The 137,413-nt window shown below is 37.1% G+C and overlaps 1 protein-coding gene across 2 annotated transcripts; it reads right to left on the bottom strand.

Moving 5' to 3' along the window:
• Positions 1 to 26,232: 26,232 nt before the first annotated feature.
• Positions 26,233 to 105,319, bottom strand: LOC131065571 (CRS2-associated factor 2, chloroplastic). 2 transcript variants are annotated; one of them, XM_058000125.2, is made up of 5 exons: positions 104,438 to 105,319; positions 76,730 to 76,857; positions 28,268 to 28,493; positions 27,264 to 27,377; positions 26,233 to 26,903 (listed from the first exon to the last, which is right to left on the bottom strand). In XM_058000125.2, exons 1-5 carry the CDS (start codon positions 105,105 to 105,107, stop codon positions 26,869 to 26,871), a joined length of 1,173 nt encoding a protein of 390 aa, XP_057856108.1. In that variant the 5' UTR covers positions 105,108 to 105,319; the 3' UTR covers positions 26,233 to 26,868. The 2 variants fall into 2 exon arrangements, with proteins under 2 accessions (XP_057856108.1, XP_057856107.1); XM_058000124.2 differs by having other exon boundaries at positions 27,250 to 27,377; positions 104,438 to 105,315.
• Positions 105,320 to 137,413: the final 32,094 nt, after the last annotated feature.

Below are 137,413 nucleotides of genomic sequence, written 5' to 3'. Positions count from 1 at the left end.
ACCATACAAGGCTTTCTTCAACTGACATACAAAACTCTCATCATCATGTAATAGGTAACCTTCTGGTTGTTTCATATACACCTCTTCTTCAAGGTTACCATTCAAAAATATAGATTTGATGTCCATTTGGTAAACCTTGTAACCTTTATAGTTAGAGAAAGCTAAAAACATTATTATTGCCTCTAACCTAGCAACCAGTGCAAAGGTTTCTTCGAAGTCAATACCTTCCACTTGAGCATACTCTTTGCAAACTAACCTTGCTTTATGTTGGATTATCTCGCCTTCTTCATTCATCTTGTTTTGGTAGACCCACTTGGTACCTATAACATTCTTATCTGCCAGTCTAGGAATAATTTTCCAAGTTTGATTTTTCTCAATTTGCTTCAGCTCTTCATCCATGACATCTACCCACTTCTCACTTTTGTTGGCTTCGTCAAATGTTTTGGGCTCAAGTTTTGTCATGAGGCAGAAATGTAATTCCTCATCATTTCAAGCTAGTCTCCTTCTGGTCTACACACTTTCATTTTTATCTCCTATGATCTGTTCTTTCGGATGATTCTTCTGTACACATCGATTGAGGTTCTTGTTCGATGCTTCTACTAGTCCATTATCAGATTGTTCTTCATACTCACCATCTAAATAATCAATGTAAGATACCGGTGCAAATTTTGTCTTATGTGGGTCTTCATCTATTCTCACATTTATACTATCAACCATTTTTCTTAATATCTTGTTGTAGCATTTGTAGGCTTTACTATTGGTCGAGTAACCCAAGAAGATTCCTTCATCACTCTGGGAATCAAAAATCCCTAATCCATCAACATCTCTCTTGATGAAACACTTACTTCCAAACACTCTAAAATGCTTCAGTGATGGTTTCTGGTCATATCATAACTCATAAAGAGTCATTCTACTATTCACTATTAACTGTACCCAGTTTAAAGTGTAAACTGCAGTATGGACTACTTCCTTCCAGAATGTATTTGGTATGTTTGCTTCATTCAACATTGTTCTAGCTATCTCCTTCATTGTCCTATTCTTCCTCTCTGCCACACCATTTTGTTGTGGTGTTCTAGTTGTTGAATATTATCTTTGGATCCCATGTCTCTCACAATAGTCAATAAACTCATTGAAAGAAAATTCTCTACCCCAATCTAATCTTAAGCACTTTAACCGGTATCTACTATCATTTCCAACCATTCTTATGAAATTTTTTAATCTTTCAAATGCCTGTCATTTGTCTTGCAAAAATGTCACCCAAGTCATCCTTGAGTAATCATCAATGAATAACATGATGTATCTCTCACCGGTCAGAGCCCTTGTCCCTCTTGGTCCACATAAGTTTGTATGTACTAATTTCAGAGGTCTTGAGGTATTGTACTCTTTTGTTTTGCAACTTACTTTGATTTCTTTGCTTCTGATGCGTTCATCACAAAAAGTATTTGTTGGTTTACTTATTTGTGGGATATTTCTTACAGAGTAGTTCTTGCTCATCTTCACCAGATTATCAAAGTTCACATGGCTTAATCTCTGGTGCCACAACCAGCTTTCATCAACCTGTCTCATCATGCATTGAGACTCATAGCATTCCTTTAGATTGTAGACATTACCATATGTCCTCTTTCCTTCAACCACAACCTGACCGATACTCGGCTTGCTTATCTGACAACTCGTAGAGTCAAATGTGAACTTGTACCCTTTGTGACACATCTCACTTACACTCAGTAGATTATGCTTTAGCCCTTCCACATAGTAAACATCATGAGCTTTGAGCTTTCCATCAATGTTCAATATACCACGACCCTTAATCTTGATATAGGAGTTGTCACCAAACCAGACAGAACCACCATTCCAATCATTAAGCTTGATGAACTTTTTCTTGTCTCCGGTCATGTGACTTGAGCAACCACTATCAACTACCCATAGATTCCTCCTTTCGACATATAGAGAAGTCTGCACAACCAGGCTGGACTCTATCTTGTTTTTCTCCTTCTCTCCCCAAACTTGTTTCTCTTCTTTCTTCTCCTCTTCTATCACCTTGTGTTTCGGTTGTCTCTAACTTCTCCTCTGGTATTGTTTTCTTTTGCTTGTCAATTCTCAGCTTACAATGCCTTGATATGTGACCAAAATTTTGACACTTATAACATTTCACATTAGCACTGTAAGATGTATTCAAGGCATTCTTGTAGGACATTTGCATATTACTCCTACACTCATAACTCTTGTGACCAAACTCAATGCAATTATAACATGTGACATTTGTACTTTGTAATGCAGCAAATGAGTTTCTACTCTCAAAATTGGGGTTTAAATTCATCTTCCTACAATCTATCATTCTATGACCGAACTTATTACACCGGTGACAATAACCATGAAAATTTGGAACATATCGGTTAGGTTACCTTGTACCTGCAAACGATTGCATCATTGGGGGTTCTTCCTTTGATGTTGCTAACTCTGGTGAATCCTTCATGATCAACTCTTGCATTTCTCCTTGGATCTGCATGTCGATACGTTGAGTATGGCCTCCGGTTCATTGATTGTGTATACCAGTTTGTGTGGTGGTTTCTAGTAGCATCTTCATATATCTTCTTACTGGTATCCTTTCTTACCGTGAATGTCTTCTTCTCTTCACCTTCATTTGAAGAAGTGAATTGTATCTCCTTACTGGATGTGTCTTTGTTGTTTGAACTTTGACCCTCTTCAAAACCTAAGTCACTGGTATCTTTAGATTGCTTTTGTTTGCTCAACATCTTGTCTAAGGCTTTGGTGTTGCCTTCATATTTGCTTCTCACTTTCATTTCTTCCTTACTTTTTTCAAGCTCCTTTCTGAGATTTGTTATTTCTACTTCCAAATCCTAATGCTCCTTCTCCTTTTCACTCAAACTAGTACTAGTAGCTTCACAAATCCTCTTGGCTTCTTCCAACTGAAGTTTTAGATTTGCAATTGTTTTCTCGGATTCTTCAAGAGATTTCTCCATCATCTCTTGTTCTTCAATTGCAACCTTTTTTACCTTGTTCAGATCTCTTCTTGTTTTCTTTATCTCGTCTGAGGCACTAATGAGCTCTACTTCAAGATCTACTTCTCCTTCTTCTAGTACCAGGATCTCTTGAGCCAAAAAAAATTTTGCTCTACCTTCATCTTCACTGCAACAGTCATCTGAGACACTCTCCTCATCTGTGGTGTCGTTTTCACGCATGTAAAGACTGCTCTGCTTTTGGTTGTCTCTTCTACCATGTCGGTAGATGTTCTTTTTCTTGTCTTTACCAAATTATCTACTACCACTTGATTGACCATCTTCATCCTTATCACCATAGGGAAATTTGGCAGCAAAATATCCAATCTTTCCACAGTTGAAACATTTCAAGGGCAACTTGCCTTTGTACTTACTAGAACCCCTCTTGAGTCTTCTGACAAAGTTTGCCATGATGTCATCAAAATATTCACTGATCACCTCTTGAGCAGAATCTTCTTTTCCTTTCCTTGATGTTTTGAATGTGGCTTCTTTCTTCAAAGCCTCTGTACTAGCAGTCCTCATCTCATAAGTGGTTAGGGAACCATATAGCTCATCCCTTGTAAACGTTTTCAGGTCTTTTGCTTCTTCTATTGCTGAAACCTTTGTATCATACTTAGATGTGAGAGATCTAAGTACTTTCTTCACTACCACCTCATCTTTTATTTCTTCTCCAAGCCCTCTATTGGAGCTTGTTGTTTCATCAACCCTTTGGAGATAGTCAACAATCTTCTCTTCATCTCTCATCTTCAAACCCTCAAGCTGAGCTCTCAAAGTTTATAGCTTGGCTTCTTGACTTTAGAAATATTTTCTGCAACTTATCCCAACTCTCTCTGGCAGATGACCATTGCATAACCTTAACGAACTCATTATCAGATAATCCACTAAGAATGACATTTTTAGCTTTAGCATTGTTCTCATATTCCTTCTTAGCATCTGGATCAGTAGGGGGATTATTAGGGACTATAAACCCATTCACAACCAACATCCATACATCACAACCTAGAGAGGATAAATATGTTTCCATTCTTCTACTCCAAATGACATAGTTGACACCATCAAACATAGGAGCTTTTGAGGAGACAACTTCATTTCTTGCCATTATGCACACTTGACAGGATCTACCCAAGCTAGAGAATGCTTTGACAAAAAAAGACACCTAGGATCTGATACCAATTGTTGGACACAATGGATCACTGAGAGGGAGGTGAATTAGTGATTTAACACTTTTTCTTTTAACTAGGGATATACCGATATAGTATGAAACAAACAATGTTGACCGGTAAGCCAAAATATGGAAACTAAGTGTGTGAAAGGATTTGCCAAAACATCAAATAACACATACATAAGAATGCATCACATAACAACAAATATACGAGGAGAACCCAATGTGGGAAAAACCTCGGTGAGAATAGCTGCTGGAGATCTTCTACTCCAATCCAGCCTCATAGTGAAAAAGATTTGATTACAATTTTAGGGCACCAAACCAAGGAGCACCAACCCCTGAATAATTTATAGGCTACAACTTGAAGGAGCTACAACCCCTGCACTAAGCACCTACTTAGTGAAGACAATATGAAAATTCAAATACATAAATAGATTCCCTATTGCAAATGAAGTTTTGCAACCCTCCAACACTCTGCTCTACCCGGTTTCAGTCTTACCGGTCTGTGAAACCTCCACACACACTGCAACACAACCTTTTTGTTGATCCTTACTCTATTGAAACTCCTCTCCTTCTGACTGTTGGATTTATTTCACACCTACCCACACTTTTCCAGGTTTTGTCTCTATCGATTCACACACACCTAACCAATTTCACATTCAACGCACAGTCACTTAGAATTTTCTTGTTTTTCACTCAAGCAATCTTTTCTATCTCTCTTTCTTTCACTAGCATCATCACATTTCATTTTGCAGCAACAACCTCATCGATTTAGACTTGTATATTTAAAAACAAGTTTTCCCACCAAAAACAAATTCAAACTTTAGGCGGTTAGGGATTCTTTCCTTCGACCAAATCCGTATCCAATCTGATTCGATCTGCTTTGGATCGCTCACTTGCCTTGGGGAGATGCATTTGTACATGTTTTTATTCATCCAATGCATGTTTTCTAAAAATAGCAAAATTTGCCGTACTTTGCGGTCTTGATCTTTGTCGACCCCATTTCTCCCAATTGTTTCTAACTGAAGGTCAATCTGCAATCAGATATCGTGCCTCAATCACAGTGTCAACAACTACCTGATCATTTTGTGTTGTGCATTCTTCCTCGAGCCGCATTAGTTAGATATCATCCCGTGATTTGTGTTTTTATCATTTAATGACCACCAATTGCATGGACAACCATGTCGATGAACATTTCATCGACCCCTGCATGTTTACCACCTCAACTCCATAGAGGACACATCAGCATAAATTCAACTCACTGACAAAGAAGTCGGTTCTAACTTGATCATCCAAAAAACCCTTCTACCGGTACAAACCCTTACTGGTGTGTCCATCATACTGCACAACTACTCTTATTGGTAGCACATCCACCTGACAAATGATCTCGCCTTCTGATATATCTTCATGCACTTCTTTCTATTTTGTTCACCGAGTGCTATTGTGATTCATCAACATTCCTCCTCCATCACCAACAACCAGCCAATCTTCATACTGGTTTGTGCCTTACCGGTTATTTATCAAGTGTGCCAACATACTCCTGCATGTGTAGCATCTCACCTCATGTCGGTGATATCATCTGTCAACTTGAAACATACTTCTTTATGCCAGTACAATCTTCTTCATATCAATTGACACCCTCTACCAGTAACCTGCAATACTGGTTGACATCAATGGCAACTCAATGCCAACAAGAATCTCTTATATAAATTTTTTGAATCATTACATAGTAGATTGACCCATCCGACTCACCATCGGTGACTCTACTGAGATACGATATGCATATGAAAGCCTCACGCTTTTGGTTGAAGTTTACTAGTATCTTATTCATTGTAATTGCAGTTTTTCAAGCTTTCACCAGGGACATATAAGATGGCTTCTCAAGGTCCTTGGGGGAATTCTTTTTGTTCGTTGAATCTAACTCCACCGTTACATGCTCTTCCTGATGGCTCATGGAAGAACTTTCCCAAGTTCTTTGGAGATGGAAGATAATATCCAAATGAGCACATTGTTGCCTTCTATATTGCATGTGGTGTGCTTGGTGTGGTGAGGATGTTTCAGTGATACTTTTCATTCAAACTCTCCAAGGTGTCATTGTAGATTGGTTTTATCATCTCGCACCATAGACCATCCCAAATTGGGCTACACAATTTTTTTTTTGAAGAGAGGTTCAAACCTACAGAAGATGCTCATGCTTTATTAGCATAGCTGACTCAAATGAAAAGGAGTCATATGAACCCATGCGGGAGTTTGTGACAAAATTCAATAAGTTGTGTAATAGAATTCCAGCTTTTGCTCAGCCTACTGCTGCAAATCTGAAGTGCTTCTTCATTAATGCTCAAGTGTCTAAGGTAATTTTTCTATTGAGAATGGTTGTTCCAAGAGACCTTGCAGTAGCACAAGCCTTAGCAGTTAAGGTTGAAGATGATCTTATCCTTGCCGGTAAGATAAAGATAGAACCAAATGGGTCCAAAGAAAACTCTTCTTTGGGATCGTGGTCTACCAAGAGAACAAATCCCATGGTGCAGCGATTGGCTAAGGAGTTGATTGTCCTCAAAAGGAAAATAGCTCAAGGTGTATTCACTTCCCCTTATGATGAAGACATTCCGAGGAGGCCATATCCAAATAATGCTCCTAGTTATGTAGCTAGAAATCTAGACAAGCTTCCTTCAAAACCAAAAGGGATTTCTCTTGAGGCAACACCAACAAATGCAACAGTGGAAAATTATGAATATGAACAAAGTGATCTTGCTAGTCTCTTCCAAGAAGAGGAGGAAGCAGACATAGCTGGTGACTCTCAAATCTGATTTCTACAATTCCAGAAAGCTGATGAACAAAAAGAAAAGACCATATTGGATACCATGAGGAATACACAACAAGAGGTTGAAGGCCACCTTTGCAAGGTGTTAATGAAGGAGGACAATCATGTCATGGGATGTGAAAAGATGCTTTATGAACATAAAGATAATTCTATTTTGAAGTTTGGAAAGTTTGATGAGAGTTGTCACGAAGCAAATTTCAGCTCTCCTATTCAAAAGAGCAAAGAAGGTATTGAAGAGGATAAATTTTGGGATGAGATGGAATTATTTTGTTTATGCTTTGATGCCAAACTAGTATCCCATAAGTTAGAAGATCATGAACAGATTGAGAAAGATGAAAAATCAAGAGTCTATTTTCCAAGAAGGAGGTTTTGATATTTGTTCAAGTCCTCAAGAAACTTCTATAGAAGAGTCTTGTTCAAGTCTTGTTGATTATTCTCTCCAATCAGAACTTTTTGAACAACATAGTGAGGAATGCAATGCAGTCATGTTTTCATTTGAATCACATGAAGATTTTCCCTTTCAACATGAGATTGTCATGGTTGAAAAACCAGTTGTTCAAGTTACGGCTAATAAGAAGGATTCAATCTTTGTACGATCAAGAGGATGTCCAATCAAACATCTTGCTTGGTTGGAGGCTAATGGAAAGCCAAAGTTTTCAATTGTTCATGAACATAAGCTTGAAGATAAATTTGAGGAAGAGGCCAAACATGCATTTTCAGTTAAACAAAGCAGTCTGATTTCAAAAATCTTCTTTGGAGCAACATCGCATATGATTCATTTCAAGAGGAAGGTGAATTTGTTCATCTTTTCCAAGGAGTGTTGCATCAAGTTTTGGTACACATGTTTGTACTTCAATTGGTTGTGGTTGCTCATGATCATGCAAGGTACCATAAGTTATTGAAGAAAGCCAACTATTTTGTTGAGGCAATGAATGGTTTCATTTGAAAGGATTTCATTGTAGCTAGTTTAGAATAGGCAGACTCTCGTTTCGAATAAGTGCAGTTGCACAAGTTAGCGTCTTGTTTTTAGTTAGTTGCTTTGCGTCAGTCATATCATCATTAATGTCGTCTATGTCTTTGTTGCTTGACTCTATAACCCAATGGATACTAAGGCACATAGAGTTCTGGATTCTACTCCCTTTAATCATTCCAACAATCAAAGGAAGTTCCCCAATCAAAGTCAGTTGTTGTCCTCATTGTTGAATTTGCAAAAATGTGACAACCCCTACAAATTTTTGCTTAAAATATTTCATTTTTGTCTCCAAGGCACGTTTTATGAGGTAAAAAACTCACATTTGTTAGTGTCAAATCATTGGGGGTGTCTTTGTCATCATTGTCCAAATTTTGGTGAGTTTTAGTCTTCTTTTTCCTAGCTTTTTGTACAAATTCGGGTTTCAAAGCAGTCACTGCTGGTTAAGATTTTAGTCTTAAGGCACACTTCCCAAGGCAAAAAATTTTCTTCTTGTTGACATGGACTATTCTTTGGTTCATCCTCGATTCGTTTTTTAAATTGCATCATGTTTCGAGTTCGTTTGCTATGTATTTCCTTCAATTTCGGGTTTTTTCTAGAAATGAAGAGTGCACTTTATTTAAAACTTGTAACTTGTAACTTGCTTTTTATTTTCCTTTTCCCTTTTTGTCTTATAAGTTGTTGTAGGAGCTTTTTAGAAAAATTGCAAATGAATTTAAAACTACAAGTTTAATGAAAACTTGTAACTTCTTATAAAAGTTTCTACTTTGTACTTTTAAGTTGTAATAGGGATTTTATTTCCCTATTACAAGTCTTTTAAAGTTTTTCAAGTGATTTTATGTCTTGTGTTTACTTGTAATAGGAATTTTATTTCCCTGTTACAAGTTTTTATGTTTTTATTCCTTTTAATTGTAATAGAGATTTTATTTCCCTATTACAAGTTTTTATTTGTTGCTTTTAGTTGTAATAGGGATCTTATTTCCCTATTACAAGTCTTTTTTTATTTATGTTGTCTTATTTTAAACTTTTAATTGGGATTTTATTTCCTTATTACAAGTCTTTATGTTCCTTTATGTTTTTAAAACTTGTAGTGAGGATTTTATTTCCCTATTACAAGTTGTTTTGATTTTCTTTTTTCTCTTCTTCCTTTCAAACCCGAAATTGCTCAAGCGAAGGAAAAGTAATGTAATTTCAAACTTGTAAAAGGGTTTTAAAAACCCGATTGCATCTTTGGAGGGCACGTTTTGCTTGAAGATGAAGAGGAAAAACCCGATCTGCATTCTTGTTCTCATGAATCCATTTTTTTGTGACATTTCTTCCCCTAAATCTGCCCCACAGTCATGCTAAATGGTTAAGAATCAATGCTAGTTGCCACGTTTTTCACCAAAAACGGTTTTTGGCAAACACGTTTTGCATTTTTGAAGATGTCGAAGACGTTTTTGGATCCATTTTTTGTTGGTTATTACCATGCTTTAGAACATGAAATTCGACCTTGTTGCCATATTGCAAACATGTCTCACATTTTTCCTCCATTGATGAGCGTTTGAAGTCAAATATACTTCTATGTTCAAGCCATTTTTCTGCAACGTGGTGTTATCATTGTTCTTCCCCTTTGGTAAAAAGAGTTAATCTTCTTTTAACAAAATTTACAAATGTTGAAGAATTGCCATGAAACTCAATTCATTTGATTTCGGGTTTTACAAATCTGATCGCAAACAAGAGTTTTTCTCATTTTTCAAGTTTGCCATTGCCAGTTGGTATCATTCTTTCCATTTTCCCCTTATGTCAAAGCCCCATTTCATCCATTCATTTCACCTTCATCCATTTTTCCACATTTAAAGTCTACTTGCAATCAAAATTTTAAAACCCGATTGCGGTTGTGTCTTCACTTGCAGTCAACCTTCTATAACTTGAAATTGGTCCAAAATGCACTAAAAATACACTTGAAAATGACTCTTAAAGTTTCAATTACAAGTGCAAAACCTTTGACCCCACTTTTGCAGTCCCTTTGTTTCACCCATGTCAATCTTGTTTGCACACATGACCTACGAAATCAATAAATTAAGGCATGGGCCTTATTTTGCAAGCATATTCCAAGATTGGAGAAAGAACAACAACATGACGAAGCCACACAAGGAGATGGATAAGTGACATGAAAGGTTGAAAGTATAGAATGCTTTCAAGACAAAGATAGGCTTCTTACTTCAACCTTGCAAAGAACTTCTCTCCTGAAAAGTCAGTACTACCCCAAGCATGTGAAAGGTTGGAGTTCGCTGGTGTAGCGTCCTAAAATTGCAACACTTGCAATTTCGACTGCATTTCGGTCTTCACGATGGCGACGCAACACGCAACCTGAATGGAGACCCCGAAACCTGATTATGACACTGAAAACTGCATTTTCTTGCACCCTGGCCTGAACCTCCTTTGCACCCTGCTGTCCGGGGAGGTGGGACCAGAGCGCCCAGCACCCTGGTCCCCCAGGACCATGGCGCCCAGCGCCCTGGTCCCTGGCCCTATTTTGGGCCCGGTTTCCTATGGGGCTTCGGGTCCTTTTGTTTGCAATTTGGAAAATAAACTTTCCTGGTCGGCCTAAGGTCGGGAAAATCAGTCTATTAACCCTAATTGGCAAGTATATAAACTACATTTTCCTCTCCCATTTGGGGTAAGAAGGACATATGTGTACAAGCGTGGAAACTATACTCAAGCATTCAAGCATTCATTCCAAGTCTCCATTCAAGGCTAAGTGTTGCATTCAAGACAAGGATTCAACCATTGAAGAGGAGATCACTTACAACACATTACATGCTACAACATACAACATACAACAAACAACAACATCTATACCTTCGCATATAAGGATACAAACATCCTTACAACAAGGTATTAGTACTTGTTTTACATTACATTTACAGCATTTCTCATTTCTTGGTTAATTCCAAAACCGGGGTTTGACCTAAAGGCAAACCCCTAATCCCTAACCCCCCCAATCGTCTTCGCTTTTCTGTGTGTAGGTTGCAGGTACGTGGCTGAAATTGAAGATCTGGAATCCTTGTGCAGAGACGAACAGATCCCCCTTCGTTTTGCAGATTTTTTGGAGGACCGTGTGCACGTCGGGCGCCATCGTCCCGGCAAATTTTGCTCAAATTTGCAGGACAACACAGTATCGACATTTTACTGCTAATTCCAGGTCCGCAGCTTCATCCTATATCCCTATCTCAGTTTATAAGTGAATCTTTCTCACTTTCTATGCATGCCTAGCTTAATTCTTCTATCAACATTCTTTACAAAAGAGGGTAGCCTTGCTTTCTTAACCCTTGAAAATCATTTAGCATCCAATCTTGCATTGTGTGGGATTGGATCTTGTGGGTTTCAACCCCTCTTTTGAATGTAAAGTCTCCCAAGTGAAAACCATCAACCCTAGAGACTCTCCCTTCTCTCTCCTCGGAGTTGGGGAGGGGAGAACGACTAGGGTTCGATCGCGATTTTCCGCTTTACATTTTGGTGAACCCGACGTGAACATCCTTTCTGATTATTCATAGTTAGATCTGAAAATTGGATTCCTTGATTACATTTCCATGTTTGATCTTTTGCAAAATTTTAGAGGTTAATTGCATAAAAACCCTAAATTTTCTTTTTAAGTAATTAAACTTGTGAAATGTTTAATTGTTAATGCTTGTTTTAGATCTGCCCTTCTATTACAAATTATCAATTCATATTTGTGCTTTAATTCTGAAAATTAAGTGGTTAAGTGTCAAAACCTTAATTTTTGAAACCCTCTTGATTCAACCTTTGTCCAACAATTTCACTAATCAAAACATCTCCAAATCGGCTGTAACTTTGGATTCCGCAATAAAATCATAATATCTTTCATCCCTGAAAATTTGGAAAAAAGTTGCGAGGACCGTGTGCACTCCGAGCGCCATCATCCCCGACATTTTTTCCAAAATTTCGGGAGCAAGATCTTACTGTATTTTCCTGCTAAAATCCAGAATTTTGGCTGATTTTATCAAATCTAACACTTTCAAAATTACAGTCAAAGTTGGTCTAGTGATTGCTTGGATTGAGGCTTCTAATCATTCAAAAATTGTTGAAATTGAAATTTGTGTCAAAATTGCGTTTCTTACAGTCCTAAATCTGAAAAGTGTGCTATCATTCATTCGAAATTTCAGTGATTTATTCAAATTTTTGCAATTTGTGACTTTTGAAACTAAGTGCTTAATTACAACAACTTTGATTTCCGCTTTCAAAATTGAATTTTGCGTGAAATTGAGTCAATTTTCAAATTTCAAAACTTGCATTGCTTTTAGCATTCCCTCTGAAATCATAAAATTCAAAATTTCAGTTTCCCTCTCTTTTCCAAAATTCAAATTTTGCATTTTTCGACAATCTTGGTAGGGTTCAATTTTGAGATTGCAACTTTAATTTGGCCTATCTACAGATCGTAAAATCACTCAATTTTTTCAGGTTAGCTGTAAAATCATCATAACTTTCATCCCTGAAAATTTCGAAAAAAGTTGCGAGGACCGTGTGCACTCCGAGCGCCACGGTCCCGGACATTTTTTCCGAAATTTCGGGAGATTGTCCTGATTGTATTTAACAGCTTAAATCTAGAAGATTGGCTGGTTTTACTGAAATTTGCCACCTCTAAAATTCAAAATCTTCTCTCTTTCTTTAGTGCATGAGTTTTACAACAATAAGCCCTACTTACACTATTCCCGTTAGACGAAGCCTTAGAATTAAGTCTTTCCAAGGTTTAATTACTGAGGAGATGGAACCTAATTTGAATGGTCTTTTTAACGAGGACATGGGTAATTCCTCTAATCCTCTTACTGATGAAGAAGCTCTCCATGAGGTTTCTGTAGAACAACTTTCAAAATTGGATAACCAATTTGACGATTTTCGACAATGGATGTCTCAAGAATACCCTGATAGTCAAACTCTTCCTTTAATTGAGGGTCTAAAACGTATGCTTCAAAGTGATAAGAATGGAATTGATATTTTGCGTGGTATTGCACACATTGTGGATTCAAATGTGATGCCTATGAAAAGTTGTGCCGAAACCTTAGGTTATACACAACCTCCTACTCAAGACAATCATTCTATTCCTTTGACGACTCCTATTGCTAGTATACCTACTTTTACATCAAACATAATGACTACTTCAACACAAGACATTCCTCCTATGATCACTAGTCATGGGGGCAATCCTTCTTCTTCAATCAACCCTCTTCCTTCATTCAAGCCAACTTCTTGATTCATTCCTTCAGTGAGTGTTCCTCTTATATCTCCACAAATGAACATGACACAAGGGGGCAATTCATTTAACCATTCCATTCCTCCTTGTAGTGTTCCTCCTGTCCAATCATCTCCTATGACTAACTATCATAGTGTCCCACCACCATACTCTCTACCTTCTTTCAATAACATAACACCTCCATCACAATCTAACACGTCTAATATGAACTCTTCGACTGAAGCGACCATTAACAATCTTGCACAAACTGTCTCTTCTTTACAGCAACAAATTGCCTCTATGAATCAATCTAAGTTTAGTGTGCCCACATTTGATGTTGCGAGTCCACTTTCTCTTGACATTGTTCGAGCTATCCCCCCTAAACATGTTGAAATTCTGCATTTGGAGCTTTATAATGGTAAGGGTGATCCTCTAACACATGTTAAGACCTTTCAAACAATATGTACTGATTTTGCTTATGACCAAAGGTTGCTTGCAAAACTGTTTACTAGAACATTAAGAGACAAAGCCCTACAATGGTATTGCTCGTTGCCTTCCTATTCTATTACTTCTTTCGAACAACTTGCAAATGCTTTCATTCAACAATTTCAAAACAATATAAGTCCTAAAGTTACTTTGATTGATTTAATGCATTGTAAACAAGGTGTTAAAGAAAAAGTGACTGATTTCATTGGTAGATATAAGCATTTGTATGCTCAAATTTCCTTTCCAGTGCCTGACAATGATATTCAAAGAATCTTTATTTCTAATTTACAAAAAGACATTAGAGAAAAACTCCTGTTTTCTGAGTTTACTTCTTTCCAACAGTTGTGCGCAACTCTTCACAATTATCAACTGACTGTGAGTCAAATGGAACAATCACATCCTATGGCTCCGAGTGATAAGGGTGATAGTAGTCAACAACCATTTGGGAAGTTTAAACCGAACAGAGAGTCCATTAAATTCAATGAAAACATCATCAACAACAATGTGAATGCAGCATCAGGTGTGTCTCCTATTTCTAAGTTTTTCAAGAAAGAAAGAAAGTTTACTCCTTTGAATGAATCATTGCATAGTATTATGAATAAGTTATTGGAACAAAATGTGCTTACTCTTCCTCCTATAAAGCAAATTGATCCTGCAAAGATTACTTCACCTTATTTTGATAACAAATCTTTTTGTCAATTTCATCGTCAACCTGGGCATGATACTGAAAAATGTTTTTCTTTAAAGGGTAAAATTCAAGATTTGATTGATAATAATACTATCTCTGTTTCTGGTGTGAATGATAAAGGCAATACATCTGTAGCTCCCCCTAACCAAAATCTTTAAATTTTTACTGATCCATTACCTTCTCATACCTCTAATGCGATTGATACTACTGATTCCTCTGTCTCACCTGATGATCTTGTGTCTATGACTCCGAATGTGATTAACTTTGTGGAGCAACAGAAAATCCCTAAAGAACCTTCCATCACATTTGATTCTAGTGAAACTATCAGGGCACCTGATGGTCCTTTATATATAGTTGCAAAAGTCAAAGATACACCTTGCTGTGGAGTGCTTATTGATTCTTCGTGCATGGTTAATGTTATTACTGAAGAATTTCTTTTTACTTTGCAATTGAATCAAGTGATCTATGACAAAACAGATGTGATTGTGAAATTATTTGATGCATTTTCTTCTCCTGCAATCGGTTCTATTACATTACCTATTGAGGTCCATAACAAATCCCTTGAGGTGGACTTTGTTATTATTCCATCTTCCGAACAATTTCGTGTGAAGCTTGGCTATCCTTGGCTATCTTCCATGAAAGCTATTGCTTCTCCTATTCACAAGTGTTTGAAATTTTCCCATAATGGTGAAGTTGTTACTATCAATCATAGTCTCTTTAAACCAGCTGAAAGAACTTCTAGTGTTCCTATTGATTACTTTTGGCCTAAACAATTCCAATCTCTTCCTCCGCGAAGTGATCATCTTTTCAAATCTTATCAAAAGTGGAAAACAGATATGATCCTATCTCTAAGTGAACCTAGAACACCCAAACTTGACATTCCTATCATTCTTGAGAAGGAAGTTCTTCCTTTGAAAGATAAAACCAATGTCTTTCCTCAAGAAGATTCCCAACCCATTCCTATGGATGTGACTATGCCTATATCTAATAAACTTCCTAAGAGTAGACCTATACCTCCTCGTCATGATGGACTTGGTCTCCTTCCTAAACCAAAAATTCCTCCTTTATATGGAGCAGTTCCTCCTCCTTCCTTTTATAGAGAGAAGAGACCTTCCTCTTCTTCTATTATCCAGCCTAAGAGACCACAACCTAAACACCCAAGTGATAAGGATGAGAACATTCCTCCTCCTCAATCTTCTCAACTTCCTACTAAGACTAGACGAAATCGTTCTGCACGTGAACGCCGGTGAAAGCGTCGTCTTAGAGCTCAAACTTTGCAATCCCCCAAAACATCTTCAACAAGCATTATTCCATTTTCTCCCCAGCCGACGATTGAGCCGAAATCTCCTAAACATAAGATGCATGATGGTCTTGATCCTGCGCGAGTTAAAGATCCTATTTTTATAAATCTTGATGATGATATAGATGAAAATGTTATTCACGATGAAAATGCTACTTTTCCTGTTCATTCTGATAGTGAATATGAACTTGTTGATGTTGATAACCATTTATCTAACGAATTTTCTAAAGCACTTATCCTAGCTCCTAGACAAGAACACCGCGGCTTGGGATATGAACATAGCCCTTGTTTGGATCTTGTGATAGCTCCATCTGCTGTGTTGGATGTTCCTCCTCTAGCGTGTTCCCTACCTTCCCGAAACATTGATCAGCAAGATCGGGGGGTAGATGACGTGCTAGACTAGTTTCATTAGCATAGCAGATTCTCTCCCCCTCTCTTTTGTTACTTCCTCTATGTGTTATTCTCATTCTTCTATTTGTTGTCCTTAGTGTTGTCTACTTGAGGACGATGCAAAGCATTGAGATCTCTCGATCTCTCTCATGTTGACTCAAAAGACACATGTGTTCCCTTCTTCTAGGTGACCTTCCTTGATTGGGGAATGAAGAACAATTATGCATACATACATATGATATACATGAATTATCATACAGCATACTGACCCCGAGGAAAGCGAAGTCACCTTGTGCTTTGTGTTTTGTGTCTATTATCCTTGGGCTTATCTCACACTTGGGGGCTAAATCCTTGTGATAACGTGCTCCTTTCTCATTTCTTATATGTATCACTACCTTAAAGCAATCACCCCCGGTGAGGCGTGTGCGATCGCTTTAACGTAGGGGGGCATACATCCCGTTCATATCTTTTCAAGATACTTAAAAATTTCTTGACAAATTTAGCTTTGCCTTGAAAATTTTTGATATCTTTCTTGCATGACTCATAGTGAGGGAACCTTACTACTGACAGTCATGGTTCTCCCTCGTGATCTTCCCTTTTACTTTGTCAATCGAAGTCGTAAGATCCTTAGTCCACTGGGGGCTTGGTGTATCTTGCCTCCTTGACGTGGTGAAAGTTTTTCAATGTTGTTTCCTTGTACTTTACCGGAAGTATGAGCGTACGCTTATACTCCCGCTAAAGTGGGGGCTAAATGTAGCGTCCTAAAATTGTGACACTTGCAATTTCGACTGCATTTCGGTCTTCATGATGGCGACGCAACACGCAACACGCAACCTGAATGGAGACCCCGAAACCTGATTATGACACTGAAAATTGCATTTTCTTGCACCCTGGCCTGAACCTCCTTTGCACCCTACTATCCCGGGAGGTGGGACCAGAGCGCCCAGCGCCCTGGTCCCCCAGGACCATGGCGCGCAGCGCCCTGGTCCCTGGCCCTATTTTGGGCCCGGTTTCCTATGGGGCTTCGGGTCCTTTTTTTTGCAATTTGGAAAATAAACTTTCCTGGTCGGCCTAAGGTCGGGAAAATTAGTCTATTAACCCTAATTGGCAAGTATATAAACTACATTTTCCTCTCCCATTTGGGGTAAGAAGGACATATGTGTACAAGCGTGGAAACTATACTCAAGCATTCAAGCATTCAAGCATTCATTCCAAGTCTCCATTCAAGGCTAAGTGTTGCATTCAAGACAAGGATTCAACCATTGAAGAGGAGATCACTTACAACACATTACATGCTACAACATACAACATACAACAAACAACAACATCTATACCTTCGCATATAAGGATACAAACATCCTTACAACAAGGTATTAGTACTTGTTTTACATTACATTTACAGCATTTCTCATTTCTTGGTTAATTCCAAAACCGGGGTTTGACCTAAAGGCAAACCCCTAATCCCTAACCCCCCCAATCGTCTTCGCTTTTCTGTGTGTAGGTTGCAGGTACGCGACTGAAATTGAAGATCTGGAATCCTTGTGCAGAGACGAACAAATCCCCCTTTGTTTCGCGGATTTTTCGGAGGACCGTGTGCACGCCGGGCGCCATCATCCCGGCAACTTTTGCTCAAATTTGCAGGACAGCGCCGTATCGACATTTTACTGCTAATTCCAGGTCCGCAGCTTCATCCTATATCCCTATCTCAGTTTATAAACGAATCTTTCTCACTTTCTATGCATGCCTAGCTTAATTCTTCTATCAACATTCTTTACAAAAGAGGGTAGCCTTGCTTTCTTAACCCTTGAAACTCATTTAGCATCCAATCTTGCATTGTGTGGGATTGGATCTTGTGGGTTTCAACCCCTCTTTTGAATGTAAAGTCTCCCAAGTGAAAACCATCAACCCTAGAGACTCTCCCTTCTCTCTCCTCGGAGTTGGGGAGGGGAGAACGACTAGGGTTCGATCGCGATTTTCCGCTTTACAACTGGTTAAACATACAAAGACTATCGAGGGTGCAAGTTCTTGTTTCGGTTCAATATGTAATTTACCTCGATCACAGAGTATCTTGTAGCAGCATGAATATTTTCAAAACAAAGGATGATGTAATTAGAGTTGCATCTTCAGACACATAGAATAATTTCAATTGTGTATTTGTAATTTTGTTTTGACAAGTTTACTTGTAATTTTTTATTTGTAATTGCAAGTTTATCACTTGCACTTTTGTACTTACAAATAAGCTGATTACCAGTCAATTTAGAATAGGACGTGTAATTTTGAATGTCTTAATTAGTAGTTGGAATAAGTTATGGTGGTTGAGAGAATTTCTCAAGTTAGTTAGGATCCTCCCACCTTTTTCTCAAGGCTCCTCTCTTATAAATACTCGAGGGGGGTCTATTGTAATTTTTATCTTTTGGCAATGCAACAAAATTCTGCTAGTTTGTATGTGCACTCTAAGACTTTGAGCTTAGATGTAAATTAGATTGCTTTCAATAAAAGAGGCAAGTTGTGTTGAGACTTTGTGCCAATTCAAGTTGTTATGTGACGACATTTTCTGGAGTTGATTGTGATTTTTGTTCTATTGTTCAAGAGGGATTTAAATTCAATCTTGTAAACTTTGAGTTGCTAATTGTATTTAGAGTTATATGTTTGGTTTTCAGATTTGGTCTTGCAAACTTTGAGCTGCATATCGTATTTGAAGCTAGTGTGGAAAGCTCAAGTGGGAAAATAGCTTGAAGACTTTGTGTTGCTTCTACTTTTAAGACTTGTGCATGTAAGGTGAAGTACATCATGTAGTTAGACTTTGAGTTGCTTCATAATGTGCTTACTTAGCATAAAATCATTTTAAAAGGTTGATAGGAGAATAGAGAGTCGAATAATTTAAGCTTTCTTTCTATTTTTCCGTCTTGGAGAAGTGACAAACGTCTTTGTGCTTTCATGAAAACTTTTCTTCCCTTTATGTCCCAAAAATCCTACAAAAAAGTCTCATTTTTGTATTTGTCATTCTTTGTTTCCAATTGCTATTACTTTTCTATGAAGAGAAAAGAGTATAGTTTTTCTTGAAAGAAGAAAGATTGTTGTCTCACCTATATTAGATTAGTTTAGTTTGTAAATAGGGGGAGCCTTCCCTAAATTAGGAGAGTACCATACTCACACACCGTGGATGAAACCGCAATTTTGCACATCCTGTAGTTTTTCAAAAATTTCAACCAACACTTTTCCAGAATCCCCCATATGTATTCAAAGTCCAATCCCATGTCAAGAGGATGATTCAGAGCACAAAGAAATAAGTCTTGAAACAGATCAAGATCAAGATCCTAAAACTTTTCCATTGCATACTACATTTGACCAAGATCTCATTTCCTTTGAAGATCCCCCTATTCCTGTCCTTTCTATCCACAAACACAACACCTTTTTAAGACCCAATGGCATTCCACTCCTAGAGCAAGGTCAAGATATCCCTTCCATTATTCCTAATGACCCCATTGAAAGCCAAGAGAAGAGCACCTTTAAAGAGGAATCCAATGATCTGCCTCCTTGTCAAGATCGAAGTATCCTTTCAAATTCATGTTTACCAAAAGACCCTATCATCCCTTTAGATCCTCCACGAGATCCCCTTTTTCCTCCATCTCCACGTCCTAAACCTCCATATACACTCCAAGATCTCATTTCTTTTGATAATTCCATTATTCCTCCCATTCCATCTGATGAAGAGCTTGTCATTGATCCCGATCCTCTTCATGATCATGATCCCCCTCATGATTCTAACATGTTGGCACAAGATGTTCACAAATCCCCTACATGCACAATTGGTTCCTCTACTTTGGTCCAACCTAATCCACTTCATGATCCTATCATTTATTTCATGTCACATCCTCCTCATAATGGACTCACATCTTCTTCTCAAAGCAAAGAATATCCTACAGGTCAAAATATTTAAAAAGGCAAAGGGGTAGACCTTCACAAGCAGGAACCCCTCCATATCAAAGAAAATATTAAGGGTCATGGCCTCAGTGACACTCCTCAAGACATTGGTATCCCTACTAAACCAAAATCCAAATACACGCCTTCCCCTTCATCCCTTCCATCCATTTTAGGTCCCTATATTCCTCCATCCCTTATGCGGGATCAACAAAGGCACACATCTTCGATCACCTTCCATCCATCCAAAATACCTGCATATCATTCCTATCCATCCACACATCCTTTTCCTTCTTCAAGCAAGTTGGATTTCAAGCATAAAAGTCATAAGTCAAGCAATCTGCATGTATTCAAGGATCAACATGTTTGATCTAATCGACATGTCAAAACAAAGCAAAATATGATCCAAAAAGATAGAAAAATCCAAAAGGCCACAAAGGCCCATTGAGCAAAAGAAAGAAAATTCAAAAGCCATATGGGTTCCTAAGGTGCTTGTAAAAACCATGTGATCCAAGGAACTAGAAAAGAGAGAAAATTCAAAAATCATATGGGTTTCTAAAGCGCTTGTAGAAGCAATTTGTTCCAAAAAATTGCAAAAGAAAGAAAAATAAAAAACCATGTGGATTCCCAAGCGACTCCTCGAAGCACAATATCCTAAGAAAAAATCAGAGTTGGCATCCAAGATTGCTATCCCTTCTTCTAAACCTCTGCAACCTTTCAAATCCATTTTGGGTCTTCATGGTCCAAAATCCATTGCCATTCCTCCATCAAAATCTCAAAATCCAAAATATATTTTTCCTCCAGCACTCCACCATCCTTCAAGGTGTGTGACAATGTTGATCCTGCTAGAATTTCCATTCACTCATGCACCAGCCTTTCACTATCTCATCTTGTTGGTCAGTCTAACAACACCTCCTTGGGGTTCGTGACATGGCTTCCTCTCGCCTCACATGGATCCTTGTCTTTGGTCACTCTCTCGTTCGTTGACAGCTCGAGCTTTTGGCGTAACGACAAGGGTGATTCCAGCAATTGGTATCAGAGCACTGGGTTACAGGTTCGAATCCCAGGAGGTCACCCTGTGGTCTCCTTAAAAGAAGTTCACGGAACCCAAGTCGGTGCTGAAGGGGGTATCGTTGGCTAGTCGGTCAACACCTCCTTGGGGTTCGTGACATGGCTTCCTCCCACCTCCCGTGGATCCTTGTCTTTGGCCACTCTCTCGTTCATTGATAGCTCGAACTTTTGGCATAGCGATAATGGTGATTCCAACAAATATTTTCCATCCTTCCATTCCTCTTATCCAATATTTTGAATAAATCTTTACCCTAGTTTCATTTCATTATCCTACCAATGTCATTGAGCATACATTATAGGCATGATCTATTGCAACACACATTTCAAGGGTACCATCCAAAGTAGCGAGACGCTTGAGTCCTTATTCCATCTCCTGACACGCAATCATTATCTTTCAAAAAGTCAGAAAAGAAAAAAAATGAAAAAAAGAAAAAAAAGTGAAAAATAATCAGAAAAAAAGTAAAGAAATAATTTTGTCCATGTGTGAAAACCACTTCTTTTGGTGCCTTGGGCAAATACCATGATGAAAACCTGGCAAACAAGCATCATGCATAATCCATTATCTTTTTGCACTTTACACTGTGGGCAAGTTCCATCCATGCACATCTCTCATCCTCCATTATCCTTCATCCTCCACTATCCCTCATTCACACTGTATGCATACATATCCATTTTCCATCGTTGAATCTTGACAAGGTTAAGGATCTTTACAGGATTCGTGTGTCCTATCTATTACATCTTATCCACACCCGTTGACTCCTATCCATTATTTTGTCTATTGCTTGCTTCTATCCTTTATTACCAACTTTGATCTTGCTTATCCTATCTACCTCCTATCTAGATCTATTCTTTGATCTTGATCAAAATAAAGGACTTAAAATAAAAATAAAAATAAACCTCTTGACATGTCCATTCCTTCGAAACACATAACATTCATTACACCATATCATTGCCTTATATTGTTATATCTTGTCCCTTTGCTTGGATTAACATGTTATCCTATTATGAGATAGTCCTTGAAAATCACATGAGCTTCCTTCACCATTCACTTATCCATTTATGTCTCATTTCTTCAATCACCCGCTCAAAATCCTTTTTGCCTTGCTAGACATTGGGGGCAAACATTGAACAAAAATTTAAAAAATCATAAAATGCCCTAAAAAATCATAAAATGACCTGAAAAAATTATAAAAAGTCATGAAAATACCCTAAAAAATTAAAAACATTTAAAAATTCTAAAAATCATAACACTTTTCACGAAATCCAAAAACATTTAATAAACATTGTGAAGACACACACTTTGTACAAGCACAATCAAAACATTAAATAGACATAACAACACACCATCAACATATCTAAATCAACATGGTAACTAGACAAAAATCACTTTGGCATAAAGCATAATGGTTGTTGTTTGATTATGTCTTTTGATTGTTTTCTATTTTATCTTCGGTGACATGTCTTTTAGCTTTTCTGGGATGTCTCTAACTAGAGATTTTGTCTCCAAGATGTCTTTGGCTAGAAGGGCAAGGATAGGGCATGTTCACTTCTTTGCTACTTGTGGATTGTTCCTTAGTAATATGATGCCTTGTCTTAGGACATGTTGTCTAAGATCATCGAGGGCGTATGGGTCTCATGTGAATTGGGGCATTCCTTGACTATTTGATGTGTTTTCCTACACGCAAATGGGTATGTCGATTCATTTGGGTCTTATTCATATCTAGATGAGTTTTATCCTTTTTCCATAATAAGCTCAATGATGATATAAGCACTTAAGAAACACAATTTTTATCATCCCTTTTCTCATCATTCATCCTCTTGCATCTTCTCATCACTTGCATCTCCCTTCATTGCTCATCGCATTAATCATTTCTCTTTATCATTGCCTTTCATCATCTTCTCATCTTCTTCATCTTTCTTATTTCAAAGGGACTAGTCAATCGCTTTACCCAACTGATACATATCTCTTAATATCTTTATCGATCAACTTGCTTCTTGAAATCTTAATGCCCATAGATCAATCAATCAATTATTGGATCACCATATATTGCGCTAACATTAATCCCTATCAGCTTAATAAGCTCAATCAACTTAATCAACACATCAACTTGGCTAGACTGATCATTTTCATCAATTGTTCAGTTATGCCTCTTAGTTGTGCATTTTCATCAAATGTGTATCTTAGCTTATTCACTTGCGCAATATCGATCATCCAATCTCCTTTTCATAATCTATCGAGAGATCAATCTCCATCAATTTGTTTGATCAATCTCTCGAGGGAGCATAACCGATCAATCATCACCCTTACAAAGATATCTCTAAGGCATATATGAGTTGATTAATTTGTTTTTTGAAACAACACGACAAACTGCATTGTCTTGAAGAGGGGCAAAATGTAGACACATAAAAATTTTCATTATAATATCCTCTTATTTAATCTCAGTTTTCCAATTATTATTAAGTGGATCCATATAATATATTATTATTATTTTTCCATTATCTTATAATATTCATTTTTCATAATTCCTAACTATATCATAATATTCATATTATATCATATATTAAATAAATCTATTTAATAACAATATTCTTCATTGAATCCATTTTTCCATCCATTTCTTAAATCTCTTTCACATTTATTTCATCTCCTATTTATCATCTTCCACTCCTATCAATTACACTCATCCAATACATGTGTGATAGACACTTTTCATCTATACCCTAATCTATTATCCCACATTCATCTTGAAACTTGGATTCCAACTTGAGGACATTTATAAATACCTTGTTCCTTGTAATATTCCCACTAATTTTTTTTTGTTATTTCAGAGCAATATCACAATCACACCAATCACCCGTTAGGGTTAGAATAAAGAAATCTAAACAACTAGAAGGAACCCTACACACTCTGATCACCAAGAGCCCAGACGAGGAGGGTGAGAGCATACAATAGCAGGGGATCGTTAGTGATAATCTTCTGAACTGTTGAAATACAATAACGGGTGTCAAGCCAACCCCTTCCGCTTATCTAGCGAGAAAGCAAGGAACTTGACAATAAACCAACCAAGAGAACAATACTTCAAACACAAATCAATCTACCGCAATATTTCAACGAGAAAACTAAATTACCAAACTACCCAACTTGACCGCTTATTCAGCGAGAGGATCATTACAACCAATATCACTCAACCGCTTATGTAGCGAAATAACTAAATTACAAAATATCAGATATAGGTGACAAGCCAACCTCTTCCACTTTTCAACGGGATATGAAAATTACAATCCAGAATGGTTAGTAGTACTACTACTTAACCTTACAATAGAGAGGAAAGTGGGAGTAGAAGTATATTGCTGAACACAAGAGATAATGATCATCAAACTAATTCAACGCCAAAACAACAGCCTAGAAATGCATAACCAACAACCCATAAACTCACTAAATTGCTCATCTCACTCAAATCTCCTTCAGTTCACTCCAAATCACTCCCAAACCAACACTAGAAAAACAACAACTAAGAACAAACCAAAGAAGAGCCACCAAACACTCCAAAACACCCTGCACACATCCCAATGCACTCACCAAAACCCATGCCTAGCTAGAATATTTCGATTTGCAATATAAAATCTAAAACTCAAAATATGGTGTTGCAAACTTACAAGATATATTGTCAATAGCATAAAGAAGGTTTGAGTCAGTACCCAGAATGATCAGTCGCTCACGCAGGGAGGTACGATCAAAAACTTGCTTCAGCCACAAGGAAACCAACAACTCCAGAAAACACACCACTTCAAAAATATTGAAATATGCATGGAAAATGTCACAAGAATACACCACTCAGCTAGGTACTATATCTCAAGTACGAAACTAGTAATATTAAGGAGCCACACTCTGAAGCTTCAAATTTCATAAGCCAATCCGGCAACATAACGATGCAATTTTTCAAGATCCAAAATGAAAGCCCACAGCTCATATTTATAACTTCATGCTCCCCCAAATTCAAATGCAAATGGCGCCCAAACTCAACTCAAACTCCTTTCATTTCATTTCAAGTTTCCACCCAACATGGCGCCCACTTCCCTTTTTCCTAGGCAAAGCTTGGTGACGTTTTTTGCAACATAAAAAATATAAAACAAGAGATGTTTTATCATTCCAAATTGCCACCAAATATTACGCCATTGACTTAGGAAAATAACACATTGATATCAAATAATTATTTTTCCCTAAGTCATCCTGAATACATTTAATCGGTAAATACAAATATTTAAATATTAAACCTTAGAACAAGGAAATACTATTCAGAATTGTTGCAAGATCAGGACCCTGTCCACTGCCAAAAATAGAAATGCTCCATATTGCCACTTACTAAAAATAGTAAGTCATGAATTATTCGTCCGAAAAGCATGATTTTCGCACCCAGTAACAGAGCATGGAAAGCTCAGTAAGACAACATCATCCAAATAGTCAACCCCTCATTTACTAAAAATAGTAAGTTCTCACTTCACCAACGTTTGAAACCCTAATTCTCCATTCCACATAGCCTACAGGTTTCTAGAATAGGCCAATGGACCATTGAAAGCTCATCATTGAGAAGGGGACATTACGCTCCTTATTTCTAAGCCTAGCAAGTTAATCCATCGTTTGCATCTTTTGATCTATTGCATAGCTTGCATCTTTCAATCTTTTTCATTTCCAAGCATAGTTAGTTCATTCTTGCATTCATCTCATAAACTTTGTTCTCCATCGCTTCTTGTGCACAGTGCTCTGAAAGAAAAAATCTTAAAAACACGAGACCTTGGTTGATAGGAGGGAAATGGAGTCAGAAATCCATTTGCATGCACATGTGTTTTAATTAGTCATTTTGTTTTGCATGTGAATGTTTGGCAGATACTCCATTGATATGATGTCGGAATGTCTGGATCTCGATTCATGAGGTTTCAGACTTGGTTTCAAATTTTGCATCTACACAACTAATTAAAACAAATTAAGTAATCTATTTCATCTGTTATATATTATATGAACTTGACTATCTGGATTTCACACATCATGCCATCACTCAACAATCATTAACTATAACTTTGATATGCAGATGCCAATATTAGTACAAAGAATGGTATTTCATGAAAATATGTTACTAAAGGAAATTGGATGATCTAGAATCAGCCAATCAACCCAAAATTATTGACCCTCTCCAAGGTCAATACAATAAAGACTTTCGTATTAGAAGAATACATAAATTATGTGGAAGCTTTGGGAGAATAAACAATGGCAGAAACAATCTTTTATCTAAATAGAGACACAATATAGGTCCACCTACAAACCAATTTTGTTTGATGCGCACATAGCATGTTTTGTGCCATTAAATATACCATACAGTGCCTGAAAACTTTAATCTTGCAGCTACACATGTTGAATGCCCAAGAAATTATGCAAACAAGCTCAATTCCTTCAGTCTGCATCTTTTTATATACAATTACAATTATAAATTAAAGTTACCAAGATAAAGTGAATTTACTCTAGGGATCATCATGCTATATCACATGGCGGAAATAGCTTGGAAAGAAACATCTCACTGGTAAAATTTACAAGTAGAAAATGCTGACTCGAGAGTCAACAGATAGTGGATACAACAATTATACAAATCATTAGACTACAAAACATAACAATATACACAAAACTGTTTGAGTGGGAGATGCAGACAGGAAGAGCTCAAGATCATATTTAGCAAGAATACCAAATCAATAATCATTCTCTGCCTGAAAATGCCACATTGATTTCCAGTCTTTTCCTCTCCACATTAATATATGCTCCTTATCGAAAGAAAGCAATACACAAGGAACGAGATCCTGTAAGCCAGTAACAAATTTAATTCAGGATGCTTTTACACTAAAATATGAGAAGGCTTTAATAAATTAACTTTTAAATAGTTCAAATATCATGTTATGGTGTTGGGATTGCAATTAATCCACCAGCATAAAAGCTGGTAAGCTGTGGTCAATGTGCTGGTTGTTCACATGGGGAACTGCTCCCCATATAAACAACCAGCATGTTGACCAAAATGTTCCAGCTTTTTAAGCCTTTCCAAATCAATCTATCTAGACTGTAGAGAAATGTGCTCAAGATATTTGAACATCAATTGTAACATGTTATATTCCAAACTGCAATGCTAGAAAAAATATGTACAGAACTGACCCTGAGCTTGGCACCTATTTTTTTGTAGTCACTTGAATTCAATCCATTGCAATTTATTCGCACCATCTCGATCATTTCAAAAGCTTCCCTTACGTCCTTCACAAGGTCAACATAGACACCATTTTTCGCTGCATGGCAAAGCCAAGAAATATTATAAGTTAAAGCTATATTTATATTCCATTTGAAGAAAATCATGATCTACCCACATATACAATCATTGGAACTGAAACAAGGTGATGAAAAAATATTATATATCTATTATCAATAATCATTCATACACCATCTATTGATTTATGTCTTTGATGTAAGAAGCTTCGTAATGGAGGCTGCTCCTTGCTTTCTAAGCATGCAGAAATCAAGCATTTTCTTAAACTTCCAAGAGAACTTTCCAGAAGTGTAATGGAACCTTTGTGACTGAATTTGATGTGGTTTTTGAATCCAACAGCTGTTTCCATTTTGCTTATATCATAATATGTCTAGTCTTTTGCTAAATAACCTATTTATTAATGTCTTCTTTATTCTGTTTATGCACATTTTCCCCTAGATTATCAACCCCTCTTTGCATAGTCATTTTGGTATTTGTCTTCTATTAGATATGATTTATTAGATCTTGGTTTGACACAGAAGCACATAGTTAAGACCTGCAAAATGAAAAAAATTTATTCCCTATTAACACTTCCTTGCTCTAATTACAGTTCTCAATAGTCTGTGCCTTTCAGTTTGCTTGATTTGAACATTTGCCTTATATCACTTAATAAATATGCAATATCAAAATGACAAAAAAAAATCTTCGCACTCATATGGATCACTACTTGGAACAAAATTGGCTAAAAACTGCTTGCCTGATTTATGGATTTTGATAGCATTCAAAAACTTTGTTTTTTGTCAAATTATGAAGAGCCTGTTGTGTCATCAAGATAACTCCCTTACAGCAATTACACCAGATCCCCAATATCCCTATAAAAAATAGAACAAAGCCAAAAAACTATGCTTTAGATTAAATATGCATAAGTTATACCTAATTTACAAATAGATAGTAGATACTGTCCTTTTTTTCGCATTTCATCCGCTTCTTTTTCTGTCAACCCTGCAGGAGCTCGTTCGATTAGTTTTGGATAGACAGGTGCTGCAGGTTTCCAAAGCATCAAGGGAAGCCTTGGACGGGTTTTATGATTATAGTTCCTTCCACGAAAAAGATATACAACTCCTCCAGCCCGTTGAATGATTTTTCCTCCACTTTTGTCCTGTCCAAATGTGACAACATAAATGCAAAGCTTGTTTCAAAGATAGCCATGCTAAAGACTTACAAGAATGATATTTGAAATTTCAATTCATAACATGTTTGTATGCAAATACTACCTTAAATAGAGAATCACAAGCCTTACAGACAGAGAAAGAAAGAAATTATGTGAATGTCCACAAGTGTCCAAAATACATCAATGGGACTCAGAAATACAACTAGAGACAATAGCAAGAGTGAGCCAAAAAGAAGCTACAAACTAAAAGATAACTATAAACAAAACAAAATCTGAAAGGTAATTCTGACAAACAAAAAAGCAGGATCAACCTAGAGTAGGGAAACATAAAAAAAAATGACAAAATGTCTACTTGGCATCTTTAGTCCAAGTTCTTCCATTTCCTGTATGCGTTATTTTTAGAAACAAAGAGCACCATGAGCCAGAAAAGTAGTGGATGCCTCAAAAAAATGCAGAAAAGTCTTGTCTCATACACTATTTTCTTGATAGCTTCTACAATTTCTCCTCACTAATTAGTAATAACCAATAAATATTCTTTAATTTATTTTAAATATGACAATATTGCCCTTAAAAAATTCATATTGAGAGAATCAGTGGGATCAGTACAGAACTTAACTGCATAAGATTTTACATGATTTTACATACTATGCAAACTGAGGCCTACAATTCTCTTACAATGAGGAAAAAAGCAGTGCACAGTCGAATGAGGTAAACTTGAGAATAAGATGAATTTAGGCTAAAAAATTGATGTCTAACTTGAAGATGAATGTTTTCTGTTTTTTTCTAATTGATAACACTGTGCCTGCATTATGAGGGGCAATGCAGCATATGAAAAGACCCTCTGTGATATGTGATCTATTTCCTTACATTGGAAGCTCCAATTTTAATGGAAAAGCAGCCCCACTAATTCTTTATATTGCATTTGATTCCTTTAAAAAAATTATTATATAAAATCAATTTATATTTTAGCGTTTGAAATAATTATTAGAATATACAGCTTACCTATGTAATAAAGTCACTGTACTGACTGATTACTCTTAAGATATTCCTTCTAGCGATTAAGCTACTTCGAAGGAACTAGCTCTGATACCAATTGATGAGCATACGCTTATAATAGGGGGGTGCTGAATCAGTATAAGACATTTTTTTACCTTTTCATATCTTAACAACCATAACAATATCAATCACAAAAGATCTAACAATTGGGCAACACAAGAACACATGATTTACGTGGAAACCCTTGCAGGAGAAAACCTTGGCAAAATATTGCTTATATTAAACTCTCTTTACATATTTCGTAGGCACCAACCCATTACTGACACCAATCCCCACAATTCATAGGCACCAACATATTGGAGGCACCAAGTCCCACAACTTAGCACCAACTTATCAAGAGACACCAATCTCTTCTAATATGAGGCACCGACCTCTAACTCAACAAAATATCACCTTCAGGATGCTATTTATTCAACAGATGATGGTCAATTAGATCTCTTGTTCGATACCACTCTTCCTCTTGAATTTATCTTCCTTGAATGATCTCCAAATATATCTTACTCATTACTCTCCATTTTTCATATCTCATTCATAAAATCTGCTTAAATACCTTTCACAGATCTACTCACACATGCTTCATAAATCTCCTCTAATCTGCTTTAGATCTTCTGTTATATCTTCTTCACACAAAACTGCTGGTGTACATATGCATTTAAATCTCCTCAAACAAATCTGCTAAACTATACTTCATGGATCTGTTCAAATATCCTTTATAAATCCACTGTTATAAGTCTGCTGATCTATTTATGATTTATCTTGTTTTCAACACACTCACTTCATATACTTTTTGTTCCATTTATATCTTCATAGTTAAATGAGGAGACACATCTCTTTGAAAAGAGATATCCATTTAAATGGTCATGTCCCTTTATTAACAAAGTTAATCGCTGTCTTTTGAGGGTAACTAATCACTGCCTTATTAGACTTATTATTCGCTGCACTTTATCACATTATTCGCTGCACTTTATCACTTTAATCGCTGCCTTTTTATTACTTTAATAGCTACCTCATTCCTTAGACTTCGACTGTTGTCTTTTATAAATTCTGTCACTGCATTATTCATATTAGACATCAACCCCTTATAACATATAAATCTCTACCTTGTAAATGAATGATAATTGCTGCTCTGCTTTTAAATAACATCAATGCTTTTAATTATATACTTTGCTGCCTTTGTAATCTCTTCTCAGCCACTCATCTTGCTAATCACTGTAACGATCTAATTACTAGTAATATGTGCCTTTAATATGGGCAATTAGTAGGCAGAGTAAAGTCAAACAAGGTTTAGTATTGTTTTAAATTTGTGTTTGCATATAACCAAAGAAGTCGGCTAGCGTATGAATATTGGAGATTAATTTGGTCTTCAATAAACATGACCAAGGTTGGCAATAATTATAGTGCTGCCATAACATGAAGTTAGCTTCATTTCTAATGACAACATTTTCAACAAATTCAGTTTCATCATGCATAAAAATCTCGCCATCTTTGGTGCTATGCTCATCATCTTCATCACAACTCCAATGATCATGCATATTACTCTTATATCCTCTTCTTTTATCAGCTATATTGTCTGCAGTGTTCTGATTATCATATTGTAATGTCCCTTTTTGTAAATGCCCTAGTTTTTGTCCTAAAATCACAAATCCAGAATGAAACAAGGGCAAACATAATTAGGAATATAATCTTCATTTAAAAATAAGATGAGATAAGCCTATTTTCGAAACCCGCAATGAGATTAGACAACAATGTAGATATAACTCATGAAATACATCCAATTCTAGGGTTAGGATATGTATATATTGATCTACACAACCAACATCAACAATTACATGGAAACTCAACCATAACGAAGGTTGACTTGGAAGACATGGTGAGGTGCCCCAAGTATCCTCTACTCTAGGCACAACAGCAAGACCTTATCCTCTGTGGCCTCATGTGGTCCTTAACCGATGGTCCTCAACCATCATCATGAGGTGGCATACCTAGTAAGGGCTTTACATCGTTCCCCTCCATCATATCAACCTCCCACCTCTTATGATTGATTCACTTCAACAATTGATCCATGTGGAGATAGTAGGGAAGTTACAATTGTTGGTGTTGGAAATAAGCCACACACAGACTAACAATGGACTGGTCCAAGAGGGGTCAATAGCTCAGTGGTAGAGCACTCCAGCGGGGTATGGAAGGTCCTAGGTTCAAGTCCTAGCTGGTCCATGTCTCAACATGGTATCAGAGCCAGGTCCAAGCTAGGAGCCCCAAGTACACGAGAGGTGTGGCTTAAGGGGGGTGTTGGTGTTGGAAATAAGCCACACCCGGACCGACGATGGACTGATCCAGCCAGTAGCTCAGTGGTAGAGCACTCCAGCAGCGTATGGAAGGTCCTAGGTTCGAGTACTAGCTGGTCCATGTCTCAACAACAATAAGGTGCCTTTGACCCTCATCTAGTCATCATCCTAATACCCTAACGATTTTACTTCTTTTATTTGTGAGCCATGGTGGAGAAGAGGGGAAAGATTGTGGAGAGTTTCGTAGAAACCACCTCTTCCTAGACCCAAAGACCGTACCCTTTACTCCTTTGGCCTCTATGGGCTCATCTTGTCCCACTTCGAGGTGGCATATCTAGAAGGATGCTCATATGCTGTACCCCTCTTGCAATGCTCTCACACCTTCCTTCACCATGCTTAGAAATGTTATAAGAGAAGAAGAATCTATATATATGACCTCATTGATATTATTTCCACTATATATGTATATATATTCAGTGAATATTAAATGCTAACATCTTATTTCATTATTATTATTATCATTATTATTACTATTAATTTAATTATTATTATTATTATCACCTATGCAAGTTATTAATATATTCCATTATGCATGTTATCAATATATAAGACTGCTGATCATCTTGCTACTTATACTCAGATATCTATCTCTTATTGTGCTGTTTGCCAGATTTATTATCTCCTTAAATATTGATCCTTATGATTAAGGGACAGAATGAGTTTCTAGTTTTATATTCATCCAATTGACAGTCTTCTTATAATCAGACATATATAAGGATTGTCTTACCACTCTCCTATTCTCCCCTCTTATGTCACATTAATCATATTAAATTGTATGAGCAGTATTAAATTAAATTGATATTATTATACTGTATTGACAGTATTATATTATTCTAACAGCATCGTGTTGTGTTAACAGTATTTTCTTTTATTAACAGCATCTTATTACATTAGCAACATCCTAATATAATCTTAGTTGACCATATTCTTACCAGCACAGACTGTGGGACTGCTGACCTTTTTCTTTATTTCCTCTTTCTTACGTGCTACCTTGGCTGAGATAGAAACCATCCTGTTTAAAGTGTTCAACGGACATGTTTCTCCACAAGAAACGGTAAAACAATGTGTCTATTAGATCGCGGCCTTTGCACTACACCACTTCGGTGATTCCAAATAAGCATCGGTTAACCATGATGTTTACCGATACTATTTGTGAATATTTCTTAATAATTATTGTTGATTGTAAATAAGTGCAAATTAATACTTATGTGTCTATTTAATAAATATTATTTAACAGTAATTATTGATTGTAAAAAACACAAATTAATAGTTATGTGACTATTAATAATTAGTGTGAATATTATTGTTTGTAATTATAATTGCAAATTAATATTTATTGTTTTAATAATTATTTAATGAATATTTGATATTAATAAGATTTTCATAGAAACCATCTCTTCCTAGACCCAAAGACCGTACCCTTTGTACTCCTTTGGCCTCTATGAGCTCATCTTGTCCCACTTCGAGGTGGCATATCTAGAAGGATGCTCATATGCTGTACCCCTCTTGCAATGCTCTCACACTGATACATATCTCTTAATCTCTTTATCAACATATGCTAAGGATGCTCATATGCTGTACCCCTCTTGCAATGCTCTTCATCTTTCTTGTTTCAAAGGGACCAGTCAATCTCTTTACCCAACTGATACATATCTCTTAATCTCTTAATCTCTTTAATCTCTTAATCTCTCACACTGGTCCCTTAAATTATGATATGTATTATTTCAATCATAGGCAATTACAACATAGCAGACTTATCTCTGATTGTTGTTCAAACAGCAAGTTGGAAAGATGATAAAGGATGCAGCACTAATCAACAGTAGATGACCAAAGGAGCAGATCAGTAGCAGATGACTACAATAGGCTGGAGCAGAATTGCAAAAGATCTTGACAACTTCGCCCAACAATGTCCTTGATTGAGTTTGCACAAGTGAAGAGTTCGCTAAAATGTAGAAGAGCATATTGCATTGCTAGTGAATGAATAATTGTGTAAATGACTTCATCTTGAAGTGGATTATATATCATCCTTTTGGCGGTAAACATCCTTAAGTCGGCTTGCAAGATATTTAATTAATGTAGTCATCATACATTTTCCACGTTAGGTATTTGGGTCCAGCCCAATAGCCTTTCCACATTACATTTAAGCCCAGCCTAATAATATAGTTAAATGTTTCCCACGTTACATTTGGGTCCAGCCCAATAAAAAATTAATTTAGCATTGATTGAGATAATACACATGAGTTTTGATTGTCATTTGACAACATCAAAATTCGATAATCAGGTATCCGAACTTAGCTAACATTTTCAACACTCCCTTTTAGCTAGGGAGGATAACTACCACATGTCATGATCCATTCATGACTTTCATCTTGCATTGCCCGCAAGAGTGAATGTATAAGCTTCATAGAGTATACCTGCAGTAAAACACATAAATATCATGAACTCATTTCATGATGTCCATCTTACATTGCCCGCAGAGGATGGACCCACCTTGCATTGCTCGCAGAGGGTGGAAGAGGTTTTACACCTCAGCCTTCTCCCAGAGAAGGACACGCGGTCACCTTGCATTGCCCGCAGAGGGTGAAAGATGCAAACTGAATTGCATCACTAAGATTGAGACTCCCTCTCAATCAATGTTGTGTTCTCCACCATTCCAAGCTTCTCTCTGAAGTACTCAAACTTCACCCGAGCTAGAGGCTTGGTGAGAACATCAGAAACCTGTTCATCAGTGTTGATATATTTCAGCTAGATAGCACCTCTTTGTGCCATATCACGAATATAGTGATAATGAGTTTCCACATGTTTTGAACTGTCATGAAACACGGGATTGTTAGACATTTTAATACAACTCTGGTTATCACAATAAATAACAGTGGATTCCCATGGTTGCCAAATTGCTTCTCTAGTTGCCACACTTGAGGCAATGTATTCAGCTTCTGTAGTACTTAATGCAACTGAGAACTGTTTCCTACTGGCCCAAGAGATCATAGCGGAACCCAAGCTGAAACAGATTCCTGAAGTGTTTTTCCTGTCAGTAACATTTTTGGCCCAATCAGAATCAAAGTAGCCTTCCAAATTGATTACTGTGTTGATTGGGTACTTCAGTCCATAGCCAACTGTTCCATGCAAGTATCTCAAGATGTGCTTGGCTGCCACCAAGTGAACATGCTTTGGTTGGTTCATGAATTGGCTAAGTTCACTCACTGCATAGCAAATATCTGGTCTAGTGTTGACTAGATACATCAAGAATCCAATCAGCTGCCTGTACTCTAAGGGATCTGCAAAATCGGAGTTAGCTGCAGAAATACTCAACTTCTTCAAGTTAGTTTCCATAGAAGTAGACATAGGTTTACAATCCATCATACCAAATCTTTTTAATATATCAACAGTATATTTACCTTGACTTAGAATAATTTCATTAGGTCTTTGCCACACTTCTAACCCTAGAAAGTAATGCATAAGACCTAGATCCTTCATTTCAAATTCAATAGCTAATTGTTTCTCACACCTAATGATGAGACTATCTTCACCAGTTAGAAATAAATCATCAACATATAAAAACAAAATTAGCATTTCACCATTAAATACTTTAAAGTAAATGTTAGGGTCAGCATCATTCTTTGAAAATCCTAAACTAAGTAAGTACTTATCAATTCTTTCATACCAAGCTCTAGGAGCTTGCTTGAGGCCGTAGAGAACTTTCATCAATATGCACACATGAGCTTCTCTATTATGAATCTCACAACCTTCAGGTTGTTCAATATAGACTTCTTCCTCAATAACACCATTAAGGAAGGCAGTCTTTACATCCATTTGATGTAATTTCCAACCTTTGGCTGCAGCAATAGCTATAAAAGTACTAATAGAAGTATATCTAGCAACAGGAGCAAATGTTTCTTCATAATCTATGCCTTCCTTTTGAGAAGAACCACGAGCTACAAATCTAGCTTTATATTTCTATATACTACCATCAGCAGCATGTTTAATTTTAAACAACCATTTAGAAGAAACAACAGACTTACCTTTAGGTCTAGGCACAACATCCCAGACATTATTCTTGATGATGGATTGATACTCTTAGTCCATAGCTAACTTCCAAGCTTGCTGGTTCATAGCTTCTTCTGTGCTGGATGGTTCAGCATCAATGATGTTGCACAGCATTGCACCATAGTTAGAGAGCTTCTGAGGTCTCTTACTTTCTCTGAAAGTGCCACTAGGAGCTGCAAACTTTTATGCATCTTGAATTGTGATTCTAACCCAAAGTGTTGTTTTCTTGTTGATTGCAATATCTCTAGATTCATCAGTTGGAACCAAAGGCTCAGGAGGATCATTAAGCTCAATAGGTTCAAAAGGCTCAATAGGCTCCCTCTGAATCTCAGGGTTAGTGTCAATATCTATATTTTGATTATTATTAACTTCTTTATCATTATCAACAAGAGAACTTTTAGATTTCTTGAAAGCAATATTTTCTTCAAAGGTGACATCCCTACTTACCTCAATGTACCTTTGACCAGGAATGTAGATGCGAAATGCCTTGGAAGATTCACTATACCCAACAAGGATACCCTTCTTCCCGGAAGGCTCTAACTTAGTCCTCTTTTCCTTTGGCACATGAAAATAGACAGGACTCTCAAAGATCCTTAGGTGGCTAATATCTGGTTTGACTCCTGTGAAAGCTTCCTCGGGAGTTATGTTCTTTAGGACACGGTGAGAACATCTATTCTGAATGTACACAGCAGTCTTCGATGCTTTAACCCATAAGAAGGTCTGTAGGTCTTGATCGTGAATCATAGCTTTAGCAGCTTCAACGATGGTTCTATTCTTTCGTTCAACTACACCATTTTGCTGAGGATTGTAGGGAACACAGAACTCCCTCTTAATTCCTGTTTCTATACAAAAGTCATTGAAGCTACTTGAGGTGTATTCACCTCCATTGTCAGATCTTAACACTTAATTCTTTTGCCAGAAATATTTTCCGCTAGAGCTTTAAATTCTTTAAACCTACTTAACACTTCATCAGATTCTTTAGATTTTAGAAAGTAAATCCAAGTCTTTCTAGAAAAATCATCTATAAATGTAACATAGTATAGAAATCCGCTAGGTGAAGGAATAGACATAGGTCCACATAGATCAGAATGAACAAGTGCTATTTTTTCTTTAGCTCTACTTTCACTTTTATGAAATGGACTTTTAGTATTCTTACCTAATGCACAACCTTTGCAAGCATCATCATGAGATTGATTAAGTTTAGGCATACCTTTAACCATCTTTTCAAGTGAAGGAAGTGTCTGATAGTGAAGATGACCGAGCCTTCTATGCCATAGCTCGCTAGATTCAGGAGCTTCATGAATGAGTGTTTGAATGGGGTTAGCTAAAAGCTTATACAAATTGTCATATCTATTTCCAATAACATGAGCAGATTTAATACTAGATTTCTTAGGCCATGCAAGTACTTTACCCACAAAAAATGTTATTTGATAACCTTTATCTTCTAGAGCATAAATTGTAATTAAATTCCTCTTAATTCCAGGTACAAATAAGGTATCACTAAGATGCAAAGACATACCAGATTCTAAATTTAAAGAAGTGCTACCAAAGCCTCTTACCGAATACTGAGCATCATCACCAATTACCACATGAAGGTTGGACTCTTTCTCCATCAAGTCTGAGAGATGCTCTCGATATCCCGTGATGTGCCTAGATGCACCACTGCCGATTAACCAGGTGTTACTATCGGTTGGCACATTGTTGGACAAGGCAGAAATGAAGAGGTAGTCTTCATTGTCCTTTGAGTTTGCAACTTCATTCGGGTTGGCCTCTCCTTGCATGGGCGAGTTCTGACATTATTTGGCTTCTTCCTTGAATCGAAAACTAGAGGTCTGAAGTCTCTATCTCTTTTGAAGTTGTTCTTCTTCCAATGACCTCCCTTTCTTCTAACATGTTGAGATGCAAGCACATGTTGATCTCCTCCATGAGAGCCTTTGTGCATTTCTTTGTGTTGTCCTCATTTTGAGGGACCACTACATGAATTTTTTGTGAAAAAATGAAAATTTTTACTCTATGGCATGCTTCTCGAGGCAGAATTTTGACTAATCCTTGGACTGGCTTAATCCTCAGTCCATCCTCAAACTGCGTTTCGAATTTCGTCAAATTCTAGGTCCGTTTGCTATGACTTTCCTTCAATTTCGGGTTTTAAAATCCCGACTGCAGGTGGAAATTTTTCTTCAAACTACAAGTTTTAATGATATTCATTGTTTTGGTCTTTGTAAGGGAATTTTTGACTTATTGCATGTGCACTTTTATTTAAAAAATGTTACTTGCAATTTGTTTTAAATTTCCCTTTCTTGTTTTTGTCTTTTTTATTGTTTTTTGGTCTTGTTTAGTTAAAATAGGGATTTTTTGGCTCAATTACAAGTAAACTTGCAGTTTGGTCAAAAAACCCCTATTTTAATGGTTTTCACATGTAATAGGGATTTTAAATCCCCATTACATATGTGCAAGTATTTCTAACTTGTTGTGGGGATTTTATTTCCCTTTTATAAGTAATTAAAACTTGTATTCCTCTCCAAAAAACCTGATTTTGCCTTCCAAGTGCATTTTTGACTTTTTTTTTAAAACTTGTCATTTGTCCAAAAAATCCCAATTTTGTCTTGCCAAGTGAAAAAGTAAATTTTAAACTTGCTATTTGTCTTAAAAATCCCGATTTTGGCTTGTAAGTGGAAAAAGTGAAATTAAAACTTGTCATTCTCTCCCAAAAACCCGATTTGCATTCCCTTATACAAATTCGAACTTGTCTTTTGTTCCAAAAAACCTGAAATGCAAGGAAAAACGATTTTTGACCATTTCAAGGCAAATTTTGTGGAGAGGTTGTTGGAGGAAGGAGGCGTTTTGGTTTGCATCCTATTTTCATGCATTCTTGGACACCTTTCGTGACATTTGGAGGTTGCATTCACTGGTTTTTCGCCCTAAATCAGCAACCATGTTTTTCTTTAATGCCACATTTTGAGGGATTAAATCTCCAACAAACCGCAAACTCCTAAATCGTTTTGCCCTCCCACCTAGGCGTGGAGTTTGAGAGGAGATTTGAGCTATTTATTGATGCCATTGAAGATGCAAATGGTGGCCACGTTTTTCTCCACGTGATTCCTTTGGCCACGTTTTGCAAACACTTGTCATTATTTCTTCTACTCCTCCTTAGGCGTTTTGTTCCAATCTTCTTGGGTGTGCTCTCTCATTGGCATTTCGGTTCTCCAAGTTTGGAATTGCTGCTTCATTTATCAAATTGGGGCATTTTTGCAAAAACGTGTTAAGGGTTTGGCATTGCGGATTGCTGCTATTTATTGGTTTTCCTTCTTTCCAAGAATTGGTTTCATTTCTTGAAGAGGCATTTTCAGTTTGAAGAAAGGTATATTCTCTTTCCTTTCTTTCCTTCATTTTGTTATTTTCTTGTTTTCTTGTTTTCCTTTCTTAGTTGCATTTTTGGCATGTGTTGTTCTTCCCCCAAAAATAGGTTTTTGTGAGAGAAATGTTCCCCTTGGTATGCAATTTTTGAATGCAAAAATTGCATTGTTCTTCCCTAAATTTTCCCTCTTTAGTTGTATTCGGGATTTTTAATCCCGATTACAAGTTCGCTGGAAATTCTTGTTCTTCCCCTACAGTTGAGGAATTTTACCATTTTTAGTTAAAATTCCAAATTGAAAAGTGTGAAATAACCCTCCCTTGCAAATTCGGGTTTTAAAAACCGGATTACATGTTGAAGAGTTTTTCCCATTTTCATGAAAATGACTTTCCCGGATTTTCCCATTTCTATCCATTCATGTTCCCCATATCCGTACTTCCCATTTCCGTCATTTTCCGCAAGTCAAAATCTCATTTTTCGTCCATTTCTCCATTTTCGAATTTACAAGTGTACTTGTATTCGGGTTTTAAAACCCTGATTGCATGTATGTCCTTTCCAACTTGTATACTTGCGAATATTCTCCCAAGATCCGAAATTGGTCAAAGTCAAGATTTTCCCATTGCTACATATTTCCGCTCTTCCTCTCACAAAATCGTGAAATTCAAGAATCAAAGTTTTACCCATTGGGAGAAGGAAGAATGATATTTGTAGCTGACTATGATGTTGCCTTAACTCTTTTAAGTCTTCATCACAGCATTCCAGGTTCACAATCAATGACAGATTTGTCAGCATCTCCAACTCCAAAGAAAATGAAATACAAATATGACAAATATCAGAATGAGATTGCACCTTCCCAGGTTTCTTCTCCTTTGGATCGCATCAGAGACACGGAGATAGGGCACCTTGATATGGCAGAATTCGTCAACAGGGTAGAAGATCCACAGGATAATAACTTGCAGTGGCTGTTGGACAGCCATATCCATCATGCATCTTCCTTCCCAGTGGCTGCCCTAGAACCTGAGTTTGTTCTTGCATGCGCCCATCATTTTGACAAGGAATCAAGAGTCATAAAAAATGATGATGGTGAAGCTATAATTTGTCTCGATGCGGATACAATCGAGAAGGTCTTCAGAATACCTCCTGCACCAGTTTATATGGAAATCTCCAAAAAAAGTGCAGCAAAGTATTATGTGAAAAAGGAAAAAGATTGCAAGCGGCACATCAATAGGTGGATCCAAGAGCCACGACCTTCCTTCTCAAGGTGGGCAAAGTTGTACCGCTGTGATTTCAAATGGGAGATAGGAGACACCATCACTCTTCTCAACAGGATGATGGGCCTTGAGCATTCCAATGTCTTTGAGCCATGGATGTATCAGTTCATTATGTTCATACGGCAGTCACATCACATTTCCAGGGGGGAAGTCATCAGCGATACCTTATGCGAACAACTTGCAGCAGTTCCTACCACCATGACCTTCATGAATTCTTATTTGGTATATTTAGCAGCATCACTTAGACACTTTCCAGGTCTTTCTACCAAGGGTGATCGCTTGCTTATACCAGTCTGGGAATATTATGACCAGTTGTCGTTGAGACCCAGCATACTGCATTTCAGAAGAATCCAAGATGCATTCTTCGGATATTTCATGTGTCAGTTTGACAGAAATCTCAGGAACAAAAGAGTATCAGATGAGGCATGGGTCAAGGTGTCTGAGTATGGGTGTTTGTTTCTGCAATTTCCCACCTTCACTTATATGAGGATAGGATGCTATGATGATCAGCCATACATGCTTCCGAGATACCCAACCGATAAGATAATTCTTATGGAGTTGGGAAGACAGATCATGGCTGTTCACACTTTTCAGTCTGCTAGACACAAGGTTGGAATGGGGATCTCTACCACAAACCCATTGAAATTTGGCTGATACTCCCTTGTCACATCTGTGAAGGCTAAGGCCATGGAAACTGAATCGCAGGAAATCAAGCTCAAAAGGTTTAAACCTAGAGCTGATTTCGATTATAGGGGTATGAAGGAGAAAATCAAGAAATCCTTTGTGCATGTTCATCGCATTGAAGACATCCGGGTAGACCTCTGCACAGAAGCCGAAGTCCTCAAGATGGATTACTGCAGGCTCACTGTTGAGCAAATTGTTGATTTGAACTTGGCGGATATCCCACAAGGGATGATTGATGATGGGCATATACTTGATCCTGAATACACTTCACGGAGGGTTGAGGAAGCTCCACTTCCTTTGATCCAATGGTCGCACAAGGAGTGCATATCCATCCTTGACAGATTTCAGCCTATCTTGGCCAACACTAATGCATGGCTGAAAAGCAATGTTGTTAGACTTATAAAAATCAAGGTTGGTAAAGAAGATGATTCTACGGGGCCTCTTGGACGGAAATCCAGAAGAGGGGCAGCAATCTGATGATGCTCCTTAGTCTCTGGTTTCAAACTCGCCACATGAGGTCATTCCTCCAGTTTCCATTGAGACGCCTCTTTCTCCTCCTGATTTGCTAGTGGATGAATCTCCTCATAATGCAATTCCCATTTCAGCATACGAGCCATCTCCTGATCATCAACAAGAGAGTGTGTTGAAAGTTCCTGAGGATATTCCTACTTGCATCCAGTTATCAGAAATTGATACTTCCACTTCTGGTTTTGAAGAATTCATGAGGCAATCTTCATGCCCATTGATAACTAAGCAAACCGTGGTCGCTGTCCAAACAGATATTCCTCCCAGGATGACCACGGTGATTCAAACAAAAACTGCTTCTCCTTTGCCTACAGCTGTTACTGGAGGGGAGTTGATGACTTTGCCTCCATGGCTTAGTTCTTTCACCCCAAAAAGGAAGAAGCAAGAAATCTCACCTGACGCCTTTGACTATTAGCAACTGAAACAGTCCTGATCTAAAGTTGCTAAGAAGGCCAAGACTATCTCTAGGGTAATTGTTGATAGCAACAAGATGAAGGTAGCTGAAATTGTGGAACCTATTGCAGATAAGCCACTTGAAGAAATGTCAACTGCTGATTATAACGTTACAAGGATAGAGTTGGGCAAACAAACACATGAGTTCATTAAACATAATGCTCAGTTTTTTGTTGCTTCATTGGTGCAAAGGTGTGATGAGCTTCTAGCGAAGAAAGACAAGCTAGAAGAGGAAAACCGACAGCTTATGACAGCCATTCATAAAATCACAAAACCTACTACTGAAGGGAGTAACTCCATAGGTTCTTCTGGTTCCCAAAAATCAATTCGTGGAGTGGAAAGGGCTGCTCAGAAAATACAAGCACTGGATTCCTGGGTTGATCATCTTCATGATCAATGTGTACAAGTAATGAAAGACATTTTTCAAATAATGTCTAAGCTAGAGACCATTAAGGAGAAACTGGATCAAACTTCTAATACTTTAAAAAAGAACTTGGAAAGTATTGAGAAAAGTTTGACAATCTAGTGTACCATGCCCCAACAACAGCTGAGTATTTTGCAGGAGCATGCCATCATCTATTCCAAAGTCATGTACTTAGAATTTGAAGAACTCCTGAAAAACAAGACCCTTGTTCTTAAATCCCTCATTGAGGAGATCGGTGATGCAAAGAGATTTCGGGGCGAAGTTTACCGAGATATTGTCTCACATTGTGAAAGGGCCTCTTGCAACATAGTAAGTCAGGATGGAGAGCAGATTCCAGAAGAAGAAGTTCTTGCTAATTTACAGATGAGGATTCATAATGAATGGAGGAGCGAACAATTCTCGGTAGCTTCGATTCAAGCATTGATGAAACACCAAGCCTTTCTGCATGAAATCCAGTCTATCCTGGATAAAAACAATTATGCGCTCCTCCGCTATCACGACACTATTGTGAAGACTATGGTTGTTGCCAAGAACACCCATGAACCAAATCCCGAGGAACTACAAGCGAGCATCCGGAAATTTCAAGGATTTGTGTCTTCACAAAATGCAACTTAAGTGTTTTTCAACACTTAGTTGAATTTTCCCTCTTTTGTAATCTTTAGTTGTAATTTAGTTTTGACAAGTTACATGTAAAAGTATTTTTTGTAAAAAGCAAGTTACACATTACTTGCACTTTTGTAATTACATGTAAGGTAACTACAAGTTGTGTCCAATTAGGACTGTAGTTGAAATAAGTCTTAGTTAGTTAATGAAGTCTCAGTTAGTTATTGAATGAATCTTGGTGGTTGAAAGAATCTCTCAAGTTAGTTAGGATCCTCTCACCTTTTTCTCAAGGCTCCTCTTCTATAAATACTTGAGGAGTTCATTGTAATAGATATCTTTTAGGAAAGCAAGCAAAAACTCTGCCAAATTTACAGCAAGAAGTCTTTGAGCTTATGTATGTGAATTGAAGGTTTTGAAGAATAATAAAGAAGGATTATTCAAGTTTTGAGTCTTTGAGCTACATGTTTGAGCTTGAATCTTTTGTTATTTCTTCTATGCAAAGTGTTTCTAAAGGAGCTTAGTCCAATCTGATTTGAAGTCTTTGAGCTGCAAGTAGAGAAGATTAATTAAAATAGGAAAACCTCTAGAAGGAGCAGCAAGTCTTTTGAGCTTGCGTCTATTCTTGAGGAAAAATTATTGTTTGATAAGAAATAGCAGCAAGTCTTTGAACTTGCATTAGTTCTTGTCTTTGTGTTGAAAGAATAAATTATTCCAGCCTTTGAGCTGTTATCTTTTATTTGTTGTAAAATTTAGTATAGCAAAGGGTAGATAGGACTTCCAATAGTCAAGTCTTTGAGCTTGATATTGCTATCCCGTCTCGAAGGAAGTGACGGAAGTCTTTGCGCTTTCAGGAAACTTCATTTCCTTCCTCTCATTTCACTTGAAACTAGTTACTACTGTTCATATTCAATCGCTATCATTTTCTGTGAAGAGAAAAGGATATTGTCTTTCTTGAAGAAAGAAGGAAGACTGTTGTACCATCCTATTTTTATTTCAATTTTAGTTAGATAGGGGGAGCCTTCCCTTAATTAGGAGAGTTTTTATTTGTGTGTTGTGGTTGTGTTGATGTGTATTTTGTACACGACCAAACATAGAATAAAATACCTAAAGGTACCTTATCCTCTCTTGATTAAAGTCTCTGAATGCTGAAGATGTCGTGAAAAGGATCAATCGGGATGACTTCAAGGTTCTTTGTTGTAGGATCTCTACGTGTGGATAAGCACCAGTAGTCGTTGTATATGTTGTTTCTTCAAGGGGCCTTACGTACTTTCAGAGAAAGCTTGTCCACGTTACTTTCTTTCCAAATGCAGGAACAGGATTTTCCTAACACTAACGGATTTTCAAAAAATGTCAAAAGATAAGGGTTTCTAAGAAGGAATACTTGAACTAATCCTAAGAATAACTCAATGAAGACTAGTTTTGATAAGATTCTACCAATTTCAGTTTCGCCAAGAAATTACAACTCTACTGGAATTGATGCGATCTTCTAAGGGGATTCAATAACTCTCAGATCATCAAGGAAATAGATACTATCATAGAGATACATATCAATACTTCCAAGAATGATTGAATTCTTGATCAATCTCAATGTTTCCAGTTGACCACACAAGGCATCCTCACAATCAGTAAGAAGCCAGTGGTTTGCAATATGAATCTTATCAAAGATCTAGCACAACACTTCGTCCTTCAAACTTAGAACTTAAATGCTATTTCAATTGAGAGTGATTCAAGAAGATAAACAATCATGAAGATAGCCACAAGTATTGCAATGAAACACCATAACTTCAATATTTTATTGATCTCATAGCCAAATGGACAACAATTGTTCAAAAAATTTTCTCCACTACTCAATCTTGCTACAATAACAACTTTCTAACTTTCTTCTCTCTAAGCTCTCTCTCTCTTTTCTAACTTCTCTCTAACTCCTTAAAAATAAAATGAGTGAGGGTATATATGGCATCCTCAAATACAATGAATGGCCCGGATCAAAAGAAGATCAACGGCTGAGATTTTGACACCTAAACACTAATTAGGGTTTGTTACAAAAAAGTCCCCATTTAGATAAACATCACTAATCCATAGCCAATAAAGAATTGGCACAAATACCAAGGAGACATAGACCAATAGGAATTAAGTTGCCACATCATCCTATAACAACTTTTCATCTAGAATTTTGTTCCCTTTCCTATGCTCTTTCTTAGCATATTCAATGAATCTGGACACAATTCCTTCAATCTCAGCAATGGGAATCTCAAGAAGATTCTTCATTCATTCTTCCAAGTGAAGGACTTGATCAAAAGCAATGAGAAGAGTTGTCTCCCATCTAGGTTCGAGTTCTTTGGTCTTCTCAATCAGGAACATAGTAGTGTACATTTGATGTCGTTGCTTATCTGTGATAATGTTCTCCTCTTTGCAAAAGATGACCTTGATTCTATCCTCCAACTCTTGGATGTCCACATCTGTCTCGATCTCGATCCGCCTGTCAAGAATGGTACACAACACCTCAAACACCTTGTCTGGAATTGGATGAATGATACCTTCAACCCGGCTGCATCTGGTGTTGACGTCTTCAAAAAGGACCTCCTTCATCTGGAGCAGAGCTGACCACTATAGGAGGTTATGGATTCCTCCATCCATTATCTTTTCTTGTGCCAGAATCCGTCTTGGTGTTTCTCTTATCACTTGTAAGACTGGAATGATAACATCTCTAGTGTGAGTGAATGCAGCTACAGTTATCATTAGATTATGGATAATCTCAAGGACCTAGATAGCTCGATGAACTGTCTTCATCATTCTTGTTGCAAATTCAACGGCTACCTTGTGGGATTTATCAATCCAAGAACTCATAAGTTGAACCAAGCTCTTCACCCTTTCTACCTCGCCTACTAATTCAAGAGGGAGTGCTTGTAAAGGAGATACTGCTGGATCCTGACGTCTCAAGGGCTGATTAAGATGACTAAAATAGTTCCTCCAAGCACTGACCTCCCTCTCAAGCTTCTTATTCTTTTCCATTTCTTCTTTAAGTTTGTCTTTAAGTGCTTCAAATGAATCAGTTGCCTCTTCCATCGTCTGCTCGGAGGTAAGTGGACCAAGCTCAAATGTTTCTAAGTCATATTCTTCTGCAAGAATCTCATCCTCATATTTGTCCACCACTGGTGTAGCTACCTACACTTTCCTGGATCCTGTCTCATCTCTAATTACCTTAGACATCCTTGTGGCCTTCTTCTTCTCCATTACCTCATGAGAATTTCCTATAAGGCTTTCCAAGTCAAACACATCTTCTTCATCTTCAACCACAACTACCCTTGTCAGTCTCTCTTTCAACCAATCAGGAATGGCAGATCTTGTTTCCCTCACTTGTATTTCTTTAGGTAGTGGTCTATCTTCCCGAAAAGGAGATGTTGCTTCATCATCATTCTTTTCTTCATGTTGCTCATTAGCACCAACTTGGGGAGATTGACTTGATGAATGTTGAGGTGTCTGTCCTTTCTCTTGTTTATCATTTTGTACCATGGATTTCATAGACTCATCAACTTCATATACTATCTGCCTCTGATCTCCCCCTTGACTCACCTCCTTTTCATGCCTAGAAGATGTGCTTGGTGGGTGATCAGGATTTGTTTTCTGCTTCTTCTTGGAAGGTTCTCTCTTCTCAAGTCCTTCTTTCCTCTTTGAGCCCTTGGAATGAGAAGTATTCTTACTCACACTTACTTCTCCTTCTTCTGGTCTTGCCTCCAAAGTGAATGTCATTGATACATTCTGCTCCTTCAACTTTTGATGTTGTACATCCACCCATCTGCGAGTGCAAGACAAAACGGAAGCCATCAAAGCTCTCAAGTCTAAAACCTCGAGCTCATTCCAATCTATCTTCACTTCTTTGTCTTCTTTCTCATAGGATGATTGGAGGTATCTACCATTATCCTGGGCTTGATCGGCTACTCTATAAACTTTGCATTTCCTGATGAGATCTAAGGGTAGCCTGGAATGCATCTTTCTTTTGACCTCTAAATCACCATGGAGATTCATCCAAAAGTCCTCCTCCTCCTCCTCCTGCTCATGTACTCAATGGCGCTAGAAGGAGGGCCTTTTTTATACGAAAGTTTGATTATCAAAAGGAACAGTACTATCCAAAAAATTCAAAAAATATATTTTTTCAACATGAGCATGTATCACGATGGTGTTGCCAAATGAAGGATTGAATGAGGTAGCGCAACCTAATTTGGAAATAGGCAACATTCAAGAAGACATTGTTTCAGGATTGAATGACCTAGCATGGAACTTGAGGAGAAGTGAAGCTGAGTATAACAGAGTTAGAATCATTTTGGAACGAGAAGCAGACAGAGCTGAAGAGCGCCAAAGAGCCGCCGCCAGAGAACTTCGCAATCAAAGGAACCTGCAGTAATCTCCACAAAACAGATCTTCACGCTGGATCGTATTGGTTCTTTCTCACCCGAAAAACACCAAAGAGTATTGAGGTCTACACCAGGCACCAAAAATCTTACCAAACTTCAGTTCACTTCAAGGTCGAAGCGGGCCAAAAGAGAAGATACTCCAAGGGAATCTGAATCAAGATTAGAAGGCACTTCTGAGTCATTACAAGCTCCATCTCTTCAAGAACAAGTACAAGCAGCAATTCACACAAATATCCAGGCAATTTCTCAGCCAGCAAGCCAGGTCAGACCATCCAGTTCTCAATCAAGTTTCCAACCTTCGAGAAGCACGATGGCTCACAATGCTCCTCCTCCTACTCCTCCTGCTCATGTACTCAACGGCGCTACATGGATGATCAATAATCCATCACCATTAGAATTTGCAATCTATCATGACATGCCAAAGAATCCGGAGAATTTCTGTCCCAAATTCAATGTTAGTGATTTCAATCGTACAACAGAGGATCATATCAAGATGTTAGAAGATCTTCTTCGTAACAGGCAAGTTGAATATGGAGATGTAGCATGTAGGCTCTTTCCCTACTTGTTAGGAGAAGAAGCATACTTCTGGTTCATTCACTTACCAACAGGGTCAATCAGGACTTGGGATGCAATGAAGGATACATTTATTGCAAGGTTTGGTATCCCAACCACACCAACTGAGCTGCATAGACAATTTGTTGAGATTCGAAGGAGAGAACATGAACCGATCACTTCTTTCAATAACAGGTTCCACAGGGTTTACACGATGTTACGACATCCATATCTCATTGCTGACCCAAAAGAGATTTATTATGGAGCCTTATATCATCTCATTGCCATGTTCGTAAGAACTCATCCTATCCCGAATGATCTGAACACAGCATATGCAAAAGCTATTGAAGTCAGTAAGCACATGGGCAGAATATTACTGGGCCGCTACTTCATATGGGACCTACTGCAGCACCGAATCAAATCCAAGCAGTTAGTTTAGCCTTGGCCAATCAGACCCCAGTCTTAAATCCTATTCCGCAAGCAACATATCCTAATATGCAGCCATCAAACCAGTTGGTGCTTCATCCCGGAGTTGCACTTTCACAAGCCCCACCAGCACAACCTGTGTACCTGCAAAATGCAACAAACTCTTCAAGAACACAGGAAGAAAAGGACGAAATGAAAGAGTTGATTGAACAAGTCAAGAAACTGTCAACTGAGGTAACTCACTTGAGGAATCAAAATAATCAACTTCAAAGCATGCAAAGGATCAACCAAGGCCAACAAGCTAATAATCAAAACTTCCAAGGAAATAATAATCAAGGTTTCAGAAACAACTATCAAGGAAACAACAATCAAGGCTTTCAAAGGAGAACATGGAATACAGCTCCTAATAATGGAAACGTGGTGACGCCATTAGACAACCCATCAAGTTCACAGAATCAAGAAAATCATCCTACCAGCAAAGTGTTTCTAGCAGAGGCGGCCTTATCCAGCTGGTGTAGACTCCACAATACAAACCAACATTCTGAGTTGTAGTGTCCTGAATTCAAAATTGCAGCCAACATATTCCAGCAGGAGATGCGTAGCAATGATCCACCTGAAAATCCTCCTACAATAGGATATGAAATGGTCCCAACTACCCAGTATGATCAAGCCATGGTTGTGGAAAGCTACAAACATTTACCAAAAGGAGAAAGTAACCAAGCTCAAAATGGGAGATTTCCACTAGAATTGGCTAATGGACCAATGGTACCTCTTGGTTCCCAGTTTCCACCTGCATCAGCAAATGAACATGTTGAAGACTCAGAGTATTATTTCCCGCCTTTGAATAATAGCGTCCTAGTTGAGGGGATAAAAGAGGTATTCCACCAGTCCTCAGGAGGTGTAGGTCCGAGAGTATACCAAAGAAATCAGAGAAATCAAGAACCACTGACAACATCGATCCCTCCAAACAATTTCTCTACTCCTCCAGATCCACAGGCTAGTAATAATCCGGATTATACACAAGATGCGAGAGAATATAGGCAAAGGAATGTTCCTCCTCCCGCAAGGGATGAAATGAGAAGGCTGGCTATGTTGGTGTTGGAAGAACTCAAGAAGGTTAAAATTAGCCTGCCGCTTTATGAGCTATTGAAGGTATCAGAGATTAAAGATGTTGTGATTAATAGTCTGAATGATTCAAACACAGTAAGGCCAAGTGTTCAGAATACGTCCAAAGAAGCGGCCAACAATGTTCAAGCCACCATCAATATAATTCAAGATGAAGCTGATAGAAAACAACAATCTGAACAAGACGAATGTATTGTCCAGACCGTAGCCTTCCCAGCCAAAAGGGAAGATATGTTAGAAGGAAAGGTGTTACTCAAAAGAGGAGAGGCTAAGAAAACTCAACCCACCGTCAAAGAAAGTCTCACTACAAGTCAGATTCTTCCAGAAAAAGGAGGTGCGGCCAAGAAAGATGTGATCAAGAAAGGAAAGCCTCTAAAGAAGACGGATAATTTAAAAGAGGAAACATCAGAAAGGAGTAACAATCCAAAGGTCAATGAAGTAAAGAGTCAAGAACATTATGAGGATTCCTCAATCCTTTGCCAAGGAAAAGATGAGCCAGCCCCGTTCCTGCTGTCAGTCAGAATTTTTGGAAAATTATTGCACAACTGTCTATATGATTCAGGAGCTTCTAGTAATGTGATGCCTTTGGCTGTCTGTCAGAAGCTAGGTATAACTCCTGCACCCACCAAAAGGAAAGTCACTCAATTAGACAAGACAGAAGTTCCAGTCATGGGAGAGTTGAACAATATCCACATGCAATTAGCTGCAGACCCGAGGGTTCAAAATTTCATAGACATATCAGTCGTGGATATACCTGACACATATGGGATGCTTCTGAGTAGAGATTGGTCACGAAAGTTGAATGGGTATGTGTCAACGGACTTTGCACATATGTGGCTACCCTGGAGAGGAGTTCCAAACCAAATCAAAATCGACAGTACTCCAAGATTGAGACTTATGATAACCGAGTATGGAGAAGATAATGAAGTCCTATTCTTAGAAACTGATTTAGGGACGTACAAACCTAAAGTAGAAGAAGTCTTGATGATACAGAACCTGCAAGACAAAGATAGTCAACAAGAAGTGATGGAATCTACAGAAATTGTCGTGGAAAGTGACCAAGGATCCGACCAGGATGATGATGGAATGTTTGAAAATTTTAGAAAATTTGTCCACAAGAATGTGCAACAAAGTATGCAACTTGGCAACGTGGCGTCTATCCGAGATCTGCTCCTCCCCAACTGGTGTAGGATACATAATGCCGTCTATTCAGAATTATCCTGTGCTTTGTGCCAGACTGCATTAGAACAAGTATACAAGAAGGTCCCACCGACATTGATAGTAGAAGAAATTGAGGACCCAGAAGTTGAAAGTTCTTCAGAAGATGAAACTCTATCCGACACATCAATGGAAAGCCAAGAGGTCCAAGAGACAGAAAACCAAGGAAATTCAATATGGACATTAAGGTTTGATGGATCTAAATCCAAGCAAGGATCTGGAGCTGGCTTCGAGTTAATCAGTCCATCAAGAGAAACCTACCTTGCCGCCAAGAGAAACCTACCTTGCCGCCCATAGGCTACAATTCCCTTGCACCAACAATGTGGCTGAATATGAATCCTTGATTCATGGGTTATTGCTAGCTATCAGAAAGAAAGCTAAAATACTACAAGTATATGGAGATTCAAAAATAGTGATAAGACAAATTAGAAGGCAGTATGTGTGCCACGACAAAAGGCTGACTAGATACCGGAATCGAGTTTGGGACCTCATCGACAGTTTTGAGGCCTTCAATATCAAGTCCATATACAGACATCAGAATCAAGAGGCTAATTCTCTTGCACAAGCCGCCAGCTCTTTGATACCATTAGTAATGGAAGGATAGAAGAAGTTCACAGTAGAGCTGACCCCGGTACCTTTAGTCCCAGATAACATCACCAACTTTCAAGTCTTTGAAGATGACAAGCATATATTGGATTTCTTGACCAACACGGATGTCTTCTTAGCCGAAATCATTGATGAAGAAGAAATTGAGGGAGCAGAATTGGATGCAGAAGGAGTTTTGAATTTGAAAACAAACACTATCCAAAAGGAATGGTGGAGTTAGAAAGAATCTTTGATCCCGACAAATTGAGAGAGATGAAAAGCCATAGCATGGAAGGAAATGCGTGCGACACAATCAATGTTGGTGATGACACACAAGTTAAGAATGTGTTCATTGGGAAGGCCTACACTTCACAAGAAAGGAATGGTATCTTGAAAAATGTAAGAGATTTCCCAGATGTCATCGCTTGGAGCTATGAAGATCTCAAAACTTATGATACTGCAATCATCACTCACACAATCCCTTTGAAGCCAGGAAGCAAACTGTTTAGACAAAGACAAAGGCCGGTCAATCCTTTACTGGAACCTTTAATATATCAAGAGGTTAAGAACCTACTCTCAACCAAAATCATCTTTCCAGTAAGACATTCGACGTGGGTCGCCAACCTGGTTCCCGTCAGGAAAAAGAGTGGGGAGATCAGATTGTGTGTTGATTTTAGAAATCTTAACCAAGCCTCAGAAAAGGATAATTATCCACTGCCATCGCTGGATGAAGTATTGTAGATTGTCAACGGGTCACAAATGATGTCGTTTCTGGATGGATATTCAGGTTATAATCAAGTATTGGTTGAACCTGAAGATCGACTGAAGACCGCTTTCACTACCAAGTGGGGAACATTTGCATACAAACGGATGCCTTTTGGGCTTATCAATGCTGGGGCCACCTTTCAGAGAGCCATGGATATCGCTTTCAGAGACTTAATTGGGAAATGCATCATCATATACATGGAAGATATCATCGTTTTCTCTAGGAAAAGGGAAGATCATGTGGATGATCTAAGAAAAGTCTTCCAGAGGTGCAAAAGATACGACATTTCTCTCAATCCTAAGAAATGTATATTTGGGGTAACGGAAGGGAAGCTGCTGGGACATGTCATTTCAGAGAAAGGAATCTCTATTGATCCTGAAAGAGTAAAGGCTATATCAACCATCAACCTGCCAGCCAGTAAGAAGGAACTCAAATCATTCTTCGGCAAGATCAATTTTGTCAGAAAATTCATCACAGGGTTTGCCGAAATAGTTAGGCCTTTGAATGAGATGTTGAAGAAGGATGCGAAAATAGAATGGTCGATGCAGGCCAAAAGAGCATTTGAGGAGATAAAATCGGCAATCGCAAAAGCACCAGTACTGATCAATCCGGATTATATGAAGCCTTTCTACCTGTATTCATTTCCCTCTGAATACACTTGTGCAGCTATTCTCACCCAAAGGAGTGAAGAGAGGAACGAGAATCCAATTGCATTCATGAGTACCCCCTTGAAAGATGCGGAACTCAGATATCCCAATATTGAAAAACAGGCATATGCATTGGTCAAAGCCATTAAAAAATTTAGACATTACCTCTTAAGGGCCAAAATCTATGCAGTTGTACCAGATGCAGCTGTAAAAACCCTCCTCATGCAGAATGAACTAGGAGAGAGAAAAGGCAAGTGGATCACCATTATTCAAGAATTTGATATTGAAATCCAGCCTATGAAACTTGTTCAAGGACAGGCTTTAGCTCAGACACTAGCAGTTGACGGGCCCGGGTTAATCCAGCAAGTTTATGAATTGGATGATGTCACCCCAGATGAATGGTATAAGGAAATTATGACTTACCTGCTCAACCACAAATGCCCTGCTCATATGACACCCACTCAGAAAAGAGCATTGAGGATAAAGTGTCAACATTATATGCTTCAAGGATCCGTCCTATATCGCAGGAATCACAAGGGAATATATCTAAGGTGTGTTGGCAAAGAAGAGGCCAAACAAATAATTGAACATTTTCACTCCAAATTTGGGACAGGACATGAAGCTAACCTGGCTACCGCTCATCAAATCCTGAGGGCAGGATATTACTAGCCCACACTTTTTAAAGATACATTTGATCATGTCAGGACTTGTCACACTTGCCAAGTTGCCGCTTTCAGAGAAAAGAATCCTGCCATGCCACTAAATCCAGTAATCGAAGCAAGACCATTTGCAAAAGAGGCAATGGATTTTATTGGTGTCATCAACCCCGCATCCTCAGCGCAACACAGGTATATCATCACTGCTACCGATTATTGTACCAGAAGGTCAAAGGCTCAAGCTCTCAAGGTATGCACTACTGAGGCCGTAATTAAATTCCTAGAGGAAAACATTATTTCAAGATTTGGGTGTCCTTATGCATTGGTTTGCGACAATGGCTCAGCCTTCACATCATTAAGATTTTCAAATTGGGCTTTTGAGTATGGTATAACCCTTAAATTTTCATCTAACTATTACCCTCAGCGTAATGGGTTAGCTGAGTCAACAAATAAAAACCTACTCAATGTGATCAAAAAATCGCTAGAGAGAAGTCCAAAGGAATGGCATACCCAACTGAGATTTGCCCTTTGGGCAGATAGGATTAGGACCAAGAACGCGTTAGGGATTTCGCCTTATTTCTTAGTTTATGGTCAGACCCGGTATTCCCTATGCAACTTAGGATCCCGACCTTGAGATTTATCCAAGAATACATGGAAGACACTGACATTGTCCAAGCCCGATTAACGCAACTATTGAATCTTGAGGAAAAGAGGGATCAAGCATTGGAAAATTTTGCAAAGCATCAAGGGATTGTTAAAAGATGGTTCGATCGACAAGCTAGAACCAAGGTGTTCCGAATCTCAGATCTTGTCTTATACTGGGATAAAGCACATGAAAAAAGGGGAGAGCATGATAAATTTGATAGACTGTGGAAGGGCCCTTATCAAATCTCCGAGATTCTAGGAGAAAACGCGTTCAAACTGAAGACCTTAACTGGAGAAGACGTCCCATTGCCTGTCAATGGGAGGTATCTCAAACATTACTTCCGGTCCTAGAGTTCAGGAGGTCTGCCTTTGTACATAGTTAGTCTAGTTTCTTTCGTGTTGGTTTTGTTTGGTTTGGTTTGTTTTGGTTTTGTCCTTCGTTTTGTTTTTTTGGGTCTTGGTTTCGGTGGTTTTGGTGTCTTAGGTTGGGTTGGTTGGTTTGTTTTGAGGGGTATCCATTTCAAATTGGGCGATTTTATAATGAAGCACTCTAACCCCCCCCCGTTAGATTGTTTGTCTCATTTGGACAATTATGAAGTCTTTTAGAAGCACAAAGAAGTTTTTCTTGATAAAATTTTGAGTCAGGCCGTATTTGCAACGAAGTAAGATTGGCTTATTGGACTCAGATATTATTGTCCTTCAGTTATTATATCTTTTCACACTTATAATCTCCGAGTCGTTGTGGTTTTCAGGCTAAGCTGTGATCAGTGAAAAATCTAAAACCTGGCTTCAACACCACCGCAATCCTCAAACCCTAGTAAGCTTCAATGCTTACGAGCCAAAAGAATTGACGGAATGAAAAAGCAATTAAAAAAAAAGAAAAAGTGAGAAAATGAAAGGAAAAAATCAAGAAAGAAAAAAATGAGCTGAAAAGGAAATATCAAAATTGGCTAACGGGAATATACGGATAACTCCATCGGGGCTATAGACGCCTGGCTGGCAATGGAGCAATGTTCGTGAGCTTGCGGCGATAACCTCGTCGGGACTATGGACGTCTGACTGGCAGCGAGGCTCTATCCAAGATGCTTTTGAAGTTCAAATAAATTACGTAGCTAGTCACAGGGGAACCTGGAGATCATGATTGTCTTGTTGAGGGGAATTAACTCATTGCACACACATGGATAACTGTGGACCTAATACTTTGTCTCGATATGAAGATCTCTTCTTGTAAGTGTTGTTTAACTCCTTGTTTTATTGAGGGAGATTTTCTAAGTATTCTTTAGGATGGATTGATTCTCAAATGTTCGCGAACATTCTCAATGGTGTCACCAGATGTTGTGACCATTTCACACATTGCCCCATTAGAATGGGGACCCCCTCTTTTTGCCTTAGGTTTTGCTCTCTCTTTGCTTGTTTTTCTCTCTGCTTTTAGGGTTTTGAGTGAGTGAGTGGTCTGCCTGGGCTGGCTAGATTAGGGCTAAACCTTGGAAGCTCATTTTAGGGTTTCTTTCAAGCTAAGTCTAGTCTTGTTTAGGGAAGTTGTTAGTCGTCTGCCTGAAGCTCAAGATTGCCAGAATGAAGCATGCCTTTCAAGAGAGTCAAGTTGGTTAGATCAAGGAACAGGGAGAATAGGTCTCAGGTCAGGTCTAGAATGAAAGAGAGTTTTTCTTGTCAGGGTCTTGTTTGTTTCCCTGTCTAAGTCAGTTGAGCAGAGCTAGTGAAGAAAAGGAGGTGGTTTGACTAAGTTTGATGGAAGATGAAGCGAATCAAGGTAACATATAGCCTGGAAATGTCAAAATCGCTCCTGACCCTTCCAGAGGGTCCAGGGCGAAAATCCTTGTAGACCTCCTTTTCTTCTCATTTTTGACTGAATGATACTTTCTAGGGCATGTCTGGAGGTGAATTGATGTGTTCTTGCCTGGAGAGGGATTTGATTGATTTTTGAAGAGCACGATGATGCCTGAAAGAGGAATTTCGCTCCTGACCCTTCCAAAGGGTCTAGAGCGAATTTTATCCTAAACACTATTTTTTGCCTTGGATAGACTTGCAATCCTGTTCCTAGCCTAGAAAATGATCTAACTTTGCTTCGTGAGGTGGTTTGAAACTTGAAGACTGAGCAATTTCGCCTGGAATGGAGATTTCGCTCCTGACCCTTCCAGAGGGTCCAAGGCGAAAATCTTATTAGAGCTTTTTTTTCACTAACTTCGGCTAAATTGTGATGTGCAGGGTCTCTTGGAATGAAGATTGGACATCATTTGATACCTTTGAAGATTTGGAAGCTTGCAAAATGAAAGATTTTGGACAATAAGGGAAATTTCGCTCCTGACCCTTCTAGAGGGTCCAGAGCGAAATTTCCAAAAGCTCTTATTATGCAATGAAGAAGGTCAAGTTTTGGGCATGAATGAAACGAGAATAACTTGCTTTTGCCTCCTGAAGATGTTTTAACTTGGAAAGTGAAGGATTTTGCCCAAAAGGATGATTTTTGCTCCTGACCCTTCTAGAGGGTCCAAGGCAAAAATTCTTCAATCACCTATTTTTCTTGCAAAATTAAGTCACTCTTTGGTTTTTATGGCTTGGATAAGAGGAGAGTAGTGTTTTCTTCCTTTGAGAGATGAATTCAACTTGAACTGATGATGGAATAGGCCTAAAACCTAAAAATCGCTCCTGACCCTTCCAGAGGGTCCAGGGCAAAAATCTCTATAGGAGACATTTCTTGCTCAATTTGATCAAATTGAAGTGTCAAAGGCATGGTGAAAGGAAGAATGAACATGATGAAAACCTTGGGCATGTTTAGAAATGAAGAAAATGAAGGATTCTGGCGAGGAAAGGCAATTTCGCTCCTGACCCTTCCAAAGGGTCCAGAGCGAAATTCCTTATAAACACATTTTTAGCCTTTCTTGGATATGAAACCTTAATCCTAGCATGATGAAACATGAAATCCCACTTGGCAAAGAAGTTTTAAGGTGAAAAAATGAAGATTTTTGGTCAAGATTGAAATTTTCGCTCCTGACCCTTCCATAGGGTCCAGAGTGAATTTCCTCAAAATCACCTTTTGATATCAAATTTTGCTAAGCCAAGTATGGGATGAGGGGAAACACTAAAAGAATTGCCCCTGGGAGTGAATTGAGATTGCAAGAAATCATCAAAAAGTGAAGGAATTGAGCCAAATGGTGGATTTCGCTCCTGACCCTTCCAGAGGGTCCAGAGCGAAATTCCTAAAAACACCTATTTCCTTGCAAGGTCAAAGCAACTTTTTAGTTTTTATGGCTTGAATGGGTGTGAGGAAGAGTATTTTGCATTTTGAAGATAATTGAGATTGTCAAGAGGAAGCAATCAGGCCTAGAACATGATTTTCGCTCCTGACCCTTCTAGAGGGTCCAGAGTGAAAATCTCCAAAACTATCCTTTCTTCCAAAGTTTGGGCAAAGTTAAGCTTAGACAGGGGTGTGAGAAGACATTTGAATTGCCTTGAAGTGGAATTGGAATGCTAAGAATGCAAATTTTGAAGCCAAGAGGGAAATTCGCTCCTGACCCTTCCAGAGAGTCCAAGGCGAAATTTCCAAATCCTCCTATTTTCCTTGCAGTTCAAGATTAGATTTTGGTTTTCAGGACTCAAAGAGGAGTAAGACATGATGTTCTATCCCTTGGAAATGATTTGAAGTTGAAAGGATGAAGGAATTGCCCTAAAACCTAAAAATCGCTCCTGACCCTTCCAAAGGGTCCAGGGCGAAAATCCTAAAACCAACATATTCCTTTCAAGTTTGTGCTAAGGCAAGACTAGACCAAGGTAGAAAAGGCCTTGGAGACCACTTGTGAGTAGAGGTTTGTTTCAAAATTTGATGATTCAAGGTCAGAGAAGGAAAATCGCTCCTGACCCTTCCAGAGGGTCCAGGGCGAAAATCTCAAAATCCCCTATTTTGCCTTGCAAGAACAAACCAAGCTTGGGTGGAGTGAATGAAGAAGACCATTGCCTAGCTTTGAGTGAAGGATTCAAGACAAAATGATGAAGGAGTAAGCCTAAGCAAGAAAAATCGCTCCTGACCCTTCCAGAGGGTCCAAGGCGAAAACCTCCAAAGTCACCTTTTTCTCCAAGATTTGAGTGAGACTAAGCCTGGACTACAATGAAAGAACCTATTTGGAATGCTTTGAAGAGGTTTTGGACCTTCAAAAATGAGAATTTTGAGCTCAGGAGAGAATTTCGCTTCTGACCCTTCCAGAGGGTCCAGAGCGAAATTCCCAAAAATGCAATATTTCCTTCAAAGTTTTGATGAGCTAACCCAGTGATGGAGAGAAATGAACCCCGGAGATTGCCTTGGAGGAGTTTAATGATCAAACTAAGGTGAATTTTGGCCTAAAATGTAAAAATCGCTCCTGACCCTTCCAGAGGGTCCAGGGCGAAATTCACATTTTCACCTAATTTCCTCATGAAAAATGATAAAATTCGAAATGCAAGACTTTGAGTAGGTCAAAGCACACATGAACTCACCTTCCGGGAGATTTTGGAGTCAAGAAATGAGATATTCAAGACCTAATTGGAAAAATCACTCCTGACCCTTCCAGAGGGTCCAGGGCGAAATCATCAAAAAACCTATCATTCAACCTTGATTGATTAAGTTTAGAGATTGTAAAGACAAAGACATGGAGATTTGCAAATATAGGTTGAGAAAATTTCAATGTCATCAAGGGAACAAGCATGGATAAAGGGTTCAAACAAGTCTTGAAGTGAATCTAGACGTTCATCACTCTAAATATTTCAAAGCCTAAAGAGAAGGAAGCTTCATTAAGCCTCAATCAAACCTCCATATTCCCAAATTTTCACCAAACTTGCTAAAATTAAGACATTTGGGGAGGTTAGATCAAATTCGCATGAATTAAGGCCATTACAATTGAATTAATTAATTTTTAAAGCTTTAATATAAATATAAAATCCACCTTGGAGGCCTTAAAATCAATTTTAAAATTTTAAAAATATAGGTGAGCGCTCAAAATGCATTTTCTTGCTTTTACAAGCAAGTCGGCCTCTTCCTAAAGGGAATTTTATTTGTTTTATTGCTAAAAAACTAGGTCGGCCTCATAGTTAATTAGGGTTAGCGCCCTATATAAGAGAGGAGTATTGTTTCAAAATACAAATCATTCATTCATTGTTCTAAATGCGATTTTGAGGAGCAGACTGGAGGAGCGAAATCTAGCAGATTGGAGGCGAATTTCTTACCAAGTTGGAGGCTAAATTTCTAGAATTTGCTAAGTGTTGGAGGCTAGTGAAGGTGACATTCTTTTGAAGGTTAATCAAGACATAATTCATCCAAGGAGGGCCAGAAATTCAAATTTTTGTCCAGCAAAATCTGATCTTCTTTCTTCCATTTTCCAAGGTTCATAGTTAAGCATTCAAGAGGAAGGTATGAAGAATCCTTTTTGAAACTCTTATTCAAGACTTGTTTTGATTTTCATAGCATTTTTTAAAGTCTAAGTCTTGAAAATCCAATTTCCATTCATAATTTATTTGAGGAATCATGTCCTTTTCAAATTAATGTTTTGAATTATTCCCTTGGAGGGTCTTAAATTCTATGCTTTAAGGTATGATGCTTAAAGACTAATTTTAAATTTTTGTGTAGGCATCAAATGACGACCCCCAAAGCCGGAGGATCTACTAGTCGGCAGGCTCTCATCAAGGAAGATCAGAGGAGCGACAAATTGGAGACCAGGATCGTGTCCAAGTGGAGTAATATCAGAGACACCAACTTAGGAAACTTCAATGTGAAGAAATTTTGAGAGGTCCCCTACATTGGCAAGCCATCACCTGTTGCAAGGAGGATAATTGAGAGTGGCATCATCAAGGCTGCAGGTTTCCCTACCGCAGTCAAGTGTCATGAGCTGATGATCGAGTGTGCCCGCCACTATGACTCACAGTCAAGGACGATCCTAACCAAAAATGGGAACATCTTAGCCTACCTTTCAGAGGAAGCTATAGGCGAAGCTCTTCATCTTCTGGACCATAAAGACATGATCTACAAGAGCTTGGAAGGAGCAAGGTCGATCTATGAAGACGATCCTGAGTCTTGTTTGAACTTCATCAATAAGAATTGGTTGCTCAAAAGTCAGCCTCCCCTGAACAAGATTCCCAATACACCACATAGGATTGACTTCTAGGAGGAATACAAAGACTTGATAACTTTGCTCAATCGAGTTACAAGTGCTTCTCAAGCCTTCTTCTTCGAAAAGTGGATGTTCTTCTTCATACAAGTGATAGTCCAAGGAAAAGGAATGCTTCATTGGGCCAGAATCATTAGCAATTGTCTGGACGTACAATTGAGAAGGCTAAGACCCACCAAATCATTCTACACGAGCTCATATGTTATATATGCCTTGATCAGGAGTTTCGAGTATGCAGGGCTACCTCACAGAGGAGTGATTGGAAGAGGACCCGGAGAAATAAGAGTTTGTGATTCTTATGTTCATCTGCATCATCCGCCTAGAAGTGACTACGAGTTAGTCAATGACACCTTCACGATGAACATTACCACGATATTGCAAGGTGGGATTCACAATCGACTGTCTCTGGATGCACAAGAGCTTGTGAAGAAGTATGGTGCATGGTTCATTCAATTTCAAAAATTCACATACATCAGAGTGCATGGGTGTCCTTCACCTACCTACATGTTGCCAAGATATCCAACAGACAGGATAGTGCTACTTAAGGTGACTAGACAGTTGACAACTTATGCGAAGACATCCAGACACAAGCATGGAAATGGAATTCCCGTGCCCATCATACTAGGGAATTCAGTTGAAGTGTGTCCTAATACTCAAGCCGCGGAAGATGCAGAAAAGGAATTATCTTTATACTCATTCACATCCTTTGCCTTGCGAGAGAATTTTGATCGTCATGGTTATATGGAGGAGACAGTCGACAGGAAGTACAAGCATGAGTTTCAGGTGGAGGACTTTTGGATGAATCTCCCAGGTGATTTAGAGGTCAAAAGAAAGATGCATTCCAGGCTACCCTTAGATCTCATCAGGAAATGCAAAGTTTATAGAGTAGCCGATCAAGCCTAGGATAATGGTAGATACCTCCAGTCATCCTATGAGAAAAAAGACAAAGAAGTGAAGATAGATTGGAATGAGCCCGAGGTTTTAGACTTGAGAGCTTTGATGGCTCCCGTTTTGTCCTGCACTTGCAGATGGGTGGATGTACAGCATCAAAAGTTGAAGGAGCAGAAAGTATCAATGACATTCACTTTGGAGGCAAGACCAGAAGAAGGAGAAGCAAGTGTGAGTGAGAATACTTCTCATTCCAAGGGCTCAAAGAGGAAAGAAGGACCTGAGAAGAGATTCCAAGAAGAAGCAGAAAACAAATCCTGATCACCCACCAAGCACATCTTCTAGGCATGAAAAGGAGGCGAGTCAAGGGGGAGATCAGAGGCAGATAGTATATGAAGTTGATGAGTCTATGGAATCCATGGTACAGAATGATAAACAAGAGAAAGGACAGACACCTCAACATTCATCAAGTCAATCTCCCCAAGTTGGTGCTAATAAGCAACATGAAGAAAAGAATGATGATGAAGCAACATCTCCTTTTCGGGAAGATAGACCACTACCTTAAGAAATACAAGTGAGGGAAACAAGATCTGCCATTCCTGATTGGCTAAAAGAGAGACTGACAAGGGTAGTTGTGGTTGAAGATGAAGAAGATGTGTTTGACTTGGAAAGCCTTATAGGAAATTCTCATGAGGTAATGGAGAAGAAGAAGGCCACAAGGATGTCTAAGGTAATTAGAGATGAGACAGGATCCAGGAAAATGCAGGTAGCTACACCAGTGGTGGACAAATATGAGGATGAGATTCTTGCAGAAGAATATGACTTAGAAACATTTGAGCTTGGTCCACTTACCTCCGAGCAGGCGATGGAAGAGGCAACTGATTCATTTGAAGTACTTAAAGACAAACTTAAAGAAGAAATGGAAAAGAATAAGAAGCTTGAGAGGGAGGTCAGTGCTTGGAGGAACTATTTTAGTCATCTTAATCAGCCCTTGAGACGTCAGGATCCAGCAGTATCTCCTTTACAAGCACTCCCTCTTGAATCAATAGGTGAGGCAGAAAGGGTGAAGAGCTTGGTTCAACTTATGAGTTCTTGGATTGATAAATCCCACAAGGTAGCCGTTGAATTTGCAACAAGAATGATGAAGACAGTTCATCGAGCTATCCAGGTCCTTGAGATTATCCATAATCTAATGATAACTGTAGCTGCATTCACTCACACTAGAGATGTTATCATTCCAGTCTTACAAGTGATAAGAGAAACACCAAGACGGATTCTGGCACAAGAAAAGATAATGGATGGAGGAACCCATAACCTCCTACAGTGGTCAGCTCTGCTCCAGATGAAGGAGGTCCTTTTTGAAGACGTCAACACCAAATGCAGCCGAGTTGAAGGTATCATTCATCCAATTCAAGACAAGGTGTTTGAGGTGTTGTGTACCATTCTTGACAGGCGGATCGAGATCGAGACAAATGTGGACATCCAAGAGTTGGAGGATAGAATCAAGGTCATCTTTTGCAAAGAGGAGAACATTATCACAGATAAGCAACAAGATCAAATGTACACTACTATGTTCCTGATTGAGAAGACCAAAGAACTCGAACTTGGATGGGAGACAACTCTTCTCACTACTTTTGATCAAGTCCTTCACTTGGAAGAACGAATGAAGAATCTTCTTGAGATTCCCATTGCTGAGATTGAAGGAATTGTGTCTAGATTCATTGAATATGCTAAGAAAGAGCATAGGAAAGGGAACAAAATTCTAGATGAAAAGTTGTTATAGGATGATGTGGCAACTTAATTCCTATTGGTCTATGTCTCCTCGATATTTGTGCCAATTCTTTATTGGCTATGGATTAGTGATGTTTATCTAAATGGGGACTTTTTTGTAACAAACCCTAATTAGGGTTTAGGTGTCAAAATCTCAGCCGTTGATCTTCTTTTGATCCGGGCCATTCATTGTATTTGAGGATGCTATATATACCCTCACTCATTTCATTTTTAAGGAGTTAGAGAGAAGTTAGAAAAAAGAGAGAGCTTAGAGAGAAGAAAGTTAGAAAGTTGTTATTGTAGCAAGATTGAGTAGTGAAGAAAGAATTTTGAACAATTGTTGTCCATTTGGCTATGAGATCAATAAAATATTGAAGTTATGGTGTTTTATTGCAATACTTGTGGCTGTCTTCATGATTGTTTATCTTCTTGAATCACTCTCAAAATAAATAGCATTTAAGTTCTAAGTTTGAAGGACGAAGTGTTGTGCTAGATCTTTGATAAGATTCATATTCCAAACCACTAGCTTCTTACTAATTGTGAGGACGCCTTGTGTGGTCAACTGGAAACATTGAGATTGATTAAGAATTCAATCATTCTTGGAAGTATTGATATGTATCTCTATGATAGTATCTATATCCTTGATGATCTTAAAGTTATTGAATCCCCTTAGAAGATCGCATCAATTCCAGTAGAGTTGTAATTTCTTGGCAAAACTGAAATTGGTAGAATCTTATCAAGACTAGTCTTCATTGAGTTATTCTTAGGATTAGTTCAAGTATTCCTTCTTAGAAACCCATATCTTTTGACATTTTTTGAAAATCCGTTAGTGTTAGGAAAATCCTGTTCTTGCATTTGGAGAGAAAGTAACGTGGACAAGGTTTTTCTGAAAGTACGTAAAGCCCCTTGAAGAAACAGCATATACAACGACCACTGGTGCTTATCCACACGTAGAGATCCTACAACAAAGAACCTTGAAGTCATCCCGATTGATCCTTTTCACAACATCTTCAACATTCGGAGACTTTAATCAAGAGAGGATAAGGTACCTTTAGGTATTTTATTCTGTGTTTGGTCGTGTACAAAATACACATCAACAGAATTGGCGCTAGAATTTCATCAATCTTGCTACAATAACAACTTTCTAACTTTCTTCTCTCTAAGCTCTCTCTCTTTTTTCTAACTTCTCTCTAACTCCCTTTAGCCTACCATCCACACCAACTTCCTTTCCCCCTTTATTCCCCTAAAATCACCTATTCTAACCCACATCCCATATGTCTCACTTCCTTTATTTCCCTAAGCTTACCTCTACCCCTACCCCTAACCTTCTTACCCATCTATCACACCTTTCCTTCCCCTGGTCTAAACCTCATCCCATTATAACCTACACCCCTCTACCCTTTCATTACCCCCTCATACCTCCCATTACATTTTACTCCCTAACCTTCCCTAACTCCATCCACTACCTCTTATACCTCCTAACCTGACGCCTCTCCTACTTCCATCATTTATATCCCTTATGTCCCCCTTTCCTCCAACACCCCATTTCCCCTCTTTCTCCACGCAGCAGCTTCCCTTACCACTTCCCTCACATTCCTCTCATCACCTTTTTGGGCCCCACTTTAAACTCAAAATGGAGAATTGAATTAACTTTTTATTAAAGACTCTTGTTGGGACCCACCGAGCTTTAGCCTGGGGATTTTAAGTGTTTTTAATTACCATGCCACATATTGCTTGGGCCCCACAAATCTTAAATGGAGATTTTAAAAGCTTGTTTTAAGGCATAGTATTTCCTTTGACTTCCTTTACCACCGTAGCCTGGATTGGGCCCCACCAAACTCTAAGGTAAAGGAAAAAGTTTTTGAGACATTTTTATTTTTATTTGTTTAAAAGAAAAGCAGCCACCTCATCATTTTATTTGGCTCCTAATATTCCCAACACATGCCACGATGAAACACAATGTAAGGTGTGGCATTTAGGAAATAAACAAGCTGGCCTCTGAAGTGGAAGATGTGTCATATAAACAAAACATTGGGGGGGATTTAAATTCAAAATCAAATCATAAGAAGAGCAGGGCAGGCCCGAATATGATCTACAGCAGAAGAGCATAAAACTCTCAATTTGAACAAGGCAGAGATAAAGGTAGTTAACTTCCAGCATGGGGGAAAGGTGAATCAGACTTATTTTGAAGGTAATCTCAATCATGTTGATGCGAATTTCACCGAGTGTCATCTTTCAGGGTCCAATCTGATGGAAGGTGAAGAATATTAGATTTCAAGACAGTAGTACCGAGAGAGAATTCATTTCCAGATTGATAAAGCTAATAATGTTGTTAAGTTTTGTTTGATTCTTCTTAATTGAAATTGTCTTTTTTTAACTTTCAGGTGAAAAAATAAAAGACTCAGGAAAATCAGAGCAGATCAGACCTAAATCAATTCAGGAAGCAGGATTCAAAAGGAGCAGACCTAATTAGATGCAAGCCATCATAATCATCCAACACTAAATTTACAATCAGACCTGATTTGAGGTCAATTTCTGCTCGAGATGAAGCAAAAGCAACTTGTTTGAAGCCTAGTTCTGTGCTTAATTCAAGGTTGAGGCAGAAGGATCTCTATTTGAATAACGAAGAGCAGATTGGGGGTATTTCTACAGACCTGGTCCATATTAGATTCAGGTTGGATTTCATGAATCTGAAAGTGACATATTTATGGGAAAAGGAAACCTGAATTTTACAAGGAAGAAGTGAATTCAACACAATCTAGGACAATTTCATTAAGCACAATTGCTTGGGCAAATGAGGACAAAATCATCAGTTTTCCTGAGACTTGAGCGTGTAAAATTGGAGACCCTGGGCTAGATTATCAAATTTCGCTCATGTCCCTTCCAAGGGTACAGGAGCGAATTCTCTTTAGGCTCCCTTTGCCCCCCTATTTGGATCGAAGACTTCACTTTAAGGCTTTGTTTGATACGAATTCCATTCATTTCCCTTTGAGGAGCAAGGTCATGAGGTTTAGACGTGAAGATTTGAAGAAAGAGATGAGAATTTGAGCTAGAGCATCAAATTCGCTCCTGACCCTTCCAAAGGTACAGGAGCGAATTCTTCTTAGGCTCTCTTTGTGCTTCTAATTTGGATGGAAATCTCACTTTAGAGTGTTGATTGGAGAGGAATCAAATTGAACTTACCTTTGGGGACGAATTTAAACAAGCTTGAACTTAGAAATTTGGAGAAGAAGCTAAGACAAGCATAAAATTCGCTCTTGACCCTTCCAAAGGTACAGGAGCGAATTTTCTTAAAAACACCTTCTTGCTCCTTCTGGATCCAAACTCATGCCTTCAAGGCTTGATTGAAAGAAACTTGAGTTATGCGTGCCTTTAAAAGAGAATTCAAACCAAGTTGAACGATAAAGTATGGAGAATTTGAGCAGCATTGTCAATTTCGCTCCTGACCCTTCCAAAGGTACAGGAGCGAATTTTACTAGACCTCCCCTCTTCCTTCTCATTTGGATCAAATTCATGCTCTTGAGTGAAGGGGAGATGATTCTTTTATGCCTTTGAAGTACATTGAAATGAAGTTGAATGGCAAAAGATTAAGGATTTGAGCTATCAAGCAAAATTCGCTCCTGACCCTTCCAAAGGTACAGGAGCGAATTTTCCGAAGGGTCCTATACCTCTCTAAGGTACACAAGCGAAATCTCTTGGAAGGACCTCCTATCTCACCTAAAATACTAAGAAGATCTTGTTTTAAGCAAAGTTGGGAGCAGATTGACTTGAGCACGATGAGAAGAGAATTTCAAAAATCAAGTCTAAGGCAAAGTGATAGGAATGAAGCGTGAATTGAGTCGAGGAAGAAATTCGCTCATGTACCTTCCAAAGGTACAGGAGCGAAATCTCTTGAAGAAGAATGTTTAGTTAATCAAGATATCAAGTCAAGCCTTCTTGAAGGTAATTTAAGCCTTTGTTGCAGCATGAGCCTTCTAATGATAATGAAAATTGAGTATGTGAGTGAGAAAACTAAGATCAGCCCTTAGTTCGCTCAGGTACCTTCCAAAGGTACAGGAGCGAAATGCATTGAGGATGAGTAATATGCTAATGATGGTGTGTTGTAAGTCTTCTTCATGGTGGTTTCAAGTGTTCAAGCATCCTAAACTTCATGCAGATCGTGAGAACTAAGCTTGCCTTCATCAAATATTGATGAAAATTTGACTCATATCCTAGCTCGCTCATGTCCCTCTCTAAGGTACCAAGGCGAAATTCTCTTAAAGGCAATTGCATTATGGTAAAAAACCGAAAAGATCAAGAGAAGACTAAGTGCAAGTCAACCTAGAAACATTTGATGCATTAATAAACCAATCTCACTTTAGCGGCAAAAGCAAATTCGAATTTTTTAAAGAGAAGTCAGCCAGCTAAAGGGAAATACAATTGATTTATTCATCCAAACAAAGTCGGCTTTCATCAAAGAAGTGCATTCTCCCCTAAAGGCGCCTATATAAGGGAGGTTGATTCATAAATTATTCATCATTCATTTCAAACATTCTTCTTCAAAGAGCGAAATCCTTCAGCAGTTAAGAAGCAAATTCCAGATTTGTCAACAATCTTCACAAGCCGAATTCGACAAGAGCGAATTTGAGGAGCAACTGAATTCATCAAGGCGAATTTCAAAATCAGATTTCATTAGACAGATTGGTGATTGAGGCAAATTTCAGGTCTTATAGAGATCAGTCACTTTAAGGCGCAGAGTACATCCTAACAACAGCAAAATTCAATAAAGGAAGGACTGAATTCATCATAGCAAGAGCAAATTTGCTCAAGAAAAGGACAATCTCCCCTAAACCTGCACCTATCAGACCTGCAAATCACATAAAATCAGAGATTGTATAAGCTATATATCATGTGTTTGATGTTCATTTGTTTGTTTTGCAGCAGGAAAAGAAAGAAATCAGAAAGACCAGGTTGGAGGAAGATCGGAATGAGGATCTCAAGAAGAATATTTCAACATCAAGGTCAAAGGAAGACCTCTTCAAGAGGATCTCATAGGCAAACACAAGAGAGCCAAGGAAGGGTACATCGTTCATCAAGTATATCAAGGACGATGGAGGATCGACAAAAGTAATCACAGAGGAAGTACCAGACAAGGTGGCATCCCAGTCACTTTTCCTCCAGTCAGATAGGTCCACATCAGCATGTCCAGATTCAATGTACCTGACTCATCAGTGATAACACAAAATTCTAGGCACCTACCCCTGTTTCCTATTGGTTCTAATGCATTGAATGTAATTTTCTCATTGGCTAAAAGGTTTTGTTGTAACAAACCCTAATTAGGGTTTTCATCTTGTAATCCTAGCCATTCATCCTAAATCAATCTAAGCCATTGAAATGTAAAGCGCTCTCTATATAAAGCCCTGGCTCTTCATTTGTAAAAGTTAGTAGTCAGAGAATAGATAATAGTTAGTCAGGAGTTAGAAGGTGAATAGTTAGAAATAGTGAATAGTCAGTTGATAGAATAGCAATTGGAGTAGAATAGAAAGAGATGGCAAAGATTGTTGCCAAGATGTTGTAAAAGACTTGTAAAACTTCATTGAAGAAATGGTGAAATCTATGGGTCGATTCAACAATTTGCATGGTCTCTATACTTCTCAGATTTGATTTCATGTTGTTAGATGAGTGGAAGAAATGTGTTTGATTGATGGTGAAATTTGTATATCCATACTACTAGCAGTTTGTTGATTGCAGACTTGCCTCGTGTAGTCAACTGGAATCATTTAGCTTAAGCCTAACTTCAATTGTCCCTTCTTCACTGATATGCATCAACCTGATGGTGTCTATGCATGTAGCGATGATCTGAACATCATAAAGCTTTCCTCCGAAGATCGCACTAACCTTGTGGAGATGGTCCTGGATGTCAAAACAAGACTTAGTTAGAATTTCATCAAAGATCATTCATTGCTCCTACATTCTTAGTGTCAGAATTAGATCCTTCCCTCGCCCTCATCCTTTTTTCCTTTTTTCAAAATCTAGGCCAGTGAAATCTTGTGATTCTAGCAAATCAGACGTTCAGGTCATCAAAGTCCCCTTGTGATTCCAGCAAAATCACATCATACCACAAAGAGCTTATCCACGAGTAGAGAACCTACATAACGGAACCTTGAAGCTTCTCCAATTGATCCTTCTGCGATATCTTCAGCATTCGGGAGCTTTATTCAAGAGAGGATAATGTACCTTTAGGTATTTTATTCTGTGTTCGCATGTGCATAAAAAACACATCAACAGGTTGAAACCACAATTTTGTATATTTCCCCAAGTGTACAAAATTTTCAACCAACACTCTGGCAGCTAGGCGAGACTCCTCTTGAATAAAATCTGACCGGAGGCGATCGAAGGAAAGGAATTCAGCTCTTCCACTTATGCTTTGAATGAAGGGATCCCAAGAGTCGGGAAGACCATTCAACGCAATCATGACAATATCCTTGTCCACAACCTAGCTTCCAATGGCGTTGATTTGGGCCTTCAATTCTGAAATCTTCATGAAGAAGGACATGACTAAATCTCCTTTCCACATTTTGACTTCAAGGAGTTGTTGCCTCAATGTGAGTGTCTGACTGATATTGTTGATCTCATATATCCCTTCTAGATATTTGAACATCTCTCGGGCTGTCTTCAATTTGGAGATGACTGGAACAAGGTGATCCTTCACGGAATCAATAAGAAACTTCTTTGCTTTGAGAGCATTCTTCTTGAATTGCTTTAGCTCTTCCGCATCCGAAGGTTCAGTCAAATCCATATCTTCCACAAATTGTAACAGCTCTAATTCTTCAAGAGCAAGGAGGACACGAACTTTCCATGATGTGAAATTGAGGGCACCTTCAAGTCTATCCTCTACTTTCAGACCTGTAACCATCTTGCAAAACTAAAACAGCAAACTGAAAGTGAAGAGCAACTAATAATCTGATTATTTGAATGAACCTAAAGCTCTGATACCATGTTAATTTTTAAGTACTCAGATGTTAAACTAACCAATTAACTATAATCAGACAATGAATAAACAGTAATAGTAATAAAACACAAAACACAAGACACCAATACCCTGGGAAAACCTCCCTCTTGGAGGTGAAAAACCCAACCTTAAATTATGATATGTATTATCTCAATGATAGGCAATTACAACATAGCAGACTTATCTCTGATTGTTGTTCAAACAATAAGTTGGCAAGATGATAAAGGATGCAGCCCTAATCAACAGTAGATGACCAAAGGAGCAGATCAGCAGTAGATGACTACAATAGGCCAGAGCAGAATCGTAGAAGATCTTGACAACTTCGCCCAACAATGTCCTTGACTGAGTTTGCACAAGTGAAGAGTTCGCTAAAATGTAGAAGAGCATATTGCATTGCTAGTGAATGAATAATTGTGTAAATGACTTCATCTTGAAGTGGATTATATATCATCCTTTTGGCGGTAAACATCCTTAAGTCGGCTTGCAAGATATTTAATTAATGTAGTCATCATACATTTTCCACGTTAGGTATTTGGGTCCAGCCCAATAGCCTTTCCACGTTACATTTAGCCCAGCCTAATAATATAGTTAAATATTTCCCACGTTACATTTGGGTCCAGCCCAATAACAAATTAATTTAGCAATGATTGAGATAATAAATTTGAATTTTTATTGTGATTTGACAACATCAAAATTCAATAATCAGGTATCCGAACTTAGCTAACATTTTCAACACGAGAGACATGCAGACGTCTCTTGAGGGACGGAGACACCCAAATGTCTCCCATCGCCCCCACGTATATGCAATGTTTAAAATTTAAATTTAAAAAATTGACTTTTGGGGGGGTTTAAGGGGCAACCCTAATTGGACGTGGGCCAATAGAAAAATAACACCCGACGCCTTCATAAAAATAATAAGCTTCCCCTTGACCCCCCCAACTTGGGGGCGCTGCCCCCAAACCCCCGTCGAACAATATAGGGGGAAACCACACTGATGGAAGTAGGGAAAATTTAACCTCAGAGTCTGATTAGGCTCCATATAACAACATAATTAGCATTGAAGAAATATTGGTATTTAGATTTAGTATTTCAAATTTCGTATAGTTTCATTTGAAATGTAATTCTTATACTATTATACTGTCATACATCTTTTCAAAACTAGTTTTTCAAGTACTATATGTATATGTCCCCAAACTTAGGCCCTTGGTCCCCCCATCCCGGAAACCCGTCCCCCCGTCCCCAACGCTGGTGGAACACTGCTCAAAACAAATCCTACAACTACGACTTACACTGTTTAGTTTTAAAAAAAAGACTAAGCGGGGTAAGTGCACCCAAAGTTGAATAGGCTAACACATACAGATGAATGCGATGGTTAACTTAAATACATGACTCGATATAAAGAAATAAGCTACACCTCAAGCTCACTTGCAATATAAAGCTTGTGAATTCGTCAAAGCAGCACACATATCAAGACATCTCGATAAATATTTAGAAGCAAGATAAGCATAACAAATTTCATTGAGTGAATAAAAAATTCAAGATAACAATAACATTGGACACTCAATGAGTAGCAACTCTAGCATATGCAAATGTGACAATTACAACTTTTTAGATGAATATCTGTCCATTGACTAATCTTTGCCTGTAATTTGTTTTATTTTCTTTGGTTGTGCCTTTTTCTCTATGCTAGCACAATTTTACTAAGTCCACTGTACTTTTTTTTTAAAAAGACATGACTGGGTAAAAGGTGCAATTTGTTGCCCTTTTCATAAATCTAATCCTAGCCACCATGCTGACTAGACATTTTCCTTTGGCGTGACTTTAGACTGCTGGCTGCCATTTCAGATTAGACTAGGTGATTTACTTTTGACAACCTCATCTTTTCTCATGTTAATTCCTTTTTTGCTGGCAGTGACAAATAACTTCCTTTCTGTTGGCTGCCTCCTTATGATTCTGACTAGGCATTGCCTTTTTAAAGAAAAAAAATTATAGCTTAATACTATGTTGAGCTGACCGCCACTTTGCCAAGTGCATTTTGTCTTTTTAATTTGGCTGCAGTTTTTAGTAAAAAGATTATTTTAATAAAGAGTGCACCTAGCTTCAAAAGAAATCAACTGCACTTTTTTTATCATTAAATTTCAATAATAATTTCAAGTTTTTAACTTTAAGAATTGATAATTATTTTTCATTAAAAACTAATATTTAAAATCAAATTGGCAGACAATCTACAAATAATTGGCGATTTTGAACCTCTGGACTTGACATGGCAACCTATGACCTGACTGGAAATGATTATTTCCATCTTCAACTTTGACACACATGACTAGTAAACTAACAACAAAGGAGTTCTATGTTAAACAATCAAGTTTCAGAGTGGGTACAACATACCTCTACTTCTAGACTTTTTATGAGAGAGAACTTTTCCTAGGTAAGTTGTTGGCATGTTGAATTACCATTTCATTAAGTGCCATGTTTTCTTCCATTCAGTTCATATATTAGTTGCAATTATTCAATGAAGTTTCTATACGAATGAGGAAGACCATTCAATGTGACTGTTATCATAACTCTAGTATCTATTACATCAAAACCCACTTTGCCATTTGTGAGCAGATATTTTTTTGTTTTAGATAGATATTACTTTCTTTCGTCATTTCTAATATTTTTTTTATTATACAACTGTAGCACTAGATCAATCTACTTGTATTGTGACTGCTTGTCATTAAAATAACAGTGTATTGTGTACCATGCCTCCTAACTCTTTTTGATGAGTCTGTGTAAACCTAAGTTACCAGGTTCGCTGGCTGCCTGGGCCAATCCGGGTCCAGTTCACTCTGGGTCCGCGGTACCAATCCGATTCACCTATGAGTCCAGCAATCTAGTACCCGTCAAAATTTTTGCCAGTATTCTGTCAGAGATTTTTCCAGGTATCTGTCGTCAAGGACACTTGAAGCAAAGTCAGGTGGAGTATTCGGAAATAATTTTAGAAGACTAAATTTTTAATCTTTAAAAATATTTAATTTAGATATATTAAATTAATATATTTCAGTATTTAAAATATTTATGTTAATTTTTTAATATATTTGTATTCTAATATTTTATAATTTATATAAGGTGAATTTATATTTATATATACATAAATAAATATATATATATAAACACATTGTTTTGGTACTAACAAACTCAAACCAGTTTTCAAAATTATGTCAAACCGGTGAACCAAGTTCTTGAACCGAACCCGTGCCCGAATCCGAACTGGCAACTTAGGTGTGAACATATAACTTTGAAGCATGAAAACATTAAATAATTGCAAGTGCTGCTTTATTTGTTAAGATGAAATGTAGCCTTCTCAATAGCATTCACAGGACTAGTGTGTCCATTCTTATTCTCTACTTAAACAAGTCATTGAAAATTAAGGTTCCTTTTACAACTCCTCTCCATTACATGTAGTTTGTGCCATTGAACCTATCTGTGTTAATGAACAGTTGTGAAATCTTTGACATTGTTAAGAGAGAAAATAAACAGAATTAAGAACCAACAAATCAAAGACACCCTTCAAAAAATACTCAAAAAAACCCACTTATTCCTCCCGCCTTAAAAACCCACCAAAAAATAACTTTTAATCTTTTATTTCAACAAAAAATATTTTGTTTTAGGTGCAAAATCTCAACCCCTAACATCTTGTGCATATGAATAAATGATAGAATTCAAATTATTTAAGATTGTCATATTATAACTTTTACACCTCCAAACTATCTCACCTTCAAGCCAAGCACTAATTATAGACTCCTCCATAGATATCACTAAGCACAAAACTTTCAACCACCCAAAAGGTTCAGATACACTAGCGAGGTTTAGATCTAACAGAAAGCTCCTTTCCCCTACTCCCTATTTCCATACAACTCTTCACCTGAGGCTTTAATGCATACCTCCAACACCTTTCATCCGTGTGGTTTTGATATAATGTATACAAAATAGAGGTCTCCCCAAGTACTATGTAGGATTAGACAATTTTTATAATCTCAACAAAAGAATAATAAAGTTTGAGATGAGTATCCATAGACTGTTTATAATTTACCGCCCAAAACATGCTCAAATAAGGTGTAAAACTAAGGGAGCTGAAAGGGATAGATTCTTCTCATTCCTCATTCTCCTAAAATACACTAAAAATAAAAATGAGTTCGATGACCTTTCAACTTCCATCCTTGTGGAAAAAGGATTATAAAGTTTGAGATGGGTATCCATACACGTTTGGCATTTGCCACACTTTTAAAACTTGCTCCACAAAGATGAATGTAAGGGATAGCTTAACCTTTCATATTCCTTAGTCTCATAGAATACCCTCAAGGTAAAAATGAGGTCTATGACCTTTCAAATTCCGTCCTCATTGGCACATTAAAAAAAATAAAAAATTATTTTATGTACAAAAATAAATAGTTTTAAAAACAAACCTATTATATTTTATACCAATGCTACTTACAAACACCTCCAAGATTTACTTAAATCTTAACCAAAATGGAGGGGAAAAAATTATGAACAAATGATCATAAAAAACAATTAAATGACTATTCAAAGACATGACAGAAACCGATCCATTTATTTTATTTGGATATAAATTTAAACCAGATGCGTAAGTGGGAAAAGATTGTGCTACAAACAAATGACAATTAAGAAAAGAAATGACTAATGAAAGTGTAAGAATTGCCTATGAAGGTAGCCACCCAAGATCTAGAGGCCAAATGGAAAGCACAACAACAAGAGAGATAGAATATGACAAGAATAAACTGTATTCCTATCAATGATGCAATAGAATCCAATGCATGTACATAGGAGACCTCTTGGTTATATAGGTCAAGGTGAGAACATAGGAGTGCATAAGATTATGCCAAGTGTCATATTCTTATGACATGATAACTAAAGTGAAAAGCTATCATCCCACCTAAAGTGGAAAAGTGATAGTGTGATAACACCACTAAAGGTGGATCACCCACCAAAGGTGGAAAAGTGCAACCCGGAAAGGTGGATATGATAATGAGATAACATGATAAGTCCACATAAAGTGGAAATGCTCCAACTACTCCTATGTAATTCCCTAAGTAACCTTAAGTAAAGTGTAATTAGGACCTAGGTGAGAAATAACAAGGTAAAATGCCTTAATTACACCAACAGAAATGTTGAAAACAATCCATTTATTTGGGGAGTTTACTAGACAAGAATGAGGTGAAATGATATGTAGGAGACAAAGACACCAAATTTATGTAAAACTTTGCAATTAAATTTTTGGAGGGATGTTGCCTAAAAGTACAACAAAAGGCATACCCATTTAAATTCTTAGAGTTGGCAGTGAAATGCAAAGAATTTCGCATCCATACCTATTTGATCATTATCCTTCTTAAAAGGTCAACTTGATATTTTACTTTTCTAAGGCTAGAAAAACCTTTGCAAATAAAATTATTTTGTGCTACTTGAGGATGATGAAAAGAAGAGATTTACCTATGTGGTTGAGTAAAATTTGGCTGATTAGTAAGGTATAGGAGAATCAACTAAAAATCAATTTAGTCAAGTGATTAAAAGGAGGAAGACAATGAAACCAGTTTCCCTATAAATCCAAGCCATACTATAAGTCACAAGATCCTCTATATGGTAGCAGCATAACTGAACATGGGAAAAAAGCATGCCCTAGTGGTTATGGCTCAGCTCAAACACAGCAAATGCATGAGAACGACAAAAACAATTGCCAATGTTATTGAAATATTTGAGCATTTGAAAATGAATAATGGTGGATCAATTTCCCATCTTTGAGACAAGACAAAAGTGGTCGAAAAGAAAATGATTTGGTTGATAGAGCAATTTAGGCTAGTATGCTCATAAAGTGTAAGCTCATGATCGTGTGATTGAAATTAGAAACCCATTTAGAGATATTATGGAGGAAAATGCAAATGCTTAGAATAAGGTGTTTGGGATTATGCCATTTAAATCCTTGTTTGACATTAGAGCTGATACTCAAGCCACTAGGCACTAAAATCACTCAATAATTGATTTATTTTTATTTAGGTTGTTTCAGTTATATAATAGATTGAGAATCTTTATCTGCTATTGTGTAATTACTTGTGGCAATCATATTGGTTTATCTTATCTATGTAATGTGGATGTTTGTTCCTTGCATTTTTCACTTTGTGGAAATCTAGTATGGCAGTTTGGTTGTATTTTGGATTAACCAACTATCAAAGTTCCCTATAAATATGTAAAGTGATAGTATGAAAACAATAGAATAGTCCCTTTTAAGCGATTAAATGAAAAACTCATAAGAAACCGGCCTTCTAAAATATTGCCAAAAATTGTGAAGATAATTGTAGAAATATATATAACTCATAGCTAATAACTAAAAGTTTAATCATGGCCATACCAGTGGATCAATTTAAAATTTAAATATAATTTCCACAATAGAAGATATAAACAGTCCTTTGGAAAATTTAAAAACATCAAATAGCTTATGAAGTGTTATTGCAACTAACAAAAAGGTACAACTTGCTTTTAGTGCCAAAAGATTTAACAATTTTGTATTGTAGAAAAATAATTTTGGATTGTCATAAAAATAAAATATATCCAAATCTTGGCTTCAATTGGGAATTCTTACCTCAAGATGGTAACAAACATTATCCATATCTACAGTGGGCACACCTTTGCACTTTATCTTGCAAACACTTCGACGTCTCCAATGTTCATGAATTAATTCCAACATATTATGTGTTAAGCCATCCCTTCCTACAAAATAGAATGAATTTCAAGGCCAGCTAACAACTCAAGTCACCTTTCCAAGTGTTACCCTAAAAATAAAGAAATTTCAAGGAAAATAAATAAGGCATAACAATGAATTAAAAAGCATTGCCCTCAATCAATATATGTTTCTCCTATAGTTGAAAAATCCACCAATTACTTGCATAACTCACGAGTACTCGCAGGTCAAAGTGGCTCGTGAGTAACTCACAGCCAAGTAATTAGTGATTTTTTTTCAATTACTTGAGAAAAACTTACCTTTGGTTTTTGTTGATGTGTTTTTTATGACACCTTGAACACAAAATAAAATACTAAGTATTCTATCCTCTCTTGAACAAGGAAACCTCAAATGCTAAACTTCGTGGTCAAATAAGGCAACCCCAAGGTTTACAATGTGAACAATCGACTTTAATGATGGATAGACTCAGTGTGTTGATGTGATATTGCTGGTAAACACAAAGGGACTTATGTTTTGTTGGATCGTGAGATTTGATTACTAAACTCACTCAGAAAATGAAAGACAAAAGGATAAAGTTGGAGAAATCTAATCTAAACCTAAGAATGCAAGAAATGGTTGCTGACTTAGTGAAACCAAACCAAGCTTCATTTCGCCATGAGGAAACAACTACACAAAGATGGTGCAATCTCCTAAGGGTACGTGTTGTGACCTAATCACACATCACCCCATCCCAGATAGGGACCCCCTAACTTCTAGGCCCTTTTTAGTCGTTTGGTCTTGGTCTTTTGTGAGTTTTGGTGGCAGTCTCGTTAGTCTCTCTGCTTTGCAAGTGTTCAAGGGTCATTTGGATTTAGTCTGCTTTTCGTTCGAGCGAGTTTGGTGAAGTCTAGGGCTTGTTTTGTCTTTTTTTAGGGTTTCTACCTTTTGTCCTAGATTCTAGGGGTTTTTGTTAGGGTTTTGGAAAAACTAAACATACGACTGGAATCAAGACCCTTCAAGGAACCTCCTAGTAAAATTTGAGCCAAAATGGAGCAACTTTCTATTTTTAGAAAGTTCCTATTTTTGGGGGATTTTACCGAGTCCTGAAATGTCATCATTTTGTCAAAAATCAAACTTACTATTTTTAGTAATTTCTATTTTTAGTAAGTTTCTATTTTTAGTAAGTCATTCTTGTATCCTGTCTAGGGGTCTAACGCTGACACTTTGAAGGTTTCTATTTTTGGAAAGTTTGTTCTGACAGGACCATTTGGGCAAGGTGACAAAGATCAGGTATTTGCAGCTATTTCTAATTCCGGAAAGTCAAAAAGAAAACAGAGAAAGCCAGAAGATGGTTGAGTGTTGGAAGCCCACTCCTAAAATGGAAAGCTCGGGAAAATTCTCTATCTAGGAAAATTCTCTGTCTGGGAAAATCATCCCAAATTCTTATATGGCGCCAAAATCAAGGAGGCATGGAGGATTCACAAATTCACTGAATCCTCCACCAAGGCAAAATTCTACCCCAGGCCACAGCTAGGCGCCAAAATGAAGGAGGCATGGAGGATTCACAAATTCACTGAATCCTCCACCAAGGCAAAATTCCGCCCTACTCTCCAGCTGGGCGCCAAAATGAAGGAGGCATCGAGGATTCACAAAATTCACTGAATCCTCCACCAAGTCAAAATTTCGCCCAAGATGAAGGACAGGCGCCAAAACCAAGGAGGCATGGAGAATTCAAAATTCCGCCCAAGATGAAGGACAGGCGCCAAAACCAAGGAGGCATGGAGGATTCACAAATTTCATTGAATCCTCCACCAAGTCAAAATTCTGCCCTACTCTCCAACTAGGCGCCAAAATGAAGGAGGCATGGAGGATTCACAAATTTCATTAAATCCTCCACCAAGTCAAAATTCCGCCCAAGATGAAGGACAGACGCCAAAACCAAGGAGGCATGGAGGATCCACAAATTCACCGAATCCTCCACCAAGTCAAAATTCCGCCCTACTCCCCAGCTGGGCGCCAAAATCAAGCAGTCATGGAGGATTCACAAAATTGATGAAATTCCCTCGCCAGTGAAAAAATCCATACTTAAGCTTGAAGATTGAAAATTTGTCCAAGGAATGAAAGTCAAAGAGTCAAGGAGGAATCAAAAGTAAAATCCCCTCGGGCAAATTTTTGAAATTTCTATTTTTAGACACCGAATCTTGTTAGAATGTGGAAAATTTTATAGATTCGGATTCATGGTGAATTTCTCTATCCAATGAACCTGGCTCCTAAATTTTAGGGGGATCCCTAAAAAATAGGGGATGTTGAAAAGGGCATGAAAAATTCTTCAGAAGCAGAAGGCAACAAGTTAGAATGAAATCAAGCAAATCTTGAAAAAAAATCCTTCAATTTTCCGTCTGAAATTTGAAAGAGTGGAAGTTAATGAGTTGGCGAAGAGAATCTTTCAAGTATGACGCATGGCTTAGTGCATTTAATGAAACTTATAAATTCGAACTCACTCACAAGGGAAGTTTCTTTTGCATGGTGCAGTGATTGGGAAAGAATGATGCATCATAAATTCAATTGCTAATTTGATGCCTCCTAACTTAGCAGGATGTTTTGAAGGATTCTATATAAGCATGGAGAGGCATTTCATTTCTCCCGTGCAGGATTCAGGAAAGAAGAATTGGAGAAGTGAAGAGTGGTCATACTTAGTCTTTGTTTTCATCATTTCCAAGGTGCTTTTCAGGATGGTGGAATCAAGCAAGGTAACTACCCTCTCTAGGCAGGCATTGATCAAGGCAGAAATGAAAGGTTTCCTTCCTCATTCTCGGTTGAATTCCAGATGAGAAGAAATCAGCGATACCAATTTGGGCACGTTCAATTTGGCTGGATTCAAGATCAAAATGTTCGGGACAACAGGGCATAGTCCATCACCGACAGCTGTCAAAATTGTCGAGCGGAATTGTTGTGGCAGCTAGTTTTCCTCCTGCTATTCAGTGTCCTGACTTGATCCTAGAGTGTGCAGAACATTATAATTTGGAGCGGAAGACAATCTCAACATCAGATGGCAAGTTGCTGGCAACATTGACTCCGGAGTCAATTGGTGAGGCTTTCGGAATCCCTTCACATTATTCCATGACATACAGGACCAGCAGTGGAGCTAAGGCAGTGTATGAAGCAGGTCCTGCCAGGTGTGCTGATTTGATTAACAAACAGTGGTTGTTGAAGCCTAGGATGCATGCCTCCAAGATGCCAAAGACTCTCACTATCTTTGAGTTCAAGCAGGAGTATGTGGACCTAATAAAGATGTTGAGCAAAGTAATGGGGTGTTCACATTCTGTGAACTTTGAAACCTGGATGTTCTTCTACATAGGCGAGATTGTGAATGCAAATGGGCTAGTTGACTGGGCCAGATTGATCAGTCATTACTTGTACGAGTAGTTGAAAAACTTAAAAGAAAAAAAGTCCTAGTCCTTTTTCATGAGCTCCTACATGTTCTATATGCTTGCGCGAAAGGGAGGATTTGATGGTCTTCCAGCAAGAGGAATCATGGGTTGCTGACCAACACAGCTAAAAGTACATGAGTGTTATCCCCAGCTGCATCTTCACAATGTTAGTTCTTACAGGTTGGCGAATGGCACCTTCACTATGTACTTGACACGGCTTATGCAGAAGAAGTTGCACGTAAGGGTGTCGCCGCAAGCAAGTGCCCTGGTCCAGAAGTATGGAGCTACATTCTTGCAATTTCTTAAATTCACCTACATCAAGTTGCAAGGATTCTCATTCTAGTCATACAAATTGCCAAGATATCCATCAGACAAGCTCATATTGTTGGAGCTCATGAGATAGTTAACTGCCTATGATCAATTGCAGAAGAAGAAGAAGAAGCAATCAATTGAATTCCTAGTTGTCTTGGGTGACTTCACAGAAATATGCCCAGGCTTGGAGGCCGCTAAGAGTGCAACAGGGGAATTGGCATTCTATCGCCTGCCATTTTATATATCCAGGGCCCAGTATGATCCTTACCGCCAAATCAGGAAGGTGGTTGGCGTCAAATTCATACACAAGTTTCACTTAGAAGATTAATGGGCGGGTGTTGAGGATGACCTTGAGATCTAGAAGAAAATGCATTCCAGATTGCCCCTTGACACCATCAGGTTAAGTGAAATTTATCAAGTGCCGAATCAGGTGAAGGAGGATTCAGATTTGGTGCAGCCTGAATTTGAGAAAGTAAAAGATCAGCCCATTTAGTTGCCAGATTGGTCAGAGCCCGAAATGGAGGATTTGAATGTCTTGGCTAGACCAGTGCTGAAATTCACTAAGCATTGGATTGACCGGCAGATAAGGAAGTTGACGGAAGAAAATGTTCATTTGACATATCAGCTAATGGGAAGTCTAGATTCCCATAGTGAGGCGATAGAAGGCTCTTCACAGGCCCAGGTTGAGAAGGGTACCAAAAAAGGAAACTAACCCAGCTCGGGAGTTGGAAGAATTGTTGAAAAAGATGGATCAGCCAGTAGAAAGGAAGGCTCCTCGGAAATTTTCCAAGGTTGTCAAGGAAGAGTCTGGATCCCGGACCCTACACATTGCTAAGCCTGCAGTAGATAAAGATAGAAACGAAATCAGGTAGGAGGATTATGTTATCAAACAGATTGATCTTGGTTATGCTTCCACAGGTCAAGTAATGGGAGACTTTGAAGAATCTCCCTTAGCCATGAGGGAAAAGATGTTGAAATCAAAGGCGAAATGTAAGCGGCTGAGAGAAGAAAATAGAGCCCTATGCGAGTACATCAGGAGTTTCAAAAGACACCTCAGGAAGGCAGGTCCTTCATTCACTCCTCCTTCCTCCCTTCCTAAGGAAGTTGTTGATGATGCAGAAGTTATCAGAGTGATGGCGCAAAATTCCAGGGAATGGATAGAAGAAGTTTACACTGAAGCGGGAAAATTCATTGAGGACCTTGCTCAGCTTCATTCAAAGTTCGTGGCCCTCCTGAGCAGATTGGAGACAGCAGAAGGATTGTGGGAGGATGTGCACATATACTAGGACTTGACCATTCCACGGCTCAGGGCTCTGACGAAGATTCGAAGGCAAATTCCAATTGATGAGAAAGTAATTCAGGAGAATGAAGCTTATGACTTTCCTCGATGGTTGTACGTCATTTGCTCAGGGAAGAACACCTTCGATAAATTCAGCGTCGACTCCTTTACTTTGAAAGATTCCATCAGAGGGGTGCAGGAGGAAATCATCAGTGCAATTGAGGCATTGTTTGTAAGAAAACTCAATGATGGTGGAATAATAGTGAACTCCCTGAAATCTCTCAATTGCACGAGTTCTTCTTCGTAGGTTCATTCCCTAAGGAACATTTTGCAAATGTTTCTTCATTTTCCAGTATAATGAAGAAGACATAGAAAATCATGATGGAGTGGGAGAGCTTCTTTTCCAAGAACGAGGAAGAAATTGCCTTGATGCAATTTGACATTGAAAATGTGTCAAGTGTCTCCATCGGAGAGCTGGAAGCCGTCGTCAACAAATTAATTGCATACGCCATAAATGAACGGATTAATGGTCGTCCATTCTTGGATGAGAATCTTTTAGTTGAATAGTGGTGGCGTATTTATTGTTGGGGGTATTTTGACTAAGTGTGAGTCCGATCAATGCATGTCATCGTCGGATGAGGAATCTTCTTGCATGCAGCTGCCTTACTTATAATTCTATGATAGATTCTCCGTGCATGTCGTCGTCGCATGCAGAATGATGGGCATTTATTCCTTGCATGGAGATGTTTATTATATTTTGGGCATGATCGATATAGTGGGGTGCATTTAATGCACGAGTGGGCGCCATTTTAGGCTTTTGAATTAATTGTCTATGGGCATGATGGGTTATTAATTGTCGATTCCCACCTTGTTGCATCTTGAGTTGAGAATCTTCTGGGGTGAAACCCTAATTAGGGTTTGCATGGCCTGAGGCCTATATAAAGGGGTGACCCCCCTCATTTGTAAAGAGAGGAGAGATTATTATCTAAGATTGTTGCATCAGGATTGTTGAAGTAGCCAACTTAATACATTGTTCGATTTTGATGGTGTATTCTTGTTCTATTTTAGCAATCTGCATGGTCTTGCTCTCTTCAGTTAGATTAGATTTGCTTGCATGTTGTTAGGAGAACCGGATTTGATAGGAGTACTTGTTGCAGAATCTGAGCTCATACTTTTGGTGTCTAGCTGATTGTTGTATACCGTACAAAGTTAGCCTGAGCCTTTTGTTATGTGTATACACTTAACTTCGATCATCAGTAAAGATTGTTCGATCTGATGGTCCATATTAGTGATCTGAAAAACCTCCACGCACCCTTTGAAGATTGCACCGCCTTCGTGTAGTTGTACTCTGTTGGCAAAACAAAGCGTGGTTTGATTTTGCATGAGTGATCCCGTCTCCTGTTCTTAGGATTAGATTAGCTTTAGCATAGTTCTCTTTACCCTACTCTCTGTCATGTCCCCTCCTTGATCGTTATATATATTTACTAAATGAAATAATTAATATAATAAAAACCAATGGATGATTATTTGAAATTTATGTATTTATTAAATATTATTATTTAATTAATACTTATTAATATTTATTACTAAAAATATTGTTGAAATATTCAAATAAAAATAAATTAATATTATATTTATATATTATAAAAATAATATACATATTCTTAATTATAAACACAATTTATATATTTAAAATAATAAATATATAATTGTGAAGATCGGGGGAAATTTACTTTGTGTGTTGTATCTAATTTGATCTGCTTATTCAAGCATTATGACTTTGGGTAACAGCCAGGAGAATCATACGTTCAACAATACATCGTGAAGGGAGTCTATGATATAATGGAAGCATGAACGAAATACACCAAGAATCAAACACTATAAATTGCTATAAGAATTCCGATAAACACAGGCAATGCCAAGCGACGCTATGACCCTTACTTGGTCTACATCGATAGTATGAAGGGAATTGTTACCGATATCAAGCACAGTTGGCAGCGTTGGATACAAATGTATTGATGAACCAATCAAGCACCAGAATTAGTCGACGGTGATAACAAATATCGCCTCCTAACATAATTTTTGTCATGATCGGGGGAGAATATTAGAAGTGTTACATTACCGACTATTGATAAAGCACCGTGATCCTATCAAGGAAGTATTCATACACATTACACAAGAGACACGATGATAAGATAATCATTAGCGATTGAAAATTTGAAATAACAGAGTGCAATACCTTATCATGCGATTATCATAAGGAATCCGATTAAAGATACAAATGAATAGATAACTAAAGGGGTGCGATTAGTGAAGGAGGTTATGACCAAGAGGCAGCGGTCATGTCTCCTCCTTCCATACGTATGGTATAAAAGATCTTCCCAACATCTCCAAGTGGCATGGGGGGGAATTTAACCCTTGTTTTCTAATTCATTTGAATCACTCTTTAGGAGCCATTGCCAAAGGCAAAATATAGGTTGCATAAGGGATACAGTTCTAAATCAGAAACAGCGACATATTCGAATTGGGTTTGTTTCCTATTTTGCCACCATTGTTGCAGGCTTCTACAGCCAGTTCTCAATCAGCCATCAACCTACTGCATGAAATGATTGTAGATGATTATCCACCTCAAATAGGGTTATCAAGATAAGTTCCTTCCTCCAATCTATTCTTTGAATTTTAAGTTAAATGTTATAATAAAATGAATTCAGTTTGATAAAATTATATTTATTAACATATTACAATCCTCACTTTAAGTTAGAGTTGTTGTTTTGGGACTGAATTATAGTAAATCCTAAAAGGGGTGTGTGTAAGAGGTTGAAAGTATAGTGCATACACCAAGAGAAAAGAGCAGATTACTGAGGAGGAGATATCATCTATGTGATGTCTCCATCCAAACAAACAAAACATGATAATGCCCGCTTTAAAATAGAAATTAATAATACATAATAAAACTATTAAAATATAAAAAAATATATAAAACAAATAATACCAAAAAAATCAGATCGGAACTGATATTAAATTAAAGGCAGTAACATCCCTGCTCTTGGTGGTATGCATGGGGATGTGCTTATTACGAATGCTTAATATATGAAGCTGGTCAATGTTTTTATGCAGAATTTAATAGTAATAGTAATATATGAATATTAATAGAAACACTATTAAATAGACTGCAATATGCATGACAGCCATATTTAGTGTCATATATAGTGGCAGACCAGATCTGACGCATGTCAAATCTATCTGCCTTACAACCTCTAGATAGACTAATAATTACTGTTTAGACAATGGTAGTATTAATAATTTATATAATAGGTAATTGATAATATTTGATAATATAATTTAATTTATTAATTTATTTATATTCAAATCAGAAAATAATAATATATATATACATACATACATACTTGACATAATATCAATAAGATTATGTTTATATATTTATAAAAGCATAAATTACAAATATACATATTATTATGAATATAATGGATGGTTTTCAATAATAGAACTGAATATGATATAAGAAGGGAAATATATGAAGGAGATAGGAACTACGGATGTGTAGGCAAAGGCAAGAGAAAAGGGAGAAGATAGCAGAGACGCCACAGGGACGTATATGTGTGTGGGTGTGTGCCACACACACACATATAAATATACTTGTAGTTTTTGATAGTTATGTCATTATTGTTATAATGTGTAGGTTATAGAATTATGTCATGATTATTATAATATGTATGTTACAGAATTATGTCATCATTTCTACAATATTGTATGTTACAGAATTTTAGCATAATGTTGTATGTCACAAGATTATAATTTAAGTAATAAGGATAATATGAATTATAATTCAAATGATATTGATAATATGAATGGTTATGACATGTATATCAATAAATGGTAATAATGTGATTATATGATGGAGGCTATTGGGAGGAAATCCTCGTAATCTAATGCAGGGATTATGATAATACCTAGTACGCAGTATATACTGAATATCTATATGCATATATGTTATGGCTTGGTTGACAAAGTTCATCCAAGAAGAGACGGATCTGGTCGGTCCTCTCTGGTAGACTTGGATGATGGGATGCATCATCCAAGGCAAGGAATTGATCAGCTATGATGGTCTTCCTTGGTATGGCTTGGATGTAAGAAAGACAGGAATCGAATTAACCTTCGATTTCTTGGATGGCTTGGGTGTAATAAATTACATAGAAAACAAGAATCGAATTAACCTTCAATTTCCTAGATGGCTTGGGTGTAAGAAGTTACATCGATGACAGGAATTGAATTAACCTTCGATTTCCTGGATGGCTTGGAACCAAGATGGGTTCCAAGAAGGCGTGCTTCACAGTCGCCTAAGGACATATCACAGTACGGCACTCGTATCCTTTTTATCAGATAAGAATTGAGATTAGTGTTAATTAAGTAATTTAAGTTAAATTGCAAATTAGATTAGTTTTATATATATATATATATATATATATTTGTTGTATTCTAACAATCTGTTTTGCAAGACAGTGATCTCTAACTAGTAGGGACATTTCAAATAATCATCCATTGTTTTTTATTATATTAATTATTTCATTTAGTAAATATATATAACGATCAAGGATGGGACATGAAACTCTCATTTACTTTCTGCATAATTCAAAAATCACAAAAAATCTAAAACTAGGGCTTTCATTGCAAATCACCGTATAGAAATCCTTGAGCTTGCATGAGTTTTCTTCAATTGAACACACGTAAGGCCCCTTGGGTTAACAGCAAACCCATCAAACAACTGAGTCGCATCCACGCACTGAAGGAACCTTGGAATTAGCCGTTTGAACTTTAAGCAATCTTAGCATACGGACTGATCTTGATCAAGAGAGGATAAGGTGACCGTTGGTGACTTTATTCTATGTTCGACGCTGTCCAAAAAAACACGTCAACAGTACGCAAATAATTTTCATATCACATATGCACATCAACGCCATGAACAATGAGCTAAGAGCAATTGAAGTTAAGCTTTCAATATAAATTCAGACTAACCATGCACTACAACTTGCAATCGACAAATCACAAATGGTATGAACATATAGGCTTCACCATTGATCAACAATAAGATTTTCCATTCAACTAAACAACTCCATGTAAACAAATCTAAAACTTGAGAAGTAGAAACCATGCAACATGTGGAAACAACACACAAAAATCTACCATATCATCAATGAAAATCATATGTTTATTCCAACATTGCTTTGGCAACAATTCCTTGTCTTCTCTTCCTACTCTACTCTAAATCTATTAACATTCACCATTCACCTTTACAAATGAGAAGGCAAAGCCTTATATAGAGGTCTAGGGTACAAATGAATGGCCTAGATTGATTTGAAATCAATGGCAAAGATAATTCAATAGAAACCCTAATTGGGGTAGTTACAACTACCACCTACATTTATTTAATGCCCTCCAATGCAAAAATTGCATGGCTTTGGATACATATCCCTTTTGAATGTGGACCAACAAGAAAATAGGAATTGTTAAATTGAATTTAGTGCCTTCCACATGTATAGTCATTGATAAGCCAAGTTCATTGAACTTGGACATGTCGATGTGGCATGACTAGATTAGTTGATGATGAACGGGCACCACCTCATCATAGATATCTCTTGATACTCAACATCATCCCATTGTTTGATTTGATAGTTCATATTCCTAAACTGCATCATCTTGATCAAGTTTCTAACTTTGATTAACTCTTCTAAAACTGTCATTCTTCTTTGATCATCTTTTCACTTTCATGTTTTGGAATCCCTCTTCTTGTTATGTTTTGCATTTCATTCTCATAATTGGGAATCCACCTTGTGATCATCTTTCTCCTTGTCTTCATCTTTGAAATGTGAACCATGGCTTTGCCTTGGAATGTAGACCTTGACTACATATTGTGGAATCCTTCGTGTTCACTATCCTTGACGATTATTTTTTCATCCTCGTCATGTCCTTGTCTTTCCTTCATTTGTTCGCCATCATTGTGAAGTCTTCTTCATGTCTTGAGCTTGAGGTGTTGATGCCCCCCTTTGCATAGTGAAGTTCCTCTTTGCCATCTTTTAAATATCTTGACTTTCTTCACATTATTGAACCCTTCATGATGAATTGATCTTTTTAAGTTGTTGTGGCATCTCTCTTCATGTATCATCCTTTTGTTGATGAATTGAACTTCACAACTTTTGTGTTTTTAAATGTTATTTCGGTTTTATGTGCTATTTGTACCATTTATCATTATAATCGAATTGTATTCACTATGTTTTGACTTAGTGTAGTTTTCCCTGCGATCTCCTTGCTTGGTTTATGTTTACGACAGTGACTACCGTGTGGGAAAGCCACTCACGCGGTGGGTGGGATCTCCCCACAGTCATGGGGAGACCCATGGCTGTGGGGGGAACCCTCACCATCGTCGTGAGGCATGGGTTATCTCACAATCCACTGCATGCTCCATTCCTTTGTGCACTGTAATATTTGGTGGATATAGATTTCAGTTCGGGTTTTTATTTCGGTTTTATGGATAGAAGACTCTGCATCCTCTTAGTGGTCTAGTGGTTTTTATAGAGTCTAAGTTTTTAAAAACTTTTGGGTTAGCTGAGTTATTGCTAAGTCCTAGTTTTTCAACTATGATTTCATTTATGTTAATGAGACTTGTAATTGCTGAGTACCCAGCAAGCTGATTTTTGAATCAGTAATGGACTTGGTAAAGATACTAAGGCCAAAATTCACCAATTTTAAAAGAATATAAAATAAAGCTCCTCCACCAAAAATCAGAAAATTTAGGTTTTGAATGGGAATGAGCATGATGGTTAAGTGAAAGAAAAGGGTCACTTGCACCTTATATTTTTTATTCTTCTGTGTGTTTATAAGTGTTTTTTCTTAAATGTACTTTTTTATTTTTTGAGTCTAGTAGAGCCCCACTGCCTAAACGAGTCAAGGCAGCAGATTTACAGCTCCTGCCTGCTTTGGGACTTGGTGAGTATTCTTCAGTCCATAAAGAATTCCAATGGTATGATTTCACTTCAAGACATTGACAGTAATGCAACACCATCAGAAAAATAAGTTTTTTGTTAAACCCATCGTCCATTGATGAAATAAAACATGTCCAAAGACTACAAAGTTACAAACCAGTCCAAAATTTATAAAAAAAACACCCCTAAAATAACCTTAACAAAAGGAATAATGTTGAAATTGAATCCAGTAAAGCAAAATTGTACAATGCTAGGAAGTGAAAAGGCACAACACATATTTACAAGCCTTACAATTGAAAAGGCACATCAAAAACCACAACTTATGAAAACAAGAGCAAAATGCATTAACAACTAAATTATAATCTTTGAGAAGCAAACACAAAGAAAGAGAGAGAGTGCATTAAGATCAGATTTAAAGACAGCTTCAAAATGAATAAAAATATACAATCACCATACCAAGTAATTTACTATTCACTAGGTCATACTGAATGTAAGAAATTCATATTGAAGGCATCCTACACACTTTCTCATTTTTAAATCCTTCATAATCAGAGGCTCATAACATTAACTTAATTTACCAGTCAAGTTCAAAACTGATAAGAATATGTTACAAACATAAGTATACTAGTCACTTGGTCAAATTGAATGTAAGAAATGCATATTCAAGGCTTGGTACGTGCCTTCTCATTTTCCACTGCTTCATAGTCATGTAATTTATAAATCCTAATTACAATGAAAAACACTTCAACAGCCAATGAAGTCTAAGGAAACAACAATTCACTTAGCTTTTGCAAATATAAATGGCATACTCAATGGTCTAAAAGAAGATTGAAATCTATACCAGTCAGCTACTCCTGAAATCCTAAATCTTCTGCTAAATAAAAAACAAGCCATCAATAACAACTAGAGAATTACCATTGGTTGCCTCAACAAACAAGAGAAAGGCCTTGGTATACTTCACCATTGTTGGAATCTTGGAACGCTCAACCAGGGGATCCAACTAAGGAAGCAATAGGATAGGTTTGGAACCACCACAATCTCACATTAGGAAGATTCATTGCAACAGTAATGGGAACATCAGATGAAACTAAGGGATCTCATCATAGCCATGTCTTCTTTGTATCTAAAATAGATATAATATAATTTTAGAATATACTTGTATAATACAGGCATTTATTGCTTACATTAGTGATGTAATAACACCATAATAACTGTCTAAAAAGTAATTTACAATGTTAAGTTACAACTACCAATGTAATTCCACCATACAATAATAAATACAAGCTTACACACATTGAAGTGAGCAATTTAATTCTCTCAAACTATATGCAGATTCAAAAACAATCCAGCTAGTATATTTTTGGATTAAATCAATAACCTCGTGTGCTAAAACATTGTCCTTTGTAATGACTTTGGTCAATCTTGCTGCAGTATTGTGTAATCATCCTTACAAGGCATAATGCTTGGATAAAGAATTTTTTTTATATGGCTAATCATTTACAAACAGTTTGCTCATGTGAGCATCAACATGAGACAAATACAAGCTCTTGTGAGTACAAAAATGAGACTAATACCAGCTCATTTCAAGCAACCACACTAGAAACCACTTATGGAAGACCAAGAGTCACAACTTAGAAATCCACTTATTTAGAAGCCACCTCTGCACTAGAAGCCAACTATGGAAGACCAAAAGTCACAACTTAAAATTCCATATTAGATGTCCCTTCAAGATTAGAACTTGGGTCTCCAAAATGAGAACTCAATGCTTTAACCAATTAAGCTCAACCCCCTAGACTTGGCTAAAGAATTTTGTAAATTTCCATCCTTTTTTAAATATGTATACACCTTTCAATTCATCTAAAAAAAACATTAATCTTATTCATACTAAAGCATAGTTGAATTTATGGGACATTGCTAATAATTTTATTTATTTATCCTTCATCTAGTAGAGTCTTTTGACATTTAGAATTAGGTTTTTGTAATGTTCCCTGATCGTACGATGTACGGTGAATAGGCCGTACAGTGGTGAGACGAGGAGTGGTCGTACGGTGGTATGAGGAGAAGGGGGAGTCATATGGTGCAAATGCCGTACGGTGCAACGGTGAATAGGCCGTACGGTGGTGAATTGCGAAAGATTTACTTTTTAAATGCTGTCTCTTTAGCCGAATTTGGGTATTGACACCAAACTGCACGGGATTTTATCTTATAAGTTTTACCTTTACCTCCGCAATTTATCTAATTGTGTCACCTTGGAACATTTTAAGTTAAAACGCCCTTCCATTCATTTTCGCAATCTTCGAGTCAAAATGCCATTTTGAAAAGGTTGAAGAGAATGACGCCTCCCCTCATATTTGCGATTTTCGGCCTAGAAGACACTTTTGAAAAGTTCTAGTTTAACGCCCCTTTCTCATATTGGTATTTTTGGGCCAAAGTTATTTTTTGCAAACTTAATGAAAAATGCCCCTCCATTCATTAGCGATTTTCGGCTTGGAATGCCATTTTGAATTATTGAAGTTCGGCCTAAATGGTGATTTTGTCAATTTCGGCTTGGAGGGTCATTTTGCCAAAACTTTTAATTTTTACATTTTAACTTGTATTTGGCGAATTTCGCGTAAAAAGGGTATTTTGAAAAGTTCTTTTAAGTTTAACGTTTTTGCTCTAGGCCCCGAAATTTGGCCTAAAAGGCCCTTTTGAAAAGTTTGATTTTAACGCCTTTTTTTTGTACTCCATTTTCGGGCTAAAAGCGCTTTCTGCAAACTTCACGCCTTACTTCATTTTCAGCAGGGGAGGCATTTTTTTAAAAAGTTTTTAAAGTTTACGCTTTCACTTGATTTTCAAATTTCGGGCTAAAAGCCCCTTTTGCAAACATCACAAAAAAAAACGCCTTACTTCATTTCGAAATTCGGCCGAAAGAATCATTTTGCAAAATTAATAGGTTAAACGTTTTACATCTTTTCGGGATTTTCGGGCAAAAATGAGGGTTTGGATTTTCGGCTCATGGAGCCACTTTGCAACTCTTGATTTTCGCGAGTTTACTCCTTGCTTTTCAGGTTCATTGGATCATTTGGGAGATCGGGCCTTTGAGCGCCTTTGCAAACTCGGGTTGAATGCGCGATTTAAAACTTTTACTTCATCGGTCAATTCCGGCCCAAAAGCCGTTTTTTGTTATTTTCTCCAATTTCGGCCTCTTAGGATATTTTAAGAACTTCGTATATTTTCGGCCCACGGAGCAATTTTGCGAATTCGTTGCGTTTTAAAACTTTCATGTTGGCCCAAATGCCTATATCATGATTTTAACTTTTTCAGCTTACTTGGCTTGTTTGTGAGAGTTTCGATCTCGGCTTGGAAGGAAGTTTTGTGAACTTCCTATGATCTCCAACTTCGGCCTACTAGAGGGTCCTGCAAATTTAACTTGCAGTTAATTGGTTATGCCCTTGATCTATGAAATCCGGGCTCTCGGGAGGAATTTGAGCAATTTCTATTGCAAACTCGGCCCTTAATGAAGAAATGCGCGATTTTGATGCCTTATGCTGCTATCGCCTTTTATGCTTTATAAAACTTGGCTTGTTTGACCATTTTGCACAATTTTATCCTCTGAGTTAAAACGCCACAAGTTTCAAAGTTTTCGGGATTTACAGGGCTTCCTAGGAGGTCATACACTCTCTTGCGGGCAAACTAGACACAATCGGGGGTCCCTGTCAATGACGGGGTGTGTGTGCTGATACACACAACACTACACAACTATCGGAAACCAAGAAAATTGAAAACAAGCTCTCTAAAAAAAGCTGGAGTCCCCTGACGACCACCAATACCCCTACAAGAATCTAGGAATAGGATAACAAAAAACATCAACTAACTAGGTCCAAGAAGGGGGCATTATACACCCTGACCTCTATATTCTCAAGGGATGTCGTGGTAGTGGCCAAAACACACATTGACTAGAAGGATGAAATCATTAATATAGTTATGAGTTTGTGGAATGGTGAGAATGTTTTTGATTGCTACCTTTCTTAGCGTATAATATAGAATTCATTGTGATCTTTTTTTGATCTTTGAAGTTTGTACATGTATTTAGACTTATAAGGGTGTAATTGCATATCAAAGGAGAATATTTCCAAAACAAGGGAGCAATATTAAATTTTTTTTCAAATATTTGTATAATAATTTGGATGCATTGTTAGTGGAAACCGACATCCAAAGAGATTTGAAATTCATTCATTTAAGTGGGGGCACCAAATGAAATAGATGGAACTCAATGGCAACACAAACAATGGAGATGACAACCAACCCAAACCATCCATAATGCAACGAGAATAGTTTCTATATCAGTATGTGATGTCCCCTTCTAGTTGACATCAATCATCAGGGTAGATTAACCTATCATTCTAACCCTCATAAGTTAATGAGTGTGGACAGAGGGTCTTCTTCAGTTGGCATCTTCATCCAGGACTCAGTATGCTTCGGTTTGGCTTTCGTTTGGCATCATTTAGACTTCTTTTTCTATACTTACTATTTATAGTAAGTATTGGGTTGATCGAGACAGGCCCTTTCTATTTTTAGCAGGAGCATATGATCACATGGGGAATAGCAAAATGGACTCCCATTTCAGACGCCGTAGCAAAATGTTAAGTATTTTGGGAGTTATTAAACAATCTAACTTTATAATTTAACTTAATGTTGAGGGTCTATTCATCATGAAAAGGGGCCAGTTGAGTAATTAATATCAAACGCTCAATTTAATGAATTATTAAAATGATTTCCTAGGTTCAAATGTTATAACATTTTAAATGTTATTTAAAATGCTTTTTAGAGGAAATCGAATTTCATGAAGGAGATATAAGGTTTGCAAGAGAAAATGGATTCATTATTGATTTGGGAATTTCTTTCTTGTCTTCACGTGAGCTTTGGAGTTTGTGGAGAACGAGGGTTTCTGCAGATTGACAGAATTTTCAGACTTTGGAGAACAGTCATTCTTCATTGTTTTGGCATACTAAGGTTGTGCAATACCAATTGAAGCTTGCTCATTGGATTGGCTTCATCAAGAGGTCAATATTGTGCAGATTGGGAATCAATTCACGGAGTTTTAATAAGTTTCTTGAACCAGATTGAAGAAGTACTTCTGATCAGCATCTGAAAGGTTATTGGTATCAAATCCACATTGAATATCGACAGCTGCAAGGTGGCATTAATCCCAAGAAGGGAGCGATTTGGGTCATTAGGTCACCAAAAATTTTGTAATAAATTTGGAAGGGGTGCTGAGGTTAGAGGAGTCCAAACACATCATTGGAGAGCATATTGGGAAGTCTATTGGCTGGTCGATTCAATATTCCAGGTTTTTATCATCCATTGTGGTTGCTTTTTTTATTTTGGTCAATGAAAAGACTTCAATCAGTTGGTTCTCTACAATGTCTCAGAAATCTTTGTTATTAAAAATACATCATTGTTGAAGTTTTCTATGTATTTAAACAGTTGTCAATATTTTGCATTTATTATATCTGAAAAATTCTCAAATGCAAAAAAAAATCAGAAATACAAAACCAAACAAACCATCAGCAATAAACAAAACAACAGTAACAAGCATAGAGGACAAGGGGTCTTCACAGCGGTATCAAAGCCTTGATCCTGCCATCTTGGAGGGTTAAAGGCTTCACATGCAGCCCCAAGAAGTTGGTCCTCACAGGTATTATACACACAGAAGGGCATTACTACAGGGAGATCAGAATTTTGACATCCGGCAGGATACCATGGATGATAGAAGAGAGAATAGTCCACCACGTGATGAGGCTAGAGAAGTGAGGGAAACCATGAGAGGACTACAGGATGGGCAGCAGCGTATAGCGGATAAGTTGCAAAAACTCACCACAGCTATACAACAGTTGGCTAATCTTAGGAGGCAGAATCGTGCGCAAGAAGATAACAAGAGTGTGGTTGGAACTCCCAAGGCCCGTAGAACTCCTACACATATGGTTGATCGGCCTACTAGGCCTACTTTTCTAAGGAATGAGCCAGAAGAAGATTTAGGGGAAGATGATGATGCTATGTTTGTGGATAATGTCATGAAAGTGCATGATGAGTGGAGCTTATTACCCCTGATGTAAGAGAAAAATTGAACTTTGTCAGGTTCCTGACTCAGAAGAGGGACCATGCTAGAGCTAGGCAAGACAAGAGGCCACAGAATCAGAATAGGGATTTGGAATATGCTACCAGTAAATTGACCCTAACACTATTTGATAGAAGTGGAAAGGTCATAGCACGATCATGGATTCATAAGTTGGACACCTATTTCCATTTGTGGCCTATGAGAGAGGGAGATGCAATCAAATTTGCTACATTGCATCTTGACGGAGTGGCTAATAATTGGTGGCATAATGGAATGGTCACCCTGCAGCATAACCTCATCACTTCATATCAAGAGTTCGTTGATTGGTTGGTTGAACGTTTTGATAGAAAGGATCTGGAATCATATTTTAGAGAGCTTGCTCAGCTTAAGCAGGTTGGGAGCCTAGAGAGCTACATTGGAGATTTTCATCGATTATCTGTCATGGTTACCAATATCTTTGAGCAAAGATTAATTGTGTTGTTCATTGAGGGCCTTCTATAACCTTTGAGAGGTTGGGTAAAAGCTTTTGATCCACCTACACTGCAGGAAGCCATGAAGAAGGCTAGGAGCATGGAACATGCAGTACCACAAAGCAAATTCCTGTCTAAGGGATCTTCTTCATCTAGGGACAGCAAGTTCTTCCCTGAGAAGCAAGGAAAATCAGTAGCTCCGTTTGACAAGGAAACTCTTAATGATTTACGAAAAAAAAATCTGTGCTTCTATTGCAAGGGTCCTTACGATGCTAACCATGATTGTCCTTTGAGGCTGTACTATGTCCACTTATTTTTTCGGATTTCAAGCACAACAATATTACAATGCACCCGTTAAAGTTAGGAAATATAATCCCAATGCTACTGAAAAGTAACCCTTCCACTTTCTGATCACCAAGAACCCAATGTGGGAAGGTGAGAGAATACGGTGATAAGGGGTTCGTTAGCTCATTAATCCGCTAGAAATTACAATGCAAATACAATACTGGGCAGCAAGCCAGCCCCTTCCACTTTTCAGCAGGATGAAGAATACGAACTTGGTGGTAAACTAGCCAAGGCAACAAGAGCATAACAAAACCAAATCACTCTACTGCTTATGCAGCAGGAGGACTTTTACATAAAACTATCACTCAACCGCATATCTCAACAAGAGGACAATATCACTCAACCACTTGCTCAGTGAGAGGAGAAAACTGAATTACAAAACAATCAGGTGGCTAAGCCATTCTCTTCCACTTGTTCAGCGGAAAATGCAGCATAGAATGAATTGGTCAATACTACTGAAGCAATTTTTACAAAGATAGAGATGTGAAAGAAGATAGAATGAAGTACATATCTCAAGAATTCACTAACACACTCTAACCAAAAAACACTACTTCTTGTTCTGAAATCAGATACAATGAAAACACAGAATTGGCCACCCCGAAACCCACTAAAATGCTTATAACTCTCTCAAAACCGGATAGAATCATGCCAAAACAAAAGCAAATGAAGCGTATGACATAAGCAAACAAATCAATACCTTGAAACTGCGACTGGAGAGCAACAACAGGGCACACAACCCAAGGCAATTCTGGAAATGGCGTTTTGGCTGAATAGTTCGATTTGCAACTGTAAATTGGAGAGTTCTCCAAATGCCACACCAATGTAGGAGAATTATTGTCTCCCTGATACGCTTCCAACAAGCCCTCACCCAGAATGATGCACTCAACACACAGGCAGCTACGAGCAAAATACACTTCCAGTCGGCACACACCAGCAACACCAAAAAAACCAGCAGCATACAACTCTACACCAACACACCCAAAAAAGTCACCAAATAGCTCACAACTACGAACCACAGCTAGGAGTGATATCTCACACTCGAAACCGGAAGGAAGGATCTAGGAGGTATTCACCCTCGAAGAAGTCTGGAGTCATTCCGACAGCATAACAATATATTTTCTCTGGATAATCAAATGAGGAGCCCAACACCTGTTTAAATAGCTTTTCCATTCTGAAATTCAAATAAAACTGCCTCCAAATTCGCCTCATTCAAATTGCGTTTCATTTCAAGTAGTGGACCCAAAGTGGTGCCCACTTTCCTAAGTTCAAAAATCGGGCCTAGGAAGAAGACCACAATTTTGGCATGATATAATTTGGAGTATGTTGAAAATAAAGTCTCAAATATTCATTAAATAATTCGCCTAGGCAAGACTTAGGAAAAAATATCAATTTCTGCACAATTCCTCATAACATCAATCAGTAATAAAAATAATTAAATAATAACCTTAGGATAAGGAATAATATTTAATTAAATTGCTTATAACTCCAGTACCGATTATCAACAAAATTCGGATGAAGCTGAGCAATGAGGATCACTGAATTGTGCTGGAACAAGACCAAATCAAGGACTGCCAAAAATAGAATGCCCCAAACTGCTACTTACTAAAAATAGTAAGTCATGAAATAATGCTCCAAAAATAGTTATCTTCGCAACCAGAGAAAGAGCTTGGTGAGCTTAGCAACTATGTACCATCCCGACAGCCAAACCCTAACTTACTAAAAATAGTAAGTTCACATTCCACCCCTGACAAGTCTGGTCAGAACTCCAAGGAACATGGGAACCCTTAATTCACCTTTCCACATAGCCTACGGGTCTCCGGAATAGGCCAATGGACCACTGAATGCAACATCACAAGGGGACATTACAGAGGCCTAAGGGCAAGGCTAACCGTTATCTATGGACTTTTTATGAGGATTTTGAATCTGAAAATTCCGACCAGCAAACTGATCAAGAGGAATCCGATGTAGAGAAGATTGAATATGAGCCTGAAAAATTGGAAAAAAATGGATGCGCATAAAGAGGATGTTAAACTTAAGGAGGCATGTCTCACTAGCGTTTAGTAGGAGGGCTCTTTCAGGATGCATGGAGTGTTAGCTGGACAGAAAGTTATCACTTTGTTGGATACAGGAGCGACGTACAATTTCATTGATCCTAGATTAGTGGAGAGGCATGGGATACAGACCGAATAATTTGAAGGCATAAGCGTGAGAGTAGCAAATGGTTACACTCTTAAGTGTGACAGGATGATTTCAGGACTCCCTATGCATATCAGTGATTATGAATTTAAGGCAGATTTTTTTTTGTGACTATGGGAGATATAGATGTAGTTTTGGGAATGAGATGGCTTCATGACATAGGAATCTTCACTCTCAACCTTCAAGAGATGGAGATGAGGTTCACGGTAGATGGGAGAACTCATGTGTTGAAAGCCATAAAGACAGTAGTTTTCAAGATGATATCATTTAGGAGGATGGAGAGACTTATGCGCCACAACAAGGTTGAGTGGGCAGCGGAGTGTATGTTGATGCCATCACAAGAGGGAAAGCAAAAATCATAATATCATCCAGATATACAGGAGTTGAGAGTTAAGCACGAAAAGGTATTTAGTGGCATTCCACTTGGTAGACCTCCAGATAGGGGCATTGAGCATATTATAGAGGTGGAGGAGGGTGCAAAACCCGTGATGATTACTCCTTATCGGCACCCAAAGTGACTGAAAGACGAGATAGAAAAAACAATTAAGGAGTTGCTCACTATGGGACACATTAGGCCGAGTAAGTCACCATTTGCCTCATCAATTGTATTGGTGAAGAAAAAAGATGGTACCTTGCGAATGTGCATTGATTACAAGGTCCTGAATAAGAGGATCATCAAAAACAGATACTTTATCCCACGGACTGATGAACTGATCGATGAGCTTCATGGTGCATGTTACTTCTTAAAGATTGATTTGAGATCAGGCTATCACTAGATCAAGGTCAAAGAGCAAGACATAGAGAAGACTACATTCAGATGTCACTGTGGAGACTTTAAGTTTGTGGTTATGCCATTTGGGTTAACCAATGCTCCCGCTACTTTCTAGTCCACGATGAACAGGGTATTTCAGGCACAATTGAGGCGGTATGTATTGGTCTTCTTTGATGATATCTTAGTATATAGTAAATCGTGGGATGAGCACTTGGCACATTTGGACACAATGTTGGGCATTTTGGATAGGGAGTCATTGTATGCTAAGGAATCAAAATGTGATTTGGGTATGACAGAATTACTATATTTGGGTCACATTATCAAACCAGAGGGTGTACGTATGGATCCTGAAAAGATCCATGCTATCATTGAGTGGCCTACTCCAAAGAACGTGACACAATTGAGAGGGTTTCTTGGTTTGTGTGGTTTCTACTGTAGATTTGTTAATGGGTATTCTCGTCACGCAGCACCCTTGACAGATTTGATCAAGAAGGGTGCATTTATATGGACTCCTAAGCACAAGAGTGTTTTGATAAATTCAAACAGTTAATGACAACATGCCCAGTCCTAGCCTTACCAGACTTTAATAAACAATTTGAGCTCCAGTGTGATGCATCTGGTGAGGGAATTGGAGCAGTGCTTATGTAGGATAAGCACCCTATTGCATTCGAGAGCAGGAAGCTCAAGAACCGGAGCATAGTTTCAGTATTTAAGATAAGGAGATGTTGGCCATTATGCATGCATTGGCCAAGCTCGGGCAGTATCTTGTGGGCAGCAAAATTTGTATAAAAACTGATCACAACAGCTTGAGACATTCCCTTGGACAGCGAGATCTTAATGACTGTCGGCAAAAGTAGGTCAGTAAATTGCAGTCATATGACTTTGACATTACTTATGTAAAGGGAACTCAGAATGTTGTTGTTGACGCCCGATCTCACCGACCACATTTGAGCTCTATGGTTCAGATTTCAGAGAATTGGCAGCATCTGATTATAGCAAAGTATGCAAAAGATTCTTGGGCTCCTGGCATTGTTGAGGGTACGATACAGGATGGCAAATGTTCCCTAGTGAATGATCTCATCATTTACAAAGGGAGGATTTATTTGACCTTAGGATTGGAGATGAATAACGGAGTTTTGAGATTCTTTCATGATGAGCCTATGGCAAGACACCCTGGATATTTCAAAACTTATAGACAGGTTCAGGAGTGATTTACTTGGAAAGATCTCAAAGCGGATGTTCTCAGATATGTTAAAGAGTGCCCTATATGCCAGCAGAATAAACAAGAGCACACATACCCTACAGGATTACTCCAGCCACTTTTGATTCCTGATAGGAAGTGGGAATGTTTATCTATGGATTTCATTACAGGCTTGCCAAAAGCCCAACGCAGAGATTGTATTTATGTGGTTGTTGATCGGTTGACCAAATATGCTCACTTCTTTCCGATAGCAACTACTTACACAACTACACAAGTAGCAGAGTTGTTCTTCCATGAGGTATTCAGGTTACATGGTTTACCTCGGAGTATTGTCAATGACAGAGATAGTCAGTTCATGAGCCACTTCTGGCAGAAGTGGCTCAGACTGTGTGGAACCAAACTCACTCTGAATACTAGCTACCACCTGCAAACGGACGGACAGACAGAGATCGTAAACAAGTGGGTGGAAAAAAAACCTCTGAAATTACATTGCAGGGCAATAGAAGGCTTGGGTAAAGTGGATTTACCTATGTGAGTATTTTTATTTTTTATTTTTTGTTGCGCCAGTGGTATCCCCGCAACCCAGCCCAACACCCAACCCACCTTACCTTGGACTTACATATTGCCAAGTTGGGGTTCATGAAGGGGCAAGCTGAGGCAAGACTAGTCCACTAGGGATGTGAGTATTGTTATAACACCACTTTCCATATGTCGATATGAGTGACACCATTCTTGGCATTGTATGGATATGAGGTGCCTAGTTTTCTTGATTTACTACTGAGTGACAGTAGAGTGCCTAGTGCTCGTGATTTGTTGCAGGAGAGGACATCATGAGAACTCTCAAGGATAATATTCAAAAGGCACGGAATCAGCAAAAGCAGCATGCAAACCAGAAAAGGACTAAGCGTTCTTTTGAGGTAGGGATATGGTGTATCTGATGCTACAGCCTTATCGTCAGTCCACTCTCAGGAAGAGTGGTGTAGAAAATCTTAAGCCACGCTACTATGGTCCCTTCAGGATTATCAAGCGAGTATGTGAGGTGGCTTATGAGCTAAAGCTATCGACAAATAGCAGAGTACATAATGTATTTCATGTATCGCACCTCAAGAAGGCGTTAGGCCATTGAGTTGTTCCTTTTGCTATGTTACCACCTTGGATGATGAGGGAAAATTGATTATGATACCTGAGGCCATATTGGATGTTAGGGAGAGGCAGTTGAGGAGGCGAGTTATCAAGGAATATTTAATTAAGTGGAAGGACCTATTGGTTGAGGATGCTACTTGGGAGAATGAGGATATATTACAGCATCCGGAGTTGAGATTGCTTGGGGACAAGCAATTTCAGGGAGGGCGGATTGTGATGTCCCCTTCTAGTTGACATCAGTCATCAAGGTAGATTAGCCTATCATTCTGACCCTTGTAGGCTAATGAGTGTGGACAGAGGGTCTTCTTCAGTTGGCATCTTCATCCAGGACTCAATATGCTTTGGTTTGGCTTTCGTTCGGCATCATTTGGACTTCTTTTGCTATACTTACTATTTATAGTAAGTATTGAGTTGATCAAGACAAACCCTTTCTATTTTTGGCAGGAGCATATGGTCACATGGGGAATAGCAGGGTGAAACCCATTTCAGACGGCATAGCAAAATGTTAAGTATTTTGGGAGTTATTAATATTTTGGTGGCCAAATTAATATTAAGACATTTAAAAGGCTTATTATAAAGTTATAATCTAACTTTATAATTTAACTTAATGTTGAGGGTCTATTCATCATTGAAAGGGGGCCAATTGAGTAATTAATATCAAACGCTCAATTTAATGAATTATTAAAATGATTTCCTAATTTCAAATGTTATAACATTTTAAAGTTATTTAAAATGCTTTTTAGAGGAAATCGAACTTCATGAAGGAGATATAAGGTTTGCAAGAGAAAATGGATTAATTCTTGATTTGGGAATTTATTTCTTGTCTTCACGTGAGCTTTGGAGTTTGTAGAAAACAAGGGTTTCTGCAGATTGACAGAGTTTTCAGACTTTGGAGAACGATCATTCTTCATTGTTTTTGCATACTGGAGGTTGTGCAATATCAGCTCAAGCTTGCTCATTGGATTGGCTTCATCCAGAGGTCAATATTGTGCAGATTTGGGAATCAATTCACAGAGTTTTAATAAGTTTCTTGAACCAGCTTGAAGAAGTACTTCTGATCAGCATCTGAAAGGTTATTGGTATCAAATCCAAGGCAGCCGACAGCCACATTGAATATCTACAGCTGCAAGGTGGCGTTAATCCCAAGAAGGGGCGATTTTGGTCATTAAGGCACCAAAAATTCTGTAATAAATCTGGAAGGGGCACTGAGGTTAGAGGAGTCCAAATGCATCATCGGAGAGCATATTGGGAAGTCTATTGGCTGGTCAATTCAATATTCCCGATTTTTATCATCCATTGTGGTTGCTTTTTTTATTTCAGTCGATGAAAAGACTTCAATCAGTTGGTTCTCTACAATGTCTATGAAATCTTTGTTATTAAAAATGCATCATTGTTGAATTTTTCTATGTATTTAAGCAGTTGTCAATATTTTGCATTTATTATATCTGAAAAATTCTCAAAAGCAAAAAAAAATCAGAAAATACAAAACCAAACAAACCATCAGCAATAAACAAAACAACGGTAACCAGCATAGAGGACAAGGGGTCTCCACACAGTACTGAAGGGGGGTGTTAGAAATTAAGTAGTTAATGACATAGAATAATAGTGTAATGAAAGTAAATTAACATATTAATGTTAGTTTATTAATTAGTTATTAGTCAGTTATTGGGTAGTTGTAGGTTGTAGAGTTATATGATGCCATTCAAAAGTAATAATAAAGATTGTTGAAGATGAATGATTAATTTGTGTGTCGGAGCCTTTGACTCTTTGTTTCTCAATTACAATACCATTAAGACTTATGAGGCATGACTATCAGCCAAGGCAATGACTATTGGGTGATAAAACCTCTTGTTATTAAAATCAATTCTATGCATATTGGTTTTTCTCTTGCAGTAAAGGTTATATGGCAAGTGCATCAGCTACAGGTGACGAATGCCTTTCTTAATTAAGATCTTTAGTATGAGATGCCTATTATGAGAAGAGAGACAAGCTCTTCATTTCATTGGCCTCGATAGATGTCGTGCAAGTAATATAAGCAAATTTTAATTGTAGTTCTACATGTTGAAAATTTGATCATACAAATCGCAATACTTGATTCCTAGGTTTTTTGAGGTCATAAATTTTGGATTAATACATCCTTGTCATTCAAGTATGGCAATCAACCAAGGAAATCTTTAATATTGGCATTAAGTATGTCCTTATTTTTATGTTACAACATGGATAAGTGTATGCACAATATTAGTGTGAAGGCATCATCACAGATATTATTGACGAAGGGTTGATGCCACTATGTAAATGGAACTAGTACGCAACTTATTATGTTTGGCTCATTCTTGGCCAAATCTTCCCTCAGCATGGAAGATTTTACAAAAAGTTAATACAAACACGTACAATTTTGTAAAAGGAGCTTGAAAATCACTAAAAACGTGCACAACAATATCCTACATGATATTTCAGACATAAAAATACCCTTATAGGCCAAATGGGGAATGAAATATATTTGAGAGTGTGTTGTGTTTCTTGTATTCTGTGATTGACTGAAGTTTGAAAGGAAATGCAGGGATATGTTAAAATTATGGGAAATTGTTTTCATATATAGTTTTATAGAGCCAAGCGACTGAAACTTTCAAGCTGAAAGTGAACCTGTCCTCCAGGCCATAACCAGGTCTGGTACTGGTTCATGTTCCGCACAACTAATATACTGGCCCAGTGGGACCTCGATGGTGATTTTTGGATAGAAATCGATTCCTCTTGATGGGATCCATCCAACTATGGAACTCATATACTGTTAGCTTTATGATTAGTTTCTTAATGTCAATTTATCCATAAATTTAGGTCATCCATTGAAGTGGCAAACTATGGGCAATTCTGGACTACACAACTAATTCGACATGACCATCAGGATTCTCTAGAAATCAGACCAGAAACAGTGATTTCTAATTCTAGAAAAGTATTTCCTCAGTTCCACAATGAATCCCCTTTTTTGGTCCCTGCTCCCAGTTCGAATTCTGCCAGCGGAACTAAATATAATAGAAAAGGGAACCTGAAAACCTTTAAAAACATATTCCTACAGAATAATCTAGAGATGTAAATAATCTCAGGGCCATTGATTAAATTCTACGAAATGTCTAAAAAGGAAACCGGAAACCTCTAAAAACATACAGGATAATCCAGAGATGAAAAACTTTCACGGCCAAGTGGGTATTAATGGTTTAATTCTATAGCATTGAAATCCTTAAAAAAGAAAGCCTGAAGAGTTCAGAAAGCATAGACAATGATTATCCTGCAGACTAAGGCGTAAGTACACCCAAGCGTTAAGTTGCTAACTGGGTATCATACCTTTACTTCTAACAGCAAAGTAATCCGGAAAAAAAAACACATACCCAGATTAACTTGGCGGTTGCTGCGCACACAAGCATTAACAAGCTCCTTAATCTCTTCCTCAGAAAGAGGCTTCCCCAAAATCTGTTCTCTACTGATACTAGTAGCATTAGTCCCATCAAAAACAGGCTGCTGAAAACGAGGAACCCCTTGCTTCTGAGGCTGAGGTAACATATTTTTGGTTTTCTTCTTGCTCTGAGCCAGAGGGGGTCCTCCAGTCCATGGCCTGGGCATTGTAGTGGGGCCAAAAGGAACGTAAGGGGGCTCTCTCAGTGCAACAGGCTTCATCTTGGGTGTCTCTGAATAACTGAATTGGAATTCAAATGGGGCACCAGGGACTTTATAGGCAATTCCATTGTCCCCAACACAGAGTCCTCCCTCTCCATCATCCTTATTGTTGTCTATTTCTGTAATTGAGTATCTTTTCTTCCTCTTATTTCCCTCTTCCTTCACTTTGACAATGCTACTGGATTTTAAAGGCAGGTGATAGTGTGAATTATAGTGAAAGGACTTTAAGGCTCTCTCACCATTGCTGAGAATTTTAGTTTTATCTGCATTGACATTTTCATGTATAGCGCCTTCCTTTTTCTCCTTGGACACATAAGGTCTTCTGTTGATGTTTTCGGTGGTGCTGTTGTAGACATTGAAGATTGAAAAGCTTCGTACAGCCATCTTCCTCTCTTCTGTGAATCAAATCTGCACATTATCTCTAAATCAAAAATATCTGCACTCGGTAATCCTATTATATCTATTCATTTTGTCATTTGTAACATTGATTCACAATTTATTCAAATCTTGAACTTACTTTATACTATATGACGCAAAATTACATCTGCATCTAACTCACTCTTGGTAAAAAGTTGAAAACGTGAGACTCCAATGGAAGCAAACGAATATTTTTTTATCAGATTTGTGGTGCCCAATTTCGCGCTTAGATTAGTAACTGCTGTAGGTATATGTGAGGCATAATAAATAGCTTTTCATACGATTTTTAAAATGTGGCGAGATATAGTATTTCCTTTGGAATTGAAAAAATTAATGCATGTGTATTTGAAATAATTAAATAATTATTTTAAGATGTAGCTTTGGATAAATAATTTGACGAAACATAGATAAATAGGCAACATATAGATATCATTATGTTATATAGATAAATAATTTGAGGAAACATAGATAAATAAGTAATAGATAGATATATTTTATGTAATAGGTAATTATAAAATTATTTCAGCAATAAGTTTAGGTTGCATATATTTTTCACAAATTATTGTAGTTATAGTTAATGTTGAATTTGGCTTAATTGTTGATGAAATAATAGTTGTTATATAAGTCATTTATTAATAAACTTACACAAGAAAATGATGACTAAGCGACTCAAGGAGATGTTGACAAAGTTACTTGTAGACATAAACTAACAAAGTGTGAATAAGTTACCAATTTGTATTTATGTATTGTAGAAGTTACTTCCAGGCTTCTTGTTGATAATTACCATGCTCTATGGCAATTTTCTATAGAAATGGACTCATAGTGTTGCATAAGATGCAATTATGTTTCTCCTTTGGTACAAAGATTAACTAAATGTTACTTGTATTGCTATTTTTTCTCACACATTCTCAAGACTTTAGTTCTTCAGTCTTGAATTTATTTTGGTCAACTTATCTTTTATGTAATGAAAAAAGGAATAAATGAGAGATATTTTTGTTTAAGAGTTGGTAAATGAAATGAAAATGAAGAAGTGTTGTATTTTTTGTTGATAGTTGGTATATAACTCAAGCCTTATATATTTTATTTGTACTCACTTCAAGGGATTAATCTTGACTCATAAATTCTTGCATCTCTCGCTCTAGGTTAGGTTTGTAGTTGCATAAATTACTTGGGTAGTATTTATAATGAAAAATATTGTTAAACCTTTGAAATTTGAAAAAAAAAAAATCAAATTTCAGTCAATCTTACCCTTTTTTACATGACTATTATGTGTTGACTAGACACATGAAACATTTCATTTCTGATCCTTGCAGTTGTATTTAAAGGAGTGACCCTGATTCATTTTCAAGAGCACCTAGAAAGAAATCTCACAAGAGCACTCAAGTTACATTTATTAACATTAAACATAAAGCATTTTACTATATTTCATCTTGCATCATAGCACTTGTTACGCATTTGTTGGTAATATAATTCATGTTCTAAGCCATTGACTCAATATCCTTTCAAATTTTAAGATAGGGGAGTAATTCTCCATATCACATGCAAACTCGAGCAACCACAACTAAAATTTTATGTGGAGACTAACATGGTAACTTAAAAACGACCCCCTGGTCTGGAACTTTTGTGTTGAAGGTGGGGTTGTCGATTTTCTGGATTGCTTGAAGGGCCATGATGAGCAGCTCTCGGCTACTTTCGCCTCCTCCTGGTATGGGAGGCGGGTCTCAGTTGGCGGCATTGCCTTTGATGTCTCTGAGGAGACTATTGCCCAAGCTGCAAAGTTGACCCTTGATGGCTATCGCTGGAGGTGTACCAGTCATGTTGCAAATAGTGAAGGTTTGAAATTGTTCTTTTGTAACCACGAAGAACCCATCAAGCTACAAGGTGCGTTTGCTCGGGAGGACCTCAAGCACCTGTGGAACATGATTTGCCTCATGATCATGAAGTATTTTGTTCTTGAAGGCAGGTATAAGGTATTCTACTACTACCATTTGCCCCTCCTCAATCACTTCCGTAACAATGATTTTCTTTGTCTGTTGTTTTATTTACTGCACTCTATATAGAGCTTTGTTAAAGACACTATGGACCCCAAGCATGGGGATAAGCCCCCCTACCTCCTCCACCAGGGCCTCATTTATAGGTTATATAAATTCCATGAGGCTCTCTGGCCCCCTAGAATCTTTCGTTCTCAGCCCCCCATGTCGACTCCCTAGCAGCTCACGGCCCCGTCTATGGCTTTCCCTAGATTCTTCCAATATCACCATGAGGGCTTTGCTACAACCATTATGTCCCTACCTGCTTATGCCTCGGTTGTTTCCTTATCAACGATCTCCCCTAGTTTAACTCTTTCTGCCTCTCCTAGTGCTTCTCGCTCCCTGTCCAAGGGCAAAAGCAAAACCCCCGCCAAACGTAAACGCATTGTCTTTGATTACAATTCTTCCTCTGAGGACGCTGAGAATGATAATCCTCCCCAAATTCTGAGGTTAAAAGGATATCCTCCAGACTTGCCTTCAAAAGCCGCAGAAAGAAGACCCCGGTGATCGAGAATTTGGACTCTGAGGAGGACCCCATTGAGGACAAGAAGGAGGAGGGCCCTAATACCACTATGGGGGGCCCTGATGGGGATGTTGTAGATGTGAATGTGAATAGGGACCCCATGGTTCTGACCACTGTTAGTGTCGCTGACATGAGTATCTTTGAAATGGAAACCCAAGACCTCATTGATGATAAGGATACAACCCCTATGAACACGGACACTAAGGGTCTTATGGGCGTGGAAATATCTGATAGCAAAGCACTGGAATTTGGTAATTTGGATTCGGATTCAAAAATGATTGAACAGGTGATGCATTATATCCCTCTGATGGGTCTAGTTCATGACAGTGATAACTCCCTTGCTGGTGGTGTGCCCAAAGAGACTGAAGAAACTGCGGATGACTTGGCTGCTAAGAACCCCCAGGAGGTCCCTACTCTCCAACAAATGGAAAAGTTGAGCACGGATGTGTTGGACATCATGCAAAGAATTGAAAACCTCGTCCATGTGCTTGATCTGCAGACTATCAAGGAGGATGTCAATCAGCTCAAGAACAAGATGGAGGCTTGGGAAGCCCAAATGGTGGGCCTTAACAAATTCCATGTGCAGGTTTTACATAGATCCACGCTCACCCTCTCTCTGTCGAGGGAACGTTGTGCGGACACTGAGGAAGACAAGTAGGAGGATAGGAACCTCTACAAGTTCTGTCAAACGAATGGAACGGTGTTATGGATGTCACTGGGGTGCGCAAGGCACCCCTGTAGTTTGTTTTTTGTTTTCTGTTGTTGTTTCTGATTTCTAAAGACTTGGTTCCTTTTTGCTGATAGTTGTTAATTGTTGTTATAGTGTTGTTTTTGCACTATGATTTTTAATAGTTTTTCTATGTAAAGGGTCAGTGCCCTTGTTCTCACTGCTTTATTAATAAAAAACATGGTAACTTATAACAAACTAAAAGAAAATATTTAGGGATTAATTGAGCATAAATTTGCAAACGCAAATCAGATTAACACTTGCCCATGTTGGCTTTACAGGTGCATGATTGATCTTGTAATTAGAAGTGACCCATTATGATAGATAATAAGTTGACAATTATCAATTTATTCATCGTGACACCACTAAATTTTCTTCACCGTAGCAAATCATCCACAAACACTTGTCATGACATATTTACATCAAATTTATAGGTGAATATCATTCATTTACTATTTAATATAATATTTTTATCGTTCATGTCTCTTTTATTTAGAGAATATTTTCAATGATTGTTTATTTGTGTCTACCCTATATTTGTGTAAAAGGGAATATATTCTCTCTTATGCCAATACAATGTCACCTTGCGTAGATATCTTATGGCAAATAATTAAACAATAATTAAAGCTTAGTATTTGAAGTTGAGAATGAAAGAATAATGTATAACTGAATTTGTAAATTTAAATAAGTTGAATATATTAATTAGTTCAAAATCAAGATGGAGTATATTGATGAAGATCCAAGAATCGATTTGTCAACATACAATAGAATAGGATATTATTGAATGAATACTTCAAACAATCTAAATTGATTGTATCTTACTCTAGTTGAGATCCATGCCCATGAAATTGAACTTCAAACATGTCAAAGTGAACATAACACATAAAAATGAACTTCAGTCATGGAAGTGAATTGGTAGAAATTGATGACTAATATATAGATGTGTCTTTTTGTATGTAAACCCGAATTGGCTACCAAAAATCAAATCAAAAAATTAAAATTCAAGTATAATCTTATCACCTAAAATACTTAATAAGCTAATCTTAGTTTGACTACACACAAAAAAAAATTAAATGAAGTAATCATTTTTTTGTCTAAAGACTTTGGGGCTCTCAAAAACTTAAGTCTATTAGAAAGTGATGACTTATTTTGGTTTGATTTAAATCAAAGGTCAAAGGTTAAATGGAAACATCAAAATTTATGACTCTGACCTTGGACATTTTCCTTGGTAAGGATAAGTACACAGCTATGGTTGGTTGTACCTCTCAAGATGTCTCACACTTAGTAACATCCCCCATGGACTTGAGTAATTCATTAATCCAAATTTTCCTAGTTCCTTTGGGTCCAAGCTTTACATATCAACAACTCCTAAAAAAAAATTATGTAACTATAGAATCTATGGATTTGAGCTCACTTACCAACTTTGGTTCTAGAGAACCAATTAATTCTCTTAGGGGTCCTGAAATGCGTGAGATTTATTTAACTCTTTCCTATAATTGAGTTTGATTCCAGAATTCACTTAATAAAAAATTTCAAGGTTTCCCATGGACATGAAAATATGATGTGCTCAAATTAAACATGACTCTATTTTTTAAGTGTATAACAAAAACAAGCCTTACTAGAATCTAACATTTAATGTTTTCAAATATATAATAAGAAATAAATGTCTCCTAAGAACCCCAAGGATGTAAGTTTGCATTTAAAAGTAGTTTAATAATGTTTCAACTCCAATTTTTTTAATTTTCTTAACCTAAAGGTATTGAGCATTCACATGTAAATATATGGCACACTTCGATTAGTATATCACATTGAGACTTCTTAGGGGGCCATCAAAGTGATATTTCTCTAACTTTTCTCCTCACAAACGTAATACTTTATTAAGTTTGGCTTTGGATAAGCTTGATCTTTGTTATACAAAGACAAATATTTGATTCTTCCTTTTAAGGGCATGTGTCAACCTAATATTGACCTACATTGACCAATGAGTGAGATATACACCAACAAATCTATAGTAAGGATTTTTGGAAATTAAGGTGTCTCAACCTTAGCAAATCTGGAGTATTTATTTATTATTATTTTATATTTTCTCATGATTATTTGGCATTTGTGTTATTAAATAATTGTGCTCCAGCATAATCCACATGTCGTTGCCTTTAATATCAAGTTATTAGTTGTCAAAAGATGCCCATCCAGTTGTATAACATGAAAATCCTATTTTTCAGGGATATTATGGTAGGTTATATGACAACTTTAAGGGATAAAAATGGGGTGGATCATTTTGGATGTGAGAATCAATTATTATGACACACATGAGAGGATCTTGCATAAGTTATTGATAGTATATGATACATGTAAGAGTGTCTCCTATTTTTGGGGGATTCTTATGACAACTTGTAAGAAGGTGTAATGTCATGTAAGAGACTATGTTTGGCATGTAGGGGTCATATGCATTTTTGTCATGGTAATGTTTTATGGTAGTATTTTGAGCCTCCATGAGTCTATATACTGAGGGGTTGAGTTGGACAAAACATGAGTTATTTTACAAGTACACAAATGTTGTTGGATTGGTGTGAAATTGAGGAAATCTCTATGTATCATAATCTTTTTTAAGAGTAACACAAATTTTCTCTATTTTCTTGGTGTATTTTCTCCCCAAAAGAGTTTGTCCATGTAATCATGATGTTATGTGTTCAATTTTTTATGGTGTTGTCTTATTGTTGTTGTGGTTGATTTTATTTCCATTTGGTGAACACTATTAAATATGATTTGTAGTAGATTTCAAGCTTCTTTTACTTTTGTTCACCTCTTATTTTCTAACATTTGGTATGAGAGTATGGCCATTTGTGTGTCTTGGGTAGTAGAATGGAGGTTTCCTAAGATTTTGTGGGAGTTTGGTTGAGTTGTTTTTTGTATATTTGTGTTGATATCATAGCTATAACTCCATCTCCTTTAGGATTAGATAAGTTCAATGGAATGGGTTTGAGTTGTGGAAGCTAAAAGTGGAGGATCTCCTTGAAGAACGAGATCGATGGGTGGTTGTAACAAATAAAGAGAAACCTAAGAAACTTTTTGATGAAGAATAGGAGGTGGATGAAAAGGTGTGGGATATTACCAAATTGTGTCTTTTGTTGGCAGCAATATTGTACACAGAAATAAAACTAGTTAATTAAGTTGTAATTATGTTGGTTAGTTGGCAATCGAGGGGTGGCAGTTGCGGTGTGACAGTTGGCGCTCGCACCCCCTCGGCATCTTTATATACTTTTGAATGTAACTTGTGGACGAAAACGATGGATTATGAATGGAATAACATCTCTTATATTGCATCTGATATCTATGGCATTATTATTCTGCATTACGTGTTTTATCTGTGTGCTTTAAGTTATTCACCCGAGAGGGCAAACATTTGGTGCACCATCGGTGGTCCCACCATATGGTGGGACCACCGTGTGGTGGGACCACCGGCGGTAGAACCACCGTGCGGTGGGGCCATCGGCGGTGGATGCCACGGTGCGGTGGACACCCGCACACCACACTTAAAACAAACCCCCGCTGCCCCAAACCCCGCGAGGGGCACTGCCCCTCGACCCCGTTGGGGCGCTGCCCCAGACCCCGCGGGGGGTGTTGCCCCCAGACCCCCAGTTTATTTTTGAGCTACAGAATACCACAGGAAGTGTTGTGGTTGTTCGTACTGTGAGAAAGAAGCCTGCAGCTAAGCATTGGTGGGGAAGCCATAAGTCGTAGAGGGAGATGGATTTGGAGGTTGGGAACAAACAGAGTTTGAGGGAAGGCATTGCAGGTTCACGCAATTGTATGAACACCAGGGAGTTATTCAGTTCAGTTTTTAGCCTTTGGGGAGTGTGATGGAGGTTTTGAGGTGTCTCCTAGCCTTTGTGCCAATGGGTTGTGGCCACCTCCAGGCAGGAATGGTATGCTTTGAGGAACTTAGAGTAGGTCTCGGTTGGACATGAGGTTGCCTTGGTGGATGCAGAGAGGGCTCAGGAGGAGCTGACCACCAGGTTGGAGGTAGTACTAGCGTGAGACTTAGCTCAATGTACAAGGAGTTGGATACCGAGAGGGCAACGTCAATGGCTATCGAGGACAAATTGGCTAGGGAGACAGTATCATTTGAGTAGCAGTTGATGGAGGCTGAGACTGAAAAGCATGTGTTTGCAGACAAGTTTGGTTTAGGCACAGGAGGGTTGTGATGTCAAAGGAAGCACTAATGGTGAAATCCGCACTTGAGCATAGGATGGTAGCAGAAAAGGGTTTTAAGCGAGGATGCAGCAGGTGTATAAGTTTCGGGTCGACTGGCGTCAGCAGTTTTGTTAATGTCATCTCTATTTTGTATTAAGTCATCTGGAGACGACTTCTTTTCTTTTGGGGGTGATGATGTTAGCACCAATATTATACACGGAAATAAAACTAGTTAATTAAGTTGTAATTGTGTTGGTTAGTTGGCAACCGAGGGGTGGCAGTTGCGGTGCGACGGTTGGCGCTCGCACCCCCTCGGCATCTTTATATACTTCCGAATGTAACTTGTGGATGAAAACGACGGATTATGAATGGAATAATATCTCTTATATTACATCTGATATCTATGGCATTATTATTCTGCATTACGTGTTTTCTCTGTGCGCTTTAAGTTATTCACCCGAGAGGGTAAACATCTTTTAGATTTTGTTCTTTTAAATGTCTCAAAATAAAAGAGCACACATTCTTTATGGAACTAAATCAATGAGATCTCCCAAGCCAAAAGTATAGTAAACAAACTTTACTTGAAACAAAAATATTCTCTCTTAAGATTAAGGAAGGTGAATCAATAGTCAAGCATTTAAATTCCTTTAATTTAATTTTGAGTCAAGTAGCCTCTATAGATATATCAATTGCAGAAAATGACAAGTGCATCATGCTCCTTTTTTCTTTACCTAATTCATGGTAAAATTTCATTCTTTCTAGTGTTACTAACCTTGAAGATCCAAATATGGATGCACTTGTTGGAGCTTTATTGGTACAAGAAATGAGGAGAAAGGCTATGCATATTTCGAGATAGGTATCAATGTCAAGGGAAGGTCTAAAGAAAGAGTGTCTAAAGGAGATAAGAATGGGCCTAAGGAAAAGTATAAAGGTGGATATAAAACTCTTGGTAAAAAGAACAAAGTGAAGTGTTGGAACTGCGAAAACAATGAAGTATTGGAATCGTGAAAAGAGGGGACATATTAAGAAGGAATGCAAGAATCCAAAGATATAATTTGATTCTTATGTACAAAGAAATATTCAAACTTATATGATGATGCTTTGATTTCTTCTCTTCGTTTTATGACTAGAGAACATTGGCTAATTTCTTCAAGATGCTCATTCCATATGACTCCTCATAACAAGTGGTTTTCCATAAATGAGAAGTATTATAGAGGAGAAATTTACCTCAATGATAACTCTTCATATCCTATTTCCAAAAGGGGTAAGTTCAATTGTGTTTTAGTTATGGGAGAATAAAATGTCTTTTAGGTGGTCTGCATGTCCCAAGTTTAGAACAAAATTTAATTTTAGTTTCAATGTTGAATGATATGGGATTATATATAACTTTTGACAAGCATGGTTGCAGATTAGTACGAGGAAACTTGTTGGTGGCAAGGGGGACAAGGAAGGGGGCTCTATTTAAGATTGAAACAACTATTGTTATTATATCTTCAAGTGTAACTAAATCTAAAAGTTCTTGTTTGTTGTGCTACCATAGATTAGGCCACATTAGTGAGAATGGTTACCATTTTAAATAAAAATATGCTAGACAATTTTTCTTATCCTAATTAGAGTTTTGAATTTTGTGAACAATGAGTGTTTGGCAAACAAAACAAAAATCATTTCCTTTAGGTAATAATAAATCCAAGAGTAAATTAAAAATTATTCACACATTTTTTTGGACCAGTAGATATTGGATCAATTAGAAGATCTAGATATTTTGTCTTATTTGTTAATGACATTTCTAGATATACCTAGTTATATTGCATAAGGCATAAATCCAAATTCTTAACTAAGTTTAAAGATATTAAGGCCTTTGTTGAAAAGAAAACAGATTGCAAAATAAAAGTTTTAAGAACTGATAATGGAGGGGAATATTGTTCTAAATAATTTGATGAATTTTGTAAGCATGCAAGAATTGTTAGATAAAAAAAATTACTCTATATATTCCTCAACAAAATGGAGTGGCAAAAAGGATGAATCGAACAATAATGAAAAGAGCTAGAGGAATGTTAAGTGGCTCACAACTTGATAGATGCTTTTGGGCAAAAGTTGTAAGTACTCCTCATTACTAGTTAGATAGATATCCTTATAAGGATCTTGTTAAAACACCTTATGAAGTGTGGATAGGTAAGAAACCTTTTGTTTCACATTTCAGGGTATTTGGCTATGAGGCTTGTGTTCATGTGCCTAAAGAAAAATGAATTGAGTTGGATCTAAAAGTTGAAAAGTTTATTTTCATTGGATATGGTGATAGTGTAAAAGGATATAAGATATGGAATCCGCTAACCAAGAAAATTTTATTTTCAAGAGATTTGATTTTCAAGGAACTTAGTGTTATTTCTAATCCTAAACAACCAAAACAAAAAGATAAGGAAAAGAGAGTGCATTTTGAAATTAAGTTGGAAAGTGTACCTCGGGAAGAATAGAGAGATGGACATGAGGATGAGGATGAGGAAGAAGAAGACGAAGAGAAAGATGAGGTTTAAGCGGTTGTTATTGATCAAACTAATGAACAAGAAGAGGTTGAGTAAGATCAAGAACAACAAGAGCTCAGTAATCCTAGTCTTAGAAGATCAACAAGACAATAAAATCTAGTTGATAGTTATATCTTGCTAGATTTTCATTGTATATTTGCTTTATTAAATATTAATGATGAACCTAGATCCTATAGGGAAGCTATTTTGATAAATAATTATGATTCTTGGCTACAAGCCATGTTCGAAGAGATTATGGCATAGAATCATGTGATACCATGGATCTTGTTCATTTTCCCAATGGAAGGAAGGCCATTAGTTGTAAATGGGTCTACAAAAATAAATTTGGACCAAATGGCTCATTGAAAAAGTACAAAGCTAGATTGGTAGCTAAGGACTGCTTCCAAAGAGAGGGAGTTGATTTTGGTGATATTTTCTCTTGTGTAACTATATTGTCCTCTATTAGATTGCTTTTGTCCATTTATACAAATAATGATTTTGAGGTAGAGAAAATGGATGTTAAAGCTTCTTTTTTGCATGAAGACTTAGAAGAGGAAAGTTATATGCAATAGCATAAAAAAAATGAGGTGAAACGAAAGGAACGCTTGGTTTGCAAGTTGAAACAGTCTCTTTATGGTTAAAATAGTCTCTTTGACTATGGTATAAATTTTTTATTTCATTTGTCATGAAATTGGGTTTTGTTAGAAGAGAATAAGATAATTGTGTATACATTAATTATATTGATAATCATATTCTAATTATTGTCTTGTATGTGGATGATATGATACTTAGCAATAGTTTTAAGGCAATGGTTATAGTTAGTAACCTAAAATTTCAACTTTTAGGGGCATTTGATATGAAGGATTTGGGAGTTGCAAGGTATATACTTGGTATGGAAATCAAAAGAGATCGAGTAAACAAAAAGCTTTGGTTGTCACGAAGTAAGTATGCTAGCACTATTTTGAATAGATTAGGTATGCAAGATTGTAAACTAGTACAAATTATTTATAGGTTGGCAATAAGATTTCATTAGATGTGTCCTAAGAATGATGATGATTTAAAGGATATGTTTAATCTTCCTTATGCTATTTCCGTAGGAAGTTTAACGAATGCAATGGTTTGTACTAGACTAGATATTGTACAAGCATTTGGATTTTAAAGAAAGTTTATGTCTAACCCCGGTAGAGAGCATTAAAACCATGTTAAAGGGGTATTTAGATATTTGCAATGAACCTATTATTGTTTAGAATATATTGGGAGTAATAGTGTGGATATGACATTGGACTTACATGGACTTGTTGATGCAGATTAGGTAGCTAACTTGGATAGTTAAAGGTCCATAAGTGGGTATGTGTTTACTTTGTTTTAAGGAGCTATAAGTTAGATGAGTAAGAGGCAACCCATGGTTAATTTATCCACTACTAAAGCAAAGTATATATATAGTTTCTACCCATGTTTCTAAGGAGGTATTATGGTTACAAAGATTGTTTGTAGGTATTGGTTTTGGTTGCAGGATAGTTCAAGTTAATTGTGATAGTCAGAGTGCAATTCATCTAGCTAAGAATCCTATGTATAATGCATGGACTAAGCATGTGGAAGTACAATACCATTTTTTTGGTGAGTTGATTGCAAATGAATAGATTTTGTTGAAAAAAATGACACTTAGGTGAATGTTGCATATTATGTAATGCCCCTCCCTTGATCAGACTCGAATTAACCTAGTTTAACTCTGGATGACCTTTGTTGCAGTTTATGTGGCTATTTTTGGTATATGCTTTATGGATCAATGATTTACATGTTGATGTGATTATATGTGGTTATTTATGCTATGATAGTTATAAGATTAATGAGATGGATTATATATGTGATGTTAGGATTTAGTCATTATATTTATCGATGTTTAATTGTTCTGATATACACTATGCTTTATCCCTGATGTGCTTGGGTGAAAGGGAAAAGTGTCGCCCTGCTCTCTATGGGCAAGCTACATTGCTTTCATTCCCTTTTTATGATATGTTATTATATGATTTATATGTATATGCTTGACGGTTTGCTTATGCAGCTGCAAGTACCAAGCATCGATTCCACCTGAATCTTCACGTCTAAGCGTGCTCCCCAACCTAATGGTAAAGTGGAAACTAGAGATATTAGTCAGACCCTAGTCATAACCATCGTTCCTATGGAATGCGTTTCTTGTCAAGTATCCTTGTGGTCATACTTAGCTTTGTATTTGTCAGTCATGTCCTTGTGACTTCATGTTATGTTAATTGCAGTTTGTCATCTTATAGTTTGGTTAATGTTTGATTAAATATTATTGCAAAAAAGAATAATGTTGTAATCAAATAGTACTTTAATATTTTTTATTAATGATTTAATTAATAAAATACATATTGTGCAAAATTAAATTAAACTAATTCAATTTATTTTTATCCTTGTTGTAAATGATTAATTAATAGGGAATTAAGGCAATTTAACTTTGTATATTATTGTGCTCAAAGAAGTTAATTTGTTTTTAAGAAAATAAATTAATTTAATTTAACTGATTTCAAATGATATCTGCATGAGGGAGTTATGAATAATTAATATATTTGTTAATGGGGAGAAGAAAACTCTTGCATGCATTGGGAGTTACTTCTGAGGAATTATTTGATTCATCGTTTTGAAGGGAAATGGACAGAAGCTCTTCCCGTGAAGAAAATTGGGGGGAGCTATGTGCATGAAAAATTTTATGGTTCTTGGGGAAATAAGGGAGTTTTGATTGAATTTTGTTAAGAATCAGAGAAGTGGGTTTGAATTATTTTGTCGTAGCTTCTGGAATTTTGTGTCTAGCTCTCTGGAATTTTGGCAGTCGAGGAACATGTGGAAAATTGTTGCTTTTGCTTCTGCACACGATTTCCCAGACAATGCTTTTGAGGTAGGGATCTTAGATCCACACCTTGCAAGTAGTAATTTCTTTTGTTATTGAAGGAAATTTGCCTATGGTTGTTTTGTAAAGAGAATTTTCTCAATTTGTCTATTAATGGGAAATTTATTTGTGTATCTGGGTAAAATTAGATCTCTGGAAAAAATTAATTTTGGTGATCCTAATTGTGAATTTTTTGAATTGATCTTGTTTTAAGAAATAAAATAAAAAATATTTGGGTTTTAATTGGGTTCTGGGAAATTCAATTGGGAAATCTGGAAAAAATTTGGGGATTTGTTTATGAAATTAATGGCCAAAATGTTCTTTTGGATTCATGGCCCGAGAAGATATAAAATTACCTTTTCCTGTGACTGTAAATTTTGTCTCTGTGAGCATTGTTTGGATTGTTGGATATATATATATATATAGTTAATGTTTTATCAGCCTGCATGTTTTTCTGCATATCGCTATATTGGTGGGCTCGACCCACAATTGTGGGGAGCTCTTTCCATGGTCGTGGGAGAGCCCCACTCATGACTATGGGTGGCTCAACCCACTTTAGTGGGGAGCAGTAACCCCCCCCCCCCCCCCCCCCCCTCACTGGCATGGGTCAAACTACCACGACTTTCCTCTCGATTTTGTCATGTATGGTCGACTCTCATATTTTGTATTTTGCGATTTGTGGTTTAGTTAGATATATATATATAGTTATTGTATTTGTAATGCATACTTGGGTTCTTTCATTTAATTCAATGTTGAATGATTCAAGTTAAGTATTAAGGTAATAATGAATTATGTTTTTTTAATTAATTACATAATGTGGTTCATTGGTCAAATTATTAAGAGTAAAATAAGTAATAATGGTTCCTTTAAAAAAAAACCTTGGATTAACGGAGTAAATGATGTTTTTCGTATTAGTGTTATTGTGTTCAGCTTAGTTATTTTGAATGCGTCTTTTTATTTTTAGCATGATGAGACCTTATTCTACTTTTGGAACTTACCTGTCCTTGTGGGATATTCGGATGAGTTGTTCTTGTTATGGGATTTCAGAGGCTTTGGGAGGGAGTTTATGGTTTCTTTATTGTATAGCCATATTTCTCTTTTGTTGGATTTAAGTTCAAGCCTTGCATGTTTTTGAAACTGGATGGTGTTTCCTAGCCTATTTGGGATACTCCATGTATGTTATCTTATTCTAGCAAGAGAGTCAAGCCTTGCTATGGTAATTTGGTGTTTTATCATTCTGTGATTTCCGGTTTAATCTTTGGTGTTGCTTGGATTCCTAAATGCAATCTTGGGGGAGTGGCTTTCAATGGGGACCGAGACCCAAAGTGGTCACTAGGGTAACTCAATGATAATTTTGTAATCAAGTAAAAATGTAAAATAATGAATTGGGGAGGGTAGCTAGTTCAAATTAATAAAGATTAAATTGTTGCCTCTCTTATGCTCAGGTGCTTGTTTAGGACCGAGGTAAGTACAGAAGACCTGGAATGGCGTCCACCAATCTTGTCCCTTTGAAGGGTTGGTGTGGTCCACTAGTTTTTGTATGGGGGTCGAGGGTCGGGAGAGGACACCAGGGTAACCTAGGAAGGGGGCCAAGACCTAGTAAAAACTCACCATGGTAACTCATGACAACCTAGTGATGACACTCTTCCCTATTGGATACCTAGTGGTTTCTCTTGGAGTTGTCCTCCTATGTATTGCATGGGCCTCTAAAATATGGTTAATTTTCTTATGAGTCTCTTGTGGTTATATCCTTGTGAGTCTCCCATGTGCCAGTAGTCTTGTGATCCTCTTGTGAGCACAGTCTTGTGGATTCTTTGTTAAATCATGATGGTACCCTTGCTTTCTTATCTCCATCTTGTGGGTCTGACTGATACCTCCTAGGACGAGTGGTGGACCTTATGGTACCACATGGATGGGTGGAGTGTTATTCGCACCCACTGGGTTTTGGTTTGTCCTACATCCTGATCATGGTGGCTCATGAGGAGATTGAAGACCTTCATTATGTACCAGATTTATGTATGCACTCCATTGTTGTACTCATGGAGTTTATATCCTTATGGATACCTTGTATTGTAATCGATGATCTTATGTATTATCATGGTAATGTAATATTAAATCATGACCCATGTATCGGACAGTATTATCTTGTTATAGAAGTTCCATTTGTGTTAGTTGTATGGTTATGTTATCTTGAGTAACATCATTGTGGGGCCTTGAGGACTTTGTTGGTTTGTTCTTGTACATCGTTGCCTTATTTTGATGTTTCATGTATCTCTATGTACTTGTATGATAGATCTTTAAAAAAAAATTATTCACATTTTCATTGCTCAATTTGTTTATGTCCTCCAGGCCTCATAGCAGGACATTACATATTATCTCACCAAACCTTTGAGCATAAAAAAAATTACTTGGTGCAGAAAGGCCACAAGCTTTATTTCTTGTTCCTAGTTGATTTCATGATGGTGTGATTCCCCTAGCTCTTGCAAGGTATTCAACAAGTGGGAAAATGTTGATAATAAAGGTGTCTCAACCTTAGCAATTTTGTAGTATTTATTTAGTATTATTTTACATTTTCTCGTGGCTATTTGGTATTTATGTTATTAAATCACTATGTTCCATCATAAGGGCGTGATTTTTATGAGTTGGCACTTTTTCTACGTGTCAGTGCCTTCAAAATCAATTTATTAGTTATCAAAAGAGCCCCATCGAGTGGTATTACAGGGAGTCTATTTTTAGGGATGTTATGATAGATTCTATGGCAACTATAAGGGCTAAAAATGGGGTGGATCATTTTGCATATGAGAATCAGTTATTATGTCATATGTATGAGGATCTTTACATATGTTATTGATAGTTTATGATGCATGTAAGAGTATCTCCTATTTTAGGGGGGTTATTGTCCCAATCTATAAGAAGGTGTAACTTCATGTAAGAGACTATGTTGGGCAAGTAGGGCTTGTATGGATTTTCACCATTGTATTTTGGAACTTTATTTTGACCCATGGTAATGTTTTATGGCGATATTTTGATCCCCCACAAGTCTATATATTGAGGGGTTAAGTTGGAGACAACATGAGTTGTTTTACAAGTACAAAGATGTTGCTAGATTCAATGCAAGGTTGAGGAGATCTTTGTGTATTGTAATATTTTTGAAGATTAATATAGATTTTACCTCTTTTCTTGGTGGATTTTTTTTTTCCTAAAAGGGTTTCTCCACATAATCACATTGTTATGTGTTCAATTTTCATGTTATCCTTTTGTTGTTATAATTGATTTTAATTCCGTTTAGTGAACACCGTTAAATCTAATTTATAGTAGATTTAAAGCTTCTTATATTATTATTCACCTCTTATTTTCTAATAAGAATCTCTCTATGACATAACATAGACTTAATTAATTTAGAACTAATTTGGACCCTCTACAATGCTCAACAAATTTATTCTTACAACCAGTTTTTAATTAATTTAGCAAAGTACAAGAAAGTAAACTCCTCCACTCAAAATAAATCAGTCATCCACTAAACAAAACCATGAGGCTAAGAAACTAGTGACAACCAAAATGAATATACTAACACACATATCATCTATACTCAACTAAAACTACAAATAAATTTGTCTAGGATTTCAACAACCTAATTTTCTAGCAATTATTCATTAACAAAATTACACAAGTACAACCAACATGAGATAACAATTTGGAGATTATTGGTTCCTTAGAGAGAGCATCAGCCTAAATAATTGAGGATTGAAGCCAAAACATGAGGTTAAAAATAAACAACTTAAGTGCCTACATAAACTTTGAACCAACTCTTCTATATGTTATGCATTTAATGACACTTAATTGAACTAATTTCATTCTTTAGAATATTCCATAAAATCTTTAAAATTGTTCAATGGTTACTATAGATGGTTAAGAACATGGATACATTAATAAAGCATCTTGTAGGATATGGAACTTCAAATAATTGCCTCAAGAAATCATTAAAGTCAAGATACAAAATTGCTAACATGTAATTTATAATCTTTCCAAGAGAATTATATGAGCATCGAATCATTTACTATATACCTTGACTTGAAATTGAAGCCCACCAATAGCTATTTTTATCCCTTAATAATTTAAAAAGGAGATCAAGAATGTACATAGATTGTAACACAATAAATAAAGAACAAGAACATATTATAAGCTCTATAATGATAATTCTTAAGCAATTCTCTTAATCTAATTTCTCAATAACTGAAGCCAACATTGTTGTCACTTCCTTGGTTTAGAATAAGAATTTAAAGAGAGTGCTTCTGCTAGTAGACATATTGTGGTCTCCAATTACACTCTCTGGGGATGTAAAGTGGTCATAGGATTCATCTATCCCTTAAATTTGTGAACATTTTAGGATAGCATGAATTTGGGATTTATCTAGCTATTACAATCTTAATGGTTAAAAAATTATTACACCTTAAGCATTAGTCAAACAACATAGTTATAATTACAATTACATATTGAATGAATCAATTTATTGTACCTTAAATATTAATAAAACATCATATTTACAATCAAAATTACATATAAACCAAAAATCATATTATAAGTTCATATATCACCAAATTTTATCTCTATTGTGTGAATGACTATAAATTAATGGCATCTTATTTGTCATCCTTTTAAGAAAATTGTATGAGCATTGAATTATTTATTAGAAACATTTAAATTTAAGCAGCTTATAGTTATTTATTTCATTTACTCATTTAATAATAACCTCAAGGTTACTTGCAAATTTTTAAACAATTAATAAAGAATAAGAACACATTATAAGCTCTATGATAATATCTCTCCCAATCTAATTTATGTTCTAATGTGACTTTGTTATCACTTCCATATTTAGAACAATATTTTGAAGACCATTATTCTACCAATATACATATGGTAGCCTTATTGCACCCTCCTAAAGGATACAAGTAGTTGTAAGCTTCATCTATTTCTTGTATCTATAAACATGTTAGAGCAACATTTCAAGATTCATTCAAATATTCCAATCCTAATGGATACACATTCTATGAAAAGGCGTGTTGTATACCTTGTTTAATAATTGTAATAAAATTAATATTTATTTGCGGTGCACCTAGGGAACCTAAGGATGTATGTGTCACATGGATTGGACATTATTGGGGCCACTTTGTGTGTTGTGTATGGCAATCGGATAAACATTTAATATGGGTTACATTTTAGGTAAATATTTAATAGGTGTAAATAATTAGTACCAAAGAGCAAATGATGTGGGCATGGTTTTGTAAGTTAATGGTATTAGGAACTTATTTGCATTAGCTTGTTGGATAAGGTTGGATTGAGCATATATTGTAAGTTGCATGTGTGAGGATAGGAAGCATAGTTGGGATGTGTGTTTATATAATTAGCATTTTCTTGTTCATATGGAGTTTAATTAGGGAGTTTGATATTTCAAAAGCCTTTTATAAACACTCTACAAGTGTCTGATATTAAGTGTGTGAATTATTTTGGAGGTTAGGTTGTTCTTGTTGAGGGTTTTCTAGGGTAAATTATGTGTCATCTTGATGGTATGTTTGTCAAATATTTTTCAATGTGGATTTTGAACACTATAGTACATGTATACACCTAAAAATGGTCTGAAGATAGTTAATTAAATACGCAGTTATTTGATTAATCCCCCTTCCCAATTAATTGAATTCACAAGCAATTTGATTAATTTCTCCATTCATCTACTTATCAATAAATCTAAGGATTTATTCATTAAGTTCATTATATAGTCCCCTTTGATTAATTAATCTAAATTGATTAATCCCCCCACATTAAATTCATTTCTTCTAATCCCCTAATTAATTAAAACAAATCAATTTATGAGTTGTTGAAAGTTAAATAGCATTTTCCTATTATTTGAATTTTTAAATTCAAATTCCCCACATGGCTCCTAACTTTTAACCACCTAACCTAACCATCCCCTAACCTAACCCATTCCACCTAATCATGGGTTTAACTAACCCTATCCTATCTTGCACATCCTAACCTCCTATGGTGTGGATAATCTCCCCTTGAGACGCATGGCACTTATTCCACATGTATCCTCCCTTGGACGCTTTCCCTCTTAGGAGCAAGGCTCCTTGACACTTGTCACCGCAGAGATGACAAGTGTCCCTCCCTCCAACCTCCTCCAATTTCACCCTTGATATCTTTAGACTCAATCTTGACTGTTGATTCCTGCCACCTCACCCCTGGCCTTGGAAATCCTATAAATATCCCCCATTTTGGAGAAATAAGGATCCCTTGCATTCATATTCTTAGCATCATTACTATAGGCAATTTGCATTTCAATTATCTAGTAATTAGCTTTTGAATCAATCATAGCATGTTAATCTAGTTTCTTAAATCATGCATTTCATATCATTTTCATAGTCAATCATAGTCAAATAGCTACTTAACTCTTGGATCAATCATGCATATTATCATCATTTTAAATCCTTCATCCAGGTGCAGTCAAGTCACTGGGATTGCTTATCCATATCTGAGAGCAAATCCACACTCGCATCTCTTGGGAGGCGATAGGTCGCTTTGTCATGGTTTATCTTTCATTTGCTTTTAATTTGCTAACCATGCGTTTAATGATCTATTGAGTGTTTGTGTTGCAGCTGCAGGTATCATACTTCACACACACGACAATACATATTTTTCACTTCAAATTGTGTAAAAATAATTCATTATGGATTCAAATTTTCTTTCAACATATTCATTACACCTTGAACATTAGTCAAACATCATAATTATAATTAGACTTACATATAAACCATAATCATAAGTCTATATAGCACCATTTTTTATCTATAGAGTATGGATGTGTATGCTTTAAGTCCAACCCAAGTATAAAGCTTAAATTTTCACCCAAGAGCCCTCACAATGAGTATTTAGCTTCATGGGGGTGTCATGAGGTGGGTACTTCAATATCCAATATGGAAATAAAAAATTATATCCAACCTAAATAAGTTGTGGCACCCAATGATTGACCAATCCAAGGTCCAATGCTTTTTTGACATTGATCAATCACACACACAAACATAGGACACAACATCTCCATTGAGACTAGTCTTGCATATTACATGCACACATAGGACTCAACATAGACTAACTTCCAAAACCATTCACAACCTCCAATAGACACAACCAATATGATGACATTTTACTCCTAACTCATAAGCTAAGATTTCATTTCATCCCCTCACTCAATAAAGTTAAGTTTTTACCTCCTTTCTCAATTGTACAACAATTAATAATCATCTCTACCTCTTTGTAAAACCCAAAGGCACTTAATAATTCACACACAATTGCGCACACACCAAAACCATATTCATAGGTTTAAACATTAGAAGGCCCAATTATATACAAAGGATAATTACCCTATTAACAATTAAAAAAGAGTGCTTAGTAACCCTTTTTATCATTTTGGATGGTTATATTTTGATTTGTTTTATGTTTTTATTTTGTTTTCTTAATTCTTACATGGCTTCTCTTGGGATTCTTCTTTTAATGGTTGTCATTTCCTATTCATATCTGGTTTCCAAGTTTTTTTGTTTTTTTACTTATGGAGGCTCTTATATATTACCCTCTATGTTAACATAAAAAAAATATTCTCAACCAATAATGATCTAAAGTGTTCACCCTATATTTATTCACAATTATAGCTAGGATCAATGTCCCTTTCCAAAAGAATTAATAAAAATAATAGATTTGCAACATAAACAACAATCTTCACCAATCTATATCCAAACAACAACAATGAATCATACTCAAACATCATGAATAACTATTTGGATAACACATAAACTTAAACAAAATGAATCAAACTTCAGTAGCAACTTATATTAATTGTAATCTAACTACTATAGGAAATGGACTATTATAAAGTTGTTGCAGTAGCAACACACAACAATTAAAATTTTGCAATACGCAATGCTCAAATGAACAAGTGAACTTTCCTCCAAATCCTTGAATCTCCAATGTGTTCCTTGAGTGAGAATTCCCTTTAAGAACCTAAAAAAATTATCCTCTGATTCTAGAAACCAATGGGTTTTTGCCCATTAATTAATTTCTCCTATGGGTTTTCCTTCACGAAAGAAATTACGAACAAAAATTGCTCCAAAAGTGAAAGAAAGATCCTTTTCCCTTCAAAATAAAAAGTTTTCCTAGTTTTATATGTTGTAACCCAAATGACAAGACTAGTTGGCCTAAACCTAAATTGGCACAATGCCCAAATTTGAATTTTATATCACATGTTGGCCTTAGTGGATATTTTGCATTTTTCATCATGGGTCAACCTTATAGGCCTTATAGAGTTTCCACTTGGAGCTTTGGATTTCCTCCTTCCTTTTGACTTGACATGGTTGAGTGGTATCTTTGAACCTTGATCCCCAACATATTTTTGGCATGCATCAAGCAAACCCTAATCCATGACCTTTGACAACTCTTTGGCATGTGTTAAGGAGTTCCTTGACCTTTAATAGGTCCTTGGCATGTGTGAAAGAGAAACCTTGATCACTGACCTTCAACAACTCCCTAGCATGCATCACAAACCAACCTAATCTCCAAAAGGTCCTTATCACGGATCAAACAGTAGCTCCAATCCCTAAACTTTGATGACTTCTTGAGAAAACGTAGTTTCATCTTATTTTCTAAAATGTGATTTATGATGAGTCCTCCCTCCCCTAGATTGTTTTCACTCAAGAAATATGAATTGGGATATTCAAGTATCTTATGTGCTTCCCATGTGACATATTCGACTAGTAGGTCATTCATTTAATCACATATTATGCAATGCTCATGTTTTTCAAGTGTTTGACTTTAAAGGTATTCATTCACGCATCTAGGATCAAAATTAACTTACCCTCATCATATAAGGGTGACAACTCCTTTGAGCACATAATGTGATAACCAAGAACTATCTTCAAAAAAAGTATATGGAAAATATTATGAATTTTCTATTCTATGGAAGCTCCAATTCATAGGCCACTTCGCCTAACCTCTTCACAGTCATGTAATAGTATCAGGGTTTGAGCTTTACAACTCCACTCTTCTTAATAGAGATTTGCATATATGGTTGTAATCTCAAGAATACAAAGTGTACCACCTCAAAATATCTCTCTATACTTTTCTAATTTGCATAAGGATTTTGTTGGTATTGTATTCATTGGAAATGAGCCTTTAGTGTCCTCGATATCTCTTGAATTTGATTAATAGGGTCACCTTTTGTGAGTACTTAAATATCTAAAAGATGTAAGTCAACAAAAGATAGTGTGTCATAACCATATAGAGCTCTAAAATTTGATATTTCAATGGACATGTGGTGTGATGTATTGTAGCAATATTCACCCAATTGCAATCACTTGATCCATGCAGTTTACTGATTTGAAAAATAATTTCTTAAGCACCCTTAAATCCACATATTCACTCTATTTTTTACCATCATTTTGTGGATTGTAGATATTTGTTGGTGTAAGAATGTGCCCGTCAAATGAAACCATTCTTGTTAAAATAAATAGGGAAATCCATTATCCTTGTCATTGACAATGTTCTTAGGCAAGTCATGCAATCTAAATATCTACTTGAAGAATATATGTGCTAGTTTAGATGTCTTGAAATATGAAGTAGTAGAAATAAAATGTGCATACTTAGTCAATCTATCAACCACAACATAAATACAATCTCTACCTTGCACTTTGGGAAGACTTGTGAGATTTTGCCAAGATCAAGAGGCAATGGAAAGCACAAATTAGAGAGACAAAATATATGATAGGAATAAACTGTATTCTATCAAGATACCAAATATGATCAACTAGATCATTACAAGATGTTCAATGATTGCCTGTTGTTCGTACAAACAATGTAGATGAGCCTGCTTATATAGGAAAGGCTATCTGGATATGTGAGCACACAAACATGACATGTGGCTCAATAAGAAACAAGGGTAGGTAGGGAATAGGTGTGGGTAGGTAGGAGAAACAATAAAATATTCCACATGAGGTGGAATGTAACAACAAGATAAGATCAACACCATAAAAAGTGGAAATTCTCTTACACACACTATCCCAATGTGGCACAAAGACCCAAGTGTCTCATACCCAAACTACTATGAAATGCATATACCTAAGTAAACTTAAGTAAAGTGTAATAATATCCAAGATAAATAATTATTTACACCAACAACCCCCCTTAAGTGCAACTTAGGGGAATGCACTAAAGTCTACAATGCAACTAAGCAATGCAAGATCAGTCCTGGCTACAAGGCCATGTTAGGTACCTATGTACAAATGCAAATGCAATCTCCCATAAATAGAGAAAGAGAGAAAAACCCAATGGGAAAAAAACTCTCCCCCAAAAGAGAGATGATGAAAGCAAACAATGCTCTCAATGATGAAAAGAAGAGACAATGAAGCCCCCCCTCAATGTCAAATCTCCTGCAAAGATGGTCCAATGATGTTGACCAAAATACCTCCCCATAAGGAAGAAAGAGATCCAATGTTGCACCAATAATGTCAAAGTGTGACACAACCATGTACGACTTGTCAATGACGATGAATCACTCGCTGCAACAAAATAAAGATCAGGCATGGAGACAACATGCTTTAAGCATCATCTGGATACTCGAAAATAGCTGAAATACTGGTACAATCCAAGTCTCATGGGAGCCATGCACAAATTTGTACAATCTAAGTCTCAACTGGAGCCATGCACCAAGTCTCACAAGATATTCCTAATCTACGTGTACAAGAGGATTACATCAAATAGTCAACAATGACAAGATACAAAGAGGTGTGGCACTTTATGATAGTGCGAGTACAACATTGCTCAAGAAAGAGCATACATCATGATAAATATTCAAATGTGGAAACATGATAATGATGCCACCAACAAGGAAGTCTTGTAGAATACTACAAATGAAGATGCCTCCGAATGGAATTTCACCAAGAGATATAAATGAACAACTAACCCCCCATAAAAAGATCATATTGACACTTACAAATAATGGAAAAGTGGACTTCTGATTTCAACTTTACAACTTCTCAAATGAGATATAAGAGACTTCAACAAATACTGCTAGTGATCTAAACTGAGATCCAAGCAAAATACAAATACCACATAGGCCAAAAATGACCAAATACTGAAAGTGCAATATCCACTCAAAATCACTGCAAACTAATGGTAGATTATGAAAGTAGACAAAAAATTATGCACTTTCAAAAAAAACGGCACCTGAAAAGGAGTCCATATGAGCCCGAACGAAGCCTCCAAAGTTGTAAAAATTGGGATTTCATGATTTCCGAAAAACCTGTATCCAAAAATCAGAAAACTCATACACCATTGTATAGATCACGAAATTGTACCCAAAAAAAAAAAATTGTTCGAAAAAAGGAGTCCAGATGAGTGAGATATCACTATTTGAAAATTGCCTGCAAAATTATAATTTCTGGAAAATTTTCGCCACAACTTCAAACTTCAAATGCCTCTAGATTTGGCCTCTGAAGTCCGATTTAGCTGAAACAAAAGGCAAAACTGACTTTCTTGGGCCTCCTCAATCCAATGGTGACCCATCAAGATTCAATAATAACTTGCAATAGAAAGGTCCAAAATACACAACCCCAAATAGCATCAAATTTCTCTCAATTGGCAAACCAATGGCTCTAATACCATGTGAGATTTTTCCAAGATCAAGAGGAAATGGAAATAACAAATAAGAGAGACAAAATATATGATAGGAATAAACTGTATTCTATCAAGATACAAAATATGATCAACTGGATCATTACAAGATGTTCAATGATTTCCCGTTGTTCGTACAAACAATGTAGATGAGTCTTCTTATATAGGCAAGGCTATATGGATATGTTAACACACAAACATAACATGTGGCTCAATAAGAAATAAGGGTAGGTAGGAAATAGGTGTGGGTAGATAGGAGAAACAATAAAATATTCCACATGAGGTGGAATGTAACAACAAGATAAGATCAACACCATAAAAAGTGGAAATTCTCCTACACACACTATCCCAATGTGGCACAAACACCCAAGTGTCCCATACCCAAACTACTATGAAATGCATGTACCTAAGTAAACTTAAGTAAACTGTAATAATATCCAAGATGAATAATTCTTTACACCAACAAGACTTGTAATGAAGTTCATGGATAAGCTCTCCAATTTTTTCTCAAGAATCAATAGTGGTTGAAGTAGATCGGCTAGAAAATTTTGTTCACCCTTGTTTTATTGGCAACTCATGCATTATCTGATATGTTTATGAACATCCCCATTCAATCCCTTCCATTTGAAACTCTCACATATTTGATTGTAATTCTTGTAATACCCTTGATCTAAAGTCTTATATTATCCTTGATCTCCTACTCGTGGAGTATCACGAAAGGCTTTCAAAATTGATTCCTTCATCTTAGACTCGAACACCAAAAAGATTATGTTTTTGTAGAGGATTATCTCTTCCATAAAAAAATACCTATGATCTTTAACAACCTCATCAAATATATTGGCAGCAAATTTACTCTTAGCATGCTCAACAATACTAGAAACTTTCCAATTAACAAAAGAATTGGAGAGTGAGCATAGGCCTCTTAGAAAGCGCATCAACCACCATTTTTTCTTACCTTTCATGTAATCTATGTCAATTTCATAAACTTGGAAATTCCTCGCCCACTTTTGTTGGCAATCATTCAAATATAATTCAATATTGTTGTGATCAATCTTCAACACAAATCTTCCACAAACCAAGCATTGTCTAAACCTTTCCAAGGTATGCATAATTGCCAACATTTATCATAAATGAAATAAAATATTTCTAGTTTACTTAGTTTTTTGTTCTGAAATGCAATCAGATGTCACCTTTGGGTTAAAATATTTTCAATACCTTTTTCATATGCATGCATCACATTCGACAATAAAATGCAATGAAAAGTTAGGAATAGCAAGTATAGGGAAAGATCTCATTGTCTCCTTAATCTTATCATAATATTTTTCAGTATCTTCAATCCATACAAAATCTCCCTTCTTTGTTAAATCAATCAAAGGAACAATCAACTAAGATATAATATTCACAAACCTCCTATAGTAACAACATAATCCCAAGAATCCTTTCAAGTGCGTTAGATTAATGGGAGGTGGCCAATTCAAAATTGCTTGGATCTTTTGTTGATCCACCTAAGCACCCTAACCACTTATGAAATATCCCAAATACAAAATCTCTTCCAAACCAAGCTCACATTTGGACAAATTTGCAACGAAATACTACTGCTCCAAAATACCCAAAATTGTATCTAAATGTTTCTAATGCTCCTCCCAAGTTTTACTATATATCAAGATAATATCAAAGAAGGCAAGCACAAATTTTTTAAGTTGTTTACTAAATATACCATATTCATACATGATTTGAAAGTGATTAGAGCACTAGGGAGACCAAAAACTAAAAATATATATAATGACACTTGAAAGTTGTCTCCATAATATATTTATCAGCAATGCACATTTGATGGTATCTTGACTTCAAATCAATTTTGGAAAAGTACACAACTTTGTTCAATTCATCTATAAGCTCATCTATCCTTGGAATAGGATATCTATTCTTAATGGTCTTCTTATTTAAATCCCTATAATCAATATGCATTTGCATAGTTTCATCCTTCTTCACAAGAACTATTGAAGATGCAAGTAGACTATAGCTAGGTCTTATGAAGCCCATGTCAATAATTTCTTTGATAGTCATATCAATATCATCTTTATATCCTCATGGATGATGATATGGTGTAGTTATAACAAGTTTATCCTCTTCTTCTATATCTACAACATTTTGAAATCCTCTATCTAGTGGTATTCATAAATGTATATCACTAAAAAATATGTTGTGCTTATCTAAAAAAATTGAAAATCAATGTGATGTGTAACTTTCTTATCTAATGGAGACTTTGTGGGAAGAACTAGGAAAATTATTGCCCACACTATGTGGCCTCTAGAGAAGGTTCTCTCTATCCTTTTTTCTATCACCACCCATAGAGATCCATTTGAGGTTTCTTTAAGTATGATATTTTTCCTGTCTATTGTGAACTTAAACTCCATAATCTGTTAATTTTGTGTATACTCCCATAGAGAATGCAACAATCATACACCCAAAAAAATATTAGTATCTCCTAAACTAGGCACATGTAAAGGTTATCACATTACCTTATCACTTCCCAAAGTTATATTGAGTTTATTGACTACCTTGGTACATGGAATGGTGGATCCATCAACTACCATGACATTGAATCCTTCTATCCCCAGTCCTCTTTTCACTACCAAATCCTCAACAATAAAATTGTGGGTAGCCCCATTGTCTATTAACACAATCATCTGTTGTTCAAATAGAACTCCATGAACTTTAAATGGATGATGTTTTGGAGCTCTTGAGAGAGAAACAAGTGTAATTTAATTTGTGATTGGGTGTTCTACTCCTTTAGCAATATGTTCAACCAAATATTCAAATGCCTCAAGTTCATCCTCTAACTCTAAATCTTTATCTTACACCACTTTAATGAAATGTATTTGTCCTTTATTCAAGCATCTATGTCCAAGAGTCCACGACTCTCTAAAAGAAAAGTATAGTTTATCCTTAGAAGTTATCATTTTTGTTTGGTTTTGGAAGTAGCACCTTGAGTTGAGGGAAACTATTTTGAGGAGGCTTCTTATTCAACATCAGTGGTGCATTCTTAGAGTAGAACATATTTTTTGTCATTGAATCCTCCATATTTAAATCTCTTTTGATGACCTCTTGCAAGGAATGTGGATAAAATATCCTTATCAAACCCTTAAGTCATTCAGATAGACCATTTACAAAGTGAAATAAGTCTCTTTTCGTCACATTTGGAACCATTATTTATAACCTCTGAAATTCTGCCACATAATGTTCAACTATACTCTCTTGCCTCAATTGTGCTAACTCCATAAAGTAAATCTATAGATCCTTCATATAAAACCTCTCCATCAATCTTTGGTTGAGCTTATTTATTATGCTAATTTATCCATGTCCTTAATAAATTGTGTCATGATATCAATACTCATGAGCCACACCCTCTAGGTGTAAAGTGGAAAACTTAATGGCATCTTCATCAAGCATGGGAATCAAGGAGAAATGTGTATCCAACTTCTACAACCACTCCCTATCTAAGCAGCTATTTGATCTATCATATGTGGGTATATTGATCTTTCTCATATATTATTGAATGTATCTATGGGGTTGCTTCTCACACCTTCTCCAATGCACATCTCTTGTCTTCATCTCATAGTACTTAGGAAAATGCATGCCATGACGGATGGTAGGATCCAAGGCATTATATTCAATATGATGCCTTGTCATTTCATCCTCTAGTTGTGGGTGTAAAGGTTGTTCTTCCAAGATTTTTCTCATCTCTTTCCACAAATTTGGATTTGAATGTATTTGAAGCTAGGTTAATTAAATCCTATCATTTGTTTAATTACTTCATTTTGAACCATTTGGAGTAGATCTCTCCACACTCCATTGTTGATCACTTCCTTTCGAAGTCCTCGCAATCTTTGCATAGATTCCCTCAAATTATATTAAAATTCTCTATCTATCTCTTTTTGTTTTCAGTCCTACTGACCTCCCCAAACAGGGCTTCATCATTTCTCTCACCAAAAGCTTCTTTTTTTCTTTTTTCCCTTTTTAAGTACTTGATTTCCCTATTACTATTTTGTATGAACCTACATCACCATGTACCCATATATTGGTAGAAATGACCTAAACCTAAATTGACGCCTAAGGCCCAAATTTTAATTCTACATGCTTCATCATTGGTCATCCTCAGTGGGCCTTTTATAGGTTACATCGCAAGTTAGCCTTACAAACCTTACAAACTTTCTCATTGAAGGTTCAAAGTTCCTTTTTCCTTATACCTTAGCATAGGTTGGGTGATGGCTTTGAACCTTGACCGTTGGTGCCTCCTTGGCATTCATCAAGCAACAACCCTAATCCTTGAGCTCTAACATCTCCTTGGCATGCGTCAAGTAGTAGTCTTGATCCTTAACCTTTAATAAATCCTTCGTATGCATTGGTTAATGACCCTGATCCTCGACCTTCAATAGCTCCGTGACATACATTACGAATCAATCTGAATCCCCGACCTCTAACAAGTCCCTAACATGGGTTAGATAGAAGCTCTTATCCCTTAACTCCAATGACTCCTTAAGAAAATAAACTTTCAAGTAATTTCTGAAAAAGGGACATGTCATGCAATTTATTCTCCAAGATGGAAGTTTTAAGACATCTAGTTTGAATGTTTCCTTTTTTTAACTTGCAAAAGAATATTCATCAAGTAGCTAAATTGCTTTTATGGATGTCATATAATTTGTAGATTAAAAAATCAACTTATTAATGGTCCCATGTTGCATTCATAGATTCAAGAGGGACATAAATCCAATGACCATACTACACAATAAGTCTTGGAATTCAATCTTTAATTGCTAATTTTCATAAAGAATTTACAATATAATGTACTTGTTGAATAGCTTCTAATTATACCACCAATGAATTTCCTTCTTTTGACTATTCAATTGATAGAATTTAGTGTTAGGGTTTCAAACAGATCCGAAGCAAATCTGAACTAACAATTATATGCAAATTTAAATACAAAAGATAAAGAAATAAAACAGGACACAGATAACACAGAGATTTAACGTGGTTCACCCAGAATGGGTTACGTTCACCATACACAGTCGTCCAATCTTTCTTATTATCTAGCAGAAATAGTACATCAACCTTACAATGCCTTAAGCATCCCAGCCGCTTATAACATGTTTTTTTAGGGCAACAAACAAAGTCGGCATTTTTAGGGTTTTATTACAATGTTGGTTTTCATCAACAAAACCGGCAAAAAAAATGTTGAGGATCGCCCGCTTTCTCGGGGCCCGACCCAGCCCTGGACCCCGGCGAGGATACGTGCTGAGTGTACAGTACTTTGCTGATCAGTCGCCACATATCAACAATCTCCCACTTGGAGACTGATCAAGCTCCACACTAAATAATCTCCCACTTGGAGACTGATACAAGACAACACCACTATACTTGCAGCATCCATCGGATAAAACACTTGGACTTGACTGGTATAAATTCCACACTTATCAATCAAGAAGACCAACAGAAACTGATGAAGAAATCAGCTTCTCATGTGGAGCTGCATTCGTGAACATATTAGCAGGATTCTCACTTGTGTGAATCTTGTCAAGCTGCAACTGACCCTCCTCCAAAACAGTCTGGATGAAATGGTTCCTGAGCTGAATGTGCTTTGTCCTTGAATGAAAAGCAAAGTTCTTTGCAAGATGAATGGCACTATGGCTATCCGTATACAATGGCCGATCCTCCTGTGTCTGACCCAATTCCTCCAGAAAACATTGTAACCAAATCATTTCCTTGTTGGCTTCTGTAGCAACAACATACTCAGCTTCAGTGGTTGAAAGTGCAACAACCTTTTGTAGCCTAGAAATCCAACTGACTGCAATTCCCCCTATAGTAAAAACATACCCTGTAGTACTCCTTCGTGAATCAATATCACCTGCCATATCAGAGTCAATGAATCCACTCAGTGTAGCATTAGATCCTTTGAAACATAATGCCTTCGTAGTAGTGCCTTTCAAATACCGAAGAATCCATTTCACAGCATTCCAATGTTCCATACCCGGATTACTCATAAACCTGCTCACAACTCCCACTGCATGTGCAATATCTGGCCTTGTGCAAACCATTGCATACATCAGACTGCCAACTGCTGATGAATACGGGATGTTAGACATTTTGTTTACCTCTTCCTGTGCCTTTGGGCACATCTCCTTAGTCAATTTGAAATGACTAGCCAAAGGTGTACTAACTGCTTTTGCATCCTGCATGTTAAATCTTTTCAACACCTTCTTTATATATTCGCTTTGAGACAAATTCAAGGTTCTATTTTTCCTGTCCCATGTAATCCTCATACCGAGAATTTGCTTAGCTGCACCCAAATCCTTCATAGCAAATGACCTGGCTAATTTCTGTTTAAGATCATTTATATGTTGCATGTTAGACCCAGCAACAAGCATGTCATCAACATAAAGCAACAGGATAATATAACTGCCATTATCTAATCTCTTAAAATATACACAATGATCAGAATGACATCTATGATAATCGTGTTCAGCCATGAAACTATCAAATTTTAAATACCATTGTCAGGGTGCTTGCTTTAGGCCATACCAACTTTTCTTCAACCTGCACACCAAGTTCTCCTTACCTTTGACCTCATATCCCTGTGGTTGCAGCATGTAAATTTCCTCCTCCAAATCTTCGTGGAGAAAAGTTGTTTTGACATCTAATTGTTCAAGATGTAAATCATCTACAGCCACAAGACTAAGTACAGTTCTAATTGAAGTCATTTTTACAACTAGAGAAAATATTTCATCATAATCTATACCCTTTTTATGTGCAAAACCTTTTACCACAAGTCTGGCCTTATATCTTTTCTGGCCTCTTTCCTCCTCCTTCAGCCGATAAACCCATTTGTTAGGCAAGGCTCTTTTTTCTGCAGGTAAAGGGACTAAGTCCCAAGTCTTATTTTTCATCAAGGAGTCCATCTCCTCTTTCATGCTTAGCTCCCACTGTTGTTTGACATCCACCTGCATTGCTTCTTCATATTATTCTGGTTCACCAAAATCAGTTAATAAAATAGAATACAAAGAAGGAGAAAATATTTCAAGGGGTCTACTTGACCTCGTAGAACGTCTAACACTTGCAGGAGTTTGTGAGACAATCTGTTGTTGCTGAGCATCAGGTACCTGTGACATTTCATTTTTAGGAATTTCATCCAACACCACATATTCTTGTTTGTCATGTTCATGCTTCTTTTCCTGCATCTGTTCTTTATACATAACCTTCTCATTGAATATAACATCTCTACTTCTAATTATTTTCTTAGTTTCAAAATCCCATAACCGATAGCCATATTCATCTATCCCATATCCAATGAAGGTACATTTCTAAGATTTGGCATCAAGCTTGGTTCTGTTTTCTTTATCAATATGGACAAAAGCTTCACAACCAAAGGTTTTCATAAAAGAATAATTTACCTTTTTACCAGTCCATGCCTCCTTTGGAATACCACCATCCAAAGGGGTTGAAGGTCCTTTATTTATCAAATAGACAACAGTATGTACAACATCTGCCCAAAAATGTAAGGGCAATCTAGCATGCAATCTCATGCTCCTCGTGCGTTCCATGATAGTCCTATTCATTCTCTCTGACACACCATTTTCCTATGGAGTTCCTAGAACTGTCTTCTGCTTTC

This window comes from Cryptomeria japonica, chromosome 4 (assembly GCF_030272615.1).
Source record: "Cryptomeria japonica chromosome 4, Sugi_1.0, whole genome shotgun sequence".
Lineage (NCBI taxonomy): Eukaryota > Viridiplantae > Streptophyta > Pinopsida > Cupressales > Cupressaceae > Cryptomeria > Cryptomeria japonica.
The sequence above is the reverse complement of the archived record's forward strand: the minus strand, read 5'-3'. Positions and strand labels throughout refer to the sequence as shown.

Coding starts and splice junctions, on each gene's coding strand:
- LOC131065571 (XM_058000124.2), bottom strand. CDS start 105,107: ATGGCTGTACGAAGCTTTTCAATCTTCAATGTCTACAACAGCACCACC. Junction 28,494..76,729: donor ATGTTTGTTACCATCTTGAG/GTAAGAATTCCC, acceptor ACATTTGGACAG/GACAAAAGTGGAGGAAAAAT. Junction 27,378..28,267: donor ACTATCTATTTGTAAATTAG/GTATAACTTATG, acceptor TTTGCCATGCAG/CGAAAAATGGTGTCTATGTT.